Raw genomic sequence first — 138,669 nt, forward strand, 5'->3', positions numbered from 1 at the left:
CCACGGCGGGTGGAGGGCATGGCCCCACACGATCCAGAGGCCACTGACACAGGCTGGGGGGGCCGCCAGTGAGGACAGGTGAGATTGGCGTTCTTCGTATGTCCCCGTGTGCATTAGTGCTGGTTGGGACCGGAGGAGAGGTGGGCGTAGCGGGCACTCGGCCTCTGCACTCTGCTGGCCTCGGCGGGCAGGGGGAAGACGGCGCTCTCGGGGTGTCGTCAGCCCGCTGGAAACTGTCTCTGGCTGCTCAGAGAGGGGGACCTGAGGCGTTGAGTTCTCTTCTCAGACTGTTTCCTGTGGCCCTGCGTTGATGCCGCGAAGGGACCCAGAGACACTGAGCCTGGCGGCACCGAGTTGCTTTCCTTGCCTACCCGGCTGTGCCCGTGAAGGGCCAGTGCTGACTCGTGCCCACTTCTGGCTCCAGGGCCTGGTGCGTTGGCAGCTCGGGACCCGGTCCCTACGTCAGGTGAGGGACCCTCCCGTTGCCCTCCCCACGAGCGGGCTGCTGCCAGTGGGTCTCCACCTGGAGTGGCCTCACCTTCCAGGGACGCTGGGCAGGGCCTGGAGGCGTGGTGGGGCATTGCTGCTGGCCCCTCGTGGGTGGGGGCCAGGGATGCTGCCCGGCATCCTGCAGTGCAGTTGAGGAAGGCTGCCGGTCAGTCTGCGTCTCCTCGCGGGAGGGCTGGGGCGGGAGCTGCTCGTGAGCGCGGGCCGTGCGTGCTTCCGTCGTGCGTCGTCGGCCTGCTCTTGGCTCAGTGGTCTAGCTTCTTAGGACTGGGGTGAGTTCTTTCTACTTTAACGGTATTAAATCCCAAGTATTAAGAGGATAGAACGTGTTCTTAAAGAGACAGCTAAGAGGAGAGAGAGGAACTGGGAGTTGCTAGAACCCAGTCAGGGGGGCTGTCTCACCGGCCCCTCCCGGCTAGCTGTGCTTCCCTTGGGCATGCGTTCTGCTGGCAGATGAGGGCACGGTAGGTGCAGCTGTGCTGGGAACCTGACCAGGGAACCCAGACGGGTCGGCGCTGTCTGCGCAGCAGGAGGCCCGAGTGAGCAGTGGGACAGCGAGTTGCATGTGTGTGTGTCTGGGCCAGGAGAGCCCCGGGACCTGTGTGTGCGCCTCTGGGCTGCGGCCTGGGCAGGGCCGTAGGGACAGACCAGAGCTTGTGCGCCCTGCCCTTTTCCTTCCTGGCCGCGTGTGAGCCCACACACGTGCACACACACACACACACACACACAAGCATGGGGACTGTGCGCGCCATTTAGTTGATTCTGTCGGGAAAGGCATTCCATCTATGCTGCCATCACGACGTGTTCAGGAGGCCCTTGCTGGTCGGGGCCGTGTGTGGTTCCCGAGGCCGTGGAGAAGATGGAAGGCGGTGGGCGCAGGGGTGACACGGAGAGCTTGGAGCAGTGTCGTCCTCCAAGGAGCCCAGGTGAGCTTGGGATGCCCCCAGGCCCCTCTCGGGAGCTCTGCGCGGCAGTTCAGGGCTGAGCCGTCCCGAGTGAGCGAGCAGCTGTAGCCTGGCGCCCGCCGACCCTGCAGGACACTCACCCGCACCACCCCCTTCGCAGTCCCACTGCGCTTGTTCTCTCTTAGCTGTTGAAGGTGATGAATGAACAGAAAAGGAGTCACAAGAAGGAGATCCAGGCCTTGGATCACCCCCTGGGCTGCCCCGCCTTTCACTCCTCCCCGCAGGGCTGGCGTCCTCTCAGAGGAACTTCTTGCTGAGAGTGTGGGGCGGGTCGTGCTTGGTGACTTTCCTTCTGTGTCCTGGATGAGCTGCGTGGCATCCAGGGGCCGGAGGGGCTTCAGCGGGCGTGCAGGGCTGAGCCTGCCCATCTTCCTGAGAATCACTGACACGGGGTGTGCACTGGGGACCACTGGGGCCGCGGCTTTTTCGCAGGACAGGGCTCACTCCCTGCCACGAGAGGAGTGTTTTCTGTTGGCCGAGGGTCCTGTGCCCTGCTCGCCTGACGAAGCATGTGGCAGGTGCTTCCCTTTTGGGGTGTTCGTCTTCTCTCCCAGACCCACAGGTAGCTTCGCTCCCTCGGCACGGGAGCAGGCAGGCAGGCACCAGGGCACCCCGAGCCAGGCTGTGGGCAGCTGGCCGCGGGGCATCAGCCCTGCAGGGTCCGGTCCCAGGAGGGGGTACCGGCGAGGAGGGCTGAGCACCCACTCCGTGTGCCGTCTGCAGGTCAGGTGATCTTGGGGTCACGATTGCTTTCCGAGCCCGGGCACCCGGATCAGGGGAGGGGGCTCCCAGCCCCTGCCCTGCGGACTGGTTTTGGCTGGGATGTGTTTTCTGGGAGATGCCTGCTGTGTGGCAGGTGCTCTTGTGACCGCGGTCAGGTTTACCAGCTTCAGGGACGCAGACGTGCTCACGCCCCACAGAGCGTTAAAAGCACCGAGGGCATGCGTTGGTGGTCTCGCGGGTCGCACCCGTCATCACGCAGGCTGTCCTTGCTGCCTCCCTGCCCGGCCTGCTCCCTGCCTCCGAAGCAGGGCGTCGGATTGGGTCTGGGTTGCCACCTGCAGCGGGCCCTGGGTCTCGGGGTGCTGTTTGCAGAGCGCTGCACCGCCCCACATCCGCTCTGCGCTGTCCGAGTGAGACCCCGGCGCTTCCCTGGACGTGGGCACTGCAGCAGAGACTGAGAAATGCCTTGTGATAAAAACCCTTGTTTTCTAGTACATTCTCGTGTTCCTGCTGGAAGGCCTCCTACCTTTTTGGCTGAAGAAGTGCAGGGCTCAGCTGAGTTCTGTCAGGGGCTCCCGGCATTTATAATTCATGTGAAAATAAATGTGTCCTCTTGTCATGACCTTGCTGGCTTTCATGCACTTCCTCCCAGGCCAGCCTAGCGCAGCTGAGTTTTAAGGGTGCGTGACTGTCAGCCCCACGAGGCAGGGACGATCCGTACATCCTTGCTCGTGTGAAGCCGTGGCGGGGTTGGGGGGGAGCTGTGCTTCCTCTTGGGGTGCTTTGTTCTTTTCTTGTGTGTCACCTCCTCATGGGACTTGTGGTTGTAGGTGGGAGCGTCGGTGGTTTGCCGGCCCCTAAGTCTGAACTGTCACCAGGACAGCAGTGGGGCCTGTTGTTCACGGCAGATGTCCCCTCTCTCCTGAGATGGCTCCACGCCAGGGCGCAGCGCCGCCACCCTGATGGTGGAGCCCGTGCCCCTGGGGGCGTCAGTGGAGCTCATGTCCCATTCACGCAAGATCCAGGGCCTGCCCAGACACCAAGCTGGAGTCCCTCCCCGCCTCGCTCCACCGGGGCCCCGCGTGGCCGTCCACACAGCACGGGGTTGGGGGGACGTGCACAGCGCCGACCTGGAAGCAGGTCTGTGCCCCCCGGAAGCCCTCCCTTCTCTGCTCTGCCCGGGGACTGGGGCGATTCCAGTTTACCTCCCAGCTGGAGACCTCCCTGGGCTGCCCGTGTGCTCCGTGGGACCTGCGTGGTCGTTTTCTGGATGGAGCAGCTCTGCTGTGTGCCGGGGGTGTGGGGTTGCAGTGGCAGGGGCCCGAGGGGTCTGCTGTCGGTATCCGCCCTGCCTCGGGTCCACCTCCTCCTGCGTGCGGGTCCTCCCTGCTCCCATCAGCACAGGCAGGACCCGTGGGGACAGGGCTGGCCGAGGGCCGGTGTTGGTGGCAGTGCATGTGGTGGTCAGAGACACTGCCTCTGCCATCTCACAGACTGGCCTCCGGTCCCCCGTCCACCACCAGCTGTGTGACCTTGGCTGCTGTGTCAGGTCTCCAAGCCTCAGGCGATCCCCTTGTGTGGGGGCCTTGGCACCTCGCTGGCGGGCGGCGGTGTCCTGGTGTCTGTTCCTGTCGTGCCTGCCGCGGTGACTGTGTGGTGGGAACAGGCACTGCTGTGAGGGACATGGTGGCTGCGTCTCCATGGTTCCCTCGCCCTGCGTTTACCCGTGGTGGGGGGATGTCAGGGCTGGGCACACAGCTGTGCTTCCACAGCATCCGTGGACCTTCAGGAATCAGCGCCTGTGGCGCTACAGGGGGACGATGATGGTGCTGGGCTTGGGCTGGCTGTCCCCAGGGGAGGGAGGCCACGGGACTGGACGGTGGGGTGGGGGTGTAGTGAGGGAGCTGCCCCACCCTGTGACTCTTCCCAGAGCCGGGGAACTATGGGACCACAGGTCACTGGTCTTTGAGTCGGCTCTGATAGTTCAGGTGTAGGATCAGGACACTGCACCTGCAGATGTCCCCAGCTTTCTGCTGATTCGCAGTAGTTGGGGTCACAGGATCCTCCTGGTCGCACAGCAGATGGGAGAGCAGTGGTAATCACGGGCCCCTGCTGGCCTCCGGGAGCTGCGTGTACCTGCCAGGAGCAGTTCACAGGCACCACTGCACTGCGCTTTTCCATCTCTCGTCTCTTTCCCAGAAGTCCGGGTCACTTGGTTTCTAACAAAAACAATAAGATGTCCCCTAAAATGATGTTTGGAGGATCTGGGGTGGAGACCGCACTGTTTGGCCTGTGCGCCTGGTCCTAGAGCCTGACTGCTCACACACCCCACGGTCCTGGCTGCAGGGCCTGATTCAGAAGCCAGTTGTGGGTGGTGTGACCACATGAGGGTCACAACTTCACTGGGCTCCCTCCAGGCAGGCCCATGGTTCCCTGGGCTGACCCAGCTCCAGGGCCACAGGCTCTTCTAGACCCGGGCACCCGTGGGTGGAGTTGGGGAGTGTGTCTTTGTCTTTGACTCAGATCTTCCGCAAACCACCAGAGTACTGACCGTGCTGTACTCCTGCTTAAAAGACCCTCTGGACCTCCTTGCCTAAGGGATGAAGTCCCCATTTCCTTCCATCCCTGACCCCCAACCCATGGGTGCCCGTTGCACTGCAGCCTGGTCAGGCCTGTGATGTATCCTCTTCAGCCAAGACCCCTGGCCTGTGCTCACGCTGTCTCCTTGGCCTGGAGAGCCTCCCGTCTGCCTGCCTGACTCCTGTGTGGCTTTCTGGCCATGGGCTCCTAGAACATTTGACCTCCACCTTTAGGGCCCAGTCACAAATGGGGGCAAGGATGGAGCTTCCCAGCTATCTTCTTAAAGATGCTTGCCCTGTCTGTTAGAAAGAGAAATTGAGAAAATGATCCCATTTGCGATAACATCAAAAAGAATAAAATATTTATGAATAAACTAAGCAGGTGAAAGATCTGTATGCTGAAAACTATTAAGACATTGATGAAAGAAATTGAAGAAGACATAAAAGATATTTTATGGGGCTTCCCCGGTGGCGCAGTGGTTGAGGGTCCGCCTGCCGATGCAGGGGACACGGGTTCGTGCCCCGGTCCGGGAAGATCCCACATGCCGCGGAGAGGCTGGGCCCGTGAGCCATGGCCGCTGAGCCTGCGCGTCCGGAGCCTGTGCTCCGCAACGGGAGAGGCCACAGCAGTGAGAGGCCCGCGTACCGCAAAAATAAGTAAATAAATAAAATAAAATGGGGAAACTTTCTAAAAAAAAAAAAAAAAAAAGATATTTTATGTTCATGGATTGGAAGAATTAATATTGTTAAAATGTCCATACTACTCGAAGCACAATCTACAGATTCAGTGTAATCACTATCAAAATTCCAATGGCATTTTTCACAGAAATTTAAAAAATAATTCTAAAATTTGTATGGAGCCACAAAAGACCCCAAAGCAATCTTGAGAGAGAAGAACAAAATTGGAGGGATCACCGTCAGTTATTTCAAGCTACATTATAAAGCTACAATAATCAAAACAGTATGGTATTAGCATAAGAACAGACATAAAGATCAATGGAACAGAAGACAGAGCCCAGAAATGAACCCATGTGTATATGGTCAACTAATTTACAACAAAGGAGCCAAGAATATACAGTGGGGAGAGGACAGTCTCTTTAATAAACGGTACTGGGAAAACTTGACATCCACATTGAAAAGAATTAAACTGGACCACTTTCTTAGGCCACACACAAAAATGAACTCAAAATGGATTAAAGATTTGAACATAAGACCTGAAACCATAATACTTATAGAAGAAAACGTAGGCAGTATGTTGACATTGGTCTTTGTGAGGATTTTTTTTGCATCTGACACCAAAAGTAAAGGCAAGAAAAGCAAAAATAAACAAGTGGCACTACATCAAACTAAAACCATCTGCATGGCAAAGGAGACCATCAACAAATGAAAAGACAGCCTAGGGAATGGGAGAAAATATTGGCAAACCATACATGTGATAAGAAGTTAATGTCCAAAATATACGAGGAGCTAAAATGTACAAAAGACCCAAATAGACATTTCTCCAAAGAAGATACACAGATGGCCAAGAGGTATATGAAAAGATGCTCAACATCACCAGTCATCAGGAGAACGCAAATCAAAACCACAAAGTGATACTACCTCACAGCTGTCAGAATGGCCGTCATCAGAAAGAGAAGAGGCATCAAGAGTTGGCGTGGATGTAGAGAGAGGGGAAGCCTTGTGCACTGCTGGTGGGAGTGTGAATTGGTGCAGCCACTGTGGAAAACAGCATGGAGGCTCCTCAGGAAACTGAAACTGGAATTACTGCCTGATGCAGCAGTCTCACTTCTGGGAGTATTTCTGAAGGAAATCATTACTTGGAAGAGATTTCTGTACTTCTACATGCATTGCAGCACTATTCACAATTGCCGAGGTATGGAAATAACCTACGTGTCCATCGATGGATGAACGGATAAAGAAAACATGGTACGTGTGTATGTATATGTAGATCCTTCAAGAGGGAAAAGGCCGGCCACCCGGGGACACACAGTGCCCACGTCACTGACAGAAGGCACATCCAGACCCTGTCAGATGACAGAGAAATGGGCAAGAGGCTCCGCGAACGGACAGCTCCCAGGAGAGGACACGGTCTCGCCCTGGTCAGAGGAAGGGGCCCGGCCACGCTGCTCTTCGCCGCGGGCGAGGGGCTGCCCAGGGCTCAGGGTCACCTGTCGCTGCTGACTTCACGTAACTGGGCAACCAGACCTACGTAGATAGTCTTTCCTTTTAGCGCTTTTACACTTAGTGTGCTCACGCTTAGGTCCCACCCCTCCCGAGCTGTGGGCCGAAGCCCCGCTCACGTTCAGGCACACGTGCGCCCTCAGCTCCTGAGGCGCCGGGCGGTGTGGACACAAGGGGGAGAGCACGGTGCCAGGGGAAGCCCGGCCGCCGCCTCTGGGGCCAGAGGCAGAGAAGCTGCAAAACAAGAGGGGCCCCAGATAAGCGTCGGCTGAGTGACTGGCAAGGCCCCCGTCTCTTACAGAAGGATTTTGAAAGCAGCCCTTGTTAATGCAGATCAGCAAGACCCTTCCTTTTCATCTCTGCCGATTCTGGAGCATTTAGTTGAAGTTGCCTAAAAAGAAGGCCCACTCTCCCCGCTGCTGTCTGCAGGCGCTGCCCTTGCTCCGTGTCGCTGGCCGGTCATGTCAGAGCCCCTTTGCCTGGTTGTGATGTCGGGGATGCCAGCATCCACTGGGATTTCTGCACAGGCTTTGCTCCAGTGAGTGTCCTTTTCCATCAGACCTCGCGTGAACACCTGGGCTCTGGTGGCCCTCCCGATAGAAATCTGCTCTGTGTCATGGTGGGGCCCACACTAGTGCCTGTGGCGTCCCCCTCACAGATTCCAGAATGTGCTGGGCCCCACTTGTAGCTTCTCCCTCTGTTCCATGTCTAGTGTCTTCTTGGTGCCCCAGTCTGTCTTCGTCCACTCCTCCACTGGGGTGGCTGGAAGCCGCCCAGAAAGGCCCCCGTCCCCAGTCTCCTGTGCTACCGCAGTGTTCTGGCCTCCCTCCAGCCTCTGTTCCTTCTGTCGGCTCCCCTTGCTGGCCATCCCTTTGGAGGCAGGGCAGCAAGGTCTTGGGTCTGTGAACCAGGGTCTCCTGTGGCCGGCCTCGGGGGGGGCCTCTCCTGGCCTCTTGCTAGCATCCCAGAGAGGCGGCGGGGCCCTTCCTGCACGCCAGCCTGCCCGTGGCCAGAGTGCCCGGCAAGACAGGTCTGCCTGGCCACCTGCCTTGGAGGAGCCCCTGCGAGGCACCTTGTGAGGCGAGTAGCTGGACACCCAGCGCGAGGTTCCTGGGTCAGGTGTTAGAGGGGATCCCCAGGCTGCCTTCTTTGTGTATCCCGTGTGGCTGTAAGGACCCAGCACTGCAGAGCTTCTTGTGAGCCAGTGGGGTCTGAGGGCATGAAAGCAGCCACTTTGTAAAGGGGACCGTGGCATGTAGTGGGCACTATGGCAGCTCAGGACACTGCGACCCTGCCCCCTCTCGCTCGCTTACCCACACTGGGTAACTGGGGATTCTGGGGAGAGGGAAATAAACCCTTAGTCCCATCAGAGCTGACGGACAGATGAGCAAGGCCCCGTGGGACAGCTGACCACTTCCTCTTGCGCTCCAAGCATCCTCTGGGCCCGCAGAGGGCCCATCCTCGCACATGGCCCATTCTCTGCCCACAGAGGTGATGGGAGAGAGGTGATGCCAGGCTCTCACAGTGGCCATAGGCAGGCCGGGAGCTTGGTCTAGGAGACATCTGACACAGACCTCTCTGTGTGCTGGCCAGGAAACCTCCCTTCTCAGAGCTCACAGTCTTTGTGTGGTCCCCACTCACCTCCAAGGTCAGAGCTGGGCACTTACTTTTGTTTACTTTGTGTCTCATTTTCTCTTCATTGGGTGAGAGGGAGAGAATAGGTGTGAGCCTTCACCTTTCTGAGGTGTAGACGCACTGATGAAGGCTGCGTGCCAGTGTAACCCGTGTGAGTGTATCATAGTTTACCTGAGGTGGTTGTTTCCTGTGAGGTGGTCATAAACACCGTTGTGGGTCCATCTCTCTTTGCTACTTGTTTTTTTTTTTTTTTTTTTGCGGTACGCGGGCCTCTCACTGTTGCGGCCTCTCCCGTTGCGGAGCACGGGCTCCGGATGCGCAGGCTCAGTGGCCACGGCTCACGGGCCGGCCGCTCCGCGGCGTGTGGGATCTTCCCAGACCGGGGCATGAACCCGCGTCCCCTGCATCGGCAGGCGGACTCTCAACCACTGCGCCACCAGGGAAGCCCGCTATTTGTTTTGTAGGAAGCCCGTTGGGGGCCCTCCCTTGACGCTACATCTTGTCACACGCTTTGTTACCGGCTGCCTGCTGGGTGGCCCAGGCCCTGCCCTGGCTGGCGCTGTCTGTCCTTTATGGTCCTCCATTTGATGGGTGACGTGTCAGTCCATTCTCACCGTGTTTCTTCTTAGTGGGGCTGAGCCTGTTTGATGTCTTTTATTACCTTTTATGAGCTTTCCTCTGTGAACTGCTCGGCAGAGTCTCGGGATGCTGTTCAGGTTCGCGTGCTGCGCTCACTGCCGGGAAAGGGATTTTTTCTTGCCCGTGCTTCCCGCGCAGAGGGACTTCCCTCCGGTGCCAGGAGCTGGTGCCACACTCAGATGTAGTAAGACCTCGGAAGCAGCTGGGCTTGGCGCCTTCTCTTTGCACAGCAGGGAGATTTCACTTTTCTACCCGCAGACACGCTTGCCGGGGCTCTTCTTTCTCTCACCGCGTCAGTTCCGTTCATTTGGAAAATGCTCCCTCCCATCGTGTGCCCGAGGCTCCCGTGCTCTCCTGGCCAGGCCCAGGGTGCCCAGGAGCCAGTCGGCCTCCGGCCCGAGCCCCACGCTCTGCGAGTGGGGACACGCTGGACTGGTGGGCAGCTGCCATTTCACAGACGGAAGGAGGCACAGAGTCGGGCAGCTGCCCCGTCCCGAGGCCGGGAAGTGACGGCCCCCTCTCTGCTCGGAGCCCACCGAGCCTGGTCTCGAGGCCTCTGGGCTGTGTCTAGGGGCCCCCAGGAGGAGGACCGACCCACCTCTCGGCCCTGGGCTCTCTCTCCAACACAGGCTCTGGGCCGGGGGTGGGGGGCGGTGGGGGGCACGTGGAGCAGCTTGCCGGACTTGCTGGAGGAGAGAGGGGGGCTCCGCAGGTTGAAAGCGCCGCTTTTTCTCCCCGCGTGTGGCTCCTTCGTCCACCAGAGGGCGCGCCGGAGGCCGCCAGCGGGGCCTGGGGCCCGGGGCGGGGCTTGCGGCCACTGGCCACCGGGAGAGAGGAGAGGCGCGAGCTGGAGCGAGCTGGAGCGCGCGGGCGCTGAGTGGTCCCTCCTACTGCCTGCCGCCCCTCACGTCCGCGCGGGCTGCTGGCTGCTGCCGGTCCGCTGGGTGGCCCGTATCATATGGCGGACCGGCAGCGGCCGGTGGGCTTGGCTGGAACCGTCCGATCGCCTGGGAAGGTGGGAGCCGCGGGCGGACGCCGGGCCTGCACGTGATTCCCACTCCCACCTGCGCGGGGGCGGGGGGGGCGCCCCGCCTCATCCCCTCAGGTGCTGGGCGGCCTCAGTGTTTCAATCTCTGAGTGTCTGGAAGGTGAAACAGGTGTTTTGTCGTCTCAGGCGGTCCGCCGCCGGCCTGTTCATTTTACCCTGCTTCCCGCTCCCCCGCCCCATGCTGGGATTTTGTTTGAGGGATTCTAGACAGCCTGTGCCCACTCCGTCTGGTGGCACCCGTCAGGGTGGCGGACTTCAGGGGAATGTGTCCATTTTGTGTCCGTGTTTGGTTCCTTGCTTAGCTCTGAGCTCTGGGGAGGCCCAGCTCTGGGCCCACCGCCACTGTCTGGCTGTGTTTGAGCACCTTTCTAAGGGGCCGCCAAGAGGAGGGTCTGCACTTTGCTGCTCGCTGACCTTGAGTGAAGTGTTTACTTCTCAGGGTCCTCATGAAAACAGCAACCCCACACGGAGCTTGCTTTCTACTTGGCCATTCTGCCATGATGGCCTGAGGCCTGGGACAGGGGCACTGCCAGGACCAGGGACTCTGCCTGTGGCCCCAGCAGAGGGGGTGGGGACCTCTCTGAGACACACAGGCCTTCTCCAAGGGGTGTCAGAATCTCTAGAGAGGATAGGGTGTGGCTGGTGGCAGTGCGGTCCCACAAACGCGAGGTGCCGTGTGCACCGGGGCTCGCCAGGGGCCCCCCTTTTTGAGCAGGCCTCCCATGTGCCGCGCCCTCCCTGTGCAGGCAGGAGCCTGGGTTAGCAGCCTTGGCCGGGCTCCGGGTGGAGAGTCCAGTGGGCGACAGATATGTCCTTTGTCCTTGATCTCTGGGCACATCTCCACAGAGACAGTGGTGTCCGTTTGGAAGCCTTGGGCTGGGACTTGGGTTATATCCCATGGCCTTGGACAGGGTGCAACTCACCCTCAGTGTTGGGTCAAGGGGTTTTCTTTATTTTATTTTATTTTTTTAAAAGAGAGAGGTGAGTATATGATTCAGTTTTTTTAAATTTTATTTATTTATTTTTGGCTGTGTTGGGTCTTCGTTTCTGTGCGTGGGCTTTCTCTAGTTGCGGTGAGCGGGGGCCACTCCTCACTGCGGTACGTGGGCCTCTCACTGTCGTGGTCTCTCCTGTTGCGGAACACACGCTCCAGACGCACAGGCTCAGTAGTTGTGGCTCACGGGCCCAGTTGCTCCGCGGCATGTGGGATCCTCCCAGACCAGGGCTCGAACCTGTGTCCCCTGCATTGGCAGGCAGACTGTCAACCACTGCGCCACCAGGGAAGCCCCCAAGGGGTTTTCTGACTCCCTGGCATCGGAAGGTGGGGGATGAAGAGAGGCGTTATCCTGAGGTGCTGCCTGGGGCGGGGGGTTGGGCAGGGGCTGAGCTGTGCCGGGAGACTGTCTAGATGAGGCCAGCCAGCCTCGCAGGCAGGGCAGGGCCCGCCTTTGTGAATCTGCCTTAGCTGGGTGGGAAGCCTCCCCACAGACGGGCACAGGAGGCGTGGGCATCAGTTGGTAGCCGAGCGTGGGGGCCGTCAGGAAGGGGAGAGCCCAGGGGGCCCTTGACGGAAGGGGAGCCGGGGGCCACCTGCCAGTATCCTGTGTGGCGCCTGGCCCTGACGCCTGAGCAGGCTGGGCTGGACTTGTGTGTGGAACCTACCCCCTGCCCAGGCCCACTGGAATGAGAGCTGAGGGTTCCGGAAAGGCAGAGACCCACGGGAACAGAGGTGGGAGAAAACAGCAGACAGAGGAGGAAGTTGGAAAGCTGGTGAGCAAGTGGAGCGCAGGCTTGAGGCAGCTGGAACCTGAGCGAGCTGGGAAGTTTCTGCTGGGGAGCCTCAGGCTTCTGGATCTGTGGGACCTCGGAGCCTCCGAAGGAGCCGGTTGCAGGTCTGGAGGTGCACGGGAGAAGCAACCAGACACCCTGCTCCCTCCCACCTACCTTGAATCTGAGGGTTACTGTCCGGAGAGCACGAGTCCAGCACTGCACCAGGGCCGCCAGCATGCAGGTGAAGCCTTGAGGACATCCCGCAGCCACAGTGGTGAGCTTCCCCAGCCCAGCCTTGGACCCCAAGACCTGGCAACCGCAGTCCACTCTCCAGGTAGAAGAGTGCCTGGAGTCTGACCCGCCCAAGAGAAAAGACCTGCAGACGCTGACGGTGGAGGGGCCGACGGACAGCACCCGTGCTACCTGCTATAGGGAGGCACACGGTCCCCCAGTGACATGCCCTGAGTGCCGCCCGCGCACCCAGAAATGTCAGGGAGCTCTTCAGTGCCACCTTTAAGTATGAGTGGGTGGCCAGGGCCACCAGGTGTTTTGTGGAACGTGTGAACAGGAACGGCAGAGACCAAATCCTATAGAAAGAGAGGGAGCAGACTCTGAACAACCAAGTAAAATGAGACTGTCGTTAGTTTCCTCAGAGACTTACAGACCATGGAGAACGCCGGCAGGTAAGAACTGACTGGTACAAAGAAGGAACATCCAGGGAATTAAAAAGAACGCTTGCAGGTTAGAGGTGCGATAGCAAATTAAAAACCTGATAAAGGGATAGGAGATAAAATTTGGGTGTATTTCCCAGCAAGTAGAACAAAAAGTCAGGTATGGACACCGGGAGTGCAAGAGTGAAGACATTAGAGCGTCAGTGCAGGGGCTCTGCGGCCACGAGGGGATTCCAGAAAGAGCAGGAAACAGAAAGAGGGAATTTTAAGCAACTCAAAAATTTTCCAGAATCACAGGAAGTGAGTTCACCCCATGCCCCACACAGTGAATGCTCCCTTTTCCCACAGCAGGGGACACGGTTGTGACATTTCAGAGCACAAGGGATAAAGAAAGGACTTCAGAAGAGAGGGACAGAGAGGAGCAAAGCAAAACAAACCAGGAATCCGAACAAAATTCCAACCTGGAAACTAAAAAATAATCTTCAAGAGGCTGTCAGAAAAGGACTTGCAACATGGGCTTAACTTCACATCAGCCGAACGGTTAATCCTGTGTGAGGACAGAATAAAACTTGCACGTGAATTCTGAGAAAAACAGTGCATCTCATCAGCCCCCTTTCAGGAAACTTCTGAGGAGACCCAGTGCCGAAGGGAGAGGAAGGGGGTCTTCGGCCTTGGGAGGGACAGCAGCCCTGCAGAGGGCTGGGGAGCTACCTGGTCACCTCCGGGGGTGCAGGGAGGGGCTGCAGCTGAAGAGCCCCGGCTGAGACTTTCATTCCGGGCTCCCTGTCAGGAAACCACTCAGAAAATACTGAGGGTGGTTCAGGTTACTTCCGAGGTGTTGGATCCAATCGTATGTCTTGTTTGGGGCCTGTCCTTATACAGATCTCCCTCAACTTACCGTGGGAATTACATCCTGACAAACCCATCCTAAGTTGAAAATGCATTCAGTACACCTGACCTCCTCGCCTGCCTTAAATGTGCTCAGAACACACAAGTTAGCCTACAGTTGGGCCAAATCATCTCACACAAAGCCTGTCGTACAATAAAGTGTTGGATGCCTCGTGTAATCGATTGAATATTGTACTGAAAGTGGAAGACAGATGGTTGTGTAGGTCCAGAATGGTTGTGGGTCAGGTTCACCCTTGTGATTGCGGGCTGACTGGGGGCTGCACTGCTGCCCGGTCTCACTGCTGGGAAAAGGTCAAAATGCCAGATTCCAAGTACAGTTTCTACTGAACGTGTTTTCCCTTTGCACTGTCATCAAGTCAAAAAAATCACAACTCAAACCATAAGTCAGGGATGTCTGTATTCTTAATTTTCCCAATTAATAATTCCTGGCTTCAGTTTTCAGACACGCCACACTAAACCTAACTCCGTGTGGTCGGCGTGCCGTGCCTGGGGTGGCTGTCAGCTCGCAGACACGCGTGTCCACGTTGCTCCCCCAGCATCTTTCCGTCCTTCCTCATCCTAAGTGCAGTGCTTACTTTTTAAAGACATTTTTTGGGAAAAGGTGTGACCAGTGGAGGGAAGCTCACCCATAATCCTGTATTTCATCATGAAGTGAGTTCTGATGACGTCGGTCACCTGGACCCTGGGTGCAGGCAACCACCTTTGTGAACACCTTTGTGTTCACCTGGCGGGCGCAGGTCACAGGCTGGACATCCTCTAGGCCTGTCTTGGTAGCGATCAGCCCCGCTCTTGTCTCCGAAGTTACGGGATTGCATTGGAAAAGCGTGTGTGTGTGTGGGTGTGTGTGTGTGTGTGTGTGTGTGTGTGCGCGCGTGTGTGAGTGATATGAGTGGTGTTGAGGTGTCATTTACGTTCCACGGCGTCCTCCGAGTTGAAGCGCGCCCCTCGATGAGGATGGGTTCTCGTGGGCAGTGGCGTTCCCTTCGAGGCGCCGCCTCCCCGTGCCCTCCTGCCGCTCCTCTGCTTTCTGGACCAGTTCTGCCTCTGGTCTGTGGTCACCGGCAGCCGTGCGGCAGTTCATTCCCTTGATTGCAGAGCAGAGTCTGTTGTGCGGCGGGGCCAACTTGCAGTGGTGGGCGCTGCCGTCTGCACCCCTGTCCCGCGAGCGCCTCTTCCCTGCGGCTCCTCTGGCCTGAGTGCTGCCCTCCTGCGAGCCGGGCCTCCCCTGGAGGAATCTGAGGTCTGGGCTGCAGCATATCTCGCTCTGGCTTTCCTCTGACTTTCTGACACTCCCACGTCGGATGCCTTCCCTCTAATTTAGAGAAGAAAACAGATCTCCAGTCGGAGGCGAATATGCCATGGGGACTGCTTGACTGCCGGCCGCCCTTTGACCTTGGTGAGCCGGGTGTCCAGAGGAAGAGTCCCCTCCTTCTCCTGTGTGCCTGGCTGCGTCCCCTTGTTTCTCCCATAAAAACCCCCAGGTCCAGGCCCTCACCAGGCCTGATGGCCGCAGTGGGAGGTGGACAATGCAGGACACCAGCCCGGCAGGGCGGCCGGGGCTCTTTGATGATCGTTGACCCTCACGGCCTTCTGAGTGCCGTGACCCAGGCGCGGCCAGGTTCGTAAGCGTGCCGTGAAGCTGCTCAGCTGGCTGAGCGCATCTTATGCTCATGTGGGGCGTGTGGACATCTTCAGGTCTGCAGCTCCGACAGTCGCCGCGAGTTCTCCCCGGACCCCTGACGGGTGGCGTTCCTGGCGGTGGTGAGGGGACAGCCTGGGGCCTGCGGGTGGGGGGCTGTGGGCAGGAACTCAGTCTCTGCCTCCACTGGGCTCCTAGCCTGACCTCTCTTGGGGTCCTTCCCTCTCTGGAAACTTCTTACAGCCCTTCCATGTGCAGTGGACCTCTTCCATCTCTCTCTGACGTTTTTCTCGGGAAAGGCTGTTTCTTGATTGGATTTTAGTGTTTTGGGTGGGGGGAGATTCCCAGTGTTGGTGCTGGAGTGCCTGTGGGGACAGGCCTGTGCGGGGACAGGCGCAGGCGTCTCCCTTCTGTGTGCACTCCGGGCCTCCTTCCTGTGGACTGAGCCAGGGCTAAATCTTGCCTCCGAGCCTTTTATACCAGCGGGGAGGGCGGGGCAACTTGGCAGGACCCACATCACCCTTTATCACCCTTTTCTTAGGCGGCCTGGGCTCCGTGCCAGCTTGGCTTGTGAAGACTGGGCGGGGGGGCAACAGTGTCCTAGTCCCTGGCCATGAGCTGGCCTCTCTGTGGGCGTGGAGCGCACTGGGGAGCGTTGCTCCTGGTGCCCCCAGGCCCTCGCTGGTCACCACCTGGCTCTGCATCTGCTCGTCTGGCAGCCAGCGCTGCAGGGGTCAGATGTGGCTGCGCAGTCTGGGCGCCCCTGGGGTTGGTGGTGGCCAGGGGCCCGGCAGACCGACTAGGCTCCACCAGCCACTCCCACTGGGTGGCATTTGGCTGGACCTGAACCTGAAATGCCACCATGACGTGTGGGGCATTTCTCTGCCTTGTAACTTTGTGCTGCTCTCCTGGCCCTGAGCCCTGCAGGGGTGCAGCCTGCCTCCCCCCTTCCCTTTCCAGGCGCTCTTCCTGCCTGGCCTCCGCCCTGCTCCAGCATCTGGGCGTTTCCACGCTCACCCTGGCAGCCGGGCTCCGGGCTGGCGCTTGACCTCCACCCTGACCCCACAGGGTGCTGTGCAGGGGTGTTGGACAGGTGTGTGAGGGATGTAGGGTTAGCCCTGGAGGGCGATGGGCCGGAGCCCGGCCCCGTTCTCCCCCAGCGCCGGCAGACCTAGCCGCACTCAGGCTTGGAAGGGGCGAGCCCAGCAGGGGCTTTCTCACGCCAGAGGGGAGAAGGTACAGCGGCCCTTTCTCCTCTCTGGTGTGAGGCGTGTTGGCAGTTTCCCGGGAGCGGTGGTGGATTCGGGGCTTCTAACTGCAGCCGCTTCCTCTGCCGAGCAGGGCTGAGTGGGAGGCGGGGATCCAGCCCTTGAAGTCGGGCTCACCCACCTGCCTCCTGAGCAGCTGCCTGGGCTGTTTGTGACGAGCCGCCGAGGGCCCTGCGTTCTGCCTGGGCAGCTGGGCTTTAGCCAGGCATAGAAATAGGCTTCCTTCCCTTCCAAAGGTGCCTGTCCCCTCGGGGGAGGGGGTTGGTGTTAAGAGCAGAGGGTCTGGAGCAGGTGGCCTGTGTCAGATCTGGACTTTGCCTCGGCTGTGCCTCCGTTTCCTCCACTGCAGTATGGGGACGTCAGGGTTCAAGTGAGTGAACACTGGGAAGTCACTGGAGCCCTCGGGGAGGCCACAGGAATGGAGTTGGGGCACTGAGGCCCAGGAGTTGGGATTCCGGGAGGTCATTTCCTGTCTGTCGTTGCTGGTGCACGTGCACGGGGCTCCCGGCCAGCGCGGTCTCGGGAAGCAGAGCGAGGCTCTGGCCACCCGGCTCGGGATGTAGCAGGTCCACTCGGAGCAGGGGGAGGTGAGGAGGTGGCCTCAGCCCGCTGTGGGAGGGGCTTCTCCTTCCTCCTCTGTCCCCTGGGTGGTGTGGGATGAAGACCTCTGTCCCTGCACCAGAGGGTGTCGCTGCAGAAACCCTTCCACTCCTGCCTCTCCCACCACTGCCGCGTGTGTCCTGAGTGCTCTTCCGCTGGTCCCAAGCTGGTTTCTTGGAGTGGAACTCTAGTTTTCCCCTCTGAGATCCAGCGTGGTTACCCCATGGAGTGGTGACCCCGCGGAGTGGCGACGCCATGGGGTAGCATTGGCTGCGACGTTGGCAAGGCGTCCCAGCACTTCTGACTGGAGTCACAGAAGCACCTTTTTCAGTCACTCCCGGGACCTTTCCACTCATGAGAACAGTGACTTTACCCCAGCAGTTTTCCCATACTCCAGGGCACGAGCTGGCTAGGCTCTTTGGGGCATCTGGATGTGGCCCCAGCGTGGGTGGGTGGCAGTGGGGGATGGGCTCAGGAGCCTGCGGGGGGAGGGGCGGACACTGTCTGCAGGCCGGTGCGCTCCTGGTGCTGAGGAGAGACAGGGCAGGCCTGTGAGAAGATAGCCTCTGTGTGGCCGTTCCAGTCCCCTAAAACCTTTGCCTACTTTTTCATTCTTGAAAACATAGACGAAGCTATTTGTTACCGTGAAATGGATCAGTCCTACAAAAAGGAGCTGAGAAAGTGGTAGTCAGCCTGGTAAGTGCCGTCCAGTGTAGAAATAAGACATCCCAACACAGTCGTCTTCTTTTTCTTTCCTGTGTTTCTACAGTGAATCATTCATTGCAACATAACACATGCAGAGAAAGCACAACTCCGAGTGCACGTGCGTGCGCGGGTTTCAGGTTAGCGCACCACGCCCTGCCCATGTCACAGAACCGGAAAGGAGGCAGCACGCAGAGGCCCTGCGACCCTCCTGTCCCCGCCTGACATCTGGCACCTGGTTGCCCTTGGGTGTCCCGTGAACGGAATCCCGAGCCAGTGACCCTGTGGGCGGTGGCTTGTTTCACTCTCTGCAGGCCTGCGGGACTCACTGCTGGTGCGCCAGCAGGAGTTCCTGCTCTCTTGTTGGTGTGTGGTGTGTCTGCCTCTGGTCAGCTTTTACAGAGGTGTAATTTACATTCCACTGAATCTGAAACGTAAGCTTTGTTGAATTTCAACAGAGGTGCGTAGCCTCTGCCCACCCACAGGGACAGTATAGAACATTGGACGTCCCCTCAACACACCCTTGGGCCTTGGCAACCACTGACCTGCCGCCTGCCTTCTGTTCTGGCTAAAATCCATCTAGAGGGATCCCCGAGTGTCTGGCGTGTGGGCTCTGCCCCTTCTGAGCTGCCTTGAGGCTCACCCCGGTGCTTGTGTGTACTGCACTTTCTTCCTTCTGTGGCTGAGAATTGGGCTCTTTCACAAATAATACAGATGGCTCAGCTGGAGGCCATCTCCGCTGTTTCCCACGTGTTCGCAGATCATGAATCGCGCTGCTGTGGGCACTGACGGCGTCTTCGTGTGCCCGACGCCTTCGTCCTTGCTGCAGAAAGGAGAAGAGTTGCTGGGTGGCTGGGGAAGGGCATGTGTGGCTCTGGAAGACTTTCGCCCTGTCCTCTCCACCCCCTCCAGCGGCTCTGGTTTCTGCACATCCCGCTCAGCCCTTGTTAGCCTCTGTGGTCGGACTTCGGCCGTCCTGGTGGGTGTGGGGTGTAGCTTCTCTGGGGAAATGTCTATTACAGTCTCTTGTCCATTTTTCAGTTGCATTTTGAGAGTGCTTTGTCTGTTGGGGACAGAAGTCCTGTATCAGTGTGTGATTTGCAGACCTCCTCTCCCAGTCTGTGGCTTGTCTTTCCATTTTCTTACTAGTGTCTCTTGGGGTACAAACATTGTTACTGTTGACGCTGTCCAGCTCCCCGTCACCTTCCGTGGACTGTGCCCTTGGCGACTTGCTCTGTTACGTGCAAGGACTGAGCGTTCGTTCCCGCTGCTTCCGAACAGAATTCCCAGTTTGGCACATGGCCCTTTCTGCGTGTCTGGGGCTGGCCTCCTGGAGGGGTCAGGGGCAGGCAGGCAGGGTGCCTGGGTGGACGTGAGCACCTGAGTCTGTGTCTGCCTCCTTTACTGGAGCTCATGCGTGTAAAAGAGGTGCAACTGGGAGGGCGGGGAGAGACGCATTCTGACACCAGCCACGTACCTGTGAAGGAGTGGGAGGGCCGTGGCCCCAGCTGCATGAGCTTGTTCACAGTGCTGTCAGGGGCCGGCGGGGCAAGCCTGGGGTGGGGGGCAGGGGCACTGGGGGTGGCCAGGGGAGGAAGGGTGGGAAGAAAGGGCACCATTGCCCAGCAGCTGTACTCGCAACTCACACGTGTGCTCATAAACACGCACATACACTCACAACACAGACTTACCCACATAGATGCACATACCTCGCACACATGCTTGTAAGTACACACACAGCACACACAACACACGCTCGCATAGACACACACACAACTCACACATTCATACCCATTCGCATGTACACACATGTATACACGACACACACATACAAATACATACACACACCACTTTATTTTGTTTTTAAAAACGCTAGTTTTTCCCCCAATTTTTTTAAAAAATAAATTTATTTATTTATTTTATTTTTGGCCGAGTTGGGTCTTCGTTGCTGTGCGCGGGCTTTCTCTAGTTGCGGCGAGCGTAGGCTACTCTTGGTTGCGGTGCACGGGCTTCTCATTGCGGTGGCTTCTCTTGTTGCGGAGCACGGGCTCTAGGTGCGTGGGCTTCAGTAGTTGTGGCGCACAGGCTTAGCTGCTCCACGGCATGTGGGATTTCCTGGACCAGGACTCGAACCCGTGTCCCCTGAGTTGGCAGGCAGATTCTTAACCACTGCGCCCCCAGGGTACCTTTTGTCTCAGATATTTTAGTTTCCATATCTACAAGTTCAATTTAGATCTTCAAAAAAAAAAAAACCACGTTTTTTTTAAAATCTCCTTATCACGTGTCCAGTGCTTCTCCTGTCTCTGGAACAGATGGGATACAGTCATGGTGACTTTTTAACACCATTGTCTTCTGACTGTGTCATTGAGCCATTTTGGGGTCCTTTTTGATCGATTGCTTTGATTCCTAGGAATGGATTGTTTTCCTCCTTTCCTGAGGTTGTTTGGATGCAAGGCCTTGGGGTCTTTGCCTTGTTCGGTGCTGGGTATTTTTGTGTGTCTGTGTTCCTTGGACTCAGTTGGAAACGATTGAGTCTTTTCAGTTCTTATGTTTGTTCTGTGTTGGTGGGATTATGGCGATGTTTCATTTCAGGCTGGTTTTTCTCACCACTGACACAGAACCTCTGGAGGTCTCCACCTGGTGCCACTCTGGCTGGTGGGGAAGGAGCTCTTTTTGGGCCCATGCGAACCTTGAGGAGGGTCCTGCAGATCCTTCTGGGTGGCTTGTCCCTCCCGCAGCAGTTCCTTGTACATGTGCCCTGTCCCGAGCTCAGCCAGGGACCCCATGGGGCCCCTCAGCACGTCTGCCGAGTTCTCTCTGCAGCGCTTTCCGCTCAGTGTCCTGTCCCCCTGGGGCGCTGCCCCCAGACCTCTGGCTGTTTGACCTCTCAGACTCCCCGCTGAGAGGCCTCAACTGGGATCCCTCGGGGCCCTCCTGGGTCCCCTTCCCACCATGCCGATCCGTCCAGGCGGGAGCAGGCCACTGCAGCGTCCCCTCGCCGGTTCCCGTCTTGCAGGGATCACCGCGCTCTGTTGCCTGGCGTCCAGTGTCTTGAAAACTGTCGTACATTTGTCCAGTGTCCTGTTGTTTGAAGCAGGAGGTAAAAACCGGTCCTCATTACTCCCTCTCGACTGGGAGTAGACGTCCCAACTGGCAGTTTTAAGGGCTTTCTGGTTTAAAAGGTGCACAGGCTACAACATGGATGAGCCTTGGGGACATTATGCTCAGTGAAATAAGCCAGAAACAGAAGGACAAATGCTGTCTGATTCCACTCACGTGAGGTCCCTAGAGGAGTCACATCCATAGAGACAGGAAGTAGATGGTGGGTGCCCAGGGTTGGGGGAGGGGAGGGGAGTGAGTATTTAATGGGGACAGAGTGTCCATTTGGGAGGCTGGAGAAGTTCTGGAGGGGGATGGGGGTGATGGTTGCACAGCAGTGGATAATATACTTTATGCCCCTGAGCCGGGCACCTGAAAATGGTTGCAATAGTAACTTTTATGTCGTGTATTTTGCTACAATAAAAAGAGTACTTAGAAATGTTTGTTTTTTCAAGCAGCTGCCTTTGTGAAGCCCTCAGTCCTGCCGTCTTTTGGCTGTTGTCTCTTGGTTCCCTCACAGGAGCAGTGTTGAAATTAGCTGGAGACCCCTGCCGCTCCCCTTCCTCTTGCATCTTCTGAGTTACGTCGTGTCTGGTGCTCCTGTCATGCAGGGTTGGCTCTCCAGGTGGGATGTGCTTGGTGCTCACACCGCCCTCAGCAGGTGTCCTCAGAGCGTCGCGTGTGTCAGGTTCGCCTGGAGAGCTTCTTCACCCACATCCCGGCTTTTCTGCAGAGTTTCCGGTCAGCCGGGCTCGTGAGCCTGAGAACTGGCATTGCCGACAGGCTCCCAGGTGATGCTGGTGATGCTGGCCCAGGAGCAGGTAGAGAAGCAGCCGTGTAACTGTGTGGAGGCCTTGTGGGCGCAGGAGCACGTGAGCTGCATGCCCCTCGCGGAGCGTCTGCCGCCTGCACGGCCCTGTTGATGCTGGGGCAGGACGGGTCTTTGTGTGGGGCCTCCACCCACAAGACGCCAAGAGCACCCCTCACTGGGAAAACTGCAGACATTCTTACACATGCTTTTTCAGAACATAGAGGAGGAAATACTACCTGCCTAATTCAGTGAGGCTAAAATAAGACAAGAACCTAACAAGAAAAGGACAATTGCAGAGCACTGTCCTCCGTGAGCACAGATGTAAAACTCCCTAAGAAAGTATTAGCAAAGCGAATCCGGCAAAAATACATAAAAAGAATAACAGGTCATAACCCAGAGAGGGTGTTTTCCCAGAAGTCTAAGCTTAGCTGACCTTTGAAAATCAGTCAGTATAATTCACCACATTAACAGAATAAAGGAGAAAAAAATCTCAATTAGATGTAGAAACAGTGCATGACAAAATATTCACGTAAGCAATCAGCAAACCAGGAATAGAAGGGAATGTTCTCAAGTGGTAAAGGGCACCCGGAAAAAATCTAGAGCTCATGTCAAATGTTCAATTGAAAGACTAGACTGAACATCTTGGAGGAACCAAGGAACCAGGAAAGGTTCAGGAACCAGGCAAGGACGCTCTCTCTCATGACTTCTGTTCACCACTGTGCTGATGGTCCTAGCTGTGCCATGAGGCAAAAAAAAAAAAAAAAGAGAGAAGAAGAAAAAGAAATAAAAAGTATAAGTATTGGAAAGGAAGAGGTAGTTTGTTTGGGAAATAACAGGGTCATATATACTTATAAAATTATAGGAAACTGCAAAAAGTCTGCTAGAGCTAAAGAAAAAAGGTGAATTTAGTAACATCTCAGGATACGGGATATAAGCTGCTTGGGCTCACAGCTCCTGTAGCTGCTCTTCTCCAACCTGTGGCCCTCAGCTCAGTGCTTGGCCAGATCCCCTTCCATCTTCTGTTTCCCATGGCACTGCCTTGCTGTTTCTTCTAGCCTAGACTTCATTTCAGTAACTTTCATTTGTGGTTCTTACTTTGAGTTCTTTTGTCTCTCTTTTCAAATCTTTCTTTTTTGTTTTTTTGCGGTACGCAGGCCTCTCACTGTTGTGGCCTCTCCCATTGCGGAGCACAGGCTCCGGACACGCAGGCTCAGCAGCCATGGCTCATGGGCCCAGCCACTCTGCGGCATGTGGGATCCTCCCGGACCGGGGCACGAACCCGTGTCCCCTGCGTCGGCAGGCGGACTCTCAACCACTGCGCCACCAGGGAAGCCCTCAAATCTTTCTTTAAATCACTTTATTTCTGAGGTTTTCAAATTCCAGTTTATCGAGGTACAGTTTTCATCTGTTTTGTGTGTGTGTTTTTGGAGTGTTTCAGTTATTACTCTTCCTTATTCTTTTCTGTTTTCATTGGACTCAACCTTGTAGCTTTTCCCACTTGCTCTTAAGTGCACCAAATTTTCCTGCACCTTCAACTAGGGTTCTGGGCCCGATGGCTTTGCTGCCTTCACAACACGGGAGCCTCTTCTTCTGTGGTTTCACAAAGCCACTCAGAACCTCCAGGTTTATCACCATCAGTGGGGGAGGTCGGAATGATCCCCGGGGGTTGGATCAGAGATGGAGGCGTCAGGATGAACTCACGTCTAGCCTAATGTGGTTGCAGTGTACACGTGAGTGGGGATGTAAACATATAGATTGGCACGCACACCCGTCTCCTTGCTCTGTCAGCTGAGAGGGTCTAGGAAAGTGACATCCCAGCAGCAGTGGGATGACCAGGTCAGTTCTCAGTATTTATTCATTTTATTTTTTATTTTTTTAAATTTATTTATTTTTGGCTGTGTTGGGTCTTCATTGCTGTGCATGGGCTTTCTGTAGTTGGGGCGAGCGGGGGCTACTCCTTGTTGCGGTGCACCAGCTTCTCGTTGCAACGGCTTCTCTTTGTTGCAGAGCACGGGCTCTAGGTACGCAGGCTTCCGTAGTTGTGGCCCACGGGCTCAGCAGTTGTGGCTTGCGGGCTCTAGAGCGCAGGCTCAGTAGTTGTGGTGCACGGGCTTAGTTGCTCCGCGGCACGTGGGATCCTCCCGGACCAGGGCTCGAACCCGTGGTCCCCTGCATTGGCAGGCGGACTCTTAACCACTGCACCACCAGGGAAGTCCCAGGTCTCGGTCTTTAATTTTCTCCAATAGAGGGACCCAGGGCTTCTTGAAGAAGAGTGGCTAGCTGTGGGACCAGGGCAGGGAATATAACAAGATGAGCCTAGAGGCACCTTCTGCTCAGTTATTCCAACTGCCCGGAGGCTGTGTCCTCCCAACCCAGGGCCTCCAAGTCTCACTCGCTCACTGGGTGAGCGCGGTGCCTGGGTTCCTGCCCTGGTCCTCACGTGCATCTGGGGCTCTGTCGGCGTCCCCAGCTTTGCCCGGGCAGTCAGCCTGCCCCACTACACGTCAGGTAGTCCTCTCGGTGGCTTCGGAGTTGCCGCCGCACAGAGCTGGCCTGAGCCTGGACGGATGGTTGGCCGGGCCCTCTGTGGGACACAGCGTCGGGGACAGAAGCCTGGGCTGAGGCCGGGGTGCTGTGCTGCCGCTGGACGGGGCTTCTGGACAAGCGTGGCCGTGCTGCCCCCATCGGCAGCAAGCTGTCCCCATGGTCAGCCAGAGATGAGGGCTGCGGAGAGCATCGTCCTCTTTCACACGTTTGCTTCTGCAGTCCCTGGTGGTCTCCTGTGTGTGGCCCAGCTGTAAAGGAGGCCTCGGCCCCACAGCTTCTTGTACCCCCTTGGGAGGCCTCTGGCCGTGTCCGTTGGGGTCTCCACCGCCCACTGCCTACGCCAGCTCGGCTCCTGCTTGGGGCGCCCCGGCCTTGTCTTCCCAAGGCTGTGGATGCAGACACCACACGCCCGCGTCTGCACTCTGCAGGTGCATGGTCAGCCGTTCCCTGCAGCCCAGCTGGGGCGCCCGCCCAGCCCCGCCTGCTCAGAGAGCTTTCCCGGTCACATCGGAAGGGCCCTCGTGCCACGGCGGGGCCTCACTGACGGGTCCTGTCTGTGGGCTATGCCTGTCCCCTCGGCAGTGGCCTCGCCCCACGCTGCGCCCGCACGGCGCCACTTTGAAAAGGCGATTGAGACACTCCCTCGTGTAACCAGACTTGGCCGGCCTCCGCCTGTAAAAGGAGCAGCTGTTTGTCCCTGCCCGGCCAGAGCCCGTCTTCCTCCCCCGCTGTCCTCATTGGCTGGCGTGGCTGGCTCCGAGTCAGGGCGAGTCAGGGCTGCTCGGAGGGCAGGGCGGCGGGGAGCAGCGCCGGTGCCGGGGCTCCCACTTTCCCAGCCTGCTTCCGCGCTGCCCATCATGCTGGGAGACCACAGCAGTGTCCCCACAGACCGGGCTCTGCTCAGCCAGCCCCCGAAGACCGGGCTCAGCTGCAAGATGGTGCTTCAAGCAGTCGGCAAAGTGCTCAGGTGAACGTGGCAGGGGCGGCGGGGCTGTGTGACTGTCCCTAGTCCCTGCCCCAGGGCTCGATCTCGGGAGGAGTGGCCGTAGTTGTCCTCTGGGTCAAGTTGCCGTGGTGTGCAGACCCCTCCGGTGGGACTGGGGGGCTGATGGGCCCCGGGCGGGCACGGCCCCACCTGTGGATGCCTGGGAACCAGCTGGACACGGTCAGAACTTTGTTTGGCGTGAGGTTCTCCCTAGAGTCCTGCGCTTCCTGCTGTTTGGAGGGGGGTGCCTGAAAGGGAAGTGTTTGGCCCAGAGGGTCTGGGTAAGAACAGGGGGCGCCCATGACCGGTGTCCGTCTTTCTGATGAACCACGTCTCAGACCGCAGCAGACCTGCCTCGTGCCCTCCCGAGCCTGCTGGACAGAGCCTTCGCTGCCCCCGGCGTCTGGCCTCTGGTCCCTGGGCAGGATGGCCAGAGTCTGTCCACCAGCGGCCTTACCTAGAGAACTGCCCTGGGCCTTGTCTGCTGTAGGGGCGTTACCAGAAAAGCAGGTTCTGACCTCTTTTCTCACCTCTTTTTCTGACCTGCTGCAGAAGAGCCTCCGGTGTCCCACACGAGGGGTTTGGAGAAACTCCAGCGCCTCTTCTGTCTCAGGGTGGAAGCGTCTGTTTCAGGCATTCGGGAGAGCACTGGGGGGCCCGGCTCAGCCCAGCGGGGAGGGGAGGGGGCCCAGGGTAGGCTCCTGGCGGGGTCAGGAGCGCTGTCCCTCCTCACCCAGGATGTGTCACAGTTTAGACTGAAATCGGGTTTCCTTCAACGTAATAATCTTGTATTTGCCTGTAATTTGGGGGGTCGTAACTTTTAAGTGAAAGTATCTTTTGCTTTTCTAATCCTGTCTTTAATTGCAACCAAGCTAAGCAGGCCTCTTGGTCAGGGTCTGGGGTGAGGGCCAAGTGTGGCTGGTGGTGGGACCAGCAGTGAGCTCTATGACCTGTGTCGCCGGCTTCCTATGGTTTGCACCCTCCTCTCCCACAGGGGCCGCCCTCTGCCACCCAGGGAGGACTCACGGGGAGTCTGCCCTGCGATGTAAAGGTGTGGGGCAAGCTGGCAGTGCCCCCTCCAGGTCGTTGGTTCAGATCAGGAACGGTGACGTCCCCACAGCGAGTGGGGGCCGGTGCGTGCCTGTGTGCACATGGCATGGTGGGAGGGGCCCGGACGCCGAAACAGGCTCCACGGAGGACAGGAAGGCAGGGCCAGCCCTCTGAGCTGTCTGCGAGAAGGAGGCCAAGGCCGTCCCCCTGGGGGATCCGAGAAGACTCTCCAGTGAAGGTGGCGGTCCAGCCAGGTGTTAGAAGAAGAGCAGCTTATTAGCTCACGGGTAGGGGAGGATGCGGGCTCTGAGCAGCGTGGCCGCCTTGTGGCTGCGGTTCTGGACGGAGCAGTGCCCCGAGCACCTGATGTGCGTGGACGGTGGGTCTCGAGTGTCTGCAGCCCTCGCTTGTCTGCCCTGGTGGCTTCCCTCTCAACGGGCCTCTTATTTTGTAGGGGACGCACGGCTGTGAAAACGGGCCTCTTATTTTGTAGGGGACACAAGGCTGTGAAAGTGTTCTTTGTTCAGGTGTTGACTGCCAGGCTGTTAAACCGAGAGATGACCTGCGTGTCTCTCTCCACAGCATCTGCCTCGTGCAGCCCGTGGGGATTTGACAGGCGTTCTGGGGGGGTCTTCCCAGCCCTCAGCCTCTGAGTTTCTGCTCTGGGAAGGGGCTGGTCACCAGGGCCAGTTAGGACCTGTGAGAACATGGTCCAGGCAGCAGGGTGGGGTGGGGGGGTGTCTCTAAGTGTCAGAGTGCGGTTTTCCCAGTCCCACTGCATAGAACTTGGGGGCTTGGGAGGGTGGGCATCCCTGTTTGTGGGCTCCTCCTTTCTAAGACCACCTGTGGCACCGCCCAGTGTTCCATGGGACCTTCCCGGCATCTGTGTTTTACTGAGTCCACATTCACACATCTGCAGGAGCCTCATAACCCCACTCCCCACCCCAGACCTTCGACCCCCTCTGTCCCGCAAGGCTGACTCCAGGCCGCCCCACCTCCAGGCTTGCCCACCCTCCTTCAGGCCTCCAGGCTCCCTTGACTTCCTGCAGGTGCCCCTGCCGAATCTGCCCTGCATCCCCTCCTGGTGAGAACCTTGGCCGCTCTGGCATCTGTGCCAGCACTGGGGAGCACTGGCTGGGGGGGCTGGGGGGAGGACAGCGGTGTGGGCGGGCCTGAGGAGAGAGGGGAGCCTCTCCCACCTGCCGGTCTCGTCTGCTGATCCAGTGTCGCCTCACTGGCTGCAGCCAAGCCGGCTCTGTGCCTGGAGCCCACCGGCCCCTTGCCCGGCACTAATGATGCCTGCAGGATTCATTGTTTGTAAAACCCGGAAGCTGCTTGCTACTCCCTGGAGGGCAGGCCTGTGCCAACCAAGGCGTCCTTGTGGTGGCCCCCAGGGGTGGCCGTGCCTGGGGTCTGGAGTCTGGGCCAGCCGAGTTGCCTTTGGATGGAGACAGTGAACTGAGCTCGAGGCGTGGGCCTTCGGCGTTCGGTGGGTTCCCTCGGCCGCCACCCACCCCAGCACTCGGGGCTGTGTGCAGGCGGGGCCCGCGGTACATCCACGTTCCTTGGGCTGGACCCCTCCCACACGCTTCAGCCGTCTCACCCGGTGGGCTGGGCTGCATGGCCGCCGTCTGTGTCTGTGTCCAAGCCACACTGAGCCAAGGGGCCATCCCAGGGGACTGGGCGGAGTGACCTTGGGCGGGGTCGTGTAGACAGGAATCTGCCAGGCCAGGCACATTGGCGGAGGGACCCAGCTGGGTCCATGCCTCGGGTGTGGGGCCCCTGCACCCCTCCCCCCCCTCGCAGTAAAGGCCTCAGGAGCAGGGGAGGCTGAGGGGTGAGGCTGTGTGGGCGTCCACTGGGGAGACCGTCAGAAGGTGTTTCCTGCGGAGCCGCGGCCCCTCCCAGGTGTTTGGCGTCGGCCGGGTGGGACTCGGCCTCGGAGCCCACAGTAAGACGGCGGGGGGGGGGGGGGCGTTCTCCGCGTGTGCCCACAGCCGTATTCTTTCTCCCAGGAGGGCACGGTGGACCTTGGGTGGGCTGAGGCCTGGCGTCCACCCTCCTGCCCGCGGCCCAGGCGTTCCACAGTTGTCCCTCCACACCGGGGCCATGCCCAGCCTTCCCTTTCATGGATTTGTGGGAGCCCCAGCTGGTAAGGGGGTGCCTGGGCCTAGGCTGGACAGGGCCCGTTTAGGAGCCTGGTGCCTCTGGGCGGAGAGTCCTGTACTCTCTGCCGACACGGCCTCGGGGACCGAGGATGGGTGCCGCTGCTATGTCACACAGCAGCCTGTCCCACTTCCAAGGTCACCACGTGTCGTCTGAAACTCTGTGCTGTAAGGGGCCGAGCGTCTTGGCCAGGAGCCTTCACCTCTCTAGAAAGGACAGGACTTGGGGTGGTGGCACTCAGGTGTGGCAGACCCTTCCACGTCCCCAGACTCGCCCCAGGCCGGCTTGTCACTCAGTCCTGCCACCACCTGGCCAATGGCCGTCGTCTCCTGGGGGAGGGTGTGAAGGAAGACTCGAGGACAGGGCAGAGAGGTCCAGGCCGGCCGACCTGGCAGGAGAGCTGTTCCCAGCCGTGCTGGGTCTGGGGGCCCCAGGCGAGCGCTGGGTGATGAGGCAGGGCCTGGGGGCCCCGGGGCGCTCCTGCCTGTTGGTTGTAGGAGGGCAGGTGCGGACGGAGGAGTGAGGCGGGGTGAGGAGGTGGAGGCCTCTGACCACACAGATCGTGGCCCAGAGCCCCCTACGCCTGTCGCACAGAGCAGAAACCCAGGTCCTCCTGGGGCTGCCTCCCCCGCCCCTCTGAGAACCAAACATGGAGGGTGCCCTCAGCCGGAGGGGCTCTCGGTCTCCCTGGAAGGGACGTGTGGGCACGAGGACACCACACCCTCAGCACAATGGCACCCCCGAGCAGGCCTGTGCCCGAGGCCCCATGACGCCCCTCCGTGACGGCCGCTTCCTGCTGCCGCTCTGCCCGTGGTCGCTCGTGTAAAGGCCACCTGGCCGCTGTTGCTGCCGTGTGTTCCCTGAGCGCGGGGCGAGGAGGCGGGTCTGGCAGTGGCTTCACAGCCCAGGCCCCCGCTCATCCCACCTTCACGTGTGGTGGCCGCAACCTCCACACCCAGACACTGAGGCTCCGAGTAGGTGGCTGGCCCAGGCCAGGTGTGCACTGTGGCGGGGGACGGGCAGGTACACGCTTGGAGCACAGGCTAGGGGGTCGGTTAAGCCTGGCCGGGCTTATAGCTGGGAATCTGCCCAGTGGATGGACACTCAGGGGTGACCAGAGCAGAAGTTGGCTTGAGGTTGGAGGTGCATCCTGTGTGCTTGGGGCTGTGGACATGGGGACCTTCCAAGCGAGTGCAGGCTTCCTGACAGGTGGCGCGTGGCTCAACAGCACAGACCCAGGGTCAGGAAAGCACCCCACCCACCCATCTCCGGGGAGCCCAGGGCGCCCTCAGCCCTTCTGGGGCCCTGTCCCCCTCTGTGTACACTGGGAGCGGCTGCAGGGCCCCCACAGCCCGTGCCCACACTTGTCCCCAGTGAACAGCCCCACCTGCCCGCCGTGGGGACCCCCAGAGTGCCCCCTGCTTGTGGTTGTGTTTGTGCGGTGTTCACACCCGCGCTCCAGCTCCAACCCACCCGGGCCCGTCCCCAGGACACTGTGGCCCCTGCCCAGCACTGGCCACTGCCGGCGCTGCACCCAGAGGCCAAGCATACATTGCCTTTTAAGGCAAAGATCTGCTGTGAGAAGCTGAAGGGAAAACATTTCCCTGGCATTCAGGGAGCATTTTTCCTTCCTGTTTCTCTTAAATAAACCACTAGCAACTTTTCAAAACAGAAGGGAAAAAACGGCAAGGTCAGGAGCTGCAGACCTTTCATCCCGTGTGACACCCCCCGCGCCGCCAAATGTGGGCCTCAGCAGGGCTGGCGGGGGTGGGAGGGACACAGAGCCCTTGGGACAGAGGACGACAGTGTCTAGTTTGCGCCCTGTGCGGGGCCGCAGTGTTTTCACCCAGACGCCGGAGGCAGCGACGGGAGCGCCTCTCCTTCTGCGGGCACTGGAGACCACGGGGGTATGAGCTGGTAGGACCCAGCCGCAAGCCCCAGCCCCCGGGCCCAGGTCCTCGGCCCACCCACCCTCCCCTGCAAGGTAGCGTCCCTCCGGCCTGTGGCTGCCCTTTGGGGTGGGAGGCCGCACTGGGCTTTGTGCCGGCCCTCAGTCTCCCTCGATCATCCCTCCTTGAGAGTCTACAGCCGGAAGTGGCCTCTTCTGGTCAGTGAGACTCAGGACAGTTTGACTGGTTTGCAGTTTGTTTTCTGGAAATTGTGGTGTCTGCCACTAAAGATTTCCGTCATTCAAGTAAAAGAAGCAAGAGACTAATCCGTGCTCTTAGGGGTTTTTTCCTTCAGTTTTTCAACCCACGCCGGCCCAAGAACCCAGTCTTAACCCTGAAACGTCGTGGGCCTACAGGTGCAGGAGAGAGCAGCCTTGCTCCACACTGGCTGACGTGGGGCGGCGGCGCCTGGAAGGCAGCCCCTCGGCACACCACTCACTTCGCCCAGCTCGGGCTCCGGCCTGTGGCAGACACAGTGACTCGGGCTGGCGTCCCGGCCGCGGGCTCTGGGCCACTCTGGTGGGCAGTTTTCCTCCTTAGGGGATGTGCTATCTCCTTGGCCTGCCTGGGCCGCGCACACCGTGGCCCCGGCTCCTGCCTTGGGGGCAACTGGCGGGAGGCTGGTTCTGGGGCCGCCGCCTTCTCCGCCGAGGTGGGGCTGAGGGAGAGCTTTGGTTCACGGGTTAGGTCCTGACACTCGCTGTAGGAGAACAAAGACGTTGCAAAAATACGTATTCGTGCACGTAAAAATAGCCATAACAGGCCCATTCTGTGCTCTGTGACAGCATGTTTTTAGTGGAAAAGAACTGTTTTCCTGACCAAGAAAGATTTGGTGAAAAGTGGCCATTTCATCAAATCTCTGTAACATCTGCTCACGCCTACTCCTGTCTCTGCCTGGAACCTGCACCGTGCACTACTTGGGAGAGAGCGCAGGCCAGCGGGCAGGTGTCAGGCAGGTGAGCCATGAGCTCGTGATGACAGGAGGCCTCAGCGGGGTGGCCTGGGGCGTCGGCATACAGCGGGTGCTCGGTAAGGCCGGGCTGCTGGATCATCTGAGCAGCAGGACGCGTGGTGGGGCTGCACAGAGGCTCAGGGCCTGGCCGAGTGGTGCGCATCCCTGTGTCCCTGCAGCGGGACCCCAGGCCCAGGTGGGGGCCAAGAGGGGCTGCAGGGCCGCGGTGTCACGTGTGGCGGGTGAGCCGGCTGGTGTGGCCACCACCCCACACCCTTTGATGGGCCCGGAGCTCCCTGCCCGCCCTGGGTTCCAGGTTTGGGCCCCTGACGGTGGCAAGGGAGGGCACGGGCGCAGGGCAGCTTCCTCCCACGCCTGGGCCCACAGGAGCAGAAGCCCCCGAGGCGTCCCCCGGCATTGCTCGTCTCCCGGGCCGGCCCGCAGCCTCCACGCCTACATCTGCCGTGACCCCGCACTCCCTTGTCTCTGCAGGAAGTCCAAAGCCAAGCCCAACGGGAAGAAGCCCGTTGCCGAGGAGAAGAAGGTGTACCTGGAGCCGGAGTACACCAAGTCCAGGATCACCGACTTCGGGTTCAAGGAGCTGGTGGTGCTGCCCCGGGAGATCGACCTCAATGAGTGGCTGGCCAGCAACAGTACGTGGGGGCGGGCTGGCAGGGCCAGGAGGGCAGCCCCCCGTTTCCCACAGGACCCCCCGGAGCTGGTGCTCAGCACCCCCCCCAACCACCTGCGTCAGCTGGAAGCCGAGGCCCGGGGTGACCAGCCCTGCTGGGCACTCAGGGTCCCCTCAGATGCGGGGACTCAGTGCGGGTCCTGGTCGCACCGGGGGACAGGACACCAGGGCCAGGGGGGCACCGTGGGACAGGAGCATGGCTGCAAGGCCGGCAGTGCTGTGGTGGCGGGAAGGCCATGGCCTACGGGAAGGGTGGCGGACTCACCCCCGCCTGCCGGACAGGCTCAGGGTTCGTGCGATGCCCCGTGCAGGGCAAGGCGCCAGCTCTCCTCCCGAGAGCGGTAGGCTTTGTGGCCGTGAGCTGGTGCTGCCGCCTGCCTTAGCGGTGTCCCCGATCAGCTGGTGAGCATAGAGCAGGGTGTGGTCAAGGGGCTGGGCTGGAGGTTTGCTGCCCCAGGCTTCGGGCACCCTGCCCAGCTCAGCGCCGTCTGGCCCGTGCCGCCCCTCCCGAGGACGATGCTGTGCTGGGGCCTCGGTCTCTGCTCTGAGATAAGCGCCAGCCCCCACAGCAGGGGCCTGAGGAGAGGGGCTCTGGTCCCCCCGGGCCTGCAGGACGCTGCAGACGCAGAGTGGCGCCCCGGTGTGGTTTTCACGCCCGGCCTTTCTCTTCCCTTCCAGCCACGACGTTCTTCCACCATGTCAACCTCCAGTACAGCACCATCTCGGAGTTCTGCACCGGGGAGGCGTGCCAGACAATGGCCGTGTGCAACACGTGAGTCACTGCCTGGTGCGGCCCTGCCCCGGGGGCTCGGGCAGGCTGTGGCCGTGTCCCCGGCCGCTGCACTCTGCCTTCTCAGACCCCACGCTCGCGGCCTCCGCTCGAGGTCTCCCAGTGGCTCAGTGCCTGCCTCAGCAGGGTCCTCACCAGGCTGCCCCTCCTGTCCTCACGGGCCCAGGGCCTGGCAGGGCGACGGGAAGCAGAGCCCTGCAGAGGTTGGGACCCCGGTGGTGTGGGTCCCTCCGGGGCACAGGTGCTGGGAGCCAGCCAGGGGCTGACAGGATGCGTTCCTGGGGGCAAGGACCTTTCCCCAGGACGTGCCCGCTGGGCTTCCTGAGACAGCAGGGTGTGTTTCTCTGCTGTGGCTCCTGGCCCTACCGGCTGATGGCTTTAACCCAGAGCTCCTGCTCTGTGTGGAGGCCGGCCCTACCGCACCCCACCCGCTGCTGGTCCATGGGGCTGGGACGCCTTGGCACCTTCCCGTGAGGTGACGTCCTGCAGGCCTGGTGCAGGCTGTTCTCTTCTGGAAGCACGTGCCATTCGTTTCCTCAGGAAGCAGGCATCCCTGAGGGGCTCCAGGGTACCCCACTGCCTCTGTGGCAGCTCTTGGAGGCCACATGGATAGGAGAGCCACCACATGGCCCTGAGCTTGCCACCGGCCCAAGTAGCAGAAGCCACAGAAGAGGCCACAGGCAAGAGGCCAGGTCTGCAGGGGCTCATCCCGGGCGGGGTGTGGCTCGGGGGCACGGAAGCTCCTTTCTGACGTCTCCTCTGCAGGCCAGGGGCTGATAGGAGCACACGTGAGCAGCGGGCCTCCACTAGTGGGCATGTCAGTGCTGCCGTCCGGAGTTCACCCTGCCTGTAGGCTGCGGGCAGACCCAGCTCAGGCCCAGACATGTGGGCCCTCCTCTTGCTGAGAGCCCACCCAAAGCCTCAGCACAGGCAGAGGGTAGAGTTCCCCTGCCCTTCAGAGGGCACAAGTGCAGAAGACAGCTGCTCTTCACTCCTTACTCACCCGGTGAGACCCATTGATGGTATGCTCAGGTGTCACGTGTGTCCCCAGATAGCCACAGCCAGGCATGGCCCAGGGAGGATGGGGCAGTGTTGGGTGGGCAGTGCTGGGAGCAGGCTTGAGGTGAGCTTGGGGCAGGAGAAGAGCACGGGACAGAGTGGCCTCTGTAGAGCAGACATGGCCACAGCAGCTGGAAGCGGGCAAGAGCAGTGCTGCAGAGCCATGTGTGTGGCATCCTTGGAGGACGTTTGCCAGCTGTGTGCCTGTCCAGGCGGCATCACAGCTGGCCTACGGGCTGGCGAGTGGGGAAGCCGGGGCCCCTCCGTGGCACCACACGCCCTTCCAGTGTCGATGTGTTTGAGAAGAGGCTCCTTGAAGGAGCGTAGGATTTGGTGTCAGGCAGGCGTGTGTCTAGATGCTGGCTCTGCCGTGTGAAACCTGGAAATCTGGGGGTTTTGAGAATTCTGCTGTTCATTCTTTTCATCTGTAACCTACTCTGTAGGGTTTTTGTGGATTTATGTGAATTGATATGCATACAAATGCTTTCCTGGGAATCATTTGAGATCAAGGAGTGGAAACACATGAACTAGTTTAATAGGAAAAGGGAGTCTGTCAGGGTCCACAGAGCCACTTGCTCTCCCGGGACCATCCAGTCCACCCGCCTGGCGTGGGGCCGAGGCCCTCTCCACCCTGCTGGTGCCTGAAGGACAGAAACCAAAGGGTAATGTTGGAGTCCCAAAAGAAAAGGAGAAGGGCCGTGCCGAAAACATATTTGAAGAGATATGGCTGAAAACTTACCACGTTTGGTCGAGACACAAGCCTGCAGATTCAGGAAGCTTAATGAACTCCAAGCAGGATAAACCCAGTGAATCCACCGCAAACACATAACCAAACTGCTGAAGGGAACACACCTTAAGAGCATCAGGGCCAGCAGCACTGCACCTGTGGGGAGGTGGTGCCGGTGGCTGTGGCTCTCCTTCCCCCCGCTGGGGGCCAGGAGGGGGCTCCATGACATCGTTCAGGTGCTGAAAGGAAAGAGCGGCCCCCCGGGAGTTCCACGTAGTGCTCCTCAAGAGTGAAGGTAGAGTAGAGACCCTCCTCAGAGGAAGGGCGGCCAAGAGGGTCAACTCGCAGCCGGCAGAGCTGCGCAGGGAGCTCTTCACACAGGGAGGAAGTGGTGCTAGAAGGGAAGGCGGGACAGCAGGCTTCGCGGAGAGCAAGAGACGGGAGATGTGATGGGCCGCTCCGCTCTCCTTCAGCTCTTTAAAGCGTGTCTGGTGGGTGAGCAAAACCCATCACCCTGTCTGATGGGTCTTCAGCATGTGTGGATGGGACACTGAGGCAGTAGTAGTGTCCTGGGGCAGGCAGAGAGCCCTGTGTGCTTGGCTCTGTGATTCCACTTGTGGAGGTGATTCTTGGCTCCAGGTACAGCATGGAAAGGTCATATGCGTTTTATAATCCTTTGAGCAATCTCTTAAAAAAGTTACATAAGTGACATAGTCAAAATCATAATAGATAAATTAAAAGGAAATACTAAAAATAACGCAAAAGAAGGCAGGAAATATAAGGAGTGAAAACAAAAGGAACAAATAGTAAATGACGGTAAACTTAAATTCAGACAGATCAGTAATTACAGTGAATGTCAGTGGTGTGAACGTGCCAGTGACAAGACAGATCATAAGAATGGATTTCAGTGTACACAAGAAATACACTTTTTTTTTTTTTGCCGTGCCACGTGGCATGTGGGATCTTAGTTCCCCGACCAGGGGTTCGAACCTGCGCCCTCTGCAGTGGAAGCGTGGAGCCTTAACCACTGGACCACCAGGGAAGGCCCAAGAAATTCACTTTAAATGCAATGACATTGGTAGGTTAAAAGTGAAAGAATGCGAAAATACATACCAACAAAGATACACCAAATCAGAAGAAAACTAAAGTGGCTATGTTAATACCAAAGTAAACTTCAGAGCAAAAAATAACTAGGGATAAAGAAGAAGGTTGCGTTATTTACAAAAGAGTCAATTCATCAAGAAGTACTGACCTTGAATGTGTATGTACCAAACAACAGAGCTTTTACACAAAGCAAATGGACAGAACCAAAGGGAGAAACACACAAAATCACATTATGGTTGGAGATTTCAACACTCCTCTCTTGGTAGTAGACGGAACTAGTAGGCAGAAAGTCAGCAAGAATCTGGAACTAATAACACCATCAGCCAACTGGACTGAATTGACATTTACACAACACTCCACCCTCGGCAGTAAAACGCACATCCCTTTCAAGTACACTGGGATTATTCATCAAAATAGTGTAGATCATATCCTGGCTCACAAAACAGACCTTAGCAAACTTTAAAGAATCAGAGTGATACAGAGCAAGTTTTCTGACCATAATTACATTAGAAATCAATAAGAGGACAAATCTCCAAAAATTTAGAAATTAACATACTTTTATTTAGTCCATGGGTCAGAGGGGAAGTCTCAAGGGAAATTAGGAAATGTTTTAAACTGAACGCAAATGAGAACGCAACATATCTGAACTCGTGGAGTGCAGCTAAAGCAAGGGTTAGAGGAAAGTTTATAGGATTAAACCGCTTGTTTTAGAAGAAGATCTCAGTTCAATCTAAGCTTCCATATTAAGAACCTAGAAAAAAGAAGAGAAAAAAAAAAAACCCTAAATTGAGCAGAAGGAAAGAAATGGTAAAATAAGAACAGAAATCACTGACGTTGATTTCTGCAAACAGTGGGAAAAGTTCATGAAACCGTAAGCTGACTCCTGAAAGGATTGGTGAGATTGAGGACCTTTAGTAACACCAACAAAGGTAAAGAGAGAAAAGGTCCAGATGATCCATATAAGGAATGGAAAGGGGAAATGATGATAAACCCAGGAGATAATAAAGAAACATCACAAAACTCTCTGCATACATTAAATTTGACAGTTTAGATTAAATGGACCAATTCCTTGGAAAGCACAAAATATCACAATTTACCCAAGATGGGTAATGCAGTAAGGCAAGAAAAAGAAATAACAGTCTTTAAAATTGGAGAAGAAGAAAATAAAACTGTATTCGCATACAACACGATTGTCTATGTAGGAAAAAAAAAAACCCAAGGATTCTAGCAAAAAGTCAATACACTTAGCAAGGTCACACAAAAATCAATCATAGTTTGTATACTGGCAGGGTACAATTGGAACACGAAATTGATAAGATTATATCATTTACAGTAGCTCCAAACACGATGAAATACTTAGGTACAGACTTAAGGAAACACGCACAGGATCTTTATGCTGGAAACTACAAAATGCTGATGAATGGAATCAAAGACTGGCGTAAATGGAGAGACGTACTGTGTTCATGGATGGGAAGACTCAACACACCAGAAGTGTAAATTCATTTATTGCAGTCTCAGTTAAGATCCTAGCAGTGTTTTCATTGATATAAACAAGCTGATTCTAAAATTTATATGGAATAGCAAAGTCACTGGAATAGCTACAATGATTTTTGAGAAAAGAACAGTCAAGTTGGAAGAGTCCCACCGCCTATTTTGAAGATTTACTATAAAACTGTGGTAATCAGGACAGCATGGTGGTGGTGAAGGAAGAGACACAGAGCTCAGTGCAACAGAATAGAGCCCAGAAATGGACCCCCACAAACATGGGCCCTTGATGTTTGACAGATACAAAAGGAATTCAGTGGAGAAAGGACAGACTTTTCAACCAGAGCTGTTGGAAAAACGAGTCATCTGCATGTCCTCTTCTGCCAGAATTAACTTGAAGTGAATTCTAGATATAAAACATGTAACTCGGGGCTTCCCTAGTGGCGCAGTGGTTGAGAATCTGTCTGCCAATGCAGGCGACACGGGTTCGGGCCCTGGTCTGGGAAGATCCCACATGCCACGGAGCGGCTGGCCCCGTGAGCCACAACTACTGAGCCTGCGCGTCTGGAGCTTGTGCTCCGCAGCGAGAGGCCACGACAGTGAGAGGCCCGCGCACCGCGATGAAGAGTGGCCCCTGCTCACTGCAACTAGAGAAAGCCCAAGCACAGAGACGAAGACCCAACACAGCCAAAAATAAATTAAAAAAAAAAAAAAAAAAAATCCGATGTGCCTGAAGACAGGAACAAGTGGGATGTCTTACCGGTTGTCATGTACACTGGTACAATAAATTATTAAAAAAAAAAAAAAAAAATGTAACTTTTAGAAGAAAACACAGGAGGAAACCTTCGTGATAGTGTTAGGCGAAGAGTTCTTGGTCATTGACACGAGCCACAGTCCATAGGCGAGAAAGAATCCGTAAACTGGGCTTCATCAAAATTTAGAACTTTTGCTCTGAGAAAGACACTGTTAGGAGAAAGGGAAGACAGACTGCAGAATAGTCCCATATCCGAGAAAGGACTAGTGCACGGAATGGATAAAGAGCCCTCACAGCTCATCAGTAAGAAAATCTGGTCACAAGTGGACAAAGGACTTGGACAGGTCATGGAAGAGGACCCAAGCAGGGCAGGTGAGCACCTGCGAGTCTCCGCCTCGCGAGCAGGTGGAGAAATAGGAATTCAGACCACGCTGCAGGAGCGCCTGATAAAACGCGCCGGGTGCCGGCGAGGATGGGGGCGTCCCGGCAGGACAGCCGCTCCGAGAACGTGTCGACGGTTTCTCAGGCAACAAGGCGTTCACCTACCGTGGGCCCAGCTGTCCCACTCCTGGGCGTCCACCCTGGAGAAACGAGAACTAGTGCTCATACAAACACCTGCCTGGGAGGGTTTTAACAGCCTGACGCGTAATTGCCCCAAACGGGAGGCCACACACGTGTCCTTCGGCAGGTGAATGTCTGGACAGACTGGCGCGTCCACAAGGTGTCCATCTCGGTGGCATGGATCGCAGAGCCCGGCCCAGGACATCGTGTGGTGGTCCTGAGGACACGTCACTAGTGTGCTGGGCACTGACCAGCAGGCCGGGGGCCAGGGTGGGAGCTGTGCCCCGTTGTGGGTCCTCTATTTGGGTTAAAGTGCATAAGACTGCATGCCCAAACCAGTCAGCTTTACTGTGTGACAGTTCAAAAATAAAATGAGAACGAAGAAGAGGAACGTTGAAAGCAGAGTGTTCCAGCTGTCACGCAGGCGGGGCGACCACAGTGCCCCGAAGGGGCTGGTCTCTCCGGGCCTGACATCATGAAAACGTTTCCCGTTTTCTAGCTCCGGTGGTTTTTTCTGAGTGTGGCACCCGGGGCCAGTCGCATCCAGCACCAAGCAGGGTGGGGAATCGCTGGGGCCGGTGTCTGACCTCTGGCTGGGGCCCCTCCCAAGCTGGTCCGGGGACCCCAGGGGCTGTTGTGAGGAGAGGGACGATTCATTTGTCCTTCCGCTGAGCATGTCCTCAGATGGTGCCGATGTCCGGGCAGGGGAAGGACGGTCAGCAGGGCCACCCTGTGGTGGGGAGGGCTCTGCATCCCTGCTGGGGGCCGGCAGGGAGCTTGGCAAGCTTCTTGGGGCTTTGTCTGACCAGCTCGGGGGCCTGGTGGGGCAGCCTGGTCTCCCTGCGGGGCCGGCAGTGCCTAGGGGCAGCCTGGGAGCAGGCGTGGCAGGGAGGGCTCTGCTGAGGTGGCACTGCAAGTGTAGTCTGCCTGCTAGTGGGTGGGGTGGGGCTGGGTGGGAGGAGCAGGGGTGGCAGTGGGCGGGGCCTGATACCCAGTGGCAGTCAGGGCTGTGTCCCCTTGTCCACTGAAGGTTGGCCTTTTTCCTGGTGGCCTGTCCATTTGTGTGTGGGCTGTTTTCCCTGTCTTGCAGCCTGACCCCCACCCAGCCCTGCCAGGGGCACAAATAAGCTAACCGGTCCTGGGGGCGGGGAAGAGCCTTGGTTCCTGCTAGAGGCAGTGCGGGGCAGGGGTGCGGCAGGCAGCAGGGCTGCCTTGAGGTCACGTGGGCAGGCCGTGCCTTTCTGTTTTGGCTGGAGTCAGGCTGGCCACGGGAGATGGGGACCTGCTGTCCTGACGACAGGCCTGGCAAGGTGGTGGAGGTGGGTGAGCCCACGTGGCTGTCACCCTGGGGAAATCAGGAAATCAGGGCAGGGTGCTCAGAGCCAGCCTGGGGTGCTGGCCTGGGATAAGGTGGGATGGTGAGGTGTTGGGGGAACCTGGTCTAAGCCAGTTCTGAAGCCAAGTAACGTCATCTAAATAGGGGCGGGGATGCCGGGCGGAGGTCTCCATGAAGACCTGCTGGCTGGGGCAGGGGTGTGGCAGGGTTGGCGGCTAGGCCACGGAAGGGGGTGCTCTGGTCACTCGCTCGCTCACTGACAGATGCAGCCTGTGTCCCCCCAGCCCCCCTGTGGGCTCTGGTGCAGCTCTTGGCGAGCCAGCCTTAAGGTACAGGGCCTGCTGTTGGGAAGACTGGAGCCCTTGGTGGGAGGGATGCTGGTGGCTGCAGGGGGAGCCCACCAGGGGTTTGTGTTTGTTCTGCTGGAGGATAGGTCATGTTTACATGAGCTAGGAGACGCGCTTGGTTTCACGGCTGGGCTTACGCAGTGAGAAGAAAACCCAGGTGTCCACACCCCGAACACCCTGGCCCAGTCCAGCCTGAGGACTGTCTGCCCTACACCCACCCCCGTGTACGGGGCAGGTTGAGGTCTTCGGGGGGCATCCAGGGGCCAGACTCCCATGTACAGAGGCCTCCTCACCACCCGGCCCAGGGCAAAGGTTTGGCCTCTACTGGTGGCAGCAGGGACGCTACTGAGGCTCGAGGCCCAGCTGACAAGTCACAGCAGGGCCTCCGGGGAGGGAGAGGCACAGAGCGGGCACCTCTAACATGATGTGTAAAACAACACGCGTTCCTGTGAGAGAATGAAGCCTGAGGCCACGTGTAGAGCAGAAGGTGCGCGTTGGTTTCCTGATGCTGTGCACAGCCAGCTCTCCTGGCCGCGGGCGTCACCGCCCCCCTCTGTCCCCACAGACAGTACTACTGGTATGATGAGCGGGGCAAGAAGGTGAAGTGCACGGCCCCCCAGTACGTCGACTTTGTCATGAGCTCCGTGCAGAAGCTGGTGACCGACGAGGACGTGTTCCCCACAAAATACGGTGCGTGGCCCCTCCCACCCCAGGCTCTGGGACCTGCGACCTCCACTACCCCGCCTCCCCTCGGGGCCCTCGGGGTCCCCTTGCCGGGGAGGGGGGGCGCTTGCAGCTGTCGAGCGGCACCCACAGCTGTGTACAGCCCTGCGCAGGCCCGGCGGGGTCCCAGACCCATCCTGAGCTGCCGAGGGCAGCACCTGGCCGACAGGAGGTGCCCGTCTCCCGGGTCCCCCCTCCTCTGCGGCCCAGGCCACAGAGAGCGCCCTGGGCGCCTGTCCCGGCTTTAGGCCACGCGCGGCGGGGTCGCGGGCCCCTCGTCACAGAGGCACCCAGTACAGCTCGGCGAGCAGCCACCCTCGCGGCCCCGCCCCGGGTGCTGGGTCCCTCAGGTGTTGCGGTGGGCGGCTCCGTGAGGGCTGCGGGGTCGGGGGGCGGCGCCCTGGGGCCAGGGCGGGCTGACGGCCCCCTCCCCGCAGGCCGCGAGTTCCCCAGCTCCTTCGAGTCCCTGGTGAAGAAGATCTGCAAGTACCTGTTCCACGTGCTGGCGCACATCTACTCGTCGCACTTCAAGGAGACCCTGGCGCTCGAGCTGCACGGACACTTGAACACGCTCTACGTGCATTTCATCCTCTTCGCCCGCGAGTTCAACCTGCTCGACCCCAAAGAGACGGCGGTCATGGACGACCTGACGGAGGTGCTGTGCGGCGGCGGCGGCGGCGGGGGCCGCGGGGGCGGGGACGGGGCGGGCGGGGCGGCGGGCGCACAGAACCACGTGAAGGAGAGGTGAGCCCGGCCGCCCGCGTGCGGAGAGGCGGCGCGCGGAGTGTGGGCGCGGGCGCTCTGCGCCGCCGGCACCGAGGACTTTGGGACTCCGCTCGTCTGCTCAGCAGGCACTTCGGGACCGCCCCCGTCCAAGTCCCCTTCTGTGGGTCCGTCTCTCCCGGTCTTCTGCGCCTGCCCCGCCACCCGGCTCGGCCTCCGGGGAGACGCGCGACAGGCAGGGCTCCTTCCCCCGAGGTGGGGACCGCAGGCTTCGCTTCCACCGTGTTTCGTCTTGGATAGGGCTGGGGGTGGCCTTCTCCTCCTCTCTCCCGCTTGGTCTGGACCTCGGCTGTTGGTGGCTCAGGGCGGGTGGGGAGGGGGAGGCCGCAGAGCACCGAGCTGCGGCCCTGCCTCCCTGCGCTGCCCCCGCTGCCCAGGAGGGGCCCCCTGGGCTGGCTGGCTCGGATCCCGGTGCCCTGGCGGGCGGCCAGGGGCAGGGGGAGAGCCTGGCTTCCCTGTGCGGGTGTAATAAAAAGACTTCTCTCAGGTCAGCGCCTGCGTGTGTCCTCAGCGTCTCGGTGCCCTCTGGTCTGGCCACACACCCCGCCCCTCTGCGCCCCTGGGGCAGCGCCCTCCCCTGCAGCCTGGGCGGTGGAGCCCTCTCACTGACCAAGGCTGTGCTGGCCAGGGGCAGGTGCCACCCTTCCTGCAGGGCCGACCACAGGCTCCCCCGCTGAACGTGTCTGCGGGGGACGGGGGCCGTGCTTTGTGTCTTGAGTCTCCAGGGGCCCTTGACCACTCACTCCCTGTGCTGTGCCCTCTCCACGCAGGCGGCAGGGACCCTAGAGTGTGGGCTGGAGTCGGCTGGGGGTGCTTCCCAGCCAGCCCGCCCGTCCCAGGGGCTCTGCTGCAGGGACCACCTCTGGACAGGGCAGCACTGCCTGAGGGGTGGGCATAGGGAGAGCTCGAGAGAGGGGTGTGTGCCTGCAGCGCAGGCTGGGCAGGGTAGCCATGGCGCGAACAGCCCTGGAGCTTGTCCAGCCCCCTGTGGGCAGAGGTGAGGGGCTTCTGTAGGGCCCTGTCCCCCGACCCTGTACCTTGCATCTTATGCCTGTTCTACCATCGTATTTTGGAAGTAGGTAACTTTCCTAGGTCCACAGGTTCAACATGGAAAGGAATTTTGTGCTAGGATGGATCAAAGTCTCACTTTTACCTGATGCAGATGATTTCGATGAGATTTGGGGTTTGACTTGAAACCATAATGGGTTGAGACTTTTGGAGACCTCAGGAACGGGGGTGTTTTACACGTGAGGTAGATGTGGGACTTGCTAGAGGGCAGTCTGCGGTAAGCAGAAAAATGCGCACCTCCCCCCGCCAAAAGAAAGGGTCCACAGCCAAATGCCTGGAAACTGTCAACATGTTACCTTCCGTAGCAAAGGGGGCATGAAGCTGCAGGTGGAAGTAAGGTTGCTAATCATCTGAACTTGAGATGGAGAGATTATCTGGGCCCAGTATAATCACAAGATTCCTCAAAACTGGGAGGGGGCGGCAGGAGAGGGAGAAGCAGAGAGATGGCAGGGTGAGAAGGGCTCATCTGATGTTGCTGGCTTTGAAGACCGAGGAAGGGGCTGCGAGCCAGGGGCGCAGGCGGCCTCAAGAAGCTGGAAAAGACAAGGAAATGGATTTCCCCAGGGCCTCCAGGAGGAACGCAGCCCTGCCAGCACCTTGACTGTAGCCGGTGAGACCCATTTCAGTGAGACCCAGTTCTCGACCTCCAGATCTTAAGGTGGCACGTTGTGTGCTTTAAGCCACTTGGTGTTTGGTAACTTGTCACAGCAGCGGCAGGAGACTCATACGCCTGTGAGACGGGCCATGGGACTCTCACAGGGTCATTTTGAGGGCCCACAGAGATGATCCACTTCACCCAGGGCCTGACTCCAAGGATGAGTGTGACAGACGGCAGTGCTTGGGCTTGTGACTAACAGCATAGACCCCGCAATCCCACCTGAGGCCCCGAGGCCGGCACTTGGCTCCCCTCCCTCGTGTGTGTCCGTCTCTGCTGCCCTCCTCCTCCGCAGACGTCCCTGCCTGGAGCTCACACAGGTTTTCTCTCCTCCTGGTCCCGGCCACTGTCTGCTCCCTGCCAGAGCCCCCACCCCTTGCTGGGTCACACCGAGGACCTGGGCTGGTGGTGGGGAGCGGCGTGGGCCCAGGAAAGGCGAAGTGTGACGGGGGAGCAGAGTGGACTTGGTGGCCGGGGGCGAGGGCAGGAGGAGTGGGCACTGAAGCCCGGGGAGAGGGGCGGGCAGGATGAGGCCAGCCCGCCTCCAGCAGCGCGCTCCCTGGGGCAGCCTCATGATGCCAGGAATCGCTCCGTCTCGCAGCCGGGGAGCCTGGGGCCCTCTGCCGCAGCTGTCCGCTGAGAGCATGGACAGAGGCTAGGGCGGGCTCCTGGCAGAGCGGAATGAGGGCTGGGCCGCTGTTTACACACCCCGTCCCTGGTGTGTGCCCCCGCCCACTCTGCCTCTGCCACCCGGTAGCACTCAGAGCCCCTGTGGGGACGCGGGTCAGACTGTCTCCCCCCACCCCCATCCGTGATTGCTTTGGCGAGCACACCACGTTGTTTGTTCACCGGGAACCCAGCTCCCAGGCCAGTCGGGCTGGCTACCTGAGAGTGGGGCCTGAGAAGTCATCCTCTCACCACCGTATCCTTTTTGTTTTTCACAAGTACCCATTTAAGTGTCTACTTCATAGAAATGGTGTGAGGACCATTCGGCTTAATGCCCAGCGTAAAGTGCTCAGAACGTATCTGGCACGTAGCGAGTCCTCATGTGTTGGGTTTTATTTCATATTTTAGTAAGTATGTGACACTAACAGTTTTTGAGCCTGCTTTGGTTCAGATAGTGGGATCGCAGGAAAGTGGCCCCTTCCCGCTAAAGGAGTGCGGTGCTGGGCATACGGAAAGCTGGCCGTCTGCTGGGTGTACTGTGGTATTTCCCTTTGGGGACTCCATCGTGTGCCCGCTGAGGTTGACACATCAGACTGCAAACGTTGAGAGGGCCAAGTGGGAGAAGAGGAGGAGGCCTGTGCGTGTCAGCGGCTCTTTCAGTAAAGCACACGCAGAACCACAGGTCAAGGAACCCTGGTGGCTTGGCCAGGAGCCACGTAACCATGTTCCCTGCCTAGACGTAGCAACCAAACCCCCTCCTTCAACTTGGCTTTTAAGCTAAAGTTAATAGGACACCATGCAGTCCAGAGACAGCAACAGGACCTGGTCCCAGAGTACCTTCTGAGGCTTCCCGCAAAGGTGGGGTGCTGTGTCCGGGGCTGGGCAAAGGAGGGCCCCAGCTCCATGTCAGCAGACCCTCATTCGTGTCCTGGGCCTTGTGCCCTTCCAGCAGAGCTCCTGAGCTCACAACTAAGCCAGTGAAGCACGGCACGCTGCTGGCGCTCTCCAGCAAGGGGGTGTACGAGGCAAGAGCGTGAACTCTTTAGGGCCGATCTGTCCGCCCTCAGGGACGGATGGCAAGGGTGGAAACAGTGTCACGTGGGGCTGGGAGGCTACTACCGGCATCTAGTGGGTAGAGGCCGTGGATGACGCTGACATTCTGCCACGGGCAGGACGGTCCCCACCACAGAGAACCACGCAGCCCCAAGGTCGGTAGTGCTGCGGTGGTGTAGACGGCTGGGTGCAGAGTGGCCAGGCCACACCCGATCCCCTCCACGCGTGGGGGAGGAGGTGCACGCGTGAGAGGCTGGGGGAGGCCTCCGAGAGCGCTGTGGTCTCTGCTGGGACCCTTCGTCGGGCTGCTGCTCGTCCCTCCACAGGGCCGCGTGGTGACTGCCAGGTGCTGCCCTCAAGACGTGCGGCTGGGTGGTCCGTGGCACTCAGGAGGCTGGACCTGTCCTTCACGCTGCAGCGGCAGAGGGGATGGCTCCCTGGTGCGTGGGCGTGGTGGGCACGGCTGGGACCACACGGTCCTGCCAGCCGCCGTCTCCAGGGGCTGGGCCACGCTCCCCGTCTGCCTCTTCCCATGGAAGGAGTGGAAAGGAGGTTCATCCTCCAGGAAGAAGCCCAGGTGCTGGTCTCGGGCTGAGGTCTCGGGGCGGCAGCAGAGCTGCAGTGGCCGGGCGGGGGGCCGTACTCGCCAGGCACCCCATCCCCAGCAGAGCTCCGTGTCAGCCTCTGGTGGTGCTTCCCTGTGCTCTCTGCGTCCCACCTGGCCCAGCCCGTGTGATGCCCGCGCAGACCCGCGGCACAGGGCCTGTCCTCTGGCTGGGGCGGAAGTAGCACCACGCACACCTGGCAGGGTGGTCCCAGGTCCCTACCCGCCCGCCCGCCCGCCCGCCCGCACGGAGACCGGCGTGGGTGTCTTTGCTGAAGGAATTTATTGTTCGGAACTAACGTTGCTCACAGTTACTTGACAGGGGATACACGGGGTGGGGCTTGTCCGTTTCCGGGACGCCTGCGTGTGTCCCGAGTACAAAAGAGGAAGGCTAACGAGAGGTATTGCTTCCTGGTCCTCCGCTTGTACCGCGGCTTTTGCTGTTAGAGGTGTTTCATTTTTTGTTATGTATTGAAATCCCAGCCTGTGGTAGGGGGTCAATGGAACAGAAGCATTAAAATCTATGCACGACGGGAGAGGCAGCAGGGCGGGCGGGAGAGACGCCAGATGCGAAGTGGACTTGTCCCAGCGAGGGCGCAGCCACACGTGCCTCACGGCCCCTCCGGGAACAGAGAGCACGCTGCCGAGGACGCCGCTACCGTTCTCTCTGTCCTTTGTTGCTTTTTGTTTTGTTTTGTTTTTAATTTTTTTTGTCATTTTAGTAAAAAAAAAAAAACCCTGCAGTGGCCCTGCCATCTTGCATGTGGTGTATAGGCGGCCGGCTCGGGCCTTCCTCCCGTCCCGCACTCGGACACAAAACCAAGATGGCCCCCAGCCCGGGCCTGGCGGAGGGGCCCTGGCCGTGCCCGGCCCCCACAGGACTGGAGTCGCTTCTCCACGGTAACGGCACAGAACCGGGGACGGAGCGAACCGTGCCGTTCTCTAAATATATTTATATGCGTGTGTATAGTAAGAACCGGACTCAAAGCCTAGCCCTGCCCCGTGGTCCGTCCCCCCCACCCCCCGCGGCCAACACCCTTCTCCAAAAACAACCAAGAAAAAAAGTTTATAAAAATATCTTGCAGGAATTCTTTAAAGTTTACAGTAGCTTGCCGGCGCTGCATCGGCCGACTGCCCCCGCGGCCCCAGCACCCCGACCGCTCTGTCCACGGGGCACCTTGGCCCAGACCCCACCCTGCCCAAGACACACACACAGACAGACGGCAGGACGGCGCTGCTGCTGCCCCTTCCCTGAACGGAGAAGTAAAGAAACTCAATAAGTTAAAACAGCAAGTAAATAATACTGATCTCGGCCTGCCCTGGGGCGGGCGGGCGGGCAGGTGGGCAGGTGCTGCGGGGCCCCCGGGGTTTCTTTCCACCTGCAGCCCCCGGGCAGCTGGGGGGTGGGATGCGGCGAGGCAGGTGGGCGGCGCTGAGGTGCATGGACGTGGACGAGGAGGGAGCAGCAGGGAGGGGACGTGCCGAGGAGAGGCCGTGCCGGCCGGGCCAGACGGCTGCTTCACCCCCTTGGGCCTGCCCCGGAGGCCGGCCGGACCCGCCGGGGGCACTGGTCACCGCGCGTCCAGTCGGGTGGGCCCGAGGCGGCCTCCCGTCGGGGCCGGGTCCTCCTCCCCGTGGCCATGCGGAGCTGAAACTGGGCAGAGCTGGCGGGCGAGCAGGGCCTCACTGCCCAGTGGGCGGCAGCAGCAGGAGAGGAGAGAGGGCAGGTCCACGGCAGCTGCCTTCGGTCAGCCGGTGTCCGGTGCAGAGCACGGAGGACGGCCTCGTGGAGATGACATGTTAACTTTTCGGGATAATTCCTGGTATCAGAGCGGAAACAGTGGCGTTGTCAGAGACAGGCAGGGAGAGAGACAGCGAGAGAAAGAGAGAGCGGGCGCGGGCGGCCCAGACGCGGCTGTGGCCCCCGGTGCCCCCTTTCCTTTCCTCCCCGGCTTCACAACAGTCTAGACGGACAGACGGACGCGGCCCCGGGTCCACACCGGGCAGGCGGCGGGCGGGCGAGCGGGCGGCGAGGCGGCCTGGGGGCCACTGTCGGGGCCGTGCAGGGGGAGGGGGCTATGTGTCTAAGGCTGCTCTCGGCGGGCGGCGGGCGGCCCCGTCCTGGCCGTGTCCTTGCCCGCTGGGTACTCGGCGTCCCCTCCAGGGCCGGGGCCAGCGGCCGCGGAGTCCCCGAGTGGGCCGTGGGCACTCCGCTTGGCGGGCGTGCTGGGGGCCTGGGCCGCCTGCCCGTTCTTCTCGTCTGAAAAAAGTTGTTTAATTACGTCAAAGAAGTTACTCAATGGGCTGCCTGGGTGCACAGAACAGAAGACAAAAGAAAAAAAGAAAAGAGAGAAAAGGAGGGAGGGAGGGAAGAGAGAGAACAACAGACGAATGAACGAAAGGCCCGTGAGGGGGTCCGAGCGGGTGAGCGGGGCCGCGGCAGCAAGCAGGGCAGGCGGCCAGTGGGGGCTCGAGGCCTCTGGGCTGCGGGGCGGAAGCTGGGGCCAGTGGGCACCTTCCTCCCTCGCCAGGCCTCCTGAAGGGCCGGCCCTCCCTCCACCTCAGCCTCGGCCTCCCAGTCAGCCCCGCAGCCTGGCCAGCGGGCCGGCCCAGCTCTGGAGACAGATGCGTAAAGGCCAGGGCCGAGCAGGACCCTGGGGCTGGCGGCCGGGGAGGCTGGAGCCAGCAGGCCTGCCACACTCCTCCCCGGAGGCCTGGAGCCCGGCCCCCAGCCAGCCCGGGTGGCACAGCGTGGACACAGAGGTCAGCAGTGGACAGACGGACGGATGGGTGGGTGGACAGGCATGGAGCTGGGGTGTAGGGGGGCTGGGCAGGCAGCCACAGTGGGGGCCCTGGTCCCAGAGGACATGTCTGGAGGGCAAGAAGGACGGGGCAGAAGCGGGGCCCCGCCCCACCCGGGGGCCTGTGCTCACGGTCCAGGTGCGCGACTGGGGTCACCTCAGTTCTACCTCCTAAACCTGGCCCCCACCTGAGCAGGAACGGGCAGGGCCCTCTCCCCGCCAGCTGCGGCAGGGCGAGCGGCTGGCGCACCTGCGGCCAGGCAGCTCAGGGCCTGGGCAGGAGCCGCTCCCCGCCCCCCTCCAGTGGGCAGAGAGGGCATGACGCCAGCCTCCGGCCCAAGGACTAGGGGCCACCCTGACCCCCGGCCAGGGCCCAGACGTGGGACCCTTGCTGGCCTTGGGGCTTGGGCACCCTTTCCTGCTGAGCCTTGGGGTCCCTCCGTGGCCTGCCCTGATCCTAGGGCCAGGCCTGTGCCCGCCCTGGAGGGTGACTGAGGCTGCCTGTGGCAGGGGCTGGGGGGCTGGGCACGGCTGGGTGCCGTGGGGGCCAGCGAGGCCACGTGTGCATGTCCAGGCCCCTCGTGTACACAGGGATCCCAGGACAGCCCCGGGGGGTGGCGGGGCAGCACCCAGCCAGGAGCAGGCTGCAGGGGGTGCAGGGGTGAGCGGTGGGGGTGACAGGCTGGGGGGGCCCAGGTGAGCGTGAGGGGTTCTTACCACATTTGGAAAGCCTCCCCGTCATCATTTCCATACAGTTAGTGGTGTCTGGAGCACAGAACGGAGAGAGGGGGGAGGGAGACGTGTGAAAAAGGCTTCCAGCTCAGACCTCAAGCTGGATGCTGCCTGCAGCCTCGGGCCAGGCCCTGGGGGAGGGGCGGAGCCTGGAGTGGGGTTGAGGAGCTGTGGCCAAGGGGTGGGGCTCAGGTGGGTAGAGCCTGCAGTGGGCGGCTCAGAGAGGACGGGCTCAGCAGAGGGCCAGCCTGGAGTGGGGCCCCTCTCCTGGGCACTGGAGCGTCCAGCCTGGCCCGCCCTCCCTTCTGTCCTCTGGGCCCAGGACGCACGCCTTGGAGCCGAGAGGACCAGGTCCCCGGCTGCGGTCTACGCTGCCACCTCCGTGTCCTCACCCTGGCTCTCTGTGGCTCCCGTGGCCGCAAGGCTCCCATTCGCCCCTCAACTCACGGTGGCACACCCTCTCCCCTCTGCTGGGCTTGGCAGTGTTAGGGCTGGGGGTGGGGAACGCAGCAGAGCCTGGGGTGGAGGGCGGCTGCCTCACGGCCCTCACTGGGGCCTCCCCTCCCTGGGCTGGGTTTGGAGTGGCCACCAGATCTCTCAGCCTGGTGCCCGAGGGGCCCCCGCTTCTGCCCCCTCCTCCAGTGGCTCTAGGACTGAGCTTGCTGGACAGGAGTGTCCAGTATGGCGGGGAGGGTGTTGGGAAAGGCTGACCCCTCGGGGAGGCCTGGGGACGGGGCCAAGGGATGGGCTGGGGTCCCGGAGTGGGCTCCCCAGGCCCAGGGCTCCCTGAAGGAAGGCAGGGGAGATGGGCTTGGCCCAGGGCAGGCACCCAACAGTCTCCAGGGACGGGGATGGGGCCCTGCAGAAGGGCCGTGCCCGCCCTGCTTACTGCTGGGCCTGGGACCTAGAGCAGGGCACGTTCGCCGACAGACAGAATGGTATCCCTTAGGGTGGGACTCTGCCTGGCCAGGAGCAAAGAGGGACCGTGGCGCTGGGCGGGGTGGGTGCTGTCCCCTGGGCGGCACACCAGGCCCCTTGCTTGCCTCCCTGGACAAGCTCTGTCCTTCCCCAGCCTCGGTTTCTCCCTCTGAGCACTGCTCTGCTCCGACGTGGAGGCCTTAAAGGCACCGGCCCCCGGGCCAGCCTGGCTCCCAGGGCCAGGGTGTCGGGGCCCCTCCAGCCCCAACCCACCAATAGGGCAGTGAGGCACACGCTGGGGGAGAAAAGGGGGGCAGGTGAAACACACACGATGGAATGAGGATGGCAGGGGCGGGTGGACGGTGGGGCGGGTCTGGCCTCTAGGACCCTACACAGAAGCACAGACGGCTGGCCACGGCGGGGCTCTGAGAGGTGGGGCTGGGCTGGACCCTGTGCTCCCCAGACCCCACACCCCGACACAGGCCTTGTGGTGAGCTGCCAGCTCCCGCTGAGCGCACGCGCGCCGCTCGCCCTCCCTAACAGCTCATGCACGTGCCCCCGGGGCTCACCCGCACCCACAGGGCTGCAGCCGCTCCCCGCCAGCTGCCGAGCGGCACAGACCCTCAGGCTCCTGGGCCCCTGGCGCCTGCAGGCCTGGGCAGCCCCATTCCTGTGTGGCCCCCCTCTAGGCCCAGCTGGGGAGCCCCTGCTTTGATTGGACCTCAGGGCCCCTGTGTCCTGCCCACCACGGGGAGAGTGGGTGGCGGACAGCCCCTCACATGCCAGCCAGTGTGGGCACCAGGCCCACAGCCCTGGAGAGTGCTACGTGTGGGGGACCCTTGAGGGTGGCAGGGCTCCCAGCAGCACCTTGGTCACTGCTCTGCCGGAGCCTGCTCTCGCTGGCCTGGGGCCAGGCTGCCCTGTGTCCAGCCGTTCGGCTGGGTGCTGGGCCTGCGGGGCCTGTCCAGGGCCGGGAGGTGGCCGCTGGACACACGGGTGGGCACAGGGTGCCTCCTCGGGGCCAGTCTGGCTCTCGCAGAGGACCTGCCCGCAGCCCCTCCCTGCCCCAGCGGCGGGGCTGGACACCTTACCTGCCAGCGTCAGAGGCTACTCTCGTAGCTGGTGGCCACCTTCTGGCCCTTAAGCCCAGCACCCCAGCTTAGTCCCGGAGCTGGCGGGGGGGGGTCTACAGTGGACAAGAGGCGCCTTTCAGTGTGGCGTGCTGGGCCTACCCCCCTGGTGTGCAGAGACGGCCGGCCACCGTGCCGGGAGGGCCCTGCTCCCGGGGGTGCACGCGGAGGGCCCACACCCCATCGCCAGCCCTCAGGGCGGCCCTCACCTGACAAGTGCTGGGCAGAAGGCTGCTCGTGTGTACTCAGCAGCTGGGTCTGAATGGTCTCCACGACCCTCTTGAAGCGGCGGCTCGGGCCTGGGGGAGGTGGGGGGTGGGTGAGGCAGGGGCAGGGCTGGCCCGGAGCCCCGCCCCCGGGAGCCCCCGCCCTCGGCCTCTGCCAGCCGCTCACCTGACAGGAGCGTGAACGTGACGGAGTAGACGCCGTTCTCCTTCTGCGCCGCCCCGCCCTCGGTGTAGGTGATGTCCACCTGGAACTTGACCGGCTTCTGGAACACCGCCGGGCCCCCCGTTGCCTTGTGCTCGGCCCGGAAGCTCGTCTGGGAGATGACGCTGTGGCTGAGGCTGGGGATCTGCGGGCAGTGGGTGGCGTGAGCGCGGCCTCGACTGGAGTCGCCAGAGGAAACCCCAGAGGACAGGGAGCCGGCCGCCGCCCGAGGCCCCAGCAGCACTGGCTCCCCAGGAGCCTCAGCCAGACGGAGCTCCGCACGGGTCACAGATGGGTCGCGACACGGCAGCAGAGCAGGGCTCTAAGGGGCGGGCGGGGAGGCCAGTGGGCAGCTGGAGGCCCCGCAGGCGGCAGCGAAGCCTGGGGCTAGAGCCCGCGCCCCGTATCGAGACAGAGCCCCCGGGGTTAAGGCCCCCGGCACCGCTGACAACAGCGCCCGCCACTCTGCCGGCTCCGCGGTCTGCGGCCCCGGGCGCAGGCGAGGGGCCTCTGCGTGACTGGGCCGCGCAGCGGCCAGGGAAATGTCCGGCAAAACAAACCCAGGAGGCGGTCTTGCCTCAGAGGGGTCGCCCCCAGGACAGGGCTCTGTTGCCTGGGAGAGCACAGTGCTGGCTCGCCGGTTAGAAGGGGCTGAGTTCACATCACGGGGGGAAATCTTGGTGTCCCAGGAGAGGCCTGGGGGGCTCCAGGGAAGGCCCAGACCCGGGGCCCGGAGGAGAAGAGGCTGCAGTGGCAGGGCTGGGGGGACTCAGCGGGGCCAGGGTGCCCACGCCCGGCACAAGGCCGAAGTCCCCACCTGGTGCTGAGCTCTCTCGTTCCTGGAGACCTCTGGGAGGAGTGCCAAGCTGGCCCCCAAGCCCTAAGGGAAACTTCGCCGCGCCCAGGGAGGCAGGGTGGCCAAGTGTGTGGGAGGGGCTGAGGCTGCCACCCCGGCAGGTCCCGCCCATACCGAGGCGGGGTCCCGGGCTTAGGCTGTGGGGATGCCGAGGGACCCCTAACCTGTGATCCCGGGGGGCCCGGCCCAAGGCAGGCCCCACGCAGGGCAGGGCGGGTGAGGCCTCCTGACACGAGTGACTCTGGAAGACACTCTTCAGGGCTTTCTGCCCCACGCACCCGAAGATCCCAGCAAAGACAGATGGAAACCCACCCAAGGCCCAAGCACAGCCCACCTCAAAAGCCACCAGTGGGAGGCGAGGGACTGCAGGAGGCCGGCAGCATGTGGGAGTGGGCAGGGGCACACAGGACACGGAGCCAGCCCTCCAGGACCGTTCTTGAGGCCGTAGGCGCATCCACCAGACCCAGCAGAGCCCCCCCGCCCCCCGTGTCGAGGCCTCAGGTTCCCTCCTCAGAGCCGCCTCGCAGCCGCCCACGCTTCACCCCCGTCTCAGCGAGGTGCCCCCCCCCGAGGCCCGCCCCATCCCGGGCCTGTGCACAGCCCGTCTCCCGGCCACAGTGTGCCTGCTGCCCTGGCCCTGCCCAGGCGGGGCCCCAGGGGCAGCAGCCGCGCGGCGCAAGGCTCACCGACAGGAAGGCGTGGACGATGTCGGCTTTGATGGAGCTCAGCGGCTTGTCCTTGATGACCGCGAAGACCTGTTCCTCCTTCTCCAGGCTGATGAAGTTCCCAAACCAGGACCTTTTGGCGAGCCTGGGGGCGGGGCGGAGGGCTGGGCAGGTCAGGGTACGCTGGCCGAGCCCCGAGCCCCCCCCTCTGGGCTGCGGGCCAGCTTGCTGTCCCAGCCAGACCCTGCCCTGGCCCCGACTCCCCGCCCTGACCCGCCATCCTGACCCTGACCACCCTCCGCCCTGCCCTGACCCTCACCCGACAGCCCTGATGCTAACCACAGAGCCCTCGGCCTTGCGCCTCACCCCTACCACCCCTGCCTGCTCGGGCCTGGGCCGCGCCCACCGGAACCCCACCAGGGAAGAAAGGAGGGTGGGGGTAGGGTGCCCTGTCCTTGAGCCCACCCTGACCCCCACCCTTGCTCCTCTCTGTCGAAGCCACCATGTTTCGGGGTAACTCGCTAAACCGCAATCCTGCAGCTTCCTGGAGAAAAGTGCCCTGCCTGGGGCTGTGTGGGGGGCAGGCCAGGGACCCCTGCACAGGTGTGTACAGGAGAGACAGGGCTGACATGGTGCAGAGGGCCGGGGCTGGGGGCCCCGGGTGCTACCTGCCCCTCCCCGTGGCGGACCACCCTCTGTCCTTGGGGACTGGTAGCTACCTGGCCATCTGCAGCCCCGCTGCCCCAGCCCAGGTCACTCTGGAACACAGCGGTCGCTTCGACCCCTGGGGGCCCAGCCAATGTACGGGGCAGGGCAGGGGCCACCCCAGGGGTCCCGAGGCCGGCAGTGCCCTCCCGCACGAGACCCCTCATCTCACGGGCATCACGTGTACGCCTCCCTGCCCTCTACGCCATCACCCTCCGGTCTCGTCACTCCGCCCTGCTTCTGGGGCCCCCCTTCTCTGCGTCGGGGCCCTGCCCTACGGCGCACACCAGTGTGGGGGAGACCCCTGGCCGGCCCCACCATCCTGCCTCCGGGGTTCAGCCTGTGCGGGCCCCTCCCTCGTGTGGACGAGGCCCGGGACTCGCTCCTGACCAGGAGAATGGGGAGTGGGGGAAGGTGACGGGGGTCGCCTGCGAGCTCAGTCTCTAAAAGGCTGGACTTCCGTCTGGCGAGCGGGTCTCCACCTCTTTTTGACGAAGCCGACGGACGCGGCGGGGACGGACGGATGTGACAGCGAGGCCCATGTGGCCGGGAACCTGAATCCTGCCCGTGACCCCACGAGCTCGGCGAAGGATCCTGCCCCAGCTGGGCCTTGAGATGAGCACCGCTGGCCAACACCCTGAAGCAGGGCCCAGCCGGGCCGTGCACGGGGCCTGACCCCAAGCCACGTGCCGTTGGGAGCGACTGCTGACCGTCGCTGTCACCCAGGCAGCTGTAGTGCGGAGACGGCGAGGGCCCTGCTGGCGGACGCGCCCAACTCAGGCTGGGCCCGGTGTCTTGCTCCGGCGGCGCTGGCAGCGTGAGCCGCGGGGCCTGAGGCGCGGCTGCTGTTTCCTGCCGTGCACCTTGCCTTTTCCTGCCCGTTTCCAGAGCCGGCTCTCCAGCCCGTGGCGATGTGGCGGCAGCAGGCAGCTTGCCGACGGAGGCCGTCCGCTCTTGCGGCTGGAGCCGGCCCCAGAGACCTGACGGAGGCAGAGCCGCGGGGACACACATCCTTCCCGACGCCACGCCGTGCTTGGCCACCTTCGCCTCCTTCCCCACATCCTGCCGTGTCTGTGGCTGCTGGCGTGCTCAGAGCTCTGGGGTGCAGGCCACCCGCACTGCTCACCCCAGCACCGCACTGCGGCCTGAGCCCAGGACGTGGGCCGGGAGGCGGCTCTGAAGCCCGCGGCGAGCGCTTCTGCCCCTCCTCCCTCGATGAACAGACAGAGAAACAGAAAAGCTCCGTGTTGTACTTTGGTGTCTGGTTTGCAAGCAGCCTGGATGAGCCGGGAAGGCCTGTGACAGTTAATTAAGTCTGGGCGTCCACTGGGCCCGTCTGGTAAAGGTTGGGTGTGCTTCTTGAGAGCAACTTTGAGACGTGGTGACGAGCAGACTCTGGACGTGGCGGGCCTTGGAAGGTCCTGAGAGCAAAGGCTGAGGCTCCTGGAGGGGAAGGGATTCTCAGCACTGAGATGGAGAAGCCGCCCTGATTCCCGCCTGCGAAGCCTACGGTCCCCAGACTCGCCAGCCCCACGATCCCACGGGCCGGTTCTGGAACACGCGGACGCACACGCTCCACTGACACGAGGCTGCTGACCGCTGGTGGAGGGAACGTCTCAGGGCGGGCGAACACGTCCTTGGGAGGAGTGGGTGCTGGGGGTGCAGCGGCCCCCCAGGGCCACCCGTCTGCTCCTTCCCATCAGCCACGTGCAGCGGGTGGCGACGCTGGCCGGGGCCCTCAGGAGGGGGACGAGGCCTCCAGGACTCGAGAATGGGCAGGGGAGGCTGCAGGCCACCTGCACGGTGGTGTCAGCTGCTCTGGGTGGCTTTTTTTTTTGAGTTTTCTGATAAACCTAACAATTCTGTTACAAACGTGGCTGCGAGAGCTTCTGATGACAACAGGAAACGGTGACTGAAGGGAGACAAACGGTGGGATCACGGAGATCCCGAAACCCCACACTTCAGGCTGGCTGCCCTTCAGCTCCACCCCCGCCCGCTCCTGCCGTGTCCACAGGCCCCGTGCGGGGTCACGACGACAGGGTAACGGCAGCTTCTCCTGCCGGGCCGAAGGCTGCCGGTGAGGTCACGACAGGGCCCTGCCCGGTGTCCACTCCGCACTTCACGTTCACGAGGCGGTGGGGAGCGAAGGCTGGCGCCTCTCTGGGGTCTTCACCCCGGACACACGGGACTCCTGTCCAGACGTCTGGCTGGGCTGCAGCACTGCCCCGCTGTCGCCTCAAGGCCCTGCTTCCTGCCCTTGCAGGACGGTGAGCCGGGGGCTCGATGCGTCCTGACCTTGGCCAAGGCCACCCTGCCCTGGACACGGTTCCTGCCGGCCACCCCTCCTCACCTCCTCCCTGAGACCCTCCATCCCTACGAGCCGCCAGGTGCCCGGCCACACTGCGGGCTGGGCTCACCCTGGGAAGCCCCAGTCAGCACTGCCCAGCGCCCCTCCCTGGTGGAGGCCCCCCTGCAGGCACCGCATCCCTGGTCACCAAGGGCTGGGGGCCGACACGCTCCCCCATGTGGAGGCCAGGGCTCTCAGCAGGTGTGGACAGTGCTCTCCCCTGCCACCCCCAGTCCCAGGCACCCCCAGGCTGTGGCTTCTGAGCACATCTGGGAAGAGCAGCTCCCTCACGGCCCAGGCCCTGCCCCCCTGGCCTGGCATTCGAGGTGGAGACACAGAGACCCCAGCGCTGAGGGGCCCCAAAGCCCTCAGCGGATCCCCCGGCCTGACACACGGGAAGGTCCGTCACAGACCCCCATGCACTTAGAAGGCGGCGACAGGGCACACTTGACCTCGGGCAGGGCCACTTACTCTGGGGACGACTCCGGGGTCAGGTTGGACATCTCCTCGGGCGTCGGAACTGCACACGGAAAGGACGGGGAGAGTGTGGTGACCACTCCACCCTTCCCCCACCAGGGCGCCTGCGCCGCGGGTGGGGTCTCGGGAGCCATGGCACTGTCTCCAGCGCCCACAGGCACAGGTCAGCTCCCGGCTCCGACGCGGCCGCGGGAGCCTCGGGCCACAGGGAGCTGTCCTGCCTTCTGGTGCTGAAACCGGGCCTCACCGTCTCTGGCCTCCAACCAGCCCTGCTGTCCCGGGATGGACGGCACCGCCCGTCGACCGCGCTGGGTGGCTGGTGGGGCCTGGTGGCCTGGAGGTACCAGTTGACCCTCGAAACCCAGCACACAGGGGCAGGCTGCCTACCACTGCCCCAGCCCCGTGGGCTTCCTCACCACACCCACCCATGCCCGCCCACTGGCCCGCTCTCCTCTGTGGGGCTCAGGCAGCCCGGCCTGAACAGGCCACTGGGCCAAGGGGTCACAATGGAGGCAGGAGGAGTCCCAAGGCCGCACCCGCCGGGCAGGCATCCCTGCACTGTGGGGTCCTTGACACACAGTGGGCAGGCTTGGGGACACGTGGACACTGGGGGTACCTCTCGCCAGCGCTTTCAGGAGGATAAGCCACCAAGGGGGAGGGGAAGACCCTCTGAAGCCGGCCCCTGCCTGCCCCGCTCGCCAGGACGGGCAGTGGTCCTCTGGCCCCCCCCCCCCCGCCACCGGCCCCCCCGAGCCCCGCCCACCCCGCGTGTCCCGCCACACTCACCTTGCAGTTTCCGGCGGTGGAAGCGGGGTGACCCCAGGAAGCTGTTCTTGATGGAGTGGAGCCGTGTCCTCCAGGGCACCCCTCCCACGCTGGGGCTGGACGGCGGCGTGGGGTTGGGCGTGCCGGCCGGGCTCTCCTTGGGTGTGTGCACGGGCGTCCCCTTGGGGGTAGGGAGGGGACTGCCCCTCGGAGAGGGGTGAGGGGTCACCTGTATGGTGGGGACAGATTTGGTGTTGGCTTCAGTCCCGGTGGGTGGGAGCCGGGCAGGGGCCGGCAGGGTGGGTGAGCCCGGGGTCAGGGCCAGCTGGGGGCTGAGGCCTCCCGCAACAAGGGGCCGGGCCTGGGTGCCCGCCGGGAGCGGGTTGGACTTGGTGCCCTGCAGCGGCTTGTCGGTCAGCTTGGCCTTGCTCGGCAAGGTCTGGGTCTTGGGGTTGGGCCGCGGGGCGGCCTGTGGAGGGAGGACGTGTCCGGGCCGCGAGGCGCTCCGGCCGGCTTCGAGCTCCACGGAGGTGGCCGGGGGGCAGGCCACGAAGGGGAGCTCAGGGGGCGGGGGAGGCAAGACAAACTTTCTAACAGGCTACAGGGCAGCGCCGAGGGCAGGAGGGAGAGCGCGCGGGCCCCCGAGAGCCAAGCGGCCCCAGCGCGTGCCCCGCCCGCCCCGCATGCACACACAGCACCCGGGGACCCCAAGGCAGGACCAGCGGGGGCAGGCAGGCGTGGGGGTGGGAGCGTTCGCCACAAAAGAACACACGAGGAAACAAACAAAACAAAACAAAAAACGTGCAGTTAGCGAAGGCAGCCGGAGCCCACAGAGCAGCAGCTGCCACCACGCGGGCGGCCCCAGCAGCAGGCGGGGTTGGGGGGGCCCACCGAGCCGCCCCCCACCCGGGTGCACACTGCCGACGGAGCTGGGGCGGGTTCACTTACCCGGGGGCTGCTGAGTGGGCTGGTGGAGAGGCCTGAGGAAGCGCCGCTGATGGACCTAGACCTGGGGACACAGGTGCAGAGGGCGGCTCAGACCAGGAAGGGGCCACCTGAGGGGACCCTCCAGGAGGCCTGGAGCCCTGGTTGAGAGCCCCGAGGCTGTCCCAGTCTGCGGCACACCTGGCCGTGCCTGGGGCTGTCCTGCTCTCCCCACCCCGCCTCTCACCAGGCCCAGGAGAGCCCACCGCCCCTTGGGGGCCCCATCAGAGCCCCAGTGGTGCAGCTGGAGACCGTGGGACTCCTCTTCCCCCACGCAGAAGGTGCCCTGTGTCCAAGGCCCGAGGCCCCAGGTCCAGGATGGCACGGAGGAGCCCTCGGCAAGGATCTCTCGGGGCCCGGGGTGAGAGGACACAGGGCTTCCCGTGAGCCGATGCCAGCCCCGGTGCCCTGAGGCAGCCCAGCTGAACCCCGAGCCTGAGCTGTCACAGGCCCCGAGTCCTGCACTCCGCCCGGCGCCTCACACCCTGCCGTTCGGGCCACCAGCCGGCACCAGCCCAGCCCCTCCAGGCCCACGGCCCTCCCCTTGCTCACACCACAGACACCTGGGACGGGCGTCGGCAGGGACGCGGACTCGGTCCACCCGGCCCCATCTGGCCTGCAGACCTGGCCTGGGCCTGGCCAGAGAGGCCACCGGCCCAGCGTGCCCAGCGGAGACACGCATGTAGCCGCCGCCCCCTCAGGGCAGGAACTGGACACCTCTCGGGGCAGGGCCAGGCCGGCGGGGCCTCGCTCCACCACCCCGCGTGGCCTCGGGGGAAAGGAAACGCCCGCTCACCCCTGGGCGCCGGCACCTGCCATCCTTAGAGCAAGGAAACCGGAGGGGTCGAGGCAGCCACAGAAGAGAAGAGGACAGAAAAGAGTGAAGGGCGTCCACACCGCCCACCCGCCAGCCCGGCCACACTGCCCACACCGCAGCTGGCCCCTGGGCCTCGGGCCGGAGCTGAGCCCATGCTGGCCGGTCCCCCAGCACCTGTGGGCCGGGGCCCCATGGCGATGACCCTCCGACTCCCACCCCGCGAGCTGACACAGCCCGGAGCTGGGGGGCAGCGCTGACCCTCTCAGCACCCCTGACCCAGCCTTCCCGAGTCCAGGACTGCCCTCAGAGCCGGGCCCGAAGCTTCCAGATGCTGAGAACGGGGCTGGGGGGCTGGTCGGTGCCAGCTGGCGCCCACCCCAGCGGCCACAAGCCAGCCGTGAGCTTGCTGCCCGGCACAAGGAGAGCGGAGCAGCAGGAGAGAGAGGGGAGCCGCGTGCACGCCCTCCTGTCTAACCAGGCGCTCCCCGGAAACTGAGCTGAGGAAGGACGGCGCCAGCACGAGCAGCCAGGGCGCGGAGCAGAGCGGGCGAGGCGCAGGCAGGTGCGGGGGGAGGCAGAGGGGGCCCGGGGGCGAGCGAGGTCCCGCCACTGTCACCGCCGGGCAGGAGGCCCTGCCGGGGCGGGGCTGGGGCTCTGGAAGACCAGACCCTGTGCAGAGACCCCTGGGACCGGCACACCTCCTGCCCCTTCCTAAGGAGCCTGCAGCCGCCTGGGGCTGCCACGTCTACTCTGGCCCTTGCGGGAGGTGGGCCAGCGTGGGCTGGGGGAGGGGAGCTTAACGAGGGCCACGGAGGCCCACTGACCACAGGGCGAGGGCCGGCCGGAAGGGACCTCACAGCCTGCAGCCCAGGGGCCCAGGGCAGGCAGAGTCTCTGGGTCTCCCGGCCCCTCTCGGGGCCGGCCACGGGCCTCATCCCAGCAGCCCCGCTCCTCATTCTGGGCCTCAGCCTAGCCTGACCCGGGCCCTTCCCCGGCTCGCTGGAAGGTTCCCTTGCCAAAGAGGAGAGGGCCAGATGCACCTCAGGCCCAGCCCTGCCACCAGGCCCGCCGCTGTCTTTGGGACTGGGGGGGCGGGGGATGGGTGGGCAGGGTGTATACCTGTCTTCTTTGCTGAATTGGGGGTGGGCTTCAGCGATATCCAGGCTTTTACTGAACATTGCTTTACTACAGCGGGAACAAAGCGAGAAAAGAGAGTTACTGACGCAGCCCCAGCAGGCGGTCCAGGAGGCCAGACCTCCACACGGCTCCGAGCTGGGCGCCACCCACCTGGCCCCAGGCCAGGGCGCACAGACGTGAGGGGCGGGGTCAGGCAGGAGAGCACCAGGGCCACAGCACACCCGGCCCGCAGGGTGGCCTGGCCGGGCCTTGGAGAATGCCTAGCACCGCCGCCAGCCCCGGGACCCCTCCAGCCCCAGCGGGTGTGGCCTGTTGTGGTAACAAGTGGCCAAGCCAGAGAGGAGGCAGAGCCTGAGAAGCAGCAGCGGGAGGGGAAGTGCCAGGGAAAGGACGGCTCACATCTGAGCCCACCCCACCACCCCCGGGCACCCCCGGCCCCCGAGGCGCCCAGGCCGGGAAGGCAAAGCAGAAGCCGCGACAGGGGGCCTCCCACGCCCAGCCCCTGCCCCTGTGCCTGCGCCTGCCCAGGCGGCTGCGGGGTGTGGGTGGCTGGTGCCGGGAGGGCTGGCGAGCCTTCAAGCTGCCCTGCAGGTGTTGGACCGGAAGCCAGGACAAGGCTCGGGAAAGGTGGGCTGGGGAGAGGTGACCTCTCCCCGGGCCGCTGGAGGGAGAGGTGCACCCCCAGCGAGCGGGACACAAGACACAATCAGGGCAGGACCACGGCCAGCAGAGACCTTCCCGCTGCTCATCCCCCCACCCAGTGCACAGAGCCCGCGGCGGGTGGGCCACGCGGCCTGGAGGCCTGGAAGGCCCCGGAGGCCAGGAGCCCAGGTCAGAGGCTGAGCCAGCCTGCTTCCCCGGGGAGGGCCTGGCACCACCACGGGGCTGTGGCCTGTGAGCTGGGCAGCCAGTTGAATCCTGATGGTGGGGCCCAGTAGCCCTGCGGGTCCTCGGAGGCCTGGCCCAAGGGGCTGTCCCCAGATGGCTGAAGCCCCTGCCCGGGCAGGAAAGCTTGGTCTCGCCCAGCCAGCCCCGAGTCGGCAGAGGCTCTGCAGGACCTGGGTGCCCTTCCTTCCTCCAGAGGGCACTCTGTTTGGACAGCCCAGACCTGCTCCTCACCCACCGCCCTGCCCCCGAATTCCACGTCCCTGAGCCCTGCACTGCCACAGGTGACCCAGACGTGGGCTCAGCGTCCATCGGGGATAAGCCTAATGGGCTGCAGCTCTGGACACAGCTTCACCTCTGAGCAGCCGGGCTCAGCTCGCTGAGGTCCGGCTCAGCCGAGCTCAGCTTAGATCTGCTCAGTTTAATCCGCTCCAGCCCAGCCCAGCCCAGTCCTGTCCAGGATGGCCTGACCCAGCCCAGTTTAACCCAGGCCAACAAAGCAAAGCCCTGCCCAGCTCAGCCCAGCCCAGCCCAGCCCAGCGTACTCCAGTCCAGCTCAGCTCAGCCAGTCCAGCCCAGCTCAGCCCAGCCCAGATCTGCCCTGCCCAGGGCAGTCTAGCCCAGCTCCGCTCAGAGCAGCCAGTGCAGCCCATGCAGCCCAGCCCCAGGGCCGGGGGTGCAGAGAAGAGCCAGGCCGGGCCCAGCACAGCCCGTGAGGGGCCCCGTCGCTGACTGGGCCGGGGCACCAGGAGGCAGAGCGCTGGGCCCTCCCAGGAGGCACGCACCTCTGGCCGTGCTGGGCCATCTCAATGGCCCGCCGCGCAGGCACCGGGGAGCCGCCGTCCGTCACGCTCAGCACCTCCATGGACTTGCGCTCAGGCCGCCGCTTGCCGTGCCGGTTCAGCATTGGGGAGTCCACGCGCTTCCGGGGAGGGTCTGTGTGCAGATGGGGGTCAGGGCCGGGCAGCCTGGAGGGGGCAGCGTGGGCCGGGCCACCCAGGGACCTTATACCTATCTCGTTCCTGGGCGGCAGGTCCTCGTCCTCGTGGCTCGGATACCTTTCTTTCCGGTCCAGGAGGAGGAAATAAATCATCTTCTCCTGGTTCTCCCTGCAGCGGGCGAGAGGCGCCAGGAAGGGTGGATGGGGGTTCCCGGAGGGCGGTGTTCCCACCCACAGACTCCACCACGGCCCCGCCCCGGCGCGGCTCCCAGACGCACTCCTCGGACAGCAGGTCCTGCAGCAGCTTGTTGCGGTCCCGGAAGCAGCCCAGCGAGTGCATGCTGTCCAGGACGTCGGGGTCGATGTCCTCCAGACTGGGCAGCGAGCGGATCTGCACCTTGCGGGGGATGGGCTGCTCCGGCTCGGGCTCGTTCTTGCCTCCTCTGTGGGTGACAGGGCACCGCCACCACCAGTCACTCACCTCTGGCCCAGCCCGAGGCCCCTCCGCGCCCCCTCCTGGGGCCCCGAATCCTGCTGCCTTCCCTGTGCTCAGCCCCTGTACGCTCCTGCATCCTGCACGTGCCCAGCGCAGGCCGGCCCAGAGGCCCCAAGAGCCGGCCGGGTGGCCCGAGGCTGCAGGCAAGCCTGCGCTGCCCCCCCCCCTTCCCTAGCAGGCCCTCCAGGCCACAGCGCGGGCAAAGCGGGCGATGAGGGGAGGAAAAGCTACTTACATATACCAAATGTGTTTCTGAATGTGCTCTAGCTACAAGGAAAGAGAAACAGGGAGTTAGTACGCGGAAGGAGCAGAGGCCACGTTAGGAGGCCATGAAGGAGCAAGGAGGTGGGGGCCTGAGTGTGGAGAGAGCAGGAGAATGGGGGAGGGGAGGAGGGAGGGAGGAGGACCCGGGGGTAGGGAGAGCCTGGAGGCGGGGGAGGGGCTGGGGGACCACGGAGAGCGGGGAGAGCGCGGGGCCCCAGGCTAGCACCCCTGACCCTGCCTATCTCAAGTGGAAGAGAAAACGCCACCCTAGAGACAGCAGAGAGCTGGGGAGAGTGGGGGCTGCAGGCACGGCAGAGGGAGTGAGTGGGGGGTGGGAAGCAGGAGCCCCCGGGGCTCAGGGCGGGAGGCCTGAGGGAGGACAGCAGGGGCAAGCAGCCAGGGCTCAGCCCACCCGTGCGGGAGGCGCTGGGTGCAGGTGTCAGCAGGAGGCTGGGGCTAGCCCCGCCCTCCACCCTGACTGGGGGGCTTGCCTGGGGAGGCGGCCTCTTGGGCAGTCCTGCTGCCCCTTCCCCGGGACACCTGACATCCTGGCACGAGCCGAGCCCAGAGGAGGCCAGAGACGGCTGGCTGGGGCTTCCCTCAGACCCCGGCCCCCCCAGGCCACCGGAGCCGGTCATGAGGAGTCGGTCATGAGGCCCCGACAGCCGGAGTGGCTCCGCGCTCCTGGACCGCGCGGCGCGCGGACGGCCCTGCGCACGTTCACGCCGGGCGCGCGCCCGCGGCCTCCACCCCGCGCCCCTGCGCCCAGCTGCGAGCTCGGGGGGGGACGCACCGTGAGGCGCCGCGCGGCGTCCACCTCGATCATGCCGCGCAGCAGGCTCTGGCAGTCGGGCGGGATGAAGTGCGGCATGTGGAACACGCCCCGCTTCACCTTCTCCAGCAGCTGCCGCAGGTTGTCGTCGTCGAAGGGCAGCGCCCCCTGCCGGCGGGACCGGGTCACCGCGGGGGCGGACCGACGGCGGGGGCGGGGCGGGGCGGGGCGGGGCGGGGGCGGGGGGAGCCTCACCACAAGCAGGGCGAACAGAATCACGCCGCAGCTCCACACGTCTGCCTTGCGGCCATCGTACTTCTCTCCCTGCGGACAGCACTGGGGTTGGTGCGGGCGCAGGGCCGGGGTCTTTCCGGGGATCGAGGGGCCCAAGGGGAGCGTCTGGGAGGAGCTGGCCCCTGGGCGGCGCCAAGGACAGGAGGCCAGGCCCCGGCCTGGGGGTCCACGATCTCCGGGGCAGGGAGGCCCCCTAGGCGGGACAGGGACCAGGGCGGGGGCGCGTGGTGGGTTGGCTACTTACCCGGATCACCTCCGGGCAGGCATAGTGGGGGGACCTGGAGGCAAAGGCAGCAGTCAGGGCAGGAGACTCCGTACCCACCGCGCGCCCAGCCGTCCCGCCCCCTGCGCTTCTGGACCGGCCCCAGGACCGCAGCAGGTGGAGACGGAGGGGTCCTCCCCGCTCCCCCGCTGCTCCCCCCCCCCCACCGCAAACTCTGCCTGGGACGGATGCCCCACTGTGGGATCCTCAGGCCCACCAGGAGGCCCCAGGGCTTTGGTGCCGATTCCCTCACAACCTAATCCCCCTGCCTGCTCCTGGGGGAGGCCCAGGCCTGGGACCCAGGGGCCCACCTGCCCTGCCCAAGGAGATGGTCACCAGAGGCTGGACCGTGAGGCACCCCCATGAGAGTGCTTGCAGCCAGGAAGCTGGCACGCCAGCCTCACTCCCAAGTACGGCAGGGGGCTCCCAGGGCAAGACCGGCCTTTCTGAGCCTGGCCACAGAGCCGAGGGATGTAATGGGCCAGGCGGGTCGCCTGCAGCCCCTTACTGCACCGGGGAGACGGTGCCAGGAGCAGAGCCGGGGCCCTGCCTCCAGCCCAGGCTGTGGGGTGCTGGGGGGCCCTGGGGCTGCGGGGCCACCTGGCTGTGCAGCCGCGGGGCCAGGCTGTGGGCGGGGCAGCAGCCCCTGGCCTATGGAGAAGCGGCAGCCGGTCCGGGGCTCAGCTCACCCGCAGCTCGTCTCCAGCAGGCTGTCGCCAACCTGCAGCGACGCCATCCCGAAGTCCGCGATCCGGATGTTATTCTTCTCGTCCAGCAGAAGGTTTTCTGGTTTCAGATCCCTGTGGCTGGGAAGGAAGGCGGGATTGAGGCTGACAGGGGTGGGAGCTGCCGCCCCTCCCGAAACCCCGCCCTCACAACAGGAGGCCAACGGCAGCGCTGCCTGGTGATGTCACCAGCAGCCAATCGGAAGTCTCCTACGGGGCAGACGGCTTCAAGGTGGCAGGATAGGACAGGGACTCTGCCAGCAAGGGCCAAGTTCTGCTTTGCTCCCTGAGGTCGCGTTCCCCTTCGCTGCTCCCACCACCACACCTACTCTGGGCCGAGGCCAACCTGGAGCCCCCAGACCGAGGGTGCCCTGACCCCAGGACCCCTGAAAAAACCAAGGAGACTTGGGTGGGCACCTGGCAGAAAGCTTTCTGATGCCTCTGGGCTGGGGGGCCAGTAGAGGATACACTGCCTGATCCAGGGGGAACGGGGGGAATGCAAGAGTGGGGGGAGGCACACCTGCAGGGACGGGGGCTAGCTGGTGGGGGACAGGGCACCTGGAGGGGCGGGGGACGCACCATATGGAGTGACTGTGGCAGAAGTCTAGCGCAGAGATGATCTGCCGGAAGAACTTTCTAGCCTCTTTGGGGGTCAGCCGCCCCTTCTTGACAAGGTAGTCGAAGAGCTCCCCACCAGACACGTGTTCTAGCACCAGGTATCTGCGGGGGGACGGGTGGGCGTCGGGTGGGCGCACCCAGCCAGGGCACCGCTGCCCAGAGGCGGTGGGCCACCATCCCATCCCGGCGCCATCCTCCACCACATCCCGGCACTGGGCACCCTCAGCGGGTGGGGTCCCCGCCCGCCTCCAGGGAAGCAGGTCCAGAGGAGCAGGGCCACACTGGGCCCCAAGACGAGAGGGGCACTGCAGTTGCTGACCTTCTTGCGAGCCTGAGGCTTGGCCCTTCCAGGCCCTCCCTGGCCACCCCGGGCTGGGCTCCCAGAGGAGCGGGGGGACACATCAGACACTCAGGCCCTCAGGGAGCCCTGGCCAGCAGGGCAGACCACAAAAAGGCATGGGTGGGGGACGGGGCACAGCTGGTCTCGGAAGATGGGGGGCGGGTGTGGGACGAGGGACTGGGTGGGTGTGGCCAGGAGGCAGGTGGTGAACGCCCCCAGCTTTCCTCAACACGGCTGGGGTGATGCCGGAGGGTAGGGGTGAGCTGCTGGAGGCGTGGGCTTCCCATGGCGCCCCGGGTTCCACGGGGACCCCACGCCCCTCTGCGGTGAGCAGTGGGCTGTGTCCAAGCTGAGCCTCCCTGGAGTGGAATCTGAGGGGCTGGTTTCTAGGGGTGGGCGGGGGGGTGGTCCAAGACACGTGGACACGGATGCCTGCGGGCCTCAGGGGAGCTGGGCCTGGAGGGCTGAGCACAGGCCCCGAGGAGCCCCTGGTGGGAGCCAGGGAGGGGTGGTTCTGGTGGGCCGCGGTGGCTTGGGGAGGGGAGGTGCGTGACAGGGGACGTGCGGGACCAGGGCTGGTGAGGATGAGGGTGTGGGCCTCGGGGGGCTGTATCAGGAGCTGGTCTTGCAGGAATGGAGGGGCTGGAGCGGGCGGGGGGGCAGCCTGTCTGCAGAGAGGAGGGGTTGGGGGGAGGAAACGGCTGGAGACACAGGGTGGCGACACTGGGTGGGGTTCGAGCAGAGGAGGGGCCAGTCCCAGGGGACCTGCCCTGCTCCTGAGCGGGAAGCCACAGCACAGGCCCAGCGGTGCCCCAACCTCGGTGGCAGAGGTCCCCTGCCCGCTCCCCTGCCTCCAGGCTCCCTGGGCTGCCTTGGGAACCCCGGGAGGGCGCTGGGCCCACCAGCACCAAGGCCGGCCACTGGCCACCATGCTCCCGGCATCCTGTCACCCCGCCTCTGCTCGGCTGTGCCCCCGCCTGGCCTGCTGTCCGGGCCCCTCCCTGCTTCCTGCCCCTCCTGGGGGCCTCTCCCCCTGCCTGGCACCCCCACCAGTATCTGAACAGAAGGAGGCAGTGTGACCGGTCTCCTGTGTGCAGAGGTGGGCAAGGCCTGCCCAGCACCCACCCATACCCCAAATTCATGGATGTCATCAAGACACTGCCAGGTGGGTCCCCACGTGGGCCTGTGGCCCTCACGGCGGTCCCAATGGCGGCTTCAGCTCACCAATGTCGGGGGCCCGGGACCACCACCTGCTTCCCACCCCCAATCCCGTGGCAACCGAGGCCCTGCTCTTCCCAGGGCCCCCATGGGGGGGCGGCTCTTGTCATCCCATCTGCAGTTAAACACTCAGAGTTGGGCATTCATGCAGCGCTGGGTCCCCGGCTGGCGCAGGAAGAGAGGGAGGCCCGAGAGCAGGCGCTGCTTGTCGGAGGGGCTGGGGCTGAACCCGGGCCCCCTGCTCCCCCAGGGCCACTTCCTGCCCCCACCTCCCCTGCCCGGGACAGCGCTGCAGGGGCTAAGGCCAGCCTGCATCAGGGGCCCAGTCAGGGCTGGGCTCGAGGCCTTGAGGGCCCCTGGGGCAGTGGGCCTGCGGGGACCGTGCCAGGCCAGCCCCCTGCCCACACCCCCTCGCCCAGCTGCCCGTCCCAAGGAACGCTCTGGCAGAACCCCTCCCTGAGGGATGCGGCCCAGCAGCCAGGCCTTTCCTACGGCCACACACGGGGCAGCGGCAAAGCTGACTCCCCCGAGGGGACCCTGTGAGCAGCCACCCACATCCCCAGGGAAGCTCGCGGAGGCCACACAGCGGGGGACGTGGGGGGCTGCCCACGCGGGGAAACGTCTGCCAGCCTCAGTGGCCTCGGTGGTGACAGGAGGTCAGCCACGCTCAGCATCCCGACAGCAGGCTGGGTGAGGGGCCTGGGTGGCGACAGTGCGGTCGGCCGGCCTGGGGACCCCACCCACGTGAGGGAGCACACAGGGGCTCCAAGGGGCTTGGCACGGGGTCCGTGGGAGCCCCCAGCAGAGCGGCAGGGTCCTGAGGCTCGCTGGGGCTGGGAGAAAGGGCCTGAGGTGCTCCTGCCCCTCGACAACCCTCTCCCCCGAGTCTGCTCCCCACAAGGCCCCATCCTCAAGCCAGTGGCTCTGCAAGTCCCCGCTGGCCAGCCCTGGACCCGGTCAAGGAGCAGTGACCGCCATGGCCTGTCCTGCAGAGCCCCTCCCGGGACGGCCCCCCTCTGCCCCCCGGCTCTCCGGACCCAGCAATACCTACAAATATTTTTTGTTTTCATAGACGTCGTGCAGCTTGAGGACATGGGGGTGCTCGATCAGCTTCAGGATGGCGATCTCCCGCTCCACCTGCGGGGAAGGGGGCGCCGTCACGGCAGGCCGGGCTCATCCCCCCACCCGTGCGCCGCCCACCCGCCCGTCCAGGCTGTGGGGTCACAGAGCCCCCAGGATGCTGGGCCCCTGGGGCAGGTCCAGCCTCGCACTGGCATCTCTACCCCGTGGGCCGCCTCCTTGCCCTCCCCCAGCTGCGCTCGGTCCCTGCCAGGCCTCCGGGGGGGGCCCGGTTACACCCCCGGGTCCACTTCCACTGAGATAGCTCCTGTCTCCCCACTCAGATATCTTGTGGCATCTTGACCTTAGCGCCCCAAACTGACACGTAAGACCCCGCCCCCAAGCCGGGCGCTGGCCAAGGCAGGATGGGAATCTGCCAAGCCGCCACCAGCACGGCCCACACCCCATCCAAACAACCGCCACCTCCCCTTAAAACCAGCCCGTGGCGCATCCCCCAGGGTTCCCCAGCTGGGCCCACCCGGTCCCCCCCTGCCCCCACCGGCCAGAGGGGTCCTCACTGTGTCACTGGCCGGCGCCCACCACGGCCCACCTGCTTTCCTGCCCCCCCTCTGCCCCTCACCCCTGCCCGCTGAGAGGACAGCCGTTCGGAGAGACGAGCAGACAGACGGGGAACAGAGCCTGGGCAGCCCCTCCCCGCTGAGTGTCTGGTCCCACCCGGGAGTCCTCCAGTTGCATGGGGTCTGCTTCAGTCCCTAAGGGGACCGGACTCCACCAGGGCTGGGGGGATGCTGAGGTGGGGGGAGCGGGGAGGAAGAGGGGCTGCGAGGCCTCCTGGGACCCCGCACTTCCTCTTCTCCCTCAGAGACAGGGGTCTCCTGATTCTAACAGGGGAAACTGAGGCCAGCCAGCCCTCTCAACAGATGGGGCAGCAGGAACCCCCTTCCCAGGCAGCTCGCCTGCAGCCTGGCTCCACCCCACCCACTGGGCCTCCCCACCTCCCCGGGCCGCCCCCAAGCTCACCTTCATCAGTACAGACTCGCTGAGCTTCTCGCGGTTGACGATCTTGACAGCCACCTTCTGGCACGTGACACAGTGAATCCCCAGCTTCACGAGGCCTGGGGGCGAGGGGAGCCCTCAGACCCCGTCCGGCCACCGCCCAGGCCTGACCAGCAGGGCCCCTCCCGCACCCAAGCCCGGCCCCTCACTCAGCACCGGGATCCTGTGCCCCTGCCCCCGAGCCTGTCTTGGGCCAACCCCAGGCCAACGTCTGCCCTCCCACGCTCCCTGGTCGCTGGCCAGAGGCTGTCCCCAGTGTGGTCACTCTGACCCACGCCACATACTGGCCCTCTGCCCCTCCAGCTTGGGCCTCACTCCCCGGCCAGCGACACCTGGAGTCCCTCCCCCAGACCTCGGCCAGAGCTCAGCCCCTCGGCAGGGGAGCCAGGGTGCCCTCAGGTCCCACAGGCCCCTCCCCCACCCGTCACCCTCTTCTTGGCCTTCGGACCCCTGGACAAGGTGCCCCCGACACCTGTGTCCAGCTCCCTGCTCTCCCCAGGACACCAGCACAGGCCCAAGGCCCCTCCCCCGGCAGCTGCGGCCCCGCAGCCCGCCTCCTTGCATCTCCCGCGGGACAGGACACTCCGCCGATTCACCTCTGCTGTCGTCACCACGCTGCAGGGAGCCGCGGTCCTGGTCACTGCCCCCTGGCCTCCTGGCCTCCGCTGGACCTTCTGTGGCCTCAGACCGAGATGCCCTGCACCCTCCCCTCCCAAGCCTGGGCCCGACCTGGACGTTCCCCGAGGTGGCCTGTGTTCCCCGATGGGCACGGAGGTGACCACCATAGTTCGGGCCACCCCTGGCATTCGGGCGCCTGGATGCAGCGTAGGACGGCCTGCTCCCCACGGCACTGCAGCCTGGGTTTTGAGGGATGTGGAGCGCTGGACGCCCCTCGGTTTCATTCACACTTTGCCGACTCTGCTGCTGCTGCTTTAGTTACGACCTTGACACAGCCTCACGGTTCCGACCACTCGGGTTTGCACTTGCCCCTTTTTAGGCTGCTGAAGGGTGGCTCTTACCAATTTGCAAAGCCCTTTGTACGCGAAATGAATTCTCTGCCATGTGCATCGAAAACACGTTCCCCTAAGGGGCACGTCTCTTTATCAGGCCTTCGGGGCCACGAGCGGTCACACCCTCCCAGCAGTGTCGCCTCCTCCTCCTTCCTGCTCCCCGTGGGCAGTGAGCCCGCTGGCGGCCGGGAGATGACCTGTGCCCCCCAGACACGGGAGCCGCGGCAGGCGGGGCTGGACGAGGGGCGAGGGACCAGGCCCGGCGGAACCCCTGAGCCCTGAGCCCGGGGGCCCGAAGCTCCTCGGCTCAGGGAAGGACAGAGGTCCCGCAGGGGGGCCCGCTGAGCCCCGGCTCCCACCCGGGAAGGGCTGCGGGCTCCTGGGGGCTCTCCCCAGCTGCCTTTGATCCAGAGCCCGAGCCCTGTGACTGCAGGTCAGGAGCCGAGCACAGAGAACAGGCCCCGGGCGGCAGGAAGAGCGCCACCGGCATCTGTAATTCAGAGCCGTGGCCCAGGACGGCTCTCCACAGCCTCCAGGATGGGAACCGGGCCTGGCACTGACCCCTCCACCCCGACTCCAGGCAGGTCTGGGCCCAGACGCAGAAACGGAAGGGGAGCCAGCCTGAGTGAGAAGCAGGCTTCTGCCTGGCGAGGCCCCCAGACAAGGTGCACAGGCCTCGAGGAGCCGCAGCAACGGCGGCCAGGCCACTCCCCGGGGGCACAAGTCCCTAATGCCCAGGACAGATGGCCCAGAAACGCCCCACAGATGAGCCTCACACCCGTGCACACACACCCCTACACGCGTGTCCTCAGGAGGCCGGGGTCAGGGGCACGTGGGGAATAAAGGGAAGTGAGCTTCAACTCAAAAGGGAGCTGGACAGGGATGCAGGCGACCCTCCGGAAGTGGAAAACTAAGTGGCCTCTACCACCACCCCCATCACTGACCACCACAGCAGCCAGTCTGCTGACAGAGTGTTGGGGCCATGTGACATCGGGGACCTCACTTCACAGATGAGAAACTCCATCACCAGCTGGTGCACAGAAAGGCCAGGAGGACAAAGGACCCAGTGGACAACGTGCCCTGGACGAGCCCCATGCCATCAGGGCGTGAGCCTGCCAAACCCTCACAGCTGCTAGCGGGCCTGTGGGCTGGGCCCCCGGCCAGGACACGTGGCTGGGGTGCAGGGGGCTGCCCTGGGCCGCGTCCTAGAACTCTGGTGGCTATCTCCCTGCCTTCACCTTCCTCCGCTTGCTGCCTCTTTCCCCGAAAGTCCTCTGCCCACAGACTCCTACACACCCCTCAAAGCCCAGCATGGAGGTGCCCCTCCTGGGTGAAGCTTCCAGGCCGCCCTGGCTGTGCTGGTCTCCTGCAGCCCCGGGGTCCTCTGGGGTGGGATGTTTGGGTTCCAAGCAGTCCTGCCACTTCCCTGGAGGCGGGGAGCAGAGTGCAGCCTCGGGAGGGCCTGCTAGGGAAGCCCAAGACCGCCCTAATTACCCCACCCTCCAACAGCTCTGGCTCATTTTCCAATTGTGATTTCACCTCTAATTATTGCCTTTGCAGCAAATACGGCGCATGTCAAGTGAAGGCAAGTACAGAGCGTCACAGATAATTGCGGGAGGAACAGAGGCAATCCCCCCCCCCCCCGGCGGGTGCTTGAGGGTGCTGCGCTGTCTGCAGGAAGGGGCTCCTCAAGGGCGTCCTGAGGACCTCAGGCCCACCCACGAGTTCCCCACCACACCCCAGGCTCAGGCACAAGGATGCATGTGCAGGAACACGGGCCCCCACCTCCCGGGGCTCCTGAGCACGGCTGGGAGAGTCAAGGGGATCCAGGAACCGCCAACTGAGAGCAGACCCTGCCCCAGGACGCCCAAGTGTGCGGGACCTCCCCGCACCTGGGCCAAGGGCACGGGGCAGCAGGACGGCCCTCTCGAGCACCCCGGCCCCTCCACTCATCTACTATGGCTCGAGGGCCAAGAGGCGGCCACAGTGCTGGGGGCAGGGAGCTCTCCAGGCCTGGCTCAGCGCCCTCTGCAGCCCCCGCTGGCCCCAGGTTAGCCGTCAAACCCAGGGCACCAATCTGGTCGGAGGAAGGAGGCCAGGGCCCCGGGCGGCCCGGGAGTGGTGAGGAGCAGAAGGTGCAGCCCGCGGGGTTCTCAGACCTGCAGGGGTCCAGCATGGGAGGTGGCTGGACGAGCCTGTGGGGTCAGAGGTCAGGCAGGGGTGGTCCTGAGCAGACGCCTCACCCTACAGCTCTCTGGTCATCCTTGGCCTCCCTTTTCTTCTTGGTCAGGTACCTTCAGGGAAAAACCCTGCTGCAGAGCCCTGCACCCAGGGGGCTGCCAGCTCGTAGGAGTGAACAGAGCACGAGGGACCACCGCCCAGTGGGGAGCCCCCAGAGGGGGGCCCAGACTCCACTGCCCAGAGACTGCCATTGGGGCTGGACAGGGGTCCGGGCCAGGTGACACTGCTGCAGCTGTGGGGGGTGGGGTGGCGGGGAAGAGGACCCTCTGCACCCCAGGCTCAGCCCTGTAGCCCAACAGGGCAGTCAACACTGGGGGTGTCAGCGGGGCCGCCTGAGGACTCCCCTCCCTACAGACACAGGGGGGTCACTCCCTCTAACTGCACGCCAGCCTCCAGCACTGTTTCCACCCCCAAGTAATGAGCCTCTGTGGGTGCCCAGGCCCACCTACGAGAGGAAGGCCCGGGTCTGGTGCGGGCGGCATCAGGCTCCCCTCTCGACCTCTCAGGGTGGTCCGGCCAAGGCCTGCTGCCCCATCCCTGCAGCCCCCAGCCCAGCAGCCCCAACCCTGCAGCCCCCAGCCCTGCAGCCCCCAGCCCAGCAGCCCCAACCCTGCAGCCCCCAGCCCTGCAGCCCCCAGCCCAGCAGCCCCAACCCTGCAGCCCCCAGCCCTGCAGCCCCCAGCCCAGCAGCCCCAACCCTGCAGCCCCCAGCCCTGCAGCCCCCAGCCCTGCAGCCCCCATCCCTGCAGCCCCCATCCCAGCACCCCCCAGCCCAGCAGCCCCAACCCTGCAGCCCCCAGCCCTGCAGCCCCCAGCCCTGCAGCCCCAGCCCGACAGCCCCCAGCCCCACTGCCCCAGCCCCGCAGCCCCCAGCCCCACTGCCCCAGCCCCGCAGGCCCCAGCCCCGCTGCCCCAGCCCTGCAGCCCCAGCCCTGCAGCCCCCAGCCCAGCAGCCCCAACCCTGTAGCCCCCAGCCCTGCAGCCCCAGCCCTGCAGCCCCCAGCCCCACTGCCCCAGCCCCGCAGCCCCCAGCCCCGCTGCCCCAGCCCCGCAGGCCCCAGCCCCGCTGCCCCAGCCCTGCAGCCCCCATCCCCACTGCCCCAGCCCCGCAGCCCCCAGCCCCACTGCCCCAGCCCCGCAGGCCCCAGCCCCACTGCCCCCAGCCCTGCAGTCCCTGTGGGCAGACAGTGCGGCTCCCAGGGGCCTGCCCCTCCGCCCTTCGTCCTGAGCTCAGAGCCGCCCCAGGCCCTCGGCTGTCCCTGTCCGTCTCCTCTCCAGGTGCCAGGCCACTGCACGGCCTCCCTCAGGGCATGCTTGGAGCACCTCCTGGAGGGCCCTTCTCCCCGCCCCGGGGCCCCTCAGGTCCTGAGACCCCAGCTGGCCCCACCCCACCCCTTGGGGGCCCAGTGAGCACCCTGCACCCATGGCTTTCCTGGCCTCCCCCCAAGTGGCAGCTGCAGGGGGATCAGGAGCAGAGGGAGGTCCCACTTCTGTCAGTAACGTTCCTCTGTCAGGTTCCATCTCTGATTACCATCCCCCCACCCACCCAGCCCACAGGTGCTGCCCACCTCATCTGAACCCCCGATGGCGATGGGGGCACCGTGGCTCAGTCTGTCAGCCCCCCACCACACGGCACTATGCTCACCCTTCCGGAGGGGCGGCGTATCATGGGTGGGAGCCTCCCTCCCAGGATTGGGGTGCCTTTCCTACACTTATGGCCCCTGAAGATGGCCTGCGGGTTCCCATCACCCAGGGCCTTCCCAGCACCCTCTTTAACAGGCCGGGAGGGAGGTTCTCGGGGCCTGGGGGCACGCTCAGCCGTTGTCTGTGGCAGGAGAGCTTCGTGACCTTCTCCCCCGCGGATGACGTGTGTCTCACACACCGCGTGACAACACAGCAGTGTGACCTCGAGCCTACCCTGGCTTGAGCTCCACGCTGCCAGCCAGCGCTCACCGGCCGTGTCCTCTGCACACCCACCACGTGCCAGCCTGGGAGTCCTCGGCACACAGGAACCGGGGCACGAGAGGGGTGCGCGCAAGCTAGCGCACACACACATACGTGGGTCCCGTGCGTGGTTGCCGCCACCCGCGCCTCCACACCGCCGACTGGCCGTGTGACCTCGGTGACACAAATCCCACGGGCTCTGCACAGCGGCTGGGTCTGCCCCGGGCCCTGCTGGCAGAGTCCTGCAAAGTGACACATGCAGGACGCATGCGGCTCCCACACAGACGGGAAAGCAAAGAGAGTAAAGACTGGTTTTGCCATTTCTCGTTTAAATCACCAGATCTAAATCATGCTGCCACCGTGAGCACCATCCCTGGGGCATGGAGCCAGCTAAAGGAAGAGAGAAGGCCCCTCCACCCCCTGGGCCGGGCTGTCCCCTGCGTGGGCCCCTTCCTCGGTGGCGTCAGCTCTGCAGGGCCCTGGAGTTTTTGCCTAAAAGGCCCTTCTCCCCGCCGCCCCGCCGTCTCCATACTGCCAGACGCACCGAGCCGCAGCTTCACGGGTTCCGGGGTCCCTCCTGCTTGGCACCCTGCCCTGTCTCTCCTGCCCGCCCAACCCCACGGGGGAGTCCCCTGCCTCAGGGGCCAACCCCGAGACCCCCTCCTGTGGCTTCTGCCTCGCGCCCCCCAGAAGAGGGCGAAGGTTCAGATAAAGGGTGGGGGTCAGCCTGTCTCCCCGGAAGCGGGCCCCCAGGCTCTGGCGGAGGGGGAGGGGCGCCAGTCCGGAGTCGGCACGTTTCTCTGTTACTTCCGCGGGCGCCAGCGGGAGGCGGCCTGGACACCAGAGCCCGCTCTGCCGCAGCGCAGCGCCAGCTGCTGTCCGTGGTGCTGACAGAGCCGGGCCGCAGCCTCCGACGAGCCCAGGCCTTCGGGGGACAGGAAACAGACCCTGGGGGGCAGGGACGGGACACACCCGCTCCTGCGAAGCCCCCGTCCGTGTGCCCACACCGGTCTCCTCGCGCTGGGGACGCAGGCACGGGTGACCAGACGGGGTGGAGGGCAGGACGCGCCACAGCCCAGCTCGGGTCACCTGGCAGCGCCAGTCCCCCGTCAGGCTTCTGCTGAGCCCAGAGGAGGGCAGGGCAGCCTGCCTGGACCCCCCAGAGGCCCTCTGAGCACCCCGGGAGACAGCAGCATCCAGCCGCCAATGCTCACAGGACCACCGAGCACCACTAACGCCCGGGGCGGTGACCGGCCCTCCTCGCGCATCACTCCCCACTGTGCCTCTGGACCACGTGGCCAGCTAATGTGCCAGGGCCACAAGCACAGCTAACGGCGACCCACTTTCCGCCCACTGTGGGGGCGTCGGGGGATGCTGTTTTCCTGGGGTGGACAGGATGGAGCAGCCCTGTCACCCTCCCGCCCAGGCTTTCGTTGGACGATGGGGGAGGCGGCTCCACACCGGCTCTTGGGAAGAGTCAGCAAAGCTGGTCACCCTGCTGCCGGGCCTGCTGCCCGGCCCTGCTGCCCGCGGCTGGCATCAGGGGAGCCTTAGAGAGCGGTCGGGGCGAGACGGGCTCGGCTGCCCTCACTGAGACGGGGCAAGAGAAGGAATGGGGCTGAGTCCCCAGCCTGGGAGGGGACGCGTCTCCTGGCATCAGTGCAGTGGCGCCTGGCCTCCCGGTGCAGGTCCTTCCTGCCACCTAGGCACTGGCTGCTCCGCCCGCCTCGGTGGACTGCAGCCCCACGAGGACCCCCGGTGGCTCGTGCCTCCTGGAAACCGGCCCCCGGGCAGTGTGGTCGCCCCCACGCTGCACCAGAGCTGGTCTGTGTGGCCAATGGAACGTGGCAGAACAGATGGCTTCCTGTCTCCAAGGTCAGATGCTAACAAGAGCACAGCTTCCTTTGGGGTCCCTGGGGTCCTGCTCGGGTGGAGACGGCTGCCTTGTCTCTAGGCAGTGCCCCTTGGAGACGGCCACATGGCCTCCAGGTGACAGCAGGGGCGGGGGGAGACTCCAGTCCAGCCCACAGCTGGAACCTCGTGAGACCCCTGAGGCCCATGCACCCAGCTCGGCTGCCCCGGACGCCTGCCCCTCAGGGGTGGTGAGAGAACGTTTGCTGTCTCAAGACACTAGGTTTTGGGGGCAGCTTGTTACACAGCAACAGAGATCAAAGAAATACACTCAGCCCTACAACCGCCAGGCCTCCGAGGAATGCCCAGGACGGTGTCCAGTGTGAGCTCAACACGCGTGGGGGACAGCCTCACAGACAGGACACATGGCCTCAGCGGCAGTCGAGCCTGGTGGTCCCAGCCAGTGCTCTCAGATAAGAACCCGAACCGCCCCAGGCCTGAGCTTCCTCACCTGAGGAAGCAGGAAAACTAATCCCCCAACAGGCCCCTGGCCGGCCCGGCCCAGCCCCACAGGACAGCAGGAGGTGCCTGTGAAACCCTGGGACCGGAAGAGGGGCGGCCTCTCCCCCTAGGCAGCCTACCCAGAGGGCGTCCCAGGGCCAGAGCCTCAACCCTGGTCTGTCTCGACCCCCTGCCAGCTGGCCGGCTCCTGCCATCGCTGGGGGAGGGCAAGGGCCTGCCCGGCTCCCAGGACTAAGCCCTCCCAGGCCCGGCCAGGTTGGGAGCCCTACGGACAGCAAGGCGCACGGATGCTGGTGGTGGGTTGAGGATGACGCACGGCCCTCCCCACTCCCAGGGGGTGGTGGGTGGAGGGGGCTGTATCCTTGTCTTTTAAACCTTGGGGAAACTCCTGCCACCGGGAGGCCGCTGAGAAAAGGGGACTCCTCGGCCCATCCTCTGTCTCCTACACTGACCCCGTCTCAGCCCCCTCCACTGTCTGCCTGCGTGGGCGGGGGACCCTGACGGGGGGCAGGAGGCCACCCCACTAGGGTGACGGTTAACCCCACCTGGCTCTCCTCCCATCACCCCCCCAATCGGGGTACCCAGCTGTGGGGGAGGAGCCCTGGTAGCACCCGGGTCCAGGCTTCCAGGAAGAGCATCCCCTCCCTCATCCTGCAGGACCAGGGACAGCTAGGCAACAGCCAGGCGACGGCCAAGGGCTCCCGGCCGCAGCCGAGCAGCTCTTGAGCCCACAGGTAAGGAGCGACAGTGCAAAACTGGGATCTGCTTGGGGCCCCAAACCCAGTGTGCAGGGGTTGAATGGTGGCCCCAAGAAGATGTGTCCACGTCCTAATGCCCAGAACCCATGAGTGTGAGCCTGTCTGGGAAAAGGGCTTTTACAGAGGTACTTACGTTATAGATCTCAAGAGGAGATCACCCTGCACGGAGGGCGCGTGGGCCCTAAATCCAATGACAAAGTTCTTATAAGAGAAAGACAGAGGGAGATTAGACACAGGCGCACGTGAAGATGGAGGAAGAAGCCGTGGGGATGCTTCTAGAAGAGCCAGCAAACCACCGGAAGCCGGGGGAGGGGCCTGGAACCATCCTCCCTCAGAGCCTCAGGAGAACCACCGCAGACTTCCGGCTCCTGGAGTTGAGGATAAGATTCTGTTGTTCTAGGGACCAGGGTTGTGGCAGTCGTGTGGGGCCCCAGGGAACTGTGCAGGGTCCCTTCAGCTAACACGGTATTTACCTGAGTCTCCTCTCACCCCAAACCTCCCGGTACGTTTCAGAAGGGTTTCCGTTCACTCCAGAGGCCTCTATGTAAGCACATACCTTCACATCACTCAGTGTAACGGGAGCCCCTCCCCAGGCCCACATACACGCGGCAAAGGCCTCTGTGCCCGCCGCAACGGGCAGCTGCCAACAGCGCTGGAGCACCCAGGGGCCCTGGAGAGGTTAAGGACGGGACTGGGGGTGCGCTGTCGGGTTCTGCTGCCACTGTGAGTGCTGAGCAGCTCTCACGGCAAGCCTGGCTGGCACCCCCCTCGCCCTGCCTGCACCGGCGACATCTGGGGCACAGGCCCTGGGGGCTGCAGACCTGGTCAGCCTGGCGCCATGGCTGAGACCCTCGGGCGGGCGGGCTCTGGGCAGTGGTCAGGCTTGGATGTGGCCCCTGCTCCAGCCACGCCACTGTCTGGTCAGGACGAAGGTTCCTGTGTTCCACTTGAACCCTGATCCTTGCAATGGCTCCTCCCTTTCTCCGAAGGGGACACAAGGCCGGGTGAGGCCTGCAGGACCCAAGGTCCATTCACTGCCACTGCCCAGGGAGTCAGGGTGAAACAGCCCCGGAGCCGGGGCTTTCCCAGCTGGTGTAGACACAAGTTCCATCCCCATCACACCCTCATTACAGGCTGGGGGAGTCGAAGGTGTGCTGGGCAAAGAATGCCTGCAGCTGCCCGGGGCTGCAGGAGGGGCAGGTGGTGGGCGGTGGCACGTGAAGCCCCTTTCAGCACCACGGACAGGAGCCGGCGCGGCCCAGGGACAGCAGTAGACTTACTCCGGACCACACTGCAGCTGGTGGACGCCAGAGCCAGGGTGCCCTTGGAGAACAGTTGGCGATCCTGGGGCACCTCCACCGGCCACAGCCCTGGCTCTTCCCTGTGCGGAGCAGGAGGCCTGCCTGCGCCACACCCTGGGGACGTGGCACTGTTCTGGCCTGTAAACTCGGGACACCAGGGGCACGCACACCCTTCTTCTGCACGGCCCCTCGTGCATCAGCCCCAACCTCAGGAGATGCCGCCGCCCCCCCCAGGTTCCAGCGCCTGGACATGCAGCCCCACCCAGGCCCCCCACAGGGTCTCCCACGGCTCGGGCCCACAGAAGGGCCCTCGGAGTCCAGGAGAACAACCCCCCTCCAACCCTGGGGTGGGAGGTGCTACAGGAGCTCCCACCCCTCAGAGGGAGTGCACCAAGGCAGGGCCCGGAGTTGGGCCAGGCAGAGGATGGAGCTTGGTGGCCCAGGGCCCAGGTGGAGCCCTGGGAGAGTGGGGGGCAGGGCCCAGGCGGCTCCACCTGGGGAGGGACCCTCACCCCCTCCAAGTCTCTGAAGCCGGTGCTCAGGGAGGTCCAAAGCCCCCCCCCCCCCCAGCAGGGGCTGGGGGGACTGCCTTCGCCACCTCCAAGGCCCGAGGAGGAGACTGTGCTGGGAGAGGGTTCACGTTGCTCTGGGCCGGTGAGGGTGGGAGGTGGGGGGATCGCGCTGAGGCAAAGCCCTCCCACACCTGCAGCCCCTCCGCCCCCCCAGCGGCCCGGGCACCCAGCTGCCGGCGCCCTCTCCATCCTGCCTGACTTCTGTTCACACCCGACCACCAGGGGCCCCATGGCTGGGCTGGGGAAGTTTGGGGACTGCAGGCTCGGCCTACAGTGGGCCCGATGAATAAACGAAGAATCGCCACAGAGAGGCCAGCAGCGCGGCGGGGCTCCACCTGCGTCCGCGGCCGCGCCCCAGTAATCCCTCCTACTGGACGGGAGAGCGGGCCTTGGAGGACGTCTGGGGGCGCTCTCCGCAGCCGCCCCCTCTTCCTCCCTCACGTCTGCTCCTCCAGGCGCAAAGCGGGGAGGGAGCACAGCACCACGACCTGCCCCGGCCCCCCGGGTCCCTGCCCAGGGGGCACCCACGCCCAGGGGGTCCACTTCAAACACGCGCCGCCTGCGCGCCGCGGGCCTCCGCGGACTCAGACCCGCGCGGGAGGGGGTGGCCTCTTTGAAGTTGCTGCCCCGACATCAAAGCGCGCGCGTTCCCTCATTAGCGGTCCCGCCTGGTTCATCCCACGCCTCCCTCCTTCCCCGCCCGCCCGCGCGCACTCAGCCCTAGCTCTCGGTGGGCTGATAAGGCGCCCCGGTTCTCTCGGCCTCTCCTCCTGGGGTCGGAGCTCCCCAACCTCCTCCTCCGCCCCCTCCGGTTGGCGGGGATGCCCCGATCGTGCGCCCCAGCTCTGCGCTGCATCCGCCCCCGGTGCGCCCACGCTTCCGGGCTCCCGGTGACACCCCGACACCCCTCACCGCGCTCCCGGGGGGACGGGGGGAGGCGCGCTCTCAATATAGATTCCGCTGTTTCCTTCGCCCACCAGCGCCAGGCAGGAGGGAGGGGGAGGCGGTGGCGGCGTCTCTTGGGAGACAACTGTTCACGCTCCGAAAAGGAACCTCTCAAATTAAATTAATTAAGCCCTGACATATTTCACACGCACTGAAGCCACTCAGCCGCCTCCGCTGGGCTCCCTGCCTGCCCCGCCCACAGCACCCAAACAGAAGGGGACTGCTGCCCCCTCCGTGGGACAGGCCGGAAGCCCCAGGGCAGCCCTTGACCCACGGGAGGAAAGGGACATGGGGGCCGCTCCCCACCCATCCCCAAGAGCCCTTCCCACCTGCACGGCCATTCTGCGCCCCTGACGAAGCCTCGGGGAGCTATTCTGGTACCTGAAGGCCCTTCCCCCGCTGAGCCGGCCATATTTGGCCAGCGGTGGGCACAATGACCGTGGTCAGGGCCGAGGCTTTGAAGCCTGGTTCCCCATCTCTGCCTGGGGTGGGGGCTTGGGTGGCCCCTCCAGCCACAGGGGTGTACTAACACCCTCTCCTGATGCCAGTAAAGATTAAACGAGAAAACACCCCATCCCCCTTTCTCACACACACACACCTCAGTCCTAAGCATCCTACACTTCCTCCCTCCCCCTCCCAGAGGCACCTGGGATTGCACCCACGAAAACGTACAGCTGAGGGTTCTAACCCTCAGCACAGCCGGGGGTCTCCAGGGTGGGGCCAGCCACCCTCGCCCCACAGCCCAACGCAGCCCTCAGCGCCTTGGAATGCTTTCAGGCCCAGAACCGCTGAAAAAAGATGATCACCCATGCCTGCCCACACCCCCCTCCCCGCAAAAACAACACCAACAAGCCCCCTCTCAGCTCTGCGCCCGGTGGGAAACTGCTGATGGGAACCACCAACGGAAGCCCTGGGATGAAGAACTTCATTTGCCAGGACACAGTTGGAGGGTTGGGGGTGGGTGCCGCAGTGATCCTGGGGACACAGACCCTCCTTCCCGAAGAGACACTCAGGCCAGGCTCCCAAGGTCAAAGCTGAGAAGGGGCGGGATGCTGGTCGTGAAGGGGATGCCAGATATAGAGGCCTCTAGGCCCAGTAAAGGGGCTCTGGAAGCAGCTAGGAACAGGAACATGCCCTGTGGCCCGGAGGTGCCCGGAGGTGCCCGGAGGCACTTCCTAAGCAGGCCACACAGAGGCGTGTGCTCAGAAGCATCTCCACTGGAAACAGACTGGGAGTCAGAAGACGGAGCTGGAGGGAGGAGGGCTGAGCCCAGAGGACTCTGCTGGCCCAGGTGATGGAGGAGACGGCAGAGTTGGGCGGAGTTCTGGGGAGGAGGGGCCAGGACAGATGCTTGCGGGGAGACCCTAGGAGGAGTCTGGGCTGGGGGCCAGTACCTGGAGAGGCTGCCAGGGCCCTGCTGGCCAGACAGACCCAGGTCCCTTGCAGTTGCCTCCTTCTGACCCCACCCTCTGGATTAAAAAAGAGGGAGCCTGGTGGTGGAAAGGAGAGATCTCAAAACATTCCAGAAACCTCTTGAAGAAGGAAGACAGGGGGCTGGTGATGGGGGACAGGGCAGTGGCCGGGCCTGCCGGCCTCCAGGGTGCCCTAGAGAGACTCCAGGTGCCAGCGTCAGCCAGGAGCAGAGGGCAGTCCTGGGACGGGGCTGCAAAAACAGACGGGCACGTATCAAGGGCACAGATGTGGGGACAGCCCGGGTCAGCATCCCCTCCCTCCAGGCCAAGACTGAGACACAACCAGGGACAAAGCCCAGGACCACAGGTGCCAGGAGGCTGCCCTGCTCGTCCCTGTTGTCACACGCTGAGTGCTCAGCCCCTGCCATCAGCGTGCCCCCACCAGACACCCCACGCTCTGAACTCCAGGCAGGAGACCCCCTGAGGAGAGAGACCCAGGCAAGAAAATATTCCTGCTTCTCACACAGAAGGCAAACAGCCAACCATGCCACTAGAGGGAGCCCGAGAGAGAAACAGCGCTGATTCGGTAGAAACAGACATTTTAAAATTATGTTACTGTTTATTGCGTTGACTTGCCAGGATTTAATCAGCTGCTACATCTATAAAACAAGAAATCTACAGAAAGGATGAGAAAGCAAGAAAGAGCTCTAAGATATAATAGTAATGGCTAGAGAAAGGAACTGCTGAGATAAGGGCTAAAAACATGAGAAAATGCCCAATGAGGCGGAGCAAAAAGCAAAAAGAAAAGGTGAAACAATAAGAGATGATCAGTCCAGGATGCCCAATGTTTGTCTAAAGGGAGTAGCTAAGAGTGGACAGAAACAATGCCCTGGAGCAGATGGGCGCGCCAGAGCAAAAGGCCCTTGGTCGGCCCATGCCCTGGCTGCAAGCTGACCCACGCCCAGGCACGGCCTCTCGAAGGTGAGATCCCGGGAGCCTGCCTCATTCTTACATTTGCTCGACAAGTATTCACTGGGCTTCTCCAGGGACAGGCATTCAAAACAACAGCAACAGAAAGAGGTTCCACACTGTGGAGCTTACACCCTCGAGACACCTGGCTAGAGCTGAACAGAAACTCGCTGAAGTATCCACTTAGTCCTGACCCGGAGGAAGTCCTCCCACCCTACAGGCCTGACAGAGGGAAAGGCAAGCCCTTTCTGGGGAAGCCTTACCCACTGCGCTGCTCTTTTCAATAAATAACGCCTGGCACATGATAAAGATGACGACATACACAAAGAAGCAGGAAAAGTGACCTACCCTCAAGAGAAAAAGTAGCCACAGCAGAAGCAGGCTGAAGCTGACCCGAACAGCAGAAGTTTCTGAGAAGGATTTTGCAATGATATATCTATATCTATATATTTTTTTTAATTAGACGAAAAGATGCACAAAAGAATTCATTGAATGGACTTAACAGCAGACTGGACACAACAGAAGAAAGGACTAGTGAAATCTAAGGCCGATATAAAGCATCCAAGCTGAAGTATGGAGGAAAAGAACAAACAGAAAACCAAACAGCACGAGACCTGGGGGACAGCACCCAACAGTCCAACATACTTGTAATGAGTCCCAGAAAAAGGGGGGGGGGTGGGGGGACAGGGTGGAGGACATATTTTAAGAGATAACAGCCACGCATTTCCCCAAATTATTAGATAGTTCAGCCCAGAGGTCCATGAGGCCCACTGAACCAGAAGTATGACAGAAACACAGAAAACCACACCAGGGCATATCACTGCCAAACTGATAAAACTGAGAAGAAGAGAAAATCTTAAAAGCAGCCAAGACAAAAAACGCACATCACATCACGGGGAGCACCAGTGGTGCCTGACTTCTCACCAGAAACAGTGCGACCAGGAGGCGATGGCTTAACACATCCTCGGTGCTGAAAGAAAACCTAAAGTTCTATAACCAGCAAAAATATCCTTCAAAAATAAGGCAAGATAAAGACATCTGTAGTTAGGCAAAAGCTGAGAGGATGTGTCGTGAGCGCTGTCACAGCACTAAAGGAAACTCTTCAGGTTGAGGGAGCCCCAACCCACAGGCAGGAAAGGGCGCCCCAAGAAGGGGACACATGAGGAAACTGGAACACCCTCCCTGGACAGAGCTTCTCTTTAAAGAATCGACTCAGCAGATGTAGCAGCAAAGTACTGTGGGGTCAGCACCGGGCAGAAGCCAGACACAACAGGGGCCCAGAAAGGAGGGGCTGCGTCAGGAGGCCCCTCCCCTCTACAACGTGGGGCAGTGCCAACTCCATGAGGACTGTGGGACTGTGGCAGGCAGGCACGCTGCAGCCCCTAAGTCAGAAGGTCTCAGCCTCTGTGGCCTCAGGATCCCCTTACACTCATAAAAGTTACCGAGGACACCAAAGAGCTTTTACGTATGTGGTTATATCTACTGATATTTACTGGATTAGAAAGGAACACTGAGAAATTTTACAAATATTTATCAACTCCTTAAATATAATAAACCCAGGATTTCCCTGGTGGTGCAGTGGTTACGACTCCACGCTCCCAGTGCAGGGGGCCTGGGTTCGATCCCTGCGCAGGGAACTAGATCCCACACGCATGCTGCGACTGGGAGTTCGCGTGGCACAACTAAGGAGCCCGCCCGCCGCAACGAAGACCCGGTGCAAATACATAAACGAACAAACAAATATTTTTAATATGTATATATAATAAATCCAGTATACACAAACATAAATCATTTTTATCAAAAATAACCATTTTTTTCAAAGCTATAAAGAGCTAGTGGGAAGAGCGGCACCGTTCTACATCTTGGCAGATCCCTTTAGCATTTGCCTTCAAAGAAGACACGTGGGGAACCTCTGGAAATTTCCCTGTGTCGAGGCGAATACCATCGTATAATGATATCCTATAATGTATGAAAACGGTTTGGGCCTCATGGACCACCCCCCACAAGGATCTCCCCAAGGGGTCCCTGGTCTAAGACTTCGCGGACACTACTCTACAGTAACCACTAAAGAAATAATAAAAGAGGTGCAGTGAAAACACTAAAAGAGGAAAGAAAGTGGAACGACTAGAACAATACCTAGTTGACACCAAAAAAGCCAGGAGAGGAAGGAAAATGTACAAAGAACAGACGGGACAAGTAGAGAACAAACAGAAAGACAGCAGACTTAAACCAAAGCATGTCAGTAATTACACAAAATGTCATCGACCTAAACACTCCAACTAAAAGAGACTCAGGGGAAAAAGGAAACTCAAACCCAAGTACGTGTGGTTTACAAGTGACACTTCAACAGTAAGGACACACACAGGTTGAAAGTAAGAGGATGATAAAAATGGGCCATGCAAAAAAAAAAAAAAAAGGGGCCACGCAGACTCTAAGCATGCGGGAATGGACAAGGTCACCCGGGCTGACCATCAGCAGAGGAAGGCCCGGCTGACCGGGGGCTCTCCAGCTCACAGGCTGGCAAGAGGAGGACGGTCCAGAGAAGCGGAATGGGGAGGAGGGGGAAGAAAAGGGCAAACGTGGGGCTTCGTAAGTGAAGTCAAGGAGGATGTCCAACTGCGTCTGATGCTGCTGACGGGGCAGGGACTGCCAAGTGACCACTGACTTGGCACTGTAAGGGTCATGCATGCGGCAGGGTGGCCGGGTCAAGAGGTAGAGGGAAAAGATGTGGGTTCAACGGGAGTAACACTTTCGAGGAGCTCTGATGTAAATGGGGGCAAAGAAAAAGGCAGGTAGGTCAGACTGGCGTCTAATCTCCCATCAGCACTTGAGGTCGGGAGCTAATGGGAGGAGCGTGAGTCCACAGAGAAGGTGCCTCCCATGTCACCTTTCCTGGGAAGTCACCTGACAAAAGGAGGTGGTAGACCAGAAGGAAGTTAAGATCCCATCCAGAGAGGAGTCCTGGGAACTCCCCAGAGGAGGCCTCTTAGAGAAACATGGCAGACTAGAGCAGGACAGAAGGCTCCGGGAAAGAGGTTACCACGAGAAAAAGGGAACTTGACAGATTGGATGGCCTGCCCATAAATACGTGTAATGAGTTTTATAATAATAGTGCAATGAAGTGGCTTCCCTGGTGGCGCGGTGGTTGGGAGTCCGCCTGCCGATGCAGGGGACACGGGTTCGTGCCCCGGTCCGGGAAGATCCCACATGCCGCGGAGCGGCTGGGCCCGTGAGCCGTGGCCGCTGAGCCTGCGCGTCCGGAGCCTGTGCTCCGCAACGGGAGAGGCCACAACAGTGAGAGGCCTGCGTACCGCAAAAAAAAAAAAGAAAAAGTGCAATGAAAAAGGCAACTGGGAACTCCAGGAAAATCAAAGGACTCTTCAAGAAAGTCATGGTGATGCAAATGGAACGTGTCAAGAACATAAACATTCATGGGGTCTCAGGAAAGAGATTCCGCTGATGGACTCCAAACCCCTGATTTTCCCAACTCCTTAAAGACCAGGCTGGCGCACAGGCACAGCTTCCTTCAAGCGGGTCACATGACCAGGACAGGCGATCCCGGCACACTACCTAGCCCAGCATTGACCAACAATTCCCGAGTGACATCTAGGAAAACTCTCTTTATGATTTTTCCCTTTTGAGAGTCAACCAACAGTCAATCCCACAAGGCATGGGTGGGGCTGAAGGACAGAGACACCGTTCTTAAAAAAAAAAAAAAAAAAAAAAAAAAAAGGTAAAAGTACCTGCTAGAAAGGAGGATGGGAGGGAAAGAGAGGTGAGGACAGCAGTACGCCCATCTGCTACAGCTAATGGACAAGATAGGCATTTACTGTGGTACCTGCAAGTACAGAGAAACCCAAGGATGCCCCGGGAAGAGCCACAGGTATCCACCTCGGGGGGGTTGGGGGGAGATGCAGCGGTCACTGGGGATTGCCTAACTTGACCCGTCAAGACCCTGAGGTGTGAGTTCACCCTCAAAGCAGTGCAACTGGAAACGGTTCAACGCTGGGGGCAGCGCTCAGCAAGCCATCCGCGCCCGGGCCCCTCCGAGCGGCCAGTGGACCAGGGTGCACTCTCGTTCCCGCCACAACATCGCAGCAACTGGACCAAATAATCTTACGTCTGGTGGACCTAGTAAATGGTAAATTACACGGGCTCGTGCTGCACAAGGTTTGGGGTTTTTTCCTCACTTTGTTTAATTGCATTTCACTCCCACGGACACGTCGACGCACCACTGGGCCCCACCCCAGCCAGAACGCAGCCCTCGACAGTGTGGCCTCTCTCCCTCCCCTGCAGCCTGGCTTCCCAGCCGCGCCCCCTCCCCAGCCCCTCGGAGGCCACACTGCCCTGTCTGCTGGGAGGTGCCCCATGCACTGGACGAAGCCCAGGGCTACCACGGGAACTGGTGGTAAACTCTGCCCATCGTGTTGTTCTGGGTCCCAGCTGGCAACGGACTTCAAACTCTCGACTTGTCCAAATCTGTAAAAACTGAGATACAGAACAGAAGCGCTGAGAGCCCAAGGCTGGGCGCTCAGGGCTCCCACAGCTGCCTTCCCAAGCGACAGTGGCCGAGGGGAGCCGTGGCCACCACGGAGCCCAGGACAACAGGCAGGCAGCAGCCCAGGGAGCCCCCACCAGGACCAGGACCACCTGCGAGCATCACACGGATGTAGGCGAGTCACACCTTCCCTCTGAGCCAATACATTCTGCAAAGGAAGAGAGGACAGTGGTAGGGTGGGCAGTGGGGGCCACCCGACGGATGGGGGTAGGCAATGGGGGGGGCCTGTCTATGGAGACGCTAACGGCAAAAATAAACTGACTAAAATTGGGTCTATCAGAAAGCAGTGTGGCCGTTCTTCAAACAATTAAACCTAAGGGTCACCATTCCCAGGCGTGTCGCCAAAAGAACCAAAAGCAGGGACTCAAACACACCCGCAGCAAGCGAAGGTGCAAACAACCCAAGTGCCCATCGACAGATGAATGGATAAACCAACGTGGTCCAGTGGTTAGGATTCGGCGCTTCCACTGCCGGGGCCCGAGTTCAATCCCTGGTGAGGGAACTAAGATCCCGCAAGCTGCGCGGCACGGCCAAAGAAGAAAAAAAATGCGGTCCATCCGCACAAAGGAATATTCTTCAGCCTTAAAGAGGGACACAGGTTGACACAGCTACAACCTGGACGAACCTTGAGGATTTTCTGCTACGTGAAAGCGGGGAGACACAGAAGGCCACATAGGCATGACTCCATTTCTGTGAAACATCTACAATGATACATAAACCCACAGAAACAGAAAGCGGATTGGCGGCTGCCAGGGCTGGGGAAGGGGCATCAGGAGCCACTCCTTACGGGCACCGGGTTCCTTTGCGGGATGAGACTGTCCCGGAAGCAGAGGCGGTGACTGCACCACACCGAACACGCTGAACTTGCACAACTGCACATTTTAAAATGGTCCCTTTTATGTCACGTGAATTTCATCTCAACTTTTTAAAAAAGAAAGACACGGGTCTACTTTTTGCCACCACGCACCGATGCCAAACGTCAGCGATAGAATAAACACCCTTTCCCCCCAAACGCAGTCCGTCACCCTCCCAGTTCCAGACAATCGCTGCTCACAGGTGGGTCTCTGTCCCGTGTGTGGAGGCGGCGACAGATGCCGCATCTACACGGAGGATGAGTCCTCGAATCCCGACACATGCCACCTTCTGCAGGAGGAAAGTTCTGGCTGCCACTCGGAGGCTCCCACCCGCCCCAGAGCCTCCCCTGCGCTCACGGCTCAAAGCAATGACACAGGGTGAACCTCGGGGTGCGATGTCTTTGGAAGGTGCAGACCTTGGTTCATACACGGAATACTTTAGGATCTTTGAGTCTGAAAGTAAAGTCTTCTTCTTTTTAAATGAATCAAATTAATTAATGAGAATAGTTTTAGATCCAAAGAACGAATCAAGAAAGCAGTCATCACTGACTGTCACTGATTATCACCAAACACACTTTGTCGTCAGAACCTTTCAGCTACGGCCTGCTCCAGATGTCAGGATGCGAGGGGGAACCGAGCCCCCAGGGAGGGGCCGTTCTCCACGGGGGTCCGGCAGGGCTGGGGCAGGCTGCCACGTGTCCCCACAGGTCACCAGGAGGTGCCACGGGCACGGGCAGCCCCACTCACATCCCAGGCCCCGCGGATGTGCCTCTGGCCCCCGAGGGCGGCCCTAGTCCCCTGCCCTGCAGTGCTGGACATTGGCTAGGGCTGCCCTTGGCCTTGGTGTCCCTAAGCCCACCCCAGGTGGTCACCTCCTTCTCTCTGCCTGCAGCCAAGGCTGGGACCAGTGGCCAGGGCACCTGCCCGGGAGTCACAGCTGCCCTGCCCCTCGAGCACCCCAAAGACAGCGTGAGGTGGAGGGAGGGGTAAGGCAGCCCTGAGCCAGGGCTCAGGTCAGGACCCCTCCTCCTGGCTCCCACCGGCTCCACCCAGGAAGGCACCACCTGGACTCGTGGGGGACAGGGGAACAGTGTGGGGATCCCCCAAGACAGGGCTCAATTCCGCACTGCAGGCCCCAGACGCCCTGCGCCCACTCCCATCCTGATGGGGGGCTCTGTCGGGGAGCTGGGGGCTGGGCCCCGCACACTGGGCTGGGGGCAGACAGCAGCACACCTGGAGGTGAGGGATGGGGCTGAGGGTGCCGCTGGCGGGGCAGGACGGCCGCAGGGCCCCGTGTCTCACGCCTCCTGCAGCTGCACCGCAGTCCCCTGGCATCTGCCTGGGCACCCCGCCCAGCCTGGCTGCCCCACGTCACGTCATTCAGCGGCCTCACCCCAAACTTGGGCTGGCTCTGGTCTGCCCCTCCCCCACCTTCCAGGAACAGTTTTCTTAAACTGAAAACAGTCCAATTAAGTCCCCCCAGAAAAGGCGGGCCTTTTACCAAACCAGCCACAAAATTCTCTGGCTCCCCTGCTGGCAGGCAGCTGCCCTTGGTCTCCAGTCACTTCCCCAAGGGTGGGGGCGTTGCAGATGCTGCCCTGACCCTGGAAACAGCCCCGGGGAAAGGGCTGGTGAGCTGCGGCCACACCGGGGCCTGGGCTGACCCGGGGTCCTTTCCCCCCTCCCCCCCAGGGGCCTGCAGGAGGCAGTGCCAGGGGCCAAGCTTACCCCGCACAGAGGGGCAGCACGGCCGCCCTCACCCCAGGCCTTGCTGCCCTGGGACTCCAGCACAGTCTCCCCGGGGCGGGGGTGGGGGGCGGGCACAGGGCAGAGAGAAGAGGGGTCCCCACCAGCCGGCTCTCTGAGCCACTCCCCACCCTGGGGACAGGTCACTGTGTCTGCCCTGGAAGCTGCCTGGGCTACACTGCCCCTCCCCCCTGCCCTACCCACCCTCCACCCCTCCCCCTTCTGGTTAGTGCCAGGCAGGAGTTGGGAGCTGCCCGAGAGCCCACCTTCATGGAAAGACACACACACACACACACACACACACACACACACACACACGTGTGGCTTTGACATCCCCACCCACCACCACACACCTCATTCCCCCAGAAAGGTCAGGAGCCAGCCTGCAGCCTGGGCCCCCCGGAAACCTCTGCAGTGAGGGGACCTCGACCCAGGCCCCAGGCCTCCTGCTGTCCAGGCCCTGAAGGAGCCCCAGGCCTCCCAAGGCGGGGTGGTCAGTCTCACCCGAGTGCCAACCCAGGCCCTTGACAAGTCCTGAGAAAGGGTCCCTGGAGGGTCTCCGGGGATCAGCGCTGGGGCCTGGGGCTCCAGAGGCGGGGTCCCCCGGACTGTTGAGAGTGGGTGGTGGGGTCAGGGCAGAGAGCCAGGGCAAGCTCCGTGGAGGCACCGAGCTGAGACTGCAGGGGGACGTGGCCGGATGCTGGTGATGGGTCGGGGCCCCACGGGTGCTCGCAGGACGCTGGGGCACACCTGGCGTGCCGACCTGCTCGGCCGGAGACCCTGGCCTAGGCCTGAGCCCTGGGAGCCACGAGAGGTCTCAGAGAAAGGGGCCCCAGAGCCCTCCGGCCAATCTTCGCGAGGAGGCTGGGTGCGGCGGCTGGTCCTGGGCGGGGCCGCAAGCCTGCAAAAGCAGCCGGAGCCCTGCGGGCGGGGTAGGAGGAGGGGCCCTGTCCCCGCCCCCCATTCCACCCGAGCTGTGCCTTGTTGGGGCTCGGGGCGATGCAGGGCCTCCGATGGCAGACTGGGTTGGGGAGCCCGCCCTGCAGTGGCCCAGGCAGGGGTCTCCCAACCTCAGCAGGTGACCGGCAGCTTCCTCACCCACGGCGTGGGCGGCACCAGGCCGAAGACTCAGCTCAGGGGTGCACTCTGTCCTGGGAACCCACAGCTGGGGCTCAGCTGGGCCTGAAGGACGTGCACAGGGTCCTTCCCCCCTCTCACGCTCACACACGGCCTCACGCTCACGCTCCTGGGGAACAATCAGGGCCGAGCCCGGACTGGGCCTGCAGGTCGGGAGGCTGTCTGCAGGAAGCGCCTGCCTGGCCTTGGGGAGAAGCCGGCAGGTGCAGTGGGAGGGAGGGAGGCAGGTGCAGGGGTGGCGGTAAGGGCCCTGCTCAGGTGATCACCCCGGAAAGCCTGGGCCCCTTCCCTCCCCCCTCTCCACAGGCAGAGGGAGGCTGGCCAAGCGGAGGGGTCGCAGCACAGGGCTGGCTGGGACTGGTCATCCTGGGATGGCTCCCCCTGGCGGTCGCCCCTGCAGCCGGTGGCAGTACAGGGCTGAGGCCCCTGTGCTCCAGCCGGGTCTTCTCCCCATCCCCAGGCTCGCGGGGTGTCCAGGTGGGGGCACTGGTCTCTTTCGGATTTGCAGCCCTGGTCCAGGAGCCAGGGGAGAGAGGGAGGGGCGAGCAAGGGGGGCCAGGCGGCCACTGTGAGCCGGGGCAGGGCTGGCACTCCAGAGAAAAGGAAGCTCACACTTGGGTTTCTGTCTAAAACCTGCCCTGTGAACGGGGGCTGCGCTGGGGGCCCAGGGGAGGAGCTTGCTCAGCCGCATCGCCGGAGCCCCGCCCTGTCCCTGAAGGATCCCAGCTGGTCTCCAAATCCTGAGCCCTCCTCATACAAAGCCCTCCCCCTCCTCTCTCCTGCCAAACCACCATCTGTTGCCATGACAACGGGAGCAGAAAAGGCAGGGGCACCGAGAGCTCTCCCCCACCCCCTTCCTTCCTGCTCCCTTCAGCTGGGCCCTGGACTCAGAGCAAGCCACTGGCTGCAGCCCTCACCGGCCTCAGAGACCCCTGCCCCCAGCTACTGGGCATGGCCTCAGCCGCCTCCTGCACAAAAGGCCAGGCGAAGGGCCCCCACTCCAGCTCCCCCCACCCCCACCCCCGCCCCCTGCCCCGCCATGGTGCCAGCCCTGCCCAGGGCAGGACCTGTCTCGCACTAGGGAATGGCTGGTGCCCTGTCTGGTCCCTGACCCATCTCCCATGCTGTGCCCCCACCAGCGGGGCCCTTGCCTGTTGCAGGCCCAACCCAAGGAGCATCCCCAGGAGGCCAGCCTTCCCCCTACCCCATCATGAGACAGGCGTGGGCTCCCGGAGTCCTGGCTGCCCAGCGGGCGGTGCCCAGCAGGTGACCAAGCCAGGGAGATACGGCAGGCAGCCCCGCCTACACATGCTGCTCAGATAAACTCCAGGTAAACCAAGGAGACCACCGAGAACGAAAGCACCGCGCTCGTTCTGCGGCCGGGGCACGGCCATCACGGTGACAAGAAGGCACACGGCTGCAGCCACGTCACACCACACCTCTGCCAGGCGGACACCATGACTGCCCCTCTCACAAGGGCCCCAGGCTCAGAGAGGTTCAGTGACTTTCCCGGAAGCACCCAGCCCGAGACCAGGCGGAGTTCAGGGTTTTCCTTTTCCTTGTGTTTGTTGAGCCCTGGTTTGCTCCTTAAAACCTGCTTCCCCAGCAGTCTCCCCTTCTCAGCAGCTCCATGGAGGTGTCATCAACGCGCACACTTAAAGTGCCGGAGTGTTTCTCCCTGGGCCCTGCGAAAGGGCGTCCCCGCGCCCCATCACCCCGCCCTCCGCAGCAGCCTGGTCACTGTCCACAGCCCACCTTCCCTGGGATTTCGTGTCAACGGAACCACTGGTAGAGCCACGGCCAGAAGTGACTCAGAGCATCCCACGCCCAGACGGAGGGAAAGGCCCAGTGAACCCGGTCCTCGGATGTGAAGAGCTCCTTTAGAAACCCGCCAACACGGCTGCTTCAAAGGAGCCAAGGATGAGACCGGTGATTCCCAAGAGAAACACGAACGCCCAACACAACAGAACAGGGGCTTCAGCCAGGCTGGCCAGGCCTGAGCCGGACGCACCCTTGAACAGGCGCAGGGCGGGCTGAGACGCTCCCAGTGCAGTCACAGCCCCCCAGGCTCAGGCACAGGCCCCGGCAACGGGGCAGCCAGGCCGGGCTCGAGGCAGAGTCACGGGGCCCACAGGAGCAGGAGGGCCCCGGCCCTCCCCAGTCCGTCCTGCTCTTTCTGCCCAGCGGCCCCCGTGGGCCTGGGAGGCGGGGGCGGGAGGAAGCGGGGACAGCCCGAGGCTGCAGTGTGAAGCCCCCCTGCCCCGTGATACCACGTACACCCCGGCTCCTTCCAAGGGCAGCTGCCCTGGCACCCGCCCACCGTGGTGTGGCCAGGACAGGGCTCCTTCCCACCACAGCAGGGACTTGCTCGGGGCTGTGGAAGGAACGCGGTCAAGGAGGGCGGGGTGTGGGCCGCACACAGGGCTGCAGGGACAGAACCGGGGAGGCCCCGGCGGTGCGCTGAGGACCACCCCAGGTCCCCACACCCCCAGGCTGGTGGGAGAGGGCAGGGGGGCCATGGCTTCCTTCCTGGACCAAGGGCCCAGCCAGCAGGGCACCCTCTCCCCAGAGTCACTGCCCCAACCTCAGCAGCCCGGTGGTTGCCATGGTGACCACAACAGGGCTCCCCTCCCCCCCTTCCTCCGACCCCAGTGCCAACTCCCCACTCCCGCCAGGACCCCCCCCCCCCATAGTCCCACCCACAGAAGCCGGGGCACAAGGGTGGACGCTTCTCCTTCAGCCGAGGTACCCTGGCCGACACGCAGAGCATGGAAATCATCGCCCCTACCTCCAGGCCGGGTCTCCCCCAGATGCAGCAGGGCCCCCGAAGACATCCCTCAGCCACACCACGGAAAGTCCACCCACGCAGCCAATGTCCCCAAGGGGCGTCCATCTACTGTGTACTCGGCAGCATGTCCCGAGAGCCCCAGATACCCGGAGGCCTGACCTGTGCGCCCCGAGCCCCCTCTGCGGGGAGAGGTGGAGGGAGAGGCCAGCACCTGGGCCCCTCGGCCCTCTGACTGCAGCCTCGGGGCGGGATGGCCAGGGGGACCCGGCGGCCTTGTCTGGGGGGCACGAGTGCTGGGAAACCATCAGTTCTGGGGTGCGCTGGGGGAAGCGCCAGCCAACAGCCAGCCGGGCCCCCTTCCTGCCCTGCCTGCCCACACTTCCGCCTGCTCTCGCTTTGAGAGCCTCTGGGAGGAGCAGGGCTTCCCAGAGGCCAGCGAGCGGGCCCCGCATCTCCGCTTCCCATGGTGGCAGGTGACCACGTGAGCTTTTTATTAACTGCTTTATCGTTCAACGCTGTAAAATTAGTCCAATGAAACATTTTGATTGAATTCAGTAACTATTCAGTAATTCAATCTGGTAAATTGTTGTCGTTGTTTTAAGCTGGTGCCCTAGTTTCAGAAGCCTTAGGACTGGGGGCTGATGCTGGGGTCGCCTGCCAAGGGCCTGCAGGAAGGAGGGTGACTGGCCCAAGGGACCCAGGAAGGGGAGGGGTCGGAGGCTTGTGGGGAGCAGGTGGCAGGGGGCGCAGCTGCCGAGAAGACAAGGGTGCCGGGTCCCGCACGCGAGGAGCCAGCTGTACGAGGGGGCTGGACTCCAGGGGACCAAGGTCACACGTGCAGCGTGGACGCCATGCTGTGACGTGAGCACGCACCACCAGCAGCTGTCCAGCCCTCCAGGGACATGGGGGGGCAGTGGAGGGACAGAGCCATAGTGACCGGCAGGAGTGCTTCAAGGTCAGCGACCCAGCGCCTGGTGGGGGGGAAGAGAAGGGGTCGCCAGGACAGGAAGGCTGCCTACAGGCCAGGCCCCAGGGGGCTTCAGCAGCAGACACGGACCACCCCCGCCCCCCCCCCACCCCCGCACCAGGCCTTCCCTCCTTCCTGCTCCACCCCCTCCAGGCCCCACGGATGGTGATGGGGTTGCCTTGGTGACGAGGCTGGGATGCCTGCCCCGGGAGGCCCAGGCACACACACCAACAGCCTCTCTGGTAGCAGATGCAACGCCACACAACGCCACTCACACCTGCCAGGCGTGGGGGGCCCTCCGGGGCGGAGCCAGGCCCAGAGCCGCTCACAGCTAAGCCAGGTGTGGAAATACCTCCCAGAAGCCCCTGGGCCTCCCCTCAGCCCCCACCCCGAGGGGCAGGAGCTGCAGGTGACCAGACGCCTCTCCGCCCCTGCCCACTTCCCAGCTCCCACCGGCCCCCTGGCCGCGCCTCCAGGCCCCGACACAGGACACAGCGAAGCCCTGTGCGGGGAAGGTGCCCTCATCTGCGGGCCGGCCTGTGGTCAAGCGGAGGAAGGCAGAGCCCGCCCGCCTGTGGCCACCAGGCACCCCCGGCAGCCCCCTGGCCTGGCACACCTGGGAGGGCTGCCAGGGTTGGCCTCGGAAGCCACATGGGCACCCGCGGTGCAGTGGGCAGGGCAAGAAGGAACAGGAGGGTGGGGCGGGGGCCGGCGGCGGGGCAGACAAGCCCTCTCCGGTCTGTGGCTGAGATCCCTTGTCTCCACCTGGGAGGGGTTGGGGGCCAGAGGACCACTCTGCAGTGTCAAATCTGCATTTATCATTAAAAAAAAAACCCGATCCACGTTTTAAAAACTATCTGCTGAGTTAGTTGGTTTCCCCAGCCACGAGGTAGGTCTGGTGTCCCACCCTCCCCCGGGCCAAGAAGCCTGTGTCCCCGACCCTGCTCACGGGTTGGGGAGCTGCAGGCCCCACCCTAGACTCATCTCAGAAGCCAGCCGTCCGATGCCCCTGGGTCAGGGCGCCCGGGCAGGAGGGGAAGGCGCTGGCACCGCGGCACCTGCCCCGACCATGGAGCTTCAAGACCGCTCATGGCGGGTGCCTGACCTGGGGGAGCCGGGGACTGAGGCAGCTGCTGGCTGCCCAGGGGCCCGGCCAGTGCTGGGCACCAGATGGACACCAAGGCGCTGGGCCAGGCAGGCCGTGTGCAGACTGCTCCCACCTGAGCCAGACAAGTTCCCTGCCCAGGTCCCTGGGACGGACGGAAGGATGGACAGACAGATGCACACCCTGCCTGCGGTACCAGCAGGAAGTGGGAAACACGCCTGTGGCCCGAGCTCCGCCCCCACCCAGCAGGATCAGGTGCCAGGAGAGTCTGCCCATCCCCAGAAGGGCGCCGGCAGATGTAACCTCCAGCGCGGGTAATAATAGAAGCTGCTTGGCGGTCAGCGGGCAGCTTCTCCGAAGGACAGAGAGGAGGAGGGAGGCAGAGACCCGCCTGCCCGCAGCTGCCCCCTCATCCTCCCAAACATCAGCCCGGTCCCTGACTGTTTCCAGGAGGCCCACCTGCCCGGAGCTGTCCACGGTCACGGAGCCCAGGCAGGACGCCCACCTCTGCCACCTCCTCCCCCGCTGGGGCTGGCACTTGCGGAGCAGCCGGAAGTGCCGGGCAGTGGGACCTGACACTCAAAGGCGCAAATGGGCACGAGGTCTCAGGATAGGAGCCCAGCCCGGAGGGCGTGCAGAGCAGCCCTGCCCTGGTGCGCCACCCACAGGCCCCTGCTCAGGGTCCCCTGGGCCTCTGCCCTGACCCCCCGACCCAGGCAGCAGACTGTCCCGCACGCCTCCCCCCGGCACATCCCCCCAGGGACGGGCAGGCAAGGCGCTCCATTACGTGTACATCTTTGCACCTGCAAACTTGAGGTTGGCCTCGGCGCTGGCCACGGAGCGCAGGCCTGGTTTATGAAGTCCCCAACCCAACACCTCCAGGAGACCGCCTGTCCTGAGGTGCACACACCACAGAACCCCACATGGTCCTGCCAGCACGGGATCCCCAGGCTCTCACTCTGCTGACCCCGCTGACTGACCTGTCCCCACCTGCCCCAGCCCCTTGAGCAATGGGAAGCGGAGGAGCACGGGCGCCCCCCGCCAACCACTCCATCAACACCCACTGTGAGCCTCCTGGAGCCGACAGCCCCCCGCACGCCCACGCTGTTTCTGGGGGCCGCTCCCCCAGGGTACAGGCCACTTGGTGTCCACGAGAAGAGGCACCCCCATGGGGATGGGTGCTGGCCTGCAGCCCCCCAGGCTCAGAAGGACTCACCCAAGTGGTGAGCTCCCGAGGTCCAGCAAGGGACCGCAGAGCCCCCAAGACGCTGCCTGGGGCACATGCCCATGGCCACCATGCCCGAGGTCCTGCGCAGGGCCAGAGAGGCTCCCCAGGGGCCATCTTTCCTCCCCAAGGCACACTGCAGCAGGCTGGGGGGGGGGGGCAGCCTGGGCCCCAGACCCAGCCTGGACTGGTATGGACAGGCCCAGGAGCCGGCCGGGGTTCGGCAGACAGGCCCAGGTTCGGCCCCGAACCCTGGCTGCCCAGTGGGTCGCTCTGCCCAGGACAGGACTGTCCCCAGCACAGAGCCCGGCCAGCTTCCCAGAGGTGCCCCCAGGTGTCCACCGGCCAGAGACCAGCACCTCCCCCAGCAGCACCAAGAGGGCTGCCAACCAGGCTTTAGTCAGTGCAGGACCCCATGCACACCACCTAGCATGGTGGGACTGGCACCCAGAGGCCACCCACCCAGGGTGACTCGGGATGCCACAGCCCCCTGGACAGAAGGGGCAGAGTAAGCCTGTGAGGTCAGAGGCCCTGGCTGGCCCCCCAGCCCCTGCCAGGCCCTGAGCACCTCTGGAGGCCCACGGCACTGACCAGCCCAGGCTGGCCCCCTCAGATCCAACTCTCCTGCCCCACCAGCCTGGATCCTGACGGGGGCATCACCAGCATCACCGACAGAGAGCCGGTCCCCACGTCCCCTTCTGCAGACACCAGGGCCGCGCACAGATGCCCACAGGAGGGTGTGCGTTGCACACAGGGTGGCGGGAAGCAGATCCCCGAGGTCAGAGGCCCTACGGCCAGCTGACGCCAACGACGGGCTGTGGGACAGGGGTCTGAGCACCCCTCAGGCAGAGGGACCCAGGAGGGGGAGGTACGGACGTGGGTGGCACTGAGGGCAGCAGCCAGCTCTCTGAGGATGCCGAGGACACCGCGTGCCCTGACAGGGCCAGCAGCGAAGCTGGAAGTGAATCTGGGAACCCGGCCCGTAGACCCTGGGCCACTGGGCGTCACCCAGAGGGGCCCCTGTAGCCCCCACCAAGCCCCCGCCACGGCTGCCCCGATGCCCAGGCCGACGCAGCCCACGACCGCCCACAGATGCCCTCAGTCGCCCCGCAGCACCTGCTGGAGGGTGTCCTATCTGTGCCACGTTACGATTAGTTATAAATCCCTTGGGATTTGGGGTTTAGAGTCAGCAAGCCTCCAATCAGAGATGAGCTCTTGCCCCTAGAGCTAAGCCAGCATCTAACCCTTTCCATCTGCCCAGTCCAGCCCCACCCCCTCACACACAGGAAACAGTTCCTCCACCTCCAAGGCCTCGGTCCTTCCCAAACGTCTCCTGTCTCCAGTCTCCCCGCCGAGCTAGCCCAGGAGGCTGGTTTGGATGCGGGGCTTTAGTGGGGGTTGGAGCTGGGGGCCTGCCTTCCTGAATCCAGGCTCAATTCCCCCCAGTGCCCAGGCCTGGGGAGGGGGCTGCAGGCATGGACTTTGAGGTCAGAGGACCCTCCTTGTGTGCACGGGGAGCTCCACAGATCAGCGCATGGCAGAACCAGCGGGAGGGCAACAACCGTGCCTTCACACCCACCACATCTCTGTCCCCATGGGTAGGGGCTCAGGTGGGCAGACCCCTGACTCAGAGGGTCAGCGCACAGCCCGGGCCCCAGCTGGTCTCCCCTCTCGGCTGCCCCAAGGCCATCACTGATGTCCCAGCATGCTGCAGAAACTCCTGCATTTCATCCACCCTTGGGCCACAAGACCCTTGAAATAAGGGGACCCAGGAGGGAGCCAGGAGATACAACTGGCTGGTGTGCACCGGAGCCTCTCACGGTGTGCCTGCCCCTCCCTGGGGAGCCCAGGCGATGCGGGGCACCCACAGCCTACAGAGCACGGGGCCAGGTGGCCGAGGCCTCCCTGGCTGCTCTGTGCCCCCAACGGCACCCACACCCGGGCGACGGGGGTCTCCAAGGGCTTCTGGATGGGAGGGTTCACTGCAGCAGCTCCTGCCACCTCGGAGACACCAAGCGGACATCAGGGACGCCAGGGACTGCCCCGGAGAGTCACCTTGAATCAACCCCAGAGCCAGAGAAGGTGCCGGCAGCCTTGGAGGGCAAGCAGTACTCACGTTCACACTCTGTGGGGCCCTGGCCCGCCCCCTGCCCTGGCAGGTCAGCAGCAGCCCCGGGAGAGCTGGCCACCAGCTCCTCCTGACCGAGGAGGGGAGTGGAGGCCGGGGTCTCCCCTGGGAGCACAGGCAGCTTCCCCCTGCCCACCTCCTCAGCACAGAGCTGAAGTCCCACACCGGGGAGACAGGTGCAGGAGCTCACCAAAGACCCACACACCCTCCCACAGGTCTGCTCAGCGGCAAAGGAGGGTTGAGGACAAACTGCTAACCGCAGCCTCCCTCCTGGGCCGTGGAAGCTGCAGACTTCAGCACTGCCGCGCTGGACAGCTCCCACAGGCGGGCCCAGGGAGAGGGCCTGGCCCCAGGCTGCAGGGCCAACTCAGGCCCCTCGGCGCCCGCTCAGGAACAGGGTGCAGCCAGTGAGCTGCCCCAGCCTCATCCCCACAAGCCGCCCTGGCAGAGCACAGCAGAGACGGGGCACCACCTCAGGGCTTGCCGCTGCTCTCGCTGGAGACTTAGGGAGGGGAGGGCAGGGGCCATCCCCTGCACAGTGCAGGGGTCCTAGGCTGCCTGCACACTGCTCACGGGTAGCTGACCCCTGGACGCAGGGTCTCCTGGCAGCCCACGCCGTGTACGAACACGCTGGCCTTGAAGAGCAATTCTCCCAGGTCACCAGGGCCCACGGCTTCGCAGAGAAGCAGGCGCGTTTGGGGAAAGCGCGGTGCCCCCAGCGTGAGCCCCGCTGCAGGAGGAGCGTGTGCCCCAGCCTCACGCAGCCTTGACACCAAGCGGGAAACCCCAAACCCCAGAGAACACAAGGGGTTCGAGCTCAGCGTCTCCCGTGTGAGGTCACGTGTCGGAGCCACAGGCCAGGCGTGGTGGCAGAGGGCCTGGGGGAAGAGCTGGAGGCGTGGGCCGGGCGTGGGCAGGCTGACTGTCCACCCCAGGCAGTGGGTGCTCAAAGTGGCCCTCCGTGACAGGGCCACTGCAGCCAAGAGGGTGAGGCTACACACGGAGACGGGCCCAGCGGGACGTAAGGAGACCAGGCGCCTGGCGGAAGCTGGTCCAAGCTCCCCAGGAGGGCCTCCCCCATTGAACCTGTTCCCTCACCTACACACCCCGCCCAGGGCTGCATCGGCTCGGGACTGAGGGACCAGAGAGTGACCGGCCAGCCATCCTCACCTGCCTTAGGTCCACCCCCGCAGGACAGAACCCAAACGGGGCACTCCTCACATGCCGTGACCCCCACTGGGCCTGCACCTCTGTGTGCGTGACGGCAGTGAAGCTTCTGGGCTGGGTGGACCCACCGCTCCCAGGCAAGGCCAGGTCTGTATTTCGCTGCTCACTGCACGCCGGTACCAATGACCATCACGTCAGGGTCGGGGCGGGAGTGAGGGCGGGACAGGCCACAAGCACACACGGTTTCCTGTCCAAGTGGGGCCCCGCCAGCACCAGCACCCCTGGGAAGTCAGAAACGCGCAGATCCTGAGGTTGAGGACCCCTGGGAGCAGCCCCGGCACTGAGGCCCCAAGGCCTCCAGACGCCGCACGCGGGGGGCCACGGGGACTCAGGTTCCAGGAAACAGCCCTTACCCGCTAAAAATGCAGCGTTTGACTGTATTTCTGCCAGGCTGGGAAATCAGGGTTAACTTCTCAGGGTACTAATGGTGCTTCTTTTAAAAAGTCTCTGTCTTTTAGACCCAGCCCGAAATCTTTACATTTCAGGGAAGTCTGGGGGTGGGGGGGGTGAAGCAAACTGACCCCGTGTCTGTGTAGCTGGGCTGGGGTGGGCTGGCGGGGTCCAGGGTGCTCTTTTCTCTACCTCTGCATCTGGAAATGCCCGTTTGCAGAGGGAAACGAGAAGCCGGCTCCCACGGCGGACCAGGAACGTGGGGCCTCCACCCCGGGTGGGCCCCCAGACCAGAGGCATCTTCCAGCCAGAACACAGCAGGTCGGGCGCAAGAGGTCAGCGGGGCAGGGCCACCGGCAGGGCAGGCCGCGTCGCAGGGCACCATGCGGCAGAGGGAAGGGATGAGGCAAGCCCCTCCCCAGCCCAGACTGTGCCCCCACCCCCGGGTCCCTCAGCCCCGCAGAGCTGGCGGCCCAGCTCTGCCACAGTCCACATCCACTCTCCCCACTCACTGCCCCATAGACAAGCGATGCACGAAAATACCACATCCGCGGGGATAAGCAAACTCGATGCCCATCTGTCCACCCTCGTCCTGTTTCCTCCTCGGCCCCCTGGGCCTGGGCCGGACGTGAAGGCTGAGCCCGCTCTCAGGCCCACGGCCCAAGGGTGACACAGGCTGCCGGCCCCCTGCCTGGTCCCAAGCAAACACATTTCCTCGCGGTCTCACTCACCCTCACACCTGAGTCACAACAGGGACACGGAGGCCTGCAGACACTGACTTTCCCACCCAGTCTGGGCTGGAGGCCCTGCCCCGGGGGCTCTGCATGCAGATTGACCCCAGAGACCCTGGATGACCCCAAATGCTCTGTGCCTCCTGGCTGACTCCTGGGGGCGGCCAGAGTGAGCCCGGGACGAAGCGGCCCATCCAGCTCCTTCCTGGCTCCATGGGGCCAGCCAAGGGACTTTCTCTGAATGGTCTCGGAGGACCCTGAGCCCCTCACACACGCTCCAGGCGCACCCCTCTCCACGGGCATCAGGGATCCCCGCGTCCCCGCAGCTGCCCGCCGAGCACCTGCCCCTCACCCTTCAGAGAAGAAACTGGCCCCACGAGGCTGCCTGGGCTCCACTGCAGGCCCCTGCCAGACGACCGAGCCTTTGCAGCCCCGGGCTCCCCACCGCCCTGCTGGCCCGAGCCCCGGACTCCAGCTCGTGCCCAGCGTCAACACCCGAGGAAGCTGGACCCGCGCACCTCATACACCGCTGGACCCGACTCAGAACAAGGCGCAGGAAGCACCCGGCCTCGGGACCCCCGCCCTGCCCTTCCCTGGGGCTGCTCTGGCCTCGTGGCCTGTGATCTAGGCCGAAGTCGGCCACGGGCAGGGACCCGTCAGGTTCCCAGGCGGCCACCCCCCAACACGTAGGCCCCCCACTTACCCTGCTCTTCCACCCAGGCCAGCGGCTGCCAGCAACTCTAGAGTCGCCCAGGGCACCACGGCCAAGGCCCCCCACAGATGCCACATTCCTGGCCGGGCAGCCTCCCGCCGCCCCCGAAAAGCACCCACGGCCCTGAGACGGAGCAGGAGCCCGCCACGTCCCCAGCCTCAGCTACGCCACTTGGGCCATGCAGGCAGCCACTCAGGCTGCCCTCCCACCTCCGCCCTGGGGCCAGGAAGGCCAGCCCTGGGACCCAGTCTGAGCCCAGAGTGGGCAGCAATGACGAAATGCCCCGTGGTGCGCCCCCACCCCCCAGCCCAGAACCACAAGGCCCCAGAATCTTCCATCCACCCTCGGCCAGGCCTGTGGGCACGGTCTGCGGGAGGCCCAAGTGGGGGCGGCCAGCCCTGGGGCCCTGTGGGGACGAGGATGTGACAGCACCTGCGGAAGCGCCTCTGTCCTCACAGGTCAGCGCCCCCAGCCAGGGTGTGTGTTCCCGGGATGCCGTGTCAGCACTCAACAGGCATCGACCTCGGTGACCCCTGAAATCCACCCCGAGGCGCTGTCACCCCAGGGCACAGGGAAGAAACCAAGGCCCAGCAGCAGCCTCCCTGGGCCCTGAGGGACGAAAGCAGAACGAACAGGAAGAAAACCACCAGAAGAGAAGGGCCGTTTTCTCATCCTGGGGTTGGGGGGCGGTGCTCCCAGCTGCCCAGCTCCAGAACACTGGGCCCTCAGAGGCTGCAGGACAAGGCCTGGGCCGCCTCTCAGGGCCCAGCCCGCACAATCCCTGCTTTGTCCCTGCAGCCTCTGCCCCGACCCAGCCTCCATCCCATCCAGAGTCTGAGGCAGCTAGCTCGGGGCAGCCCCACTTGGCAGCCGGCACCCTTCTGGGGTGAAACCTCGGGCAGGCGGGCGGGCAGCTCGGCCATCCCTGGCCATCACCCAGGGCCCTGGGCAGGTTCACGGAGGCCCACCCGGGGCCCACCACCCAGTGGTGTGTGGTGGACACGTCAGCCAGCCCACAGGAGACAGTGGGGCTGGCCGGGCCTGGCACCGGGGAGAGCTCCGTTGGAGCAGTTGTCCGAAGGCACCAGCTTGCCCCATGTCCGAGAGGACTTCCTGCAGAATCCAGGGCAACGCAAGGTACCACCCACAGGGAAGGGGGTCCTTCCCCTCCCCTGAGACCCTAGATGGGCCCTGACAGATGCTGGCCTCCTGCTGGACACCAAGCACAGCAGACGTGCCCCCGACGTTGCTCCCATCCATCATGGCCTCACAGAAGCACCCCTGCCGTCGGGGGGCCTGAGGCTCAAAGTCCCTCGGCTACCGAGCACCAGAGCCACGGGGGCTGTCCCTGGCTGTACCTCCGGGACCAGAGGCACAGAACCACCCCATGAGAGTCCAAGGTGGGGGGCCTGGGGGCCCTGGCTGTATCGCTGGGGAAGCCAGGCCACGTGGGCAGCACACAGGGCCACAGGCAGGCAGCGAGGCCTCTCAACCACCTCAAACGCCCTGCCACGTGTGCGGCCGCCACCGTGCTCCCTCTCTGCGTGGCAGCAGGCCCTGGGGAGCACCAGCGTGCCCCACTCCAAGGAGCCCAGGCTGTGCGGGGGCACACAGGCAGGAAGGGCCCCGGGCCCGGGGAGCTCCAGTCATAGCCTGTGGGCGCAGGCAGACGGAGGACACAGCCTCCTCTGTGGGCACCGCCACCCGGCCAGGCCCCCACAGACACCGGTTCTGTGTCCACTGGCCTCAAAGGCACAGGTCTCTCCACCAGAGCACTAGGTGATCAGGAAGTCGCCCTAACGCTCCTCGTAGCACCAGCCACGCACCCTCCCACTGCACCGCTGACTCGGGAGCACGGCTGACGCGGGCTATCCTCAGCGCGGGCCTCTGACCTGGCAGGACCTGTCTGCTCCGGGCACACGGAAGGTGCCGGGCACCGAGCAGGGCTCACGCGCAGGCAGAGAGGATGCAGTCAGTGCTGCTGCCAAGCCCACCTGCCTCTCAGAGGCCGGCCTCCTCTCCCTCCCCTGACGTTTCCAGGCCCAGTGGTCGCCCCACAGATAAGCCCCAGCGATGAACACCAGGGGAGGAAGTAGCCAGAAAAAGGCGCGTGTGGGCAGGGGAAGCGCACGCTCGCTCGGGCCCCCATCCAGGCGCAGGCCCAGGGCAGTGCCGGTCGGCCGCTACCGTGGGCAGCAGGGGACCCTGCGTCCTGCGGCAGAGCCCTCGGCGGCCCCACACCGCCCTCAAGGCTGGTTGGGACAGGCCAGGAGGCAGGGGGAGCAAGCCCCGGAGGCCCCAGTCCACACGCGCCCCCAGCACGCACGGCCAAGCCTGCCGGTCACCAGCAAGGCTCAGGTACCCCTGGCCACCCTCCAGCAGACCAGGGTTGGGGGCACCTGGAGCCCCCGGAGTCTGAGACCCCTCTGCTCCTCTGCCCCGAGCACAGCACAGATGGCTGTATATCCAGCAGGGTCCCCCCGTGAGTCCCGCATGAGGACCTGCTGGAGACAGGCTCTGCTTGGACCTCGGGGCCGTGGCCAGCACCAGCCTGGCTTCTTCCAGAAAGAGCCAGGCCTGGCCTTGCCCCCCAAACCCGCTCCGGACAGACGGCTCTGGGGACAACAGCCGGCACGTGGTGGACAGAGGCTGTGGCCACAGGTGACGCACTCTTTCCACATCATACTGGGGGCCCTGCGGGCAGGGGACTGCAGGCCTTGATGCCCCCTGTGGAAAACCCCCAGCACGGAGGAACCCATGGCCAGAGCTGCACTGGGCAGCAGCCGGCTCTGCAAAGAGCATGTCTCACCTCTGCCCCCTCGCCCGGGCCGTGCCCTCTGCCCCGCACGCCCTTCCTGGTACAAACACCCCTCCCCCCATCCCTGAAGAGCCACAGCCAGTGGTGAGGCAGGCGGGACACGTGAAAACTCAGAGGTGCTCAGAGCCACAGGGGACCACGGTGGGTAGGGGACACTCTGGAACCAGGGTCCTAGGGCTCTGTCCACCCCAGGACCCTCCCATCCCTACCTTCAGGAAAATGCCTATCCTTTGAGGCGAGACCCCCATCACCCCAGGAAGCCCGGTGCAGAGCTGCCCTCCATCAACAAGGACAGCCTACCCAGGGTCAGCTCTCAGCTCGGGGAAGGGGTTTTCCTGGGGGAGGGTCTGTGCCTCGGGAGGATGGCTGAGCAGCCTCTGTCCCACCCAAAGTCACTGATGGGTTGCTGAGCCTTTCTAACCACTCCAGTGGGGCAGGGAGACAGGTGGGGGATCCCCACTGCCCCCCAAGGTCTGCCCACAACTATTTGAGAATATGGTCATAACGTTAAACCAGGCTCGTGCAGTGAGCATCTGTGGGCTTTCCTACCGTCCCCCGGGAGCCACTGCCCCGGACCCAGTTCAGGTTCTGAGCCCGTTCCCTCACTTATAAAACAGGTTAGATGGACTGAGGCCAGCCTGAGGCATGGCGGTGGGGGGGGGGCTCTGGACTCAGCAAAGGGCAATGTGGCCTGCGACCATTTGGACCATGAGGCACAAAAGGCGGTCCACACGCGACCACTGGACGCCACCCCACTCACTCTGCTCTGTCCACCTTCACTGTGCACCCCAAGTCCAGCGCCTCCACCCACATGGGGAGGCCCACTCCTTCTCCGAGCCTCAGCCCTCCATGGCACCCCAGGCCGGATCCTGGGCTAGCCCCTGCCTGCCCCATCCCCAGAGCCGACGCACTGCAGCCTCTCGCTGGCTCAAAGCTGCCTCCAGACTTCCCTGGTGGCGCAGTGGTTAAGAATCCGCCTGCCAATGCAGGGGATACGGGTTCGAGCCCTGGTCCGGGAAGATCCCACATGCCACGGAGCAACTAAGCCTGCGCGCCACAACTACTGAGCCTTTGCTCTAGAGCCCACGAGCCACAACTACTGAGCCTGTGTGCCACAACTACTGAAGCCCACGTACCTAGAGCCCACAGTCCACCACAAGAGAAGCCGCCACAATGAAAAGCCCACACACCGCAACAAAGAGTAGCCCCCGCTCGCCACAACTAGAGAAAAGCCCGAGTGCAGCAACGAGGACCCAATGCGGCCAAAAATAAATAAATATTTTTAAAAATTAAAAAAAAAAAAAGCTGCCTCCTTATGCTCAACCTTCTAAAACTGATACGGTCCCCCACGCCCCAGGTGCCTCCCCGCCCACCTCGGCCTCCAGCTCTGCCTCCTCGTCCTGCTCTGAGCTGGGCTCCCTTCCATCTCTGGGCCATGGGTCACCGCAGGGTCTGCCAGACTCTCCCTCCAGCTCACCTGTCTCCCTCTCACACCTGTCTCTCCTCCCAGCTCACCCCTCTCTCCTGCTCACACCTGTCTCTCCTCCCAGCTCACCTGTCTCCCTCCAGCTCACCTGTCTCTCCTCCCAGCTCACCTGTGTCTCCCTCGCTCACCTGCCCCATCCCACCCAAGGAGTCCTCTCCAGCCTGCCTGCCACCAGCACCCACATTAATTCTCCTGAGGGTCCCTCGAGAGCCTGGAGGGGGCTCTCCCCCTGCCCACCCACCAACCTGCGAGCTCAGCCAGATGAGCAGCAGGGAGGCCCCTCACCGCCCCCTTCTCTCTTTAGCTGGACCGACCCCTTGCCTGAAAGCCCTGTCTCAGTGCTGCCCCCCGCCCCCATCTCCTGCCCACTGGAGAAGGGTTTCCGAGGGCGGGCTCCACATCTTACCGTGGACCTTGGCTCCAGGAAAGGCTCCCAGAGCCCACCGTCCTCCCCATCGAGCCCCGGGGTCCTCCCGGCCTATGGGTGCCGAGCCCCACTTGGGCTTGCTGCGCCCTGGCTTGGGCAGGGCCGGGCACTGCTCCGTTTCCTGATGGGGCTGGAGGGGTGAAGACGGCACAGCCCACACCACTCACCTCCTGGGCCTACTCGGTCCCGGCTGGACCCTCTGGGGGTGTCCTCCCCACCCCCCAGATGAAGAAGCCTCTCCTGGATGAGGGAGGGGCCCGGCGGAGCCTCAGCAGTGAACGCCACAGGGCACAGCAACACCTACCCCAGCAGGCCCCAAAGGCCCCGTCCCTCGACCAGAAACCACGTCGCGGCCGAGGCGGAGGCACCCTTCCCAGGCTGCTTGCAGAGATGGCGCCAGGCCGTCAAGGAGAGCTGGGCAGAGCAGATGACTTCTCAACCACGGCCTCGCCAGCCCTGACGGGGAGGCCCAACCCAGCAGGAGTGACGGACCCGCTCCCTGAGCCCAACGCCAAACAAGCGAAACAGAACCAACCAGGGGCTAAAAAGATGCAACAGAAGTGTGAGCTGGACCCTGCCAGCCCCAGCCGGGCGGAAGAGGCGGCTCTGCCCACACCTGCACTCTGCACCTGGCGGTGTCCCCCATCCCGCATCTGACTCCCCAAAGGCGGCATTTTGGGGGAGAGCAGCGGGCCCGCCTCCCAACAGGCCCCCACTCGGGACACGCAGCCAGAGTGCCCGGATCAGCTGGGTTGAGAGGCCCAGCTGCCCCACGCGGCCCACAGCCGCCGACGTCTACCCTCCTCAGCTCCCCCTTTACAGGACTTGGGCAGAGGGCGGGCAAAGAGCAGGGAGAACGGAGGTGTCCATGACACGAGAAGGGCTGGGCGGGAGTCAAGGGACAAACCACGGGCCCCACCGCACCCTGGGCCTGGGGGCCGCACGGCTCCGGGAAGCAGCTCCCAGCAGCACCGATGGCTGGGGAGGGAGGCGGCACACTTCCACCGAGGTGTCCTGGCAAGAAGCCTGGCCCCCAGAGAAGGTCAGGTTTATCTCGGGAGCGAAAGGACAGGCCTGGGAGAGCACAGCTTTCTTGGCTTTTGGTGCCAAAGAGCAGCCAGCAAGCCGAGCAGCCGGGCCCGGCACACACACCACGAGGCCCCTACGTCCACCAAACTCCAGACGACCCTGCCACAGAAAGGACGGAGAGACAGGCGCCAACAGGACAACCTCCTCCCCAGCCTTCCTGGGAAGCAGGTGCTCCAACCATCAGGATCCCGAGTGGTAGCTCCAAGCACTCAGGGAGGCCAGAAGGAACAGAGGACGGACAGACCCCCGGAGAGGGGGCCTCAACTAGAGACCTGATCCCACTCACAAGAGAAGGGCCTGAGGAGAGAGGCTGCTGGATGCAGGGGCCACTCAGAGCTGCTTGTAAACATCACACACCGCATCCTCTCGGGTTCCTTACCGTTAATTACAGTGGAACCCTCCTGTAATTAACTGTGCGACAGAAGAGCTCAATGAAGAGTACAGAGACCAGCCCCTGCCCTTGGAGACCTGCGTACCACTCACGGCTGTCATCGCTCGCACGCCGATGTTTCCTTATAATAACATTTTACTGGTAGATAATGAGATTATCTCACTGCCTCCTGCATTCTGCTGCCCCAAGCCCCTCCCCCACCGAGAATTTCACCAACTACAGTTGTTCCTCCCAGGAAACGTGCACATTTTGAACTCAGCTGATCACGGGCTGTCTGCCACCTCCTCTTCGAACCTGGCCCGCCACCCCGACTTCCAACAGCACTGCACTACTGCCCCGGGCCCCACGGTGCGAGGGCTGCCCGCCCAACAGGGGGCGGCCGGGGGCGGGGGGGCTCCCACTGCCTCTAGCCCAGACGCCTTCACGCGTTCTGCCTTAGTTACATCACAGCCCCTGCCCCCCACCCCAGCCCGGGGCTTGGCCCACTTTCCTTCCACCTCCAGGCTCCGCCTCTGGGCCACCCTGGGGGGCTCAGGGAGGGCCTGCAGCAAGCCTGGCTAGAGCGCTCCCTCCTGGGCCCCAGCCCTGCACCAGTGGGGTGGGCCCAGCCCTGCCGCACCCTCCTCCTCCCTTGCTCCGCTTGCCTGCCTGCCCTAGGTCTAAGGGACTTCCCAGAGAGGCAGGGAGAAGGAGGCAGTGCCAGTCGGACCTCTGGGCCGCCAGGAGAGGCCCATCCAGGGAGAAGAAAGAAAATGGCTGAGCCCAGTGTCCCACAAAGCGACTCTGTGAACGCCCGGCCAGCCAGATGAGGGCACTGGCCTTGGGGCTGCGATCTAACCCGATCGCCAGAAGACTGCTGCCCAGCACCAGCCCCCTCCTCCCATAGGCTGGGGTCTGTTCCACCGCCGGTGTGGGATCCGTGGCCCAGGATCCGCGGTCGGGCCCAGTACCGGTCTCCCTCTCCCGCCCCTGGAGGAGTGCAGCGTCGCAGACATCCTGACAGGTTGGGAGAAGAGAGGCGCTGTCCAGCCCTCTGAGTGGCCCGGGCACTCTCCCACTCCCACCGTGGAGGGAGGTCCCGGCCTGGCCAAAGTGGCCCGGTCCCTGCAGGACGCGCATGGCGGCCTCGCTGCTCGCCGGCCGCGGGAGTTGGGGGTCGCGGCCGGGGTCGCGCGGCCCGGGGCGCAGCTGCTCGGGCAGCACGCCTATTAGCGCGGCCGCGGCAGACGGCAGATGGGCGCCCGCTCGGCCCCCTCCTCCCGCGGCACAATGGGCCCGGTCGCTCGGGCGCACAATGCGGCGGGAGCCGCGCACCTGCAGCCTGCAGCCGGGCCGAGGGGCGCTGGCCGGGCCAGTGCGCCGCCGTCCGCGCCGAGTGTCCTTGGACCGCGCCCGGCCGACCGCAGCCGCGCGGCCTGCGGGGCTCCGCGGCGAGACCGGGCGCCCGGCCTCCCATTGTTCGCGGCCGCGGGCCGGAGACGTGGGCCGGGCCTGCAGCATCCCGCTCCGGGCGGCCTCCTTCCCGGGCCCCAACTCGGCGCGCCGGCGCCAGCCTCCCCGGCGGCGGGCCTGTGCGCCCCCGGCCCTCCCGGTCCCCCGGCGCCCCCGGCCCCCATCGGTGTTTCCGGCCCTCTGGGCCTTCCGTGTGCACTGTCTCCCCGGCCCCGGCCCCCGCCGGCCCGCACGCACCTGTCTGCCCCTTGCCCAGCGTCTTCTCCAGCCGGTAGGGCCCCACATACTGCGCGTGCTGCGCCCCGCCGCCGTCCTTCCCCGTCGATGTCATCGCTCCCGGGCCCGGCGCCGGCGAGGTGGGCGCCCCGGGCGGGCGGCGGCAGGGAGGGGCCGCGTCCGTGCGCGTCCGTCAGTCCGCTGGGCCGGGTCGGCGGCGCCCGGCGGGCCGCGCTCGCTCAGCGCCCCACGCGCCTCCCCCGCGCCGCCGCCCCCCGCGCCTGCGCCCGCTCTGCTGCGACCGGCCCGCGCTGCCTCCGCCTCTCCGAGACGACCGGGCGGGCGGGGACACAAGGCTTCCGCCGCCGTTGCCGCCGCCGCCGCCGCCGCCGCCGCCGCCGAGGCCCGCGCCCCGCGCCCCGCGCCCCGCGCCTCGCGCCCCCCGCGCACGCCCGTCAGTCAGTCCGCGGTCGCGCAGCCGAGCTGAGCCGAGCTGCCGAGCCGAGCCGAGCCGAGCCGAGCTGATCCGCCGAGCTCAGCCGAGCTGCCGAGCCGAACCCGTACGAGCGCAGCCGGATGCAGCGGCGGCAGCGAGTGGCTCTCGCGCCTGCCAATCAGTGGCACTGGCCAATCAGCGACGCCTTCTGCAGGCGCACCTCCCGCCACCCCCACCCCCGCTCCCCGCCTCGCTCCGCCCAGCCGCGGAGAGCGCTCCTGGGAGCTGGTCTCCGGGAGGCGAGGCCGGGGCGGGGTCCGGGCGAGGCGCGGGCGGGGTTGGGGCCTGGGCGTCTCGAGCCCCTCGCCCGCCGCCCACCGCCCTTAGTCCCCCGATCCCGCCCGGATGCCGAGCTGCGGCGGCCCTCTCTTAAAGTGCCTCCCGGGACGGTGCAGGCGGCGGGCCGTGGGGGTGGGCAGTCAGCTGCCCCGGCTCCCGGCGCCGTCCCTCTTGGCCGCGACCACAGGGGTGGAAAGGAGTTACTAGCTCCTCCCCACCCCCATCCCGGGGGCGGAGGCGCTGCGTGGCTCTTGGCCCAGACGTGACCTTGTGCGTCCCAAGGCCGTGCCCGGTTGCTGCCCTCCTCCGCTCTGTTTTCCCGGGTACACCACTGTAACCAGCACAGCGGGGTCAGGAACTCAACCCAGGCCACACAGCAGGCCTTTGTGCCGGCCCACCTTCTTCCTCGGTTGGGCCGAGGGTGCACCGGCACCGACGCCTCGAGGGCTCGACGCCTCGAGGGCTCGGGAGAGGCGTCTGCAGTGGAGCCAGACCTGGAGGGCCCCTGTTCCTTGCGGAAAACACGTGCTGCCTAAGCCAGTGCCACAGAGGTGGTGGGAGAAGAGATGTGAGGGCCGGGAGCAGGGAGCCCCGAACCCTGCACGTGAGGGTCCCACACCCTTTGAGCCGCTGGGTGCCCTGCCGTGGCTCGGATCTGCCACCAAGTCCTGGGTGGCCGAGTTTCACCTGAAGTTTTTCTGCGGGCTCCCAGGGCTCCACGGCTAGCCCTCACTCCCGTCAGGCTAATCCTCTGCTCCTGCCCGCCCTGGGGGGAGGGCTGAGAGAACTCTGGAAACTCGCAGGTCTTCCCAGCACCCCTCCTGGAAGGGCCTGTCTGCATTTCTTTCTCCCCTATCTGAACTCAGAACACCTGTCTGCTCCACTCGGCCCTTGCAGGTCCCCCCTTGCTTCCCACGCGTTTCTTAAAGGGTTGCAGATTAAGAGTCTTTAGGTGCCTCCAAAGGTGTGCAGTGCAGGTCAGGGGAACACTGCCGCAGACAGCGCCAGGCTTCAGGGGGGTGGCGCAGTTTAAGCTGGATATAAGAAGAGTTTGGGACCTTGGACTAGGGAAATTTTCCAGGGGCTAAAGGCAGACTGGGAGTCGTCAGGTCAAGGGTGGGCAAGAGATGGGCTAGGGCCGTGGGCAGGCAGAGGAGGGATGGCATCCCGGTACCTGGAGGAGGGGCACCTGCCAGGGAAGGAACATGCCCCTGGCCTCCCCATCTTCCTCTGCTGGAGCTGTGCCTGCCACAGTCACCTGGGCCTCCCCAGCCTGCAGGACTTACCAGACGCATCATTCTTGTGCCCTCAGCAGCACTGGCCCAGCTGACCATTCTTTTTTTTTTTTTTTTTAAATAAATAAATTTATTTATTTATTTTTGGCTGCATTGGGTCTTCGTTGCTGCGCACAGGCTTTCTCTAGTTGTGGCGAGCGGGGGCTGCTCTTTGTTGCGGTGCGCGGGCTTCTCATTGCAGTGGCTTCTCTTGTTGCGGAGCACGGGCTCTAAGCATGCGGGCTTCAGTAGTTGTGGCTCACGGGCTCTAGAGCGCAGGCTCAGTAGTTGTGGCACACGGGCTTAGTTGCTCCGCGGCCTGTGGGATCTTCCCGGACCAGGGCTCGAACCCATATCCCCTGCATTGGCAGGTAGATACTTAACCACTGCACCACCAGAGAAGTCCCAGCTGACCATTCTTATCTGGATACTCTTGGGCTAAAGTTCCTGGCTTTCAAGATTCCCACGTCCCCACCCCCACCTCACCCTGTGCTCCTGGGGTCTTCTTCCCTCTCTGGCCACTTCTCGCTTCTCTGTGTCCGTGCAGCCCATACCCATCATCATTTCTCAGGGCTCCATGGGGGACCCCTCTACTGGCCTCTCCATGTTCTCCAGGTGACCACATCCACTCCCATCTCATCCCTGAATCACCACTGCCAGCCCCCCTCGCTCCAGGGCTGTGGGGCAGGCTCCCTCCTGCACCCCTCCTGGTATCCGTTGCACAAACTCTCAAATTTAGTGCATGCACAACAGAATGGCTCGTCTCCCCATCTTTGTGGGGGTCAAGAGCACAACCCCTCGTGGTCAGGCTTCCATCTGCCTGCTCCAGTGCTGGCCTTGGTGCAGAGAATGTCAAGGTGGGAGGCCTCGCTGGAGGATTACAGCAGACCCTTAAAGGAGAAATAACACAGCCACTACAGAAGTGCTTTCAGAACACGGAGGAGGAGGGAGCACCCGCTAACTCTTCACGGGAGTCCATCTTAACCCTGGTACCAAATCCAGGTAAGGAAATGACATGAAAAGGAAATCAAAGTCCAATATACTTCATGAGCCCAGAAAAAATCCTTAACAGAATATTAGCAAGTTGATTCCAGCAATATATTAAAAGAATAATACATATGACCTAGAAGGACTCATTCCAAGAATGTAAAGTTCCTTTAACATTTCAAAATTGATTGATGTAATTCACAATGTGATTGGTCTGAAACAGAAAAACCACACAATCATTTCAATAGATGCCAAAAAAAAAAGCATGACAAAATTCGCCCATTTATGGTTTAAACACACACATATACAACACACACACATAAACATGTCAGTAAACTAGGACTAAAAGGGAGCTCCTTCAGTTGATAAAGGGGATCTTCAAAAACCCACAGTGACATCGTACTTGATGGTGAAAGACTGAGTGGGAATGAGGCAAAAGCATCTACTATCACCACTTTACTAGAGAACCTCGCCTATGTAATAAGGCAAGGAAAACAAGTTATACCTTGTATTTTTATATGATTGGAAAGGAAAAATTGAAACAATCTTGATCCACAGATGACACTTTTGTCTGCAGAAAATCCTAAACTACAAAACACTCATAGAACTAACAAGTGAGTTCGGCAAAGTCACAGGATACAAAGCCAAAATATAAAAATCCTATCTCTGTGTCCTAACAATGGATAATTAGAATTTGAAATTACAAGCACAATACAATTTATAAATAGAATTAAAGAACATGAATTACTTAGAGGTAAATTTAACAAAATATGTGTGAGATGTGTACCCAGAAAACTATAAAATACCACTGAGAGACTAAAAAAGACCTAAGTAAATGGAGAGTCGTACTGCGTTTGTTACCAAACCAAGCTTGGGTCCACTCACCCCAATGTGCAGTGAAGCCCATCTACTAACACTGGGTTGTGGTGAAGAAAATTGCAGTTTATTGCAGGGCCAACGAAGGAGAATGGGCAGCTTCTGTTCAAAAGACCCAAACTCCCCCACAGCTTTCAGGGAAGGGTCTTTAAAGACACTGTGAAGGAGAGGGTCAGAGGGTGGGTGATCAGCTTTTGCATAATTCTCTGATTGGTTGATGGTGATGTTTCAGGAATCTCAATCATCAACTTTCCTGTTCCAGCTGATCTGGGGTCTCTGTGCTGGTGGTCAGCATGCAGTTAACTTGTTCCACCTGGTGGAGGTTTCAGTATCTGCAAAACAACTCAAGGATACGGCTCAGGATATTATCTATAGCCCTTGAGAAGGAAACTTGACTTAGCTTTATGGCTAAACTACTATTATTTTGTCTTGCTTGACTACTTTCCTGTGTTTCTGCATTTTCTCACTTCTCTGATTAAATTTGCTCTTCAGAACTCGGGGAAGGCCTAGAAGGCTGAAGTCTCTCTGCAAACAAGAGGTGTGGGACTTGGAGGGGGTCTGTCCCTGAAGCCCCTGCAGGGCCCTGCTCGGTTTCACGTTCATGGATTCCAAGACTGAATATTGTTAAGACGTTGATTCTCCCCAAATTGATCTATAGGTTCAATGCGATTTCAAGCAAAGCCACCCAGTTTTTAAAAAGACATTGACAAGCTGATGCTAAAATTTATAAAGAAATGCAAAAGGCAAAGGAAATTCCAAACAATGATAAGGAAGAAGGAAGTTGGGAGACTTATACCACCTTATTTCAAGACTTAAAAAGGTACAGCAGTCAAGACAGAACAGCGTTGGCTTAAAGATAGACACATAAATCAAAGAATGAGGCTAGAGTTCAGAAATCAATCCTTGCATTTATGACAATAGGCTTCCAACAAAGGTGCAGAGGTCATTTAATGGAGAAAGGACAGTCATTTCGGCAAAAGGTACTGAAATAATGAGACATCATATGTTAATAAAGAACCTCAAAGCTTACATTATCTATAAATATCAACTAGATTAATATTTATTAATATTAACCAACAATAATACAGGCATAAATGTAAGAACTACAAATATGAACCTACTAGAAGAAAACACAGGAGAAAATCTTTGTGTCCTTGAGTTATGCAAAGATTTTTCTACATAAGATGCGAAAAGCACAGACCATAAAATTTTTAAAATAATAATTGGGTCTCATCAAAATTTAAAAGTGTTTGCTTTGGGGACTTCCCTGGTGGTCCAGTGGTTAAGAATCCATCTTGCAATGCAGGGGACGCCAGTTCGATCCCTGGTCAGGGATCTAAGATCCCACATGCCGTGGGGCAACTAAGCCCATGTGCCACAACTAGAGAGAAGCCCGCGCACCACAACGAAGAGCCCACACACTGCAACTAAGACCCGATGCAGCCAATAAATAAATATTTTTTAAATCTGTGCTTCAAAAGACACTGTAAAGAAAATGAAAAGCCACAAATTGGGAGAAAATGTTTGCAAAACACATCCTCGATAACAGATTTGTATTTTGAGTACATAAAGAACTCTTGCAACTCAATAAGAAAAAAACTTGATTTAAAGCTCGGGCGAAACACTTCAACCAAGAAGAGAAATGGATGGCAAATAAGCACCTGGAAAACAAATGGTCAAAGGGATTAGTCATGTGATCCAGGAAAAGTAAAACCACAACTACAGACCTATTAAAACAACTAAAACTCCCAATGCTGACAACACCTACTGGAGAGAATTTGGAGCGCCTGGAGCTCTCGCATGTTGCTGATGGGAATGTAAATATACAGCCACTTTGGAAATCAGTTTGGCAATAATCTACAAAGTTCAACATACACTTACCACACAATCCAACAATCCCACTCGTAGGTATTTCCCCCCCAAAATGAAGACTTAGTCTACATGAACCAGCATACCAATGTTCATGGCAGCTGTATTTGTAATAGCCAAAAAGTGGAAGCAACACAAATGTCCTCCAGTGGGTGACTGACTGGACAAGCTGTGGTCCATCCACACAATGGACAACTACTCCACAGTAAATAGGGTGCCCGTCAGGACTCAGGTGAACCTCAAAAACATCACGCAGAGAATCTGGTCTCAAGAAATAGTGTCCTGTGTGATTTTATGTATGACGTTTTAGAAGAGGCAAGACTGCAGTTACAGAAAGCAGACTGGGTTGCCAGGTGCAGAGTTGGGGAAGGAGATTGCTGGCAAATGGTGGAGGGAGCCTTGCGGGGTGCTGGAAACACTCTAGGGCCCAATTGTGGTTATGCCACAGTGGCTTTTGTCAACCTCATCGAATTACAGGTCGATTTTTAAAAAAATAAATTTATTTTTATTTTTGGCTGCGTCGGGTCTTCGTTACTGCACACGGGCTTTCTCTAGTTGCGGCGAGCGGGGGCTACTCTTCGTTGCGGTGGGTGGGCTCCTCATTGCGGTGGCTTCTCTTGTTGCAGAGCACAGGCTCTAGGCACGTGGGCTTCAGTAGTTGTGGCACGTGGACTCAGTAGTTGTGGCACACGGGCTCTAGAGTGCAGGCTCAGTAGTTGTGGCACACGGGCTTCGTTGCTCCGCGCCATGTGGGATCTTCCTGGACCGGGGCTCGAACCCGTGTCCCCTGCATTGGCCGGCGGATTATTAACAACTGTGCCACCAGGGAAGCCCTACAGGTCGATTTTACCGCATATGATTTTTACTTTAGTAAAGCTGACCGGCACAAATGGGATCCGCCCTGCGGGGCCGAGGTCCAGGTGGGGAGAGAAAGCCCATGACCTCTGCCCATTTTCGGCACCCCCCGGCTGTGGGCATGTGAGCAGGAGAGGGCTTCCTGGAGTAGGGGGCTTGGGCTGCCTGAGGACCTGAGTGCACAGCAGAGAGGGCAAGGATACTCGACTGTCACTGGGTCGTCCCAACTCCACTGCAGCCTAAAGGTTCCTTGAGGCAGGGCCGATGATGCGGGTTCCCAGCTCCCACAGCCCCAAGCAAGAGCCCTCAGGAGGACGAGCTGGAAAGGGAAGGCTCGCTCAGCCCCCGTGAGACACACAGGGCAGCGAACAGCTGTGGCCACAGGTTGGGGTTGGGGCACAGGCCACAGCAGCTCCGCCAGGAGGCACTCCAGGTGCCATGCGGTGCGTCTGGCCGGGCTGTGACTGCTGCAGGGGTGCGCTCTCCCCCTCCCACCGTCCTGCCCGCTGGCATCCCCAGGCCCAGGGACACCGGCCCTGGCTCCAGGACTCCAGCACTTGTTTTCTGAGGCTAAGGGCAGACAGCGTCATCATTCATTCATTCATTCATTCCACATTGCCACAGTGTTCGTGGGTTCATGGCCACAGTGTGGCAGCCCCTTCCCCAGATGCTGACCCTCTGCCCTGGAGAGAGAATCACACAAATAAATGATTACAAAACCTGGGTGGGGGACTTCCCTGGTGGTCCAGTGCTAAGACTCTGTGCTCCCAATGCACGGGGCCCAGGTTCAATCCCTGGTCAGGGAACTAGATCCCACACGCTGCAACTAAAAGATCCCGTGTGCCACAACGATGATCCCGTGTGCCGCAACTAAGACACGGCACAGCCAAATAAATAAATGTGAAAAAAAGAAAAAAAAAATGATGTGGGTGGACCGCATAAGTGAGCTGGGGAGACATTCACAGCCCTGAGTCACCCCCATGGAGGTAAGTGATGCTGGGTGTGAGCGAGGCCCCCCAGGAAGGTGTGCAGCTCTGAAGACAGGCCAGAGGGACACAGAGAGATGGCACGGTAGGCGGGCCTACAGAGGAGCTGGAGGACAAGCCATGGACCCAGGATGGGAGGGGCGGGAGGAGGGGCGGGAGGAGGGGCGGGAGGAGGGGCGGCAACAGGGGGAGTCTGCAGCTGAGCTTTGGAGGGAGGGGTGTGGAGGGAGGCGTGGGACCAATGTGTTCTAAAGGCTCTGTCGGGAAAATGAACGTGGCTCAGTTACCAAGGAATGTGTGCTCATTGAGAGCATTTCAGAGCACAAGTGTGCTTCTTTCGTTAACTTTATTCCTAAGTATTTTATTCTTTGTGATGTTATTATAAATGTGTTTTCTTAATTTCATTTTCAGATTGCGCTTGCTAGCATATAGAAATACACACGGTTTTTTGCATTGCATCCTGCAAATTTGCTTAACTTATTAGTTCTGGTAGTTTTTAGTAGATCCCTTAAGTTTCCCATATTCAAGCTCATGCCATCTGCATACAGAGACAGCTTTACTTCTTCCTTTCCAATCTGGAAGCCTTTATTTCTTTTTCTTGCCTTATTACCCTGTCCAGAACCTCCAGGACAGTGTTGAATAGAAGTGGTGATGGGCAGACATCCTCGTCCTGTTCCTGATGTCAGGAGGAAAGCACCTAGTCTTCTGTTGCTAGTATGGTGTGAGCTGTGGGTTTTTTGTAAATGCCCTTTATCAAGTGGTAGAAGTTCACTTCAATTCCTAATTTGTTAAATGTTTTTAATCATGCAAGGGTATCAGATTTGGTCAAATGCTTTTGCCAAGTCTACTGAGATGATGTGGCTTTTTAAAAGCCAGTTGATGTGGTGTATTACATTAATTGATTTTCGAGCACTAAACCAACTTTGCATTCCTGGGATCAATACTACTTGGTCATGGTACATAATATTGGTGGATTCAGTCTGCTAACATTTTACATTTAACATTGAGGATTTTTGTGTCTATATTCATAAGGTAATTGGTCGGTAGTTTTCTTTTCTTGTGATGTCTTTGTCTGGTTTTGCTATCAGGGTGGTTCTGGCCTCATAGAATGAGTTGGGAAGTGTTCCCCCCTCTTCTTGGAAGGGTTTGTGAAGGATTGGTATTAATTCTTCCTTAGTGTTTGCTCGATTCACCAGAGAAGCCATCTGGGCGAGGGTTTGTCCTTGTGGGAATCTAAATTATTAATTCAATCTCTTTGCTTGTTACAAGTCTATTCAGATTTTCTATTTCTCCTGGAGTCAGTTTTGGTTGTTGTGTCTTTCCAGGAACTTGTCCATCTCACCTAAGTTATGTAGTGAGTTGGAGCACACGTATATTCATGGTTGAGTCCTTTGCTGTCTTTGGTTTTTCCCTTGGCCTCTCAGGGGCTAAGACTGGGAGTCAGATCCCACCCCTCCTCTGCTCACACCCTTCCCTGGGCCCCTGTCACCCAGCTTAGAAGGCGAGGTGGGCTTCCCTCACCGCCTGTCTCGGGCGTCCTCTCCCACCAGCGGCCTGCTTTACACCGCTCCTCCCACCGTGACCCCTCGCTGGCTCTGGGTGCCAGGCATACTCGTCCTCACGGCCTGGAAGGGCTTTTGCAACTTTTTCATCAAGTGTCAGGGTATTTGCTTGCCAGGGAGGCCATAACAAGTGCCACAGCCGGGGCGGCTTAAACAACAGGATTTATTGTCCCCAGTCCTGGAGGCTAGAATCTGAGATCCAGGTGTGGGCAGGGCTGGGTCTTCCTGGGGCCTCTCTCCCTGGCGTGTAGACGGCCGTCTCCTCCCTGTGTCCTCACGGGGTCGTCCCTCTGTGTGTGTCTGTGTCCTGACCTCCTCTTCCTATAAGGACACCAGTCCTGTGGGGTTAGGGCCCCACCCTAGTGACCTCATTTTACCTTCCTCACCTCGTTAAAGGCCCAGTTCCAGACACAGCCACGCTCTGAGGTGCTGGGGTTAAACATGTGAATTTGGGGACACAATTCAGCCCATAACATGAGGCCCACTGTGGCACGCCTCTTGAAACTGGCAACTTTTCCTTCCAAAGACTCCACATCCTTCTCACCTGCTCACCGTTTCTTTTTCCATGGCAGGTACCATCTTCTGAGGTCCATTCTACGTTACCTCTGGCCCGGCTCTCCCTCTGGAACTCAGCCCTGTGAGGCAGGGTCCTTGTTTTGTTTCTGGATGGATCTCAGGAGCCAGAGCCCAGCCTGGCACATGGCGGGCACTCGGCCAATGAGCCACTTTCCTCCTCACAGTTTCTTTTGTAGCATTAGCTTCAGGGGCTGCAGTAGGTGGAGGCACCATAACTGTGAGTATTAGCCGGGGTCTCCGGGGGACAGAACCAACAGGAGATCTGTGCATCCTTTCTCTTTCTCTCTGTATCTCTATCTCCGTCCCATCTCTCTCCTCTGTCAGCAGGCTGGATATTCAGAGGACCAGGAGGTGCAGTTCCAGTCCAAAGGCAAAAGAAGACCGATGTCCCAGCTCAAGCAGCTAGGCAGGCGGAGTTCCCTCTTACTTGGGGAGGCTCAGCCTTCAGGCCTTCAACTGATTGGATGAGGCCCACCCACATCGGGGAGAACCATCTGCTTTACCGAGTCCACTGATTCAGACGTTCATCTCATCCAGAAACACGCAGACTCTTGTTCAACCAAATGTCTGGGCCCCCTATAGCCCAGCCAGGTTGACATATGAAATTCACCCTCACACTGTGTAAGATGTATAATGCCTTCACTTACAAACAAAGATGCTGGTCTGGCCCATCTGCACTTGCATGTTTCATGTGCCTCTCTGATGGCTTTCCTAGGTTAGGGCTTTCCTGGTTAGGGCAGCGGGTACTGCCTTTTACACGCCTTCTATCCACCCCCAACACGGCCCTCTCTCTAGAACAGTTGTGTTGATTTACTGCCCTCTCTCCTCCTGTTCATCCCTCATCATCCATATGTTAGTGAACCACCTTCGTCCACCCTCACAGAACTGGGTCATGTTTTGACACCCGGCGGTTCGGATGCAGGGCAATCACCCTCTTCATTGGCGGGGACGGTTCCGGTCACTGGTGAGGCTGGAAGTATTCTTTCTTGCATTTAGTCACCATTTGCATTTTTCTTTTGTGAATGACTTCTACATGTCTTTTGCCTACTTTTCTTTCGAGGCGTTCAGGTTTCTCTCACTGATTTGCAAGAGACCTTTTAGTATTTTTTAAAAATACATTTATTTATTTATTTTTGGCTGCGTTGGGTCTTCGTTGCTGTGCGCGGGCTTTCTCTAGTTGCAGCGAGCGGGGGCTACTCTTCATTGCAGTGCACAGGCTTCTCACTGCGGTGGCTTCTCTTGTCGCAGAGCACAGGCTCTAGACACGTGGGCTTCAGTATTTGTGGTACACGAGCTCAGTAATTGTGGCTCGCGGGCTGTAGAGCGCAGGCTCAGTAGTTATGGCACACGGGCTTAGTTGCTCCACAGCATGTGGGATCTTCCCGGACCAGGTATCAAACCCGTGTCCCCTGCATTGGCAGGCGGATTAACCACTGTGCCACCAGGGAAGTCCCCCTTTTAGTATTGAAGACATCAACATTCCCTCTAGCATGCTTGCTGCAAATGTTTTTTTTCCATGCTTGTGCTTTGACTCTCAATCTTGGTTACAGTGTTTAGCGGGCTAAGTGCCTTTTCAGTGTCTGTGTCGTCAGGTATTGTAATCTTCCCCTTTACAGTTCTGGCAAAGTGGAGACCTCTGGGCTGTCACTCCAGAGTAGGGTCCTCCTGCTGTCAATGGTCGTAACCTCGGAGTCGGTTCGGTTGGTGCCCTGCGACATCAGCCGTGGCTCATTGGACCAGGATGCCCAGCTGCCCACGCGGGGCCAACTGGGGTCTCCCTCCTGACCATTTGGGACTAGGATCCAGAGGTGCTTACCAGGATCCAGAGGTGCCCATTCCACCTGAGGACACAGAAACCTGGGAACTGTGAGGGTAGGACGACCCCCAGGGGCCCTGAGATGCTGGAAAAGTCAGATCACAGAGAGACGGGGAGGAAGAGAGGGCTACAGAGGTGAGTGAGAGGGCCGGGATGGGAGAGGCACAAGCGGACGGGGTGGAGGGCTCCCCGGACCTTGACGGCTCCCCAGGCCTGGCCCACGGCTTAGGAGACTGGCCTGTGTCCCAGGGACATCTCCTGCTTCTTAGCTGGGTGGGTCACTTGCCCTAGCAAAGCCTTGGCCAAGCCACGCGGGGGCTGGACGCCAGCGCTCAGGCTGTGTCTGGCAGCCTTATGATATGCTGTCCTCCTGGAAATGAAGACCTTTGCAAGCCCTCCCACCCGTGCCCTCCCCCAGCTTGCCCTGGGGGAGACCCCAAGAGAGAACTTTACTCTTCCTGGCTGGGCTGGCTGCAAGTCACTACTTCCTGGGGTCACCACTCTTCCCCATGAGTTCGGGGTGGGGGTAGGGAGAAATGACAAAGGTGAGGGGCTTGGAGCAGGTGACCCGGCGGCCCCAGGGCCAGTCCCAGGTGCCTCCCTGGCTGCACCACACTGAGATACACCGAGGTTCCCAGTGTTTGGCCCTTGGAGTGTTTGGCCCTGGGGGTCTCAGTGGCAACTCCCGCGTCCAGCCCCGCCCCCATACTTCTGTCTGCTGGGGGAGGGGCCGAGCCCCTGCAGCCTCAGGACAGCGGCTCCTCCAGGCCCCGTCCAGCCTTCTGCTGTACACAAGGGCCTTCCCCCTCTTTGGGCACCTGAAGAGCTGAAGAGGGAGCCAAGGAGCAAGGAGGGCTCAGGAGTCTGTGGGTGCCTCTGATCATTGGCAGCTGACCCAGGAAAAATGGGGAGGCCTGTTCCTGAGTGACCCCAAGGCCCCAAGGGGTACAGGTTCCAGCGACAAGGATCTAGCCTGAGGACACAGAAACACTTTCTAGTAATTCAGAGGTGGGGGGCCGCCCTGGGTCGCAGGAGGCTCTGAGCCCCACCCCCAGCTTGGTGGGGGGTCCACCCACGGATGGGAGGGGGTGAAGGAGCCTCCGGAGTGTAGGGACCTCTTTCGCTGCCGGGTCAAGATCCAGGGACCCCTGGCTTTGCTCCCCGTCTGGGGTGGGGGGGTTGGGGGGGAAGTGCGGGGCGGGGTTCCACTCTCCCCACGAGTGTATTTCCATCAGCATTCGAGTAAGAAATGGGGAGTTAAAAAGCAAGCGGTTGGAGCTGGTTGCAGGACAAAGTGAAGGTACTTGACACCGTTGAACTGCGCGCTTAAAAATGCTTGAGGTTCCATTTTACGTATATTTTTAAACAATTAAAAACGTGAAAAACAGGCCGGAAAAACGATGGGAGTCATATTCTTCAAAGTAGGGCTTTGTTTCTTCCCCCTCCCTCCGCGGGACTTCTTGGGGGTGGGGGCGGGGTGGGCGCGGGGTGGGCAGTGTGCGGCAGGTCATACGCGCAGGTGCGGCAACACGGCGTAGGGAGCCTGGCCTCTTGGACCCAATACGGGCGCTGGGTGCGGGGAGGAGGGAGAGGGGACGGAGGGCGTTTCCAAGCCGGCTCTCCCAGCACTGGCCGCCTATTTTTGGAGCATTAATCCCATTCCTCGAGAGACAGCCCAGCCACACGCCCCCTCCTCCCTCGCTCGCGGGGTGAACTGACGCGGAGCGCGCAGGAGACGGTGCGCCCGCGCCACCACCGAGGAAGGAGGGAGCAGGCCACGCTGGAAATTACACTTACTAGGCAAAGCGCAGTAAATGCGGGTGCTGCGGTTGCCAGGGGGTGTGCGCCCTTCCTTCTCCCTCGTTCGTTCTCGAGCTGGCCGCGAAGAAACCATGCCCAAGCGCCAGGGCAGAAAACGCTCCGCGAGCGGAGTCCCCACCTGACTGATAACCGGACAGACTGATAAAACGTAATGACGCTTATAATCCGGCGAATTGTGGCTTAATAGTCGATGCATTTTCAGTAAGACTGTCTTTGTATTTACTTGTTTAATGACATGGGGCTCCAGGGACCCTGGAGAGGTCCCAGCCCCGGAAGTGCTGCGGGAGCCAGGGAGCTGCCCCAACCCAGCTTCCCCTCCTGTCTGCTCCTGGCTCCTAATGGGGCCATTTATCAATGTTTTCAATTTGGTTATTATTATTCGCCTTTCCAGAATTAGGAGTACATCAAACATCCTCTCGCCCCCAGAACCGGGTCACATGTCTCCAAAGTGCAGGCAAAGCTTCCCTCAGATGTAAGCAGAAGAAAAATATCTAATAATTACGTTGAATGTTAATAATTAAAGTCAGTATAACTCAGTGGATTGAGTCCCTGTTTCTTGCAGTTTGCCCGTCGCATCACGAGGTAAGCCTGTGCATCAATTCTCTGTACGTGAATAGCTGGCAGACTTGCATTTTTGTAATATTAGTGTTTCCCATGAAATTGGTGTTTAATACGGGATTTTTCTCTTGTTTTTTCAGGACCCTTTCAACACCGCGATCCGTCACTTGGTCTTCACCTGACCCGTTTCCTGAGCCCCGCGTGAGGGGGTGAGGCTGCCTGTGTTTGGCGCCTTGGTCATCTGTTGACTCCACCCCATCACACGCTCATCGGGAAAACTCCAGTCCTGTCCCACGGAGCCATGTGCCAGAAATTCAGGAAGCAACTCACTGCAGTAAGAGCCCCGTGCGGGGAGCTCGGGCCACAGGTTAGGATTTGGAATTCATTTTGGTCAACTGAAGGTAGAGCCTTTCAGGGTTGGGTGCAGCTGTTGGAGACCTTTGTAAAGTCCTGGAGACCACTTTCTTGGGTATACGCCTCTGCCATGGCCAGGCCTCGGAGCACAGTAGCCGCGATGGGAGCTGGTCAAGCCTGCCCGTCCCGGGAGAGGCCTCAGCCCAAAGCGTAGGGAGGGTGGGAACCGGCACAGCGGCTGCAGGTGCGGCAACGGGGAGACGCCCTCGCTGGGCCCCAGCTGGTGCCCAGGGGGTTGAGTCCTTCGCCCTCTCCCCACGGACTTGGTTTCCTCGGCTCTGGCCGGTGCCAATCCTATGTGGTGGCCACATTAGGGCGGATGAAGATCCCTGACACCCGGAGCATTCAGCCCCTCTAGCCTGACCTTGAGGGCAGACCCCGGGGAGCTGCTCATTGCCAAGGTCATCAGCCCCTCCTCTCTTCCCCCTGCCGCACCTCTGGGCAGCCTTGACCCCACCCAGCGCTCCCTGTGCTCAGAGCTCCCGTGACCCCTGTGGCTCTGTGGCTCCCGTCCCCTTGCTGTGTCCATTCTCCTGCTCTGGGTCGGTCTCAGCCTCTTCACATCGCCCCTTCAGCCACTTGCCCCATTCACTCACGGGGGTGCTGGGGGGCCTCTGGTCCCCAGTCTCCTGGCGCCTCCTGTACTGGGGTCCACAACACCCCCTCCCCTCGGTGAAGAGTCCAGCCTGACCTAGTTCCGGGACCCTCCTGACAGGCCGGCCCCTTATCGCACTCTGGCCCTGCCCCTGCCCGACGGCTCTGTCTCCTCCTGTCACTGGCCCCTGACACCACACACTTGCAGCCCTAGCCCTTCTGTCACCTGCTCGGTCCCCTCTGTGAGTGAACAGATGGCCGGGTTAGAGGGCTTGGGAAGGAGCTACAACCCAGGTGAGCAGCATGGTCGCAGGACTTCTCTGCGGAAGGGGGGCTGGCCTGCGCGAGGCTGGGGGCCCACCCGACAGGGCTGCAGGCCCCGCTGAGGCCTCTGCCCAGGTCACGAGATGATCCCGCCTCAGGAACAGGAAAGGGGCCCAGTTGTGTCACTGAGCACCTCCCCGCTGTGGCCTAGATTGTGTCCCCCAGGTTCCTAGACTGAAGCCCAAACCCCAGCATCTCAGAATGTGACTGTATTTGGAGGTGGGCCCCTTAAAGAGGGGATGAAGGTAAAATGACTGAGGTACCCTGGGGTGACCCTAACCCCACAGGACTGGGGTCCTTATAAGAAGAGGAGGTCAGGACACAGACACACACGGAGGGACGACCCCGTGAGGACACAGGGAGGAGACGGCCGTCTACACGCCGAGGAGAGAGGCCTCAGGAGGACCAGCCCTGCCCACACCCGGATCTGGGACTGGAGACGGTAAACGACGTGAGGGCATCCGGGCCAGGGCCGTGAGGGCGTCTGGGCCAGTGTGCTGTGACCGAGGCACCTCCAGCCCGGCCGCGGCCATGGTGCTACAGTCGCCTCCAGAAGCAGGTGGTTCATGTTGAGACTGAGGACGCCACAGGCGCCAAGAGGGTAAAGAAAGCTTATTCCTCATGGAGCAGGTGTCTGGGGGGAGCAGAGAGGCCCGATGCCTTGACTGAGGGCAGGAAGACTGGGTCTTCACCAAGGTCACGGTGGGGCAGCTGTGAGTGTCCCCACGTGGCAGGAGCGTGCACTTGAACCTCCTGCCGGCACCAGAGGGCAGGGGAAGCGCTCACTTCCTTCCCAGCTCACCCAGATGTGGGCGCGAGGAGCCCTAAACGCCGTCAGCGATCAGACACCAAGAGATGGAGTCCCATCCCTGGCGCACCTGGACAGCACCTGGGCCAGAGCCACCGACCAGGCAGCTGGCATCTCGGGCCAGCGTGGAGGGGTGGCCAGAACAGCCTGTGCCTGGGGGCCGGGCTGCGGGGGAGGCAGCCACTCACACCACCTCCCCGGTCCTTCCCGCCCCCCTCCCTGACCTAAAGAATCCTGTCCCTTTTTTCAAATTACGTCGCACTTTCAACTCCTTTCCAGGAGCTCTGCTTTCCTCTCTACCTGGCCGTGGGGAGGACACGGGGATGGACCCGCCCGGCGGGCAGGGGAGGGAATGGGCCACGGCCGTGGCTGAGGTCGGGAGGGACAGTTAGCTCTTGAATACGCGTCCGGTCATCCGTGTGGCCAAGATGAGCCCTGGGATCTTCCAGACCAGGCTCAGGATCTGGCCCCAGGCCCTGCGGCAGGAGAAGGGCAGAGGCTGGCAGGGCGGTGCGCAAGGAGGGACGTTCGGGGGGGAGGTGCTGGGGACCCATCCCACCCCCCACAGAGGCATTTTCCCTTCACCAACATCAGTGTCATAGGAGGGGCCGGACCTAATAAATGAAAACACAGAACATGCAGCTAAATTTGAATTTCAGATAAACCACGAACAATCTTTCAGTATAAGTACGTCCCGTGCAATATTTAGGGCATAATTATGCTGAAAAATTATCCATTGTTTACCTGGGTTTTAACGTAAGGGTGTCCTGCCATCTGCCTGGCGACCCCGTGAGCGTGAGGTGTGCACAGGTGGGCAGGGGGAGCGGCCAGGACGCCAGGCCTTTCTCAGATCCCTGGGCCACGGCAGTGGCCTCGTGGCCTTGAAGAGTGTGTCCTGGGGGCCCAGCTGCCTGGGGGGACGCTGAGGTGGGCCAGGGGAGGGGGCAGAGCAACACCCGCCCTCACCCTCAGGTCCAGTGGAGGGACGGAGGGGCAAGGCCCAGAGGGGTCCCCCTTTTGCTGGGGACAGCACCTCGCGGAGGCTGCGGCCCCCCAGCTGCCTCCCCCCTCCCATCCCTGCAGCTGTGGTTTACAGGAAACCCAAGGGCGTTTCCAAAGGAACATGCTCTCTGCGGCTCCAGGCACCTAACTCGGAGCCCGGGGCGTGGGATTCACGGCAGAGCGACGGCGCCAGAAGCAGGGGTTACTCGGCCTGAAGCTCGGCCCAGCCAGGATGCCCCCCACACCCCCAGCAGCAGAGCCGTCGTCCTGAGAGGCCGCCACATGCGCCGTCATTGGTTTTAAATGAGGAGAAAATAGGCCAGCGGTAAAACGGAAATAAAGTGACTCGGGATTAACAGACCTGAACCTTCAAGTTCATGTGAGCAGATGACAACGGGGAGAGAGCAGTCAGTCCCGGCAGCTCGGCAGCATGAAATCGGGCTGCAGGTGGTTTGCCGCCGTCTGGGGGGAGTCTCCTCTTTGGCTGAGTCTCCGAGCACCCCCGGGACCCCTGACACCCTAGGGCAGACCCTGGGCTCCCTTGCTTTGCTGAGGGCATGAGGCAGGACGGCCCAGTGTTTAGATGCCCCAGGTCAGGGGTCAGCCTGCCGGGTTCAAATTCCTCCTCCCCTGCTGGAGCCGGTGGGGCCCCGTCCCCTCCTGACCTGCCCCTGTCCACGAGTGAGGGTGGTGGCAGTGATCCCTGGGTGCATGGTCGTAGGGCAACTAGATGAGAGGGTGGGTGTGGCCAGTGCCCAGGCAGGGCTGCTGCAGGGTCCTGGCAGTGCCCCTTCCTGGGCCTGTCTCTGTGTGCAGTGCCCTGGCAGCCTGGCGCCCAAGAGGCAGGGGCAACCCAGCCCCAGAGGACGAGGCCAACACGGCTATTCCTGGGTCACTTGGGCTGCACCCCAGCTCCTGGCACTGTGGGCTCCTGGCCGGGCCCCAGGCAGTCTCTCGTCCCCTCATGGGCATGGGGCCTGCTGGGCAGGAATCGTTGCCCTTCTCTGTGTTGGTCAAGGGTCTACCGGCTGCCAGGGTGTCTGCTGACCCCGAGAATGTGGGGAGTGGAGAGGCCATGGCCAGAAGGAGAACTGAGTGGGTAGCTTAGGTGTCCGGCAGCAGCTGTGGTGGGTGTGCCTGGCAAGGCGAGGGTGGGGCTGGGGAATATGCACACAACTGTCCCTTGCCAGTTCTCAGCGCACCCTAGCAGGGATGCCACCCTTTCCTTCCTGTTTACACCACCTCTCTCCCCGCATGCGCCCAGTAGCCACTCCCCCCCCCATCCTTTTGGTTCTTCCCCACACCATCCATCCCCAGCAGAGGATAATTCAACGTGTGCTTCTGTGTCCACCCTATACACCCCAGGTAGTCTCCTCAAGGCTGGAGTCTCATCTGCCTTTTCCGTGGAGGCCTCAGTAATGCTTTCTGGAGGCACGCGGTTTTGTTCGTTTGCTTTTTATTTTTTCAAAATTTTAAATTTGTAGTAAAATATACATAACCTAAAATTTGCCATTTTAACCATTTTTAGGTGTACAATTCAGTGGCATTCAGTGCATTCGCAAATGTTATGCAGCCGTCTCTGCTATCCTCTATGGTTCTTTTTTTTTTTTTTTTTAAGCAGAGGTCTTCTTAGAACCCCATATGATTTAAATTTATTTATTTATTTATTTATGGCTGTGTTGGGTCTTCGTTTCTAGGCGAGGGCTTTCTCTAGTTGTGGCAAGCGGGGGCCGCTCTTCATCGCAGTGCGCGGGCCTCTCACTATCACAGCCTCTCTTGTTGCGGAGCACAGGCTCCAGACGCGCAGGCTCAGTAATTGTGGCTCATGGGCCCAGTTGCTCCGCGGCATGTGGGATCTTCCCAGACCAGGGCTCGAACCTGTGTCCCCTGCATTGGCAAGCAGATTCTCAACCACTGCGCCACCAGGGAAGCCCTCCTCTATGGTTCTTAATCGGTCAATCTGAGATGTTATTCACTAACTTCTGTTGTGTCAGATAAGGATCAGCTCTGTTATTACCCCTCACCTGTCCCTCACCTGTCCTTCCTCAGGTACTCAATACAGAGAGAACTTTTAAACTTGAATCAATGGTCAGTGTTTACAACATCCTGTCTCCACACCATCCACTCTAGTAGAAGGTAGTGTAACTTCATTACCTTCTTTGGACAGCCTTTTGTTTTTCCTGGAGTTTGTTATTGCCACATATTCCACGTACATCAATTGCTCTCCTTTTGTCTTTAATTCTTTCCAGGTGCTCTGCCCTACCGTACAGCTGTCTACTGCTGCTGCACCAAATTGCCACAAATTTAGCGGAGAACACCTTGAGAGACGTGACTAATGAGAGTTCTAGAAGCGTCCTGTGTGTCTAGTTGGAGCAGGTCCTGCCAGAGTGGACAGAGGTCCTCCCACGAGCACAGTGCCAGGCCAGGGGCCGAGCGTAAGGAAAGAATGGTGTCCAGAGGCTCCTGTCCAGACCTGGAGACAGTGCCCACCTGGGAGGAGGAGTTGGCAGCAGCAGGTGGCATCTGGCAGATACACGACATTAGGGCAAAGGCCCAGAACCAGGAGCTGCTCCCCCAGAGGTCTGCCTCCTCAGCCACGCCCTCCACAGAGGGCAGGACTGTCCGCCGTTGCTCACTGTTCTGCCCCAGCGCCCAGCAGGCCCTCAGACAGGCCCAAGACTGACTAAGTTCTGGGTGGAATGCTCGCCTGCACGGGACCAGATGTTTCTGGAGAAGGCCAGACTCGGGCGATCCTGGAGAGAGAGGGGGCTGTGCATTCCTGCAGAGAGGGAGGGGTCCCAGGATGGCATGGTCCCAGGTAGAGGGCAGATGAGCCAGGGCTGGACGGCAAGGACAGCCAGCACAGGGGGTGTGGCCAAGGGGATGGCTGGGGTCAGTGACAGAGGGGTGCTTGCCCTGGGGAAGGACGCAAATCTGATGGGCCGGGCCCCCCAGGATGACATGTGGCTAGGCGGGGGCTGGGTGTTAAGATGGGGGTGGGCAGCTGAGACAACCCAGGTGAAGCCAGAGATGGCAGGAGGAGGGGCCACCAGAAGGTTCTAGAAGCCAGTGGGGCACCAGCCCATGTTTGGGCCAGACCCTGGGCCGTATGGCCATGGGGGGTCCAGGCAGGACATTCTCTACCTGAAGGGCTGTCCAGCCCAGCGCCCGGTCAGTTCCCACGGCCACGGCCAGGCCCTGGCTGCCCCACAGGCCTGCGGGATGGGAGCCTACTGCCCGGGTCTCGGAGGAGGGAGGAAGGACAAAGACAACAAAGGCGGCAGCCGGCACTGAGCCCGTCAGTCAGGCCACATGGAGCAGGTGGGCCTCGGGGCCAGGCCCGGCGCCCGCCACAAGCCATCCATCAAATCGAAGGTCCCATTGAAATTCTAATAGGAAAGGGGCGGGAGGCAGGGACTTCCCTGGGGCCGCCCTCCCGGCTCAGAGCGCCCAGGACAGGGTCACAGGGCCCCGGGAGGGGCACACAGAAGTGAGGTCACTCCCCCAGGAAACTCAGAGCACGTGCTTTTGGTGGCTTTCCCAGGGACCCCCAGGAAGACTGCAAACTGCCCCCAGCACCGGCGGGAGTCTGAGCAGAGGACTCTGCCGTGGACAGGCAGGCGTCCCACTGCGCGGCTGGATTTTCGGAGGGGCTCCCGGGGCAAACAGCATTTTGTTTGCATGAGTTATAGATGCCCGTTCCCTGGGAGGCAGGATGTGACTCTCCCCCCAGCGCCCCATGCCCTGCACGGGTATCCACTCAGGACACCCCGCCTGGCTTCAAGTGCTCAGTACTTTCTCTTAGATTTCATTCAATTCAGAATGTGGGCTGGGGGAGAGGTGCCAGCGATTGAAGCCTCACACCCCCACGTGCGTCCAGCGAGCAGGAAGGGGCCCCGAGGCCAGCAGGCTGGGGAAGGATAGCATGAACCGAGGGGGGGCCGGTTGCAGAGAGGGTACTGCAGGCGAGGCAAGGACTTGGACTTCTGTTCCAGGGGGACATCCGACTAATCTCCAGCCAGAGACACACAATTCAGACCATGTCACCCTCTTGCTGGACCTCCTCCTACCAGGAGGGGGGCGGCTGGCCCTGTGCCCCTTCTTTGGGCCCTGCCGCCCCAGATGCACAGAGAAATGACCCTGCCCAGCTCCTGTGGGGGGGGGGGGGTGACCATCCCCCACCGCCACTGCTGATCCACCGCCAGGAAGCGAAGTGCGAGGGGCCTCGAACCTGCTGCCGACGGTGCAACCTGGGATGGAGGCGGACGAGGACGCGCAGGCGTGGGGGCAGCTGGTGCCCACGGACCCCAAGGAATAGTGGTCAGTGCCGGACAGAGAGGGGCAAACCCATGGAGTGTCCACGGGGAGAGCCCGCGGGGGAGGAAGCCACTCCCGCATCCTGACAGCCGTGCGCAGTGAGGGTGCCACGGGGGTGAGCGCAGGCGGGGGTCGCTGGAGGGAGGCAGGCTTGTGAAGGCTCTCGGAGAAGCAGCGGACCCCTAACCCCACCCCCTGCACCCTGGGACCCCAGCAGGTGCCTTTGGGGTTTATTCCCCCGGAGGGTAGCGGGGAGACTCCGGGCGCAGCTTGGGGTGGGTGGAGTGGGGGGAAGCCCTGCCCTAAGAAACACCGAGACTGTGGGTGACAGGACCCCAACACCCCCAGTGGGCAGCCGGCGGACGGTGCCGCCGCTGAAGACCAGGCGTGGAGCTCCCGGGGTTGCTGACGGGAGGGTCCCCTGGAGAAGCTCAGGGAGAGGAGATGGGGGATGTGGGGAGGGGCCAGGGCTGCTGGCGCTGAACAGGCCCTGAGGACGGGGCCAGGACGTGGACCCCACCACGTGGGGGTGCTCAGGAGCAGCCCCCCCCCACCCCGGGGAGAGGGCTTTAGAGCCTGGAACGCGGCAGAGCCTGGGTCACAGAAGGCGGTACGGGTGCGGGTGCGGGCTGGGGGGAGGGGCCCTCGCGGCAATGGCTGGATGTCCTGTGATAACTGCCGGCAAAGGAAGCCCTCCAGGAAGTGAACCCGCCAGCACCCACGGAGGAGCTCGAGGCACGGCCTCCCCAGGGCAGCCTTCAGGGGAGACCACGGCCCTGGGGGACCCAGACGAGCCCCCCCCCATCCCCGGATCCTGACCCTCAGAAGCAGGGAGGTGGTGAAATGCGTGTTGTTTCCAGCCGAGACGTTTGCGGGTAACTTGCTGCACGGCAGCCGATGCAATAGCTCACGGAATAAAGAATGTTAGCAGCGGGGCTGGACCCACTGTGAGTGTCTGAGGCTCTAGGGAAGGAGGGCCTAGGGGGGTGGCTGCCCTCGCCTCCCCCGCAGCTGGGTCCGGACTTGCACAGGCCCGGCTGCTGCCCCCCTCGCTGTTGCCTCCGCGAGTCCACAGCCAAGCGCCCGACAACACCTGGGGTCCCTGTGGGGCAGCGGGGGCCCGTCGGGAAGAGCGCTCAGGGCAGGAAAAGTGGAGACACCTGGAAAGTGCCAGCCCTGTGTCTGCCTCACTGCCTGTGACCACCGTGACCTTGAGAGCGTTGTGACTGGTGTCCCCACGAGAAGTGAAAGCAGGGTCTCGGAGAGACACGTGCTCACCCGTGTTCACGACATCATCATTCACACGCCTGAAGGTGGATGCAGCCCACGTCCGTCAGCAGGAGAACAGACATGCAAACTGTGGTCCATGTACACAGTGGGGCATTACTCAGCCTCGAAAAGGAAGGAAATCCTGACACAGGCCACCGCAGGATGGCCCCTGGAGCACGTTATGCTAAGTGAAAGTAAACCAGACACAGAAGGACAAACCCTGTCTAATTCCACCCACGTGAGGTCCCTGAAGGAGTCAGATCCATAGAGACAGACAGGAGGTGGTGGGGTCCGGGGCTGGGGGAGGGGAGGGGAATGTTTAATGGGGGCAGAGTGTCCGTTTGGGAAGACGGAACGTTCTGGGGATGATGGTGGGGAAGGTAACACAAGCATGTGAATGTGCTCCGTGCCCGGACATGTACACCTCGAAACGGCCGAGATGGTAAATTTTATGTTGTGTGTTTGTTGCCACAATCTAAAATAAATGAATAGTATTTTTAAAACAGAGCACAGTGGCTGCTGAGTTTTGACTGTGTCCTGAAGACACCTGATTCAGCTGAGTGATACAAACCACGGCCTGGGCCTCACGCTCCCCCGGACTGAACCACGGGGGGCACCGTTTCCAGTTTGAGGCGTCTGTGGAGAGCTGGCTGTTTGGAGAGGCCACAGCCCTGGAGTCAAGAATCCAGGCTCCAGGGCCCGATGCCCGAGCACCAGGCCAGGCTTGCACATTTCTACCTGCAAGGCTTTGGAGAGGTTCTGCTGGGGGACCTGCTGTCCTCTTCTCTCATAAAAACCAGGGTCATGGCAAGCCAGCCTCAAGAGGCTCTTGAGAGAGCTGAGTGAGTCGATACGTGTAAAATCTTTTAAAAGTACCTGCTACTATCAGACGGTACAGAAGTGTTAGCTCTTGTTGTATCGTTGAAGCATAATTGTGTGTTGAGTTTGTGACGTCATCACAGAATCTCTGATGGCCTGTTCCAGGACGTGGCCGGACACAAGCTTGGGAAATAGGAGGGAAACAACGCACTTACGCCCCGGACGGGGTATGAGTTTGCTCAGGCTGCTGTAACCAACATCACAGACCAGGGGGCTTAAACAGCACACGTTATTGTCCCCAGTCCTGGAGGCTGGAATCCCAGATCCAGGTGTGGGCAGGGCTGGGTCCTCCCGAGGCCTCTCTCCTCGGTGTGTAGACGGCCGTCTTCTCCCTGTGTCCTCACCGGGTCGTCCCTCTGTGTGTGTCTGTGTCCTGACCTCCTCTTCTTATAAGGACACCAGTCATTGGATTAGGGTCACAGTCTTACGACTTCATTTGCCTTAATCATCTCTTTAAAGACCCCACCTCCAAACACAGTCACATTCTGAGGTCCTGGGGTTTAGGTCTGCTGCTCACGACTCAGCCCATCACAGATGGAGAATGGCACTGGAATTAAGTATGGTTCTAACCGCTTCAGAACCTTCTAGAGGTAAAGGCTACACTGCCTCCCAGAGGCCCCAGGAGGTCAGGGACCAGAGGTCGGGGTCTCCGTGGACGGCCCTGGGAGGGGGCTCATTCGTCCACCACAGGCTTTTTGTTTAGGAGACAAGAGGTGGCGGATGTGTCCCTCCGCCGTGACGGCTCTTCCCGTAGATTGGGGAGGGGGCCCTGCTTATTGGAGAGCTAAGGGGAGGGGCAGGGCAGGGGTCCCCACTCCTCCCTGGGAACCAACCTGCCCAAGCCTCTTCCGTGCTGTTCCAACCTCCAAGGTTTCCAGCATCGGGCTCTACCCTTAGGGAAGGACAGGGGCAGCTGTGCCTGGGGGGCAAGTCTGTACATTCTGAGGGTCGTTATTAAAGAGACCCCTGAGCTCCTATTCTCCAACAGCAGCTTTACCGGGGTAATAAACAGAATGTTGATCCCCCAAACCTCACTCTTATTTCTCAACTGGCGCAGAACTCCATGGGGAGAAGTGTGGCCTCCTCAAACCCTATCAGAGCGAGTCCAGAATTCCTGGAATTTGAAGAACCAGATGAGAATTCTGTGGGCATCCCATTTTTCTCCTGGCCCTGGAAGAAAACAAAACTCATCTACAAGGAAGATTATCAGGCTCGTTTCTGAATTTTCCACAGGAACATTCCATGCCAGGAGCAATGTCTACAGGGACCTCAGAGAAAGAGAGTGTAATCCAGTAATTCTATAACCAGCTAAATTCTTGTGCGGGGAAAGGCCACAGACTTTTGAAATGTGAAATTTTTGAATTTTTCAAATTTTGTAATTGGAAGCTTTATTGTGATATAATTTATACAGGATAAAATGCTCCAATGTAAACTGTCCAGTTCAATGAGTTGTAAAAAAAAAAGGTACGCCCCCTTTGTAACTACCTTCCCGGTCCAGACCCAGAGCATTTCCATCAGCCTGGAAGGTTTCGCTGTGCTCCTTTGCCGTAAATCCCTGCTGCCCCATCCCCAAGGCTGCTGACCATTGACCTGACTTCTATCAATAGATCAATTTTGCCTGTTCTAGGATGTTGTGATAGTGAAATCAAATGGCCTGTTCTTTTTGTGTCCATTTTCACTCATTATCGTGTCTGACATTTGACCCTTCTGTAGCATCGCAGACAACATTTTCAAACATCTCAAGAACAGGAGCCTCCCAGAGACTCTGTGGTGATTCCTCCACTTGCTGAGAGCGCTCTGGCCAGGGAGGACCCTATTATGTGCATCACTTTATATCCAGCCCCTCAGATAGGGCCCCAGCATCCATTGTATAAATGAATGATGAAATAAAAGGAGATGCTGTTGAAAAATGAGTGAGGTTGACCCTGAATCAACTTAAATGTAAAATGACTAAACAAAGCAAAGGGGCTTCCCTGGTGGCGCAGTGGTTGAGAGTCCGCCTGCCGATGCAGGGGACGCGGGTTTGTGCCCCGGGTCCGGGAAGATCCCACGTGCCGCAGAGCGGCTGGGCCCGTGAGCCATGACCACTGAGCCTGTGCGCCTGGAGCCTGTGCTCCGCAATGGGAGAGGCCACACAGTGAGAGGCCCGTGTACCACAAAACAAACAAACAAACAAAAACTTACTACGGGACTTCCCTGGTGGTGCAGTGATTAAGAATGCAGGGGACACGAGTTCAATCCCAGGTCCGGGAAGATCCCACATGCCACGGAGCAACTAAGCCCGTGCGCCACAACTACTGAGCCCGTGTGCTGCAACTACTGAAGCCCATGCGCCTAGAGCCCGTGCTCCACAACAAGAGAAGCCGCCACAATGAGAAGCCTGCGCACCGCAGTGAAGAGCAGCCCCCTCTTGCTGCAACTAGAGAAAACCCGTGCGCGGCAGTGAAGACCCAACGCAGCCAAAAATAAATAAATAAAAATTTAAAAGTTAAAAAGCAAAACAAAACACTTACCAGAGAGTGTCAGGCAGGGTTTCAGACAAGTCAGGACTCACATCCTTTCTCCAGATGGTCCTCACGCGGCCTGTTGGGTGACAGCTGTGGAGCGCCCGCGGCTGTCCAGCCAGACCCACAGGAGAAACCGCCAAGTTTTCCTGTGCGTGGGTGGTGACCAAATGTCCACATGTCACAGTTGCCACCAGGGCGCAGTGATTATAAGACAACATCCACTGCCACTCACAGATCTAGAGAACAAACTAGTTGTTACCAGTGGAGAGGTGGAAGGGGGGAGGGGCGATGTAGGGTTGGAGGTTAAGAGGTACGAACTATTAGGTATACAATAAGCTACAAGGATACATTGTACAACACAGGGAATATCGCCAGTATTTTATAATAGTTATAAATGGAGCATAACCTTTAAAAATTGTGACTCATTATATGGTGCGATTGTAATTTATTGATATACAATATAAAAATCAAATATACTTCAATAATAATAGAAAAAGACAACATCCATGGCAAGGCTGCACCTGACTTCAGAGATGTTAAATAGTGAAAAAAACATGCCTAGGAATTGACAAAATATAGTGCATCCGGAGAAAATGCCCACTGGAAACTTCATTGGCGTGGCTCACAGATTAAAGGAGGATATCCTGGGACTTCCCTGGTGGTCCAGTGGTTAGCACTCCACGCTCCCAATGCAGGGGCCCTGGAGTTCGATCCCTGGTCAAGGAACCAGATCCCGCATGCTGCAACTAAAAGATCCCGCACGCCACAACGAAGATCCCACGTGCCGCAACGAAGACCCAGCACAGCCAAATAAATAAATTTTAATAAATTTATTTATTTATTTTTGGCTGTGCTGGGTCTTCGTTGCGGCACGCGGGCTTTCTCTGGTTTCAGTGAGCAGGGGCTGCTCTTCGTTGCGGTGCGCGGTCTTCTCATTGTGGTGGCTTGTCTCGTTGCAGAGCACGGGCTCTAGGTGCGTGGGCCTCAGCAGTTGTGGCTCGCGGGCTCTAGAGCGCAGGCTCAGTAGTTGTGGCGCACGGGCTTAGTTGCTCCGCGGCACATGGGATCTTCCCGGATCAGGGCTCGAACCCGTGTCCCCTGCATTGACAGGCGGATTCTTAACCACTGCGCCACCACGGAGGTTCCTAAATATTTTTTTAAAGTAAATTAAAAAAGGACGAAATCCTGCAATCGTCTCAACAGAGACTGAGGATTCTTTTGAGCAAATCCAATGTTCCTTCATTTGATTTAAAAAATGACTAGCAGGGCTTCCCTGGTGGCGCCGTGGTTGAGAGTCCGCCTGCCGATGCGGGGGACGCGGGTTCGTGCCCCGGTCCGGGAAGATCCCACATGCCACGGAGCGGCTGGGCCCGTGAGCCATGGCCGCTGAGCCTGTGTGTCCGGAGCCTGTGCTCCGCAACGGGAGAGGCCACAGCAGTGAGAGGCCCCCGTACCGCAAAAAAAAAGTGACTAGCAAACGAGGTGAGTCACAGAAACCTGTCCCTCTGAGGCTGGGTGCCTATATCCAGTGCTGGGGTCCTGACCTCTGCTGTAAGAAAGAGAAATTAAAAGGAAAAATTAAAGTATGTCATCACACATGGTATAGTTGGGTATACAGAAGAATCCACAAGAGCCAGTGCTACCAGTTGAACTGTGTCCCCAAAATTCACATGTTGGAGTCCTAACTCCCAGACTTCAGAATGTGGCTGTGTTCGGAGCTGGGACCTTTACAGAAGTAGATTAAGTGAAAATGAGGCCATTAGGATGGGCCCTAGTCCAACGTGACTGGTGTCCTTATAAGAAGAGGAGATCAGGACGCAGACACACCAAGAGGGACGAACAGGGAGAAGACGGCTGTCTACACGCCAAGGAGAGAGGCCTCAGGAGGACCCAGCCCTGCCCACACCTGGATCTCAGATTACAGCCTCCAGCACTGGAGACAACGAATGTGTGTTGTTTAAGCCGCCCCGTATGTGGCATGTTGTTATGGCAGCCCTAGCAAACTAATACAGCCTTGATTGATACAAAATCAATATACAGGGTATATAGTTCCTATGTGGGGTGACGAGGACGTTCTGGAGCTGGATGATGGCGGTGGCTGCAGGACGATGTGA

General features: G+C 61.5%; 2 protein-coding genes across 4 annotated transcripts; one reads left to right on the forward strand and one right to left on the reverse strand.

The window, feature by feature from the left end:
- The first annotated feature begins 25,150 nt into the window (after positions 1-25,150).
- On the forward strand, positions 25,151-41,720 carry MOB2 (MOB kinase activator 2). Its single transcript, XM_065883000.1, has 5 exons — positions 25,151-25,260; positions 31,888-32,048; positions 32,765-32,858; positions 40,815-40,939; positions 41,410-41,720. The coding sequence occupies exons 1-5, from the start codon at positions 25,151-25,153 to the stop codon at positions 41,718-41,720; spliced, it is 801 nt and encodes a 266-aa protein (XP_065739072.1).
- Positions 41,721-47,601: 5,881 nt separating this feature from the next.
- BRSK2 (BR serine/threonine kinase 2) lies at positions 47,602-110,601 on the reverse strand. 3 transcript variants are annotated; one of them, XM_065883292.1, is made up of 20 exons: positions 110,508-110,601; positions 69,479-69,573; positions 68,430-68,515; positions 65,782-65,922; positions 65,167-65,283; positions 64,460-64,493; positions 64,177-64,245; positions 63,943-64,089; positions 63,121-63,152; positions 62,668-62,832; positions 62,461-62,558; positions 62,235-62,385; positions 58,575-58,635; positions 57,648-57,855; positions 56,856-56,904; positions 53,354-53,477; positions 51,776-51,956; positions 51,592-51,681; positions 49,320-49,367; positions 47,602-47,621 (listed from the first exon to the last, which is right to left on the reverse strand). In XM_065883292.1, the coding sequence occupies exons 1-20, from the start codon at positions 110,599-110,601 to the stop codon at positions 47,602-47,604; spliced, it is 2,010 nt and encodes a 669-aa protein (XP_065739364.1). The 3 variants fall into 3 exon arrangements, with proteins under 3 accessions (XP_065739364.1, XP_065739361.1, XP_065739363.1); XM_065883289.1 differs by lacking the exon at positions 47,602-47,621 and adding an exon at positions 47,886-48,109; XM_065883291.1 differs by lacking the exons at positions 47,602-47,621; positions 49,320-49,367 and adding an exon at positions 51,353-51,438.
- Between the last annotated feature and the right edge of the window lie 28,068 nt (positions 110,602-138,669).

The sequence above is a fragment of the Phocoena phocoena genome, chromosome 8, assembly GCF_963924675.1.
Source record: "Phocoena phocoena chromosome 8, mPhoPho1.1, whole genome shotgun sequence".
NCBI classification, from domain to species: Eukaryota; Metazoa; Chordata; class Mammalia; order Artiodactyla; family Phocoenidae; genus Phocoena; species Phocoena phocoena.

Bases quoted from the DNA above. Each gene is read 5' to 3' on its own strand.
- BRSK2 (XM_065883289.1), bottom strand. From the start codon at position 110,601: ATGACATCGACGGGGAAGGACGGCGGCGGGGCGCAGCACGCGCAGTAT. The intron at 64,494-65,166 runs GTGAGCTGAGCC...CTTTGCCTCCAG, and splicing joins CTGCTGGAGACGAGCTGCGG to GTCCCCCCACTATGCCTGCC. The intron at 64,246-64,459 runs GTAAGTAGCCAA...TGCTGTCCGCAG, and splicing joins CCTGCCCGGAGGTGATCCGG to GGAGAGAAGTACGATGGCCG.
- MOB2 (XM_065883000.1), top strand. From the start codon at position 25,151: ATGCTGGGAGACCACAGCAGTGTCCCCACAGACCGGGCTCTGCTCAGC. The intron at 25,261-31,887 runs GTGAACGTGGCA...TTGTCTCTGCAG, and splicing joins GCAGTCGGCAAAGTGCTCAG to GAAGTCCAAAGCCAAGCCCA. The intron at 32,049-32,764 runs GTACGTGGGGGC...CTTCCCTTCCAG, and splicing joins TGAGTGGCTGGCCAGCAACA to CCACGACGTTCTTCCACCAT.